Consider the following 144179-nt stretch of genomic DNA (forward strand, 5'->3'; position numbering starts at 1 on the left):
ATTTATGGATAAACTGGAACTGCAGTGTTCCTGCTGTTCTTCTGACCTTTGAGAGGCAGATGCAAAATCCAATATCACAGATGACAAGTTTTTATAGGATCAAGACATGACCTGGAATTAAGTTTCAAAGCACTTTAGTAGTTGTACTTTGATCTAAAAAAATCAAGGTTTGTTGAGATCAATGACTTTCCATTATTTCTTCCTTGATATTACTTGTTTAAGTTCTAATTTAAATACATCTTATTTGTTAGAAGATGTTGATTTTCAGTGTATGCTGATGGTGTTTAATACCTTTTCATTTCACTGAAATATGTTTATAGTAATCATATTATTCAAACCAGAGACTATGTCTAAGATAAAATTTGATTGAGTTATGCCCAATCTTTTGATGGCATTACAATACAGAAAGTTATCTATGTGTGTATCTATGTTTACCTATGTATGTGTTTATCTATGTATCTATTTATCTATCTACTTACATTCTTCTGAATCTGTAAAGCCACAGAACTTGAAAACTATCTTGACAAACCATATTACAACAAAAGAATTAAAGCAACATATGAAAGTGTAGACTAACTTTGTCATGGGAACTTCTTTGCCTTTTTTGCACTAAATCCTCTAACAGTGTTATTTACCACATAGAATAAGACAGCCTTCTTTACAACTTAACTGTTCTTCCAAATATCATACTTAACTTCCTGAGACTTTTGAGAGACGTTCTGTGCCTGTCTCTCCTTTTGGTCCCCAGTTCCAGTGTCAACCAGGTTAAGCTTGGCAACAGTGCTCCACAGGATAAGTGGCATAGGATTTATTTTCAATTATGCCATCATGTGATATTTGAGGCTAAACATAAATAAGCAATGAGAAATTCAGGTAAGTCAAGTGATGCAAAAATTCAGTAGAGAATTAGGACCCAGAAAGAATGTTTCTTTGCATTTATTTGTTTTGAGAGGATATTTAATTTTCAGAATCTTTTCTGAAAAATGGTAGAAAAGATCAGAGGGTAGAAATTGTTTATATTTGGAAACTTTCAGTATGCTTCCTTGATCACAGTTGTAATGCCTTTGCAACTTTTGACCAAATTTCTGCTTTTGGTCTCAAAAAGTAGATAGAGAAAGGGCATGATAGAATAAAGAAAAAAATTAACTTTTTTATTTTTGAGGATTAGTGTTAGCTATCTGCATGATGTGATTTCAGACTCAAGTATCTGAAATATTGAATACTTTCTCTGCTAACTTCTTGTTGTCTGATGTTTTCCCATTATCTTTATTTTTCTGTGAAGACATACAAGACCTTCTAGAACAAACACCAAAAAAAAAAAAGATGTCCTTTTCATCATAAGGAATGGGAATGCAAAAGTAGGAAGTCAAGAGATACCTTGAAAACAGGCAAATTTGGCCTTGGAGTACAAAATGAAGCAGGGCAAAGGCTAACAGAGTTTCGCCAAGAGAACACATTGGTCATAGCAAAGACCCTCTTCCAACAACACAAAAGATCACTCTACGCATGGACATCACCAGATGGTGAATACTGAAATCAGATTGATTATATTCTTTGCAGCCGAAGATGGAGAACCTCTATACAGTCAGCAAAAACAAGACCGGGAGTTGACTATGGCTCAGATTATGAACTGCTCATTGCAAAATTCAGACTTAAATTGAAGAAAGTAGGGAAAACCACTAGACCATTCAGGTATGACTGAAATCAAATCCCTTATGATTTTACAATGGAAGTGACAAATAGTTTCAAGGGATTAGTTCTGACAGAGTGCCTGAGGAACTATGGACGGAGATTCATAGAATTGTACAGGAGGCAGTGATCAAAACCATCCCCCCAAAAAAAGAAATGCAAAAAGGTAAAATGGTTGTCTGAGGAGGCTTTATAAATAGCTGAGAAGAGAAGTAAAACGCAAAGGAGAAAAGGAAAGATATATCCATTTGAAGGCAGAATTCCAAGAACAACACAGATAAGAAAGGCTTGCTAAGTGATCAATGCAAAGAAATAGAGGAAAACAATAGAATGGGAAAGACTAGAGATCTCTTCAAGAGAATTAAGGATACCAAGGGAACATTTCATGCAAAGATGGGCTCAATAAAGGACAGAAATGGTATGGACCTAACAGAAGCAGAAGATATTAAAAAGAGGTGGCAGGATACACAGAAGAGCTATACAAAAAGATCTTCATGACCCAGATAACCACGATAGTGTGATCATTCACCCAAGAGTCAGACATCCTAGAATGCAAAGTCAAGTGGGCCTTAGGAAGCATCACTATGAACAACTCTAGTGGAGGTGATGGAATACCAGCTGAGCTATTTCAAATCCTAAAAGATGACGCTGTGAAAGTGCTGCTCTCAATATGCCAGCAAATTTGGAAAACTCAGGAGTGGCCACAGGACTGGAAAAGGTCAGTTTTCATTCCAATCCCAAAGAAAGGGAATGTCAAAGAATGTTCACCATACATTTGCACTCATCTCACATGCAAGCAAAGTGATGCTCAAAATTCTCAATGTGAGGCTTCAACAGTATGTGAAATATCAACTTCCAGATATTCAAGCTGGATTTAGAGAAAGCAAAGGAACCAGAGATCAAATTGCCAACATCCATTGGATCATCGAAAAGCAAGAGTTCCAGAAAAACATCTACTTCTGCTTTATTGACTACTCCAAAGCCTTTGACCGTGTGGATCCAAACAAACTGTGGAAAATTCTGAAAGAGATGGGAATACCAGACCTCCTGAGAAATCTGTATGCATGTCAAGAAGCAGCAGTTAGAACTGGACATGGAACAATAGACTGGTTCCAAATTGGGAAAGGAGTATGTCAAGGCTGTATGTTGTCACTCTGCTTATTTAACTTCTGTGCAGAGTACATCATGCAAAATGCCAGTCTAGATAAAGCACAAGCTGGAATCCAGGTTGCCGGGAGAAATATCAATAACCTCAGATATGCAGATGACACCACCCTTGTGGCAGAAAACGAAGAACTAAAGAGCCTCTTAATGAAAGTGAAAGAGCAGAGTGCAAAAGTTGATTTAAAACTCAACATTCAAAAAATGAAGATCATGGTATCTTGTCCCATCACTTCATGGCAAATAGATGGAGAAACGGTGGAAACAGTGACTGAAATGAGAAAACATTCTTTTGAAGGGCTCCAAAATCACTGCAGATGGTGACTGCATCCATGAAATTAAAAGACGCTTGCTCCTTGGAAGAAAAGCTATGACCAACCTAGACAGCATATTAAAAAGCAGAGACATTACTTTGCTGACAAAGTTCTGTCTAGTCAAAGCTATGGTTTTCCAGTAGTCATATATGGATGTGAAAGTTGGACTATAAAGAAATCTGAGCACCGAAGGATTGGTGGTTTTGAACTGTGGTGTTGGAGAAGACTCTTGAGAGTCCCTTGGACTGCAAGATCAAAGCAGTCAATCCCAAAGGAAATCAGTCCTGAGTATTCTTTGGAAGGACTGATACTGAAGCTGAAACTCCAATACTTTGTCCACCTGTTGTGAAGAACTGACTCATTGGAAAAGACCCTGAGGCTGGGAAAGACTGAAGGCAGGAGAAGGGGACGGCAGATGATGAGATGTTTGGATGGCATCACTGACTTGATGGGCATGAGTTTGAGTAAGCTCTGGGAGCTGATGATGGACAGGGAAGCATGTCGTGCTGCAGTTCATGGGCTGCAAAGAGTTGAACATGACTGAGTGACTGAACTGAACTGATCTTTCTTTTTTAATGATTTAAAACTTTATTCACAGTTAAAGTAAAAATGCCTATATGTCACCCAACTAAATTTTTTGGGCAAATGTGATAAACTTTGCAAGTCCCTGCCCTCAGGTCAAGTTTTGAAGGAGAGATAGTAGAGAGTGGAATAGTGGAAATCATCACTCTTAGGTTCTTCCATTGAAACTTTCTCCTCAGCTATACAAGCAGTATTCCCACCTGATTTACTCCCTTCCCATACCTCCTCTCCCATCCCTTCATCTTTTTTTGCTTTTTTTGAGTATATTCTTCTTGGACTGATTTTTAATTTATAAAGTCCAAGAAAATTTCCAGTATATGTCTCAGTTTTGATGCCTCTTTTTATTTTTTTTTAATTTCCCAAGTGTTAATGCCCAAGTCACGAAATCTCCCAATGACCACCGGGAGCCGATATCCGATGCAAAAGCAAGAGAGTTTTTATTACCAAGCTCAAGCTGGGGCTCCCACCGTTACCGACGCAGCAGCTATAGGGAGGAGCCCCTGGTTTTGGATTACATTGCTTATATAGGGAATGTTCATGAAAAAAAGAATTTCTAGGTAGGGGGACGTCTGATTGGTCACTTTCTTTCGAAGGGTTGTGTGTTGGTTTTTGATTGGTCCCTATTACCTAGGTAGACCACAAGTTCCTAAACGTTAAGTCAGGAGATTCTGGTCTGGGTTCCCACTGGCTCATGGGTGGTGGGGTGAGGTCAGGGGATTTCCAAAGGCTCTTTTCCCGGAACCTTACAAAATGGAGTTTTTCTGTAAACAAAATGGAGTAGCTTAGATTTTTCATTCCCCCCTTCTCTAGGATCCAGGACAGACCCAATCATGGGTCTGGGGTCAGCTGTATATTGTCTCCCGCTAAGGGGACCGTTTGCAGCACCGTATATTGGGATCTGAGTACTATGAGCTGCACCGTGTTGATGCGGCTTTTAATGAAGGCCACCAATTTGTTTAGTAAGCATGGCCCGAAGGTGAGTAGCAGTAACAAGATAATCAGGGGCCCCACCAAGGAAGATATGAGAGTTGCGAACCAGGGGGATGAGTTGAACCAGGATTCAAACCAATTTTGAATTGGTTTCTCTTTTTCTCTGACTCAGCCCTTCTCTTATCTTGGCCAGGGACTCCCTGACTACCCCCGAGTGATGCACATAAAAACAACATTCTTCCCCTAACGCAGCTCATAGGCCCCCCTGTTGGAGAAAAACCAAATCCAATCCCCTTTTATTCTGCAGTACCACTTCTGCCAGAGAACTCAGTGACTCTTGGAGGTGGCTAATTGAGCTTTCTAGTCTTTCAATATCAAGATCAATGGCTGCTCTTAGGCTAGGATAGTGTTGATTCTGCACTATTAAAGAGGATATCCCAGTTCTTGCCCTGGCTGCCCCCAACCCCAACAAAACTGTAAGGGTTAAGGCTGAGACTGGCTCTCTCTTGGACCAGGGCGAGGCTTTTTCTAGTTTTAGGAGGAGCTTATCATTGGAGTGATAGAACAGTCGGGGGACCAATAGCACCAATACACAAAAATCTTTGGAGTCATTTAGTACCTGCCCGTGAATACAAGGTGCTAAGCCGGTGGAGCATGCCCACCAATTTTCTTGGGGAGGCACCAGGTACTCGGTTGTTTTTATAGAGTCTGTGGAATTGCAGAGGTGCTGATAGGTTTGGGAAACATTTCCTATGCAAAGGCCCTGTTCGGTTACTCGCTGAAGAGTTAATCTGGCGTCTCTTTTTGCTGCCATTGGCAGGCTCTGTGGTCTCTTGTTTGAATGTAATTTCCTGGGACAGCTATGCCCTCATAATAGGGGGGTTTGATGTCATAACATAACCAGCAACTGCTAGTCAGGTCCGGGCAAGTGGAATTTAGGACCTGATAGGTATTGATCATCATATCAAATAATGGGTCTTGATCATCTTTAATATTAGGTCTCTTAAGGCTAACCCAAGGGGAGTTGTTTGTATTAGTGATGTAGGGCCTGGGAGGCGTTTGGGTAAGCTCTTGAGCGGGGGTGTGGACAGGCTGAATGGGGGCGTGGGTAGGCTCTCGTGGCACTAAGACTGAATTGGGCCCTATGCCCTGATTTGGGCTGATCTGTATGGGTCCTACTTTCAACCTGACGGTAAACCCATTATCATATCCTGACTAATATAGCTGGAGGCCCCAGGATTGTCCAGCTTCCCAACCAGGGAACTTTTTTCCTTCAGTTGAGAATTTAAGCCTCACCGGATTACAAAGAAAGTTCATACAAGGCCCAGTTATGAGGAACTCCCTTCCATGTCCCCCAGTTGACACAGTGGGCCCCGGAATGTGACCCAAGGTAATCAAGTCACCACAAATAGGGGGCTCCCAATTGACTGTCCCCATTGACTCGCATCCCCAAGCAGCGCAGTAAAACTTGTCAGCCCCCCTGCAGTTACTGATGGTCGCCCGGTTCCGTCTCCCTTCAGGGCACACATAGAAGGGTATTTCCCGTAAGCTTGCCCATTGAATGTAATGGCTGCATCCAGTTCCTGAGTTAGTGGGGGGCTGAATATTGCACCTATTAGTGCCCCACATTCAGGTTTGCTGGGCATCTTTACCTCCCATTAGCCGATGTCCCAAGATCCGGCGGCCAGAAGACAGAGGTCGAATTCCAAGTCTGGCCACCAGGTGTTTTTGGGATGAATGGCCAAGGTGGAGTTAATTACTTCTCCCGTAGTTGCACTTAGAATCATCCAAGTCAGGTTCATTGGTTGATGAGGGTTAGCGGCAGCACTAAGCCGTAGGGATAACAGCATAAACAGTACTTTTATCGTCTTTGTAGCTTGAGTTTGAGTGGATTTGTTTTGTCCAGCTTGGTCTTCCATTGGGGAAGGAATTCTTCCCTTAGGGCGAACAGGTCTGCAGGCCGTACGTGGGTGTAGTGAACCCAAGTGGATATGCCATCAACTTTGAGAGCAGTGGGTGTCGTCAAGACAACTAGGAACGGCCCTTTCCACCTTGGCTCTAGGGTCTCTTAACGATGGCAGTGCACGTACACCCAGTCTCCTGGTCGGTAGCGGTGGGGTTCAGGTGGTGGGGCTGATTCATATAATGCCTTGAGCCTCTTCCACGTGTCCCTGTGGGAGTATTGTAAGGACCGGAGACAAAAGAGTAATCTTTGATCATCTATTTCTTTTAGCACCTCTGTTTTTAGGTTAGGAATTATTGGGGGAGGTATCCCGTACATAATTTTGAAGGGGGTAAATCCCAGTTGGTAGGGGGAGTTTTGCACCCAGTACAGGGCAAAGGGGAGGAGAGCCACCCCGTCCCCGCCAGTCTCAGTAACTAGTTTTGTTAATGTTTCTTTGAGTGTCCTATTCATCCTTTCTACTTGTCCTGAGCTCTGGGGCCTATAAGCACAATGTAACTTCCACCTAGCCCCCAAAGCCCAGGCTACCCCTGGCTTACCTGAGATACGAAGGCTGGCCCATTGTCCAACCCCACCTGTGCAGGAAACCCGAACCGTGGCAAGATGTCTTCAATCAGCTTTTTGGCCACCACCTGTGCTGTTTCTCTCTTGGTGGGGAAAGCTTCTACCCACCCTGAGAAGGTATCTATGAATACCAGTAGATATTTGTATCCATATTTATCCGGTTTTACCTCAGTGAAGTCCACCTCCCAGTATGCTCCTGGCTGACTCCCGCATTCTCTAGGCCTGTGGTTGGCTGGGTGATGGGCAGTGTTAGTGAGTTGGCAGGCCTTGAAGGTTGACAACGATATTTTCTATCGTCGATCTGACATCTCTCATGGTAATCTTGGCATGTCTAATCAGGTCCTGCATCTTGCGGGTTCCCAGGTGAGTGGTGTGATGCATCCTCAGTAATACCTGCTTTCCTAGTTCCTCCGGGAGGATCAGGGAGCTGTCCGCTGCCTTCCACCACCTGGCCAGTTGTTGGGTCATAGGCAAACTTTTTATCCAGTCTAAGTCTCTTGGTGAGTAGTTGGGTAAAGCTGGCAGAACAGGGCTCCTGGGGTCAGGCAATTGAAGGGTGGCTTCTATCACGGTGCCCTGGGCTGCATCTCAGGCTGCCCTGTCTGCCAAATTGTTTCACCTTTGAGGTCAGGGTGTCTGACTTTTGGTGTCCCGGGCAATGTATTATGGCTAGTTTTTTAGGAAGCCATAATGCTAAGAGGAGGGCTTTTGTTAGGGTGATTAGTTCAGCCCTTTGAGCCGAAGTGCCTGGAGGTAGTGCTTCTGCCCACACGATTTGGGTTTCCGTGATTACAGTTGCCCCTGCATACCTGAGCCCATCTCTGACGAAACTGCTTCCATCCGTATACCAGGTAACTTCAGCATCCGCTAGAGGGCGATCTTGCAAGTCCTCTCGTGTCCCATGTACCTGGGCTAGTATGTCGCTGCAGTCATGGATTGGGGCTTCCAAATCCGGGTTAGGAAGCAGTGTAGCTGGGTTGAGAGCAGTAGGCTGCAGAAAGATGATTCTGGAGGGGTTTAGCAGTAATCCCTGGTAGTGGGTCAGCCGAGCGTTGCTGATCCACCTATCTGGGGGTTGTTTTAGTATGCCCTCAGTGGCATGGGGGGCGGTGATATGCAACTCTTGCCCCAGTGACAGTTTATCTGCATCCTTGACCATTAGGGCCACTGCTGCAATCATGTGGAGGCATGGGGGCCAGCCTGACACCACGGGGTCTAGGTGTTTAGATAAGTTAGCCACTGGCTGCTTCCAAGGTCCCAGATGCTGCATCAGTACCCCTTTTGCCACTCCTTGTTTTTCATCTACGTACAGGAGAAAGGGTTTTGTAACGTCAGGCAACCCTAGGGTGGGGGCTGACAGCAGGGCCATTTTAATAGTCTTGAAAGCAGTCTCCATCTGCTCCGTCCAGCTGAAAGGGGTGGTACTTTTTGTGGCTTCATATAAGGGTTTAGCCAGTTCCACATAATTTGGGATCCAGAGACGGCAGAAACCAGCAGACCCCAAAAATTCTCTCACTCTTCAAGGTGAATCTGGGGTAGGGATTTTGAGTACCATCTCCTTTTGTGCCTCTGACAGCCATCTCTGTCCTTCCTTTAATACATACCCTAAGTAGGTGACCTCTGGTTGACATAGCTGAGCCTTTTTGGCTGAGGCTTTGTACCCTAATTTTCCAAGGGTCCGCAATAGTTCTTGGGTTCCCATAAGGCAAGTCTGTTGGTCCTTTGCTGCAATTAAGAGGTCATCTACATATTGTAACAAGGTTAGTTGGGGGTGTTGTTGTTGGCCCCTGGCTTGAGATCTATATATATAGGAGGGCAGTGTCCGGCCAAACCAGTTCCCCCTGTCTCAGGGGGAACTTGTCAGGGGAATTTGTCTAGCCATTTTTGAATGTCCGCTTGGGGGAGTGTCGGTTTTTGGTGCAACCGATATTCATCTTCTAATTGCATTGTCATTACTTGAATCGGTCTGCCCAACTGGTCAAGTATTTTAGTTTCCCCCTGGAGGAAGTGAATCTGGGCCCCCATTTTGGTCAACAGGTCTCTTCCCAACAGCGGGAAGGGGCATTCCGGAATGACCGTGAAAGAGTGGGATACCCGGCCCACACCCAAGTCCACTGATCTTTGGGTAGTCAATTGGTATTGTTTCATTCCAGTAGTCCCCTGCACTCAAGAGGTCTTTCTGGCCAGTTTTCCCTGGGGCTCTAGCAAAACCAAATATTGAGCCCCCGTATCGACAAGGAAGTCAGTTGGGGTCCCCTCCACTCTTAGGGTTACCCTGGGTTTGGGGAGGGGCGCCAAACCCATCCTCCCTAGTCGCTCAGTTCTTCGTCGGCCAGGATGGGAGTCTTTCGTGGTCCCTTCTTTTTCTTAGGGCATTCCTTGGCCCAATGTCCTTCCTCTTTACAATAGGCACATTGGTTCTTTCCTAACGCTGGTCACGGGGACGGCTCTTACCTTCAGCAGCCAGGCAGTGCAACTGGCGCTCCCTCTCTCCCGAGTCAGGAACTGTTGCAGCCAGCAGGATGCGTGTCATGTTACGGGTTTGGCGATCTGCCGCTTTGGCTTGTTTTTTCTCTGGGGTTTCTCGGGTGTTGTAGACTCTTTCTGCTACTGTTATTAAATCCTGGATACTCTTCTCACCCAGGCGTTCTAGTTTTTGTAACTTCTTCCTAATGTTGGGGGCCGCCTGGTTGACAAAACGCATTATCAAAGCAGCCTGAGTGCCTTCTGCTTCTGGATCCGTGGGGGTGTATTGTCTCAAGACCTCCATCAGCCTTTCCAGGAAGGCAGCTGGACTGTCGGTGGGGCCCTTCTGAACATCTCCCACTCTAGCTAGGTTAGTAGGTTTCCGTATAGCTGCCTTAAGCCCCCTGAAAAGAGTCTGGCGTTAGACCCGGAGCCTCTCCTTACCTTGTGCCATATTGCAATCCCAGTCAGGTCGCGATAAAGGAAAAGAGATGTTAATTTCATCTATATTAGTGGTGGGTTCTCCATTTGCCTCTGGGACCCTTTTACGGGCCTCATTCTGTATTCTCTCTCTCTCTTCTGTATTGAAGAGAATCTGGAGCAGCTGTTGGCAGTCATCCCAGGTGGGCTGGTGAGTAAAAAGCACAGTCTCTAGGAGGTTAGTTAGATCTCTAGGCTTTTCTGAGAACTTAGCATTCTGGGATCTCCAGTTATATAGGTTACTAGTAGAGAAGAGCCAATGTTGATGAGGTTAGTTTCCTTTCTCATCGGGGATGGGGCCGGCCACTTGTAAGGGAAGAGCGACGGTTGAGTCTGCCGGCCCCTCTGGGGACATGGCTTGCCTATGGTGAGTATTTTGTGTGGGTCCCCCTTCCTGTGTTTCGGCCTTGGGTGAGGGATGGTGGGGGCCCGCGGTGGTTTGGGGGGTTGGTAAGGGGGAGGGAAGAGGAGTTCTTCCTCTGTTCCCCCCTGCAAGATGGAGTATAGCAGCGCTGTTGGTTCAGGTTCCTTGGGATTCTTCAGGTTCTTTCCTACACGTGTTACTAACACCTGAGTGGTAGAAAATCCCTGTTGAGGCAAAAAAGGTTTTACCCAAGGAGGGGGGCGCAATATGATATTTTCCCATACTATGATATAGAGAACTTGGTCAGGGTGTCCGATTCGCGGTCGGAAGACGATATCCTGGACTCGGTGTACAGTTCGCAAGTCAAAGGTGCCTTCTGAGGGCCAGCCTACATGGAAGGTCAGCCGTTCTGCGCTGCAAAAAGTGATTAATTTATTCCTTTTAATTTCTACACTGAGGTCATGAGTGCGCATCTTGACCTCCTTAAAATGGTCAGTGATCAGAGATAGAGGAGTAGGGCTAGATTGACGTTGCCCCATCGTTCCTGGATCAGTCAGATGTTGGTAAATTAACACAGACAATACAACAATACGGATAGCCACACAGACAGAGAGACAGGCGAAATAGACCTCCGGGAGTCCTTAGGCAAGACTGAAAGTAAGACAACGGCTTCCGGCTGTTCAGCGGGAGCAACACGCTATCATCTACAGAGAACAGGGGCACTCTGTCCCCTCCAAGCGGGTCAGGGACGTCTCCCAACGACCTGCACCGATGACCCGTCGGCGCGTCCGCCTGAGTCATATACTGGTCTCAGAAAATAGGCCCTGTCGGAAACGAAAAGAAAGAAAGAAAAAAAGCTTATCGGTTGTAGATGACTCTCCAGATCGGTCTTCCCATGGAGCCGGTGGGAGATCCCGGTCGAGCCCCCAAATGTTATGCCCAAGTCGCGAAATCTCCCAATACCACCAGGGAGCCGATATTTGATGCAAAAGCAAGAGAGTTTTTATTACCAAGCTCGAGCTGGGGCTCCCACCGTTACCGACGCAGCAGCTATAGGGAGGAGCCCCGGGTTTGGGGTTACATTGCTTATATAGGGAGTGTTCATGAAGAAAAGAATTTCTAGGTAGGGGGACGTCTGATTGGTCACTTTCTTTCGAAGGGTTGTATGTTGGTTTTTGATTGGTCCCTATTACCTAGGTAGACCACAAGTTCCTGAATGTTAAAGTCAGGAGATTCTGGTCTGGGTTCCAACTGGCTCGTGGGTGATGGGGTGAGGTCAGGGGATTTCCAAAGGCTGTTTTCCTGGAACCTTACAAAATGGAGTAGCTTAGATTCTTCACCAAGCACTGTATACTTCTTTAATCTACAAATTCATTTTTTTTCCTCTTGCATCTCATGGACATTTTCTTCAATATATAAATGAACCTTTTCTCTTTCTTCCATTTGTAGGACAGAATACAAGATTTCCATGAAATAAAGTACAGTTTATTTTCCTTTCCTGGATCAGTATTATTTGTCGATATATCTATTAACTCTCTTCTAAGAGATTTGCAATCCCTTTGTCTTTGTTCTCTCTGCTCATTTGGCCTTTATTTCAGTATTTGGCCACATATATTCTGTTTGTGCTGTTTCACATATATTTATTATTTTTCTGATAGTGATGTTTTGATCTCCACTTTGTCTTTTTTGCTTTTCAGTTTCATCCTTCACTTTATTCTGTTGTTTTATCCTTTTGAAAGGTTGTTGTTGAACCACACAAAGACGCCAGGATTCTTGGCCTCCAGAGGAGAAGAATTCAATCCCGGGCCAGAGATGAGGCTTGAATGCTCAGAGCTTTTGTGTTATAAAGTTTTATTAAAGTATAAAGGAGATAGAGAAAGCTTCTGACATAGACTTCAGAAGGGGGTCGAAAGAGTACTCCCTTGCTAGTGTTGGCAGTGGAGTTACATACTCTCCAATGAATCCAAAGAATGTTTGGAGGTTTTAAAGACCTCACCAGACCTACTCCCATAATTTACACTTTAAAATAACAGGATTAGCCAGAGGTTTAATCCAGAGACTGTCCTCAGGCAGGATACATTATTGTTATATAATCTTAAGGAATGTAGAGAGAAAAAGTTTGTCCTTTCTTCCTCCTTGAGAATTCCAGACCCTCTCTCCTTGGGGACCCCTAGACTTATCAACCTGCCTAGGAAATGACTCTCTGACTTTCATCTTGGATGTCTTGTCTTACTGATTTCATGTTGTCCATGATTTCTTCTAAAGAGCAAATAATTCATTGTGGAGATTTTTCCCCCTGTTTTTGTGGTACTGTTTAAGTCCATAATTGATTCTTTTTTGTTCTTTGTTTCTGTGTTTGTTTGTTTTTTTTTTTTAATTTCATTGAACCAGTCATCGTCCTTATTTTGCTTGGAATTTAAATTAAGAAAATATTTACATGTTTCTTGTAATCAGAAAATACTATAGAGGTATATAAAGACTTTTGCTACACTCCTCCCAACCCCACCCCCTTAGGTTATTATTGCTAATGATCTTGTGTGTATACGTTCCTATTTTTTCTGTTACTTATATATATATATATATATATATATGTACATACATATGCCTCTACATTTGATTTTCTTTTTCTTTAAAAATAAGGTCTAATTTCACATATGTTTTTGAAATTTGTTTTTTAAAAATTTGCTTTTTCAAAATTTGATATCACTATGGAGGATTTTTTTTGGTTACTGTAAACAATACTGCAGTAGATACTTATATTAATGCTTTTATATTGAATTGATTTCATTCAATAAAGTGCTTTTATTGAATTGAGTTCAAAAGGGGAATTACAGGTCAGAGGACATGTGCATTTCATTATTGATAAGATACTGTTGGATTACTTTGCTGAATGCTCATAACAGTTCAGGCTTGGATCAGCATTGCATTGAGTGAATATTTACCCATTTGCTAATAGGAAAATGATACTTCATTTGCACTTCTTAGGCTATAAATGAAACGGAGCAACTTTTTAAATGTTTTTTGGCATTTCCTTTTCCATGAATTGCTTACTATATTTTGCCTTTTTTTTTGTATTGAATTACTTGTAATTTACATGTAAAATCATGTTTTGTGTATAAATTCTTTGTCCTAATTGTTGCACATATTTTTTCCCTGGTCTCTTATATGTTTGGACTTTAAGTAGTGCTTCATCTTAATGAATTTTAAAAGCATAATAATTAGAAATTCTAGAGAAAAATTAACAAAATAAATTGCTGTATAGGAGACAACATACATTCATGGCACAGTACTTCGTTCTGCAGAGAACAAGACCCATGAAGTTATAATATTGCAAACAAATATGAAGTTAAATGACTTCCTTCTAGAGTTTCCTCTTTTGTGTTTATCTTGAACTAATTTTCTTGAGTTGATTTATTTCACTCTGTGGAACCCTTGTCTTTTTATTTCTGATCCTACTGTTCCTGATGCTGTTTGGTTTTTGCTCCTCATTTTGCTGGAAGTTATCCTTTCTTAACTTCATCAGAAAGGTATGTGGAATGTAAAGTTTAAATGTCCTTGTATGCTTGAAAGTGAAACTGCATTTTACCTACATTGTTAATAATTTAAGCTGGTGAGAGAATATTAGGTTGAAACTGATTTTGCATCTCCATTGTCTGATAACACCTAGTGATGCTTATTTAAAGTTTAGTGCAAGTATAATTCTGGTTTCTTTGTAGAAACCTTTTCCCCCTCTGTTTAATGCCTTATGGATACACATATACTGTTTACCCTGTTCTTAAATTTACCATGATGTGTGAAACTTAAAAAAATTTAACTTTTTAATATTCACTAAATTCTTAAAGTTTTAAGATTTATATCATCTTTTAGCTTTTGCAATATTTCTTGCATGGATTAAACAATTATTTACTGCCGGTTATGGACTGAATTGTGTCTCCTACTTTCCCCTCACATTCATGTGTTGAAGCCCTAACCCCAGTGTGAGGACAGAGCCTTTAAGGAGATAATTTAGGTTAAGTGAGGTCATGAAGGTGGGATCCTAATCTGATAAGTCTGGTATTGTGATAAGAAGAGAGAAATACCAGAGATCTCTCTATTTGCCATTTAAGGGTTCAGCAAGAAGGCAGCTGTCTGTAAGCTAGGAAGAGACATATTGAGAGGAAGAAATTGAGGGCCTTCCTCAGATACTGTGCTGTTGGTCAATAAAAATACAGCATTTGGATTTTGTGTTTATATAATTTAATTCTTTTTCAGCATATAATGTTTGTTTTGGGGGTTTGAAAATATCATAAAACTGATATTGCAATATATTAATAGGTTTGAGAGGTCTCAGCCTATCAGTGATGCTTGAAACAACAGGGTTAATTTTTGTCCACATCAAGGGATGACTTAATAGAAAGCCTAACATAGTTCTGGGTACATGAACAGGGCTCGTGTGATGTAAGGCTTTTTTCTAAGGAGAGCAGAAGGGGAGCTCGTTTTAATTCTAGAACCCAAAAGCCAGAATGCTAAGGGCCTTACTCTGAGCTCAACACTTTTATTAGCTGGGCTAGTTCTTTGGCAAGTAGTTCATTCTAGTATAGTATTATTACTAGCAAAAACCTTTTACATTTTCTCTGGAGTGTACATGTTTGGCTGTTGGCACCCTGTGTGCAATAGCTAGAAGGGTGTATGGGTTAAAAATTTCACATAAGACCTTTAAGCCATCTCCTCCTGCTCAGTTTCTTACTGTCAGGCTCTGTGAGACCATGCAATGGGCCGATCACTCTGAAATCCTGATGAGCAGGTGGCCGCTCGCCACAGCTGGGGGACAGACACTTCTGCCTCCTTCACTATGTACTGTGATTATTATAGAATGTTTTGGATAGACCCCGTTCACTGTTGGCTTCCACCATTTCTCTTTGTTGTTGATGGGCTGTAATTTTGTTATGCTCTTATTGTTATTTTCACAAGACCTCAAAAGGAGAAATGCAGGTATGTCTGCCATTCTGAAATGGAAAGTTCTAATTTTTATGTAGATAAATATGTTTGTCCTCTACAGAGTTGACCCTTCATCTTTTTTAAACACACTGTATTTATCTATCTTTATTACTCTTGAGAGTCCCTTGGACTGCAAGGAGATCCAACCAGTCCATTCTGAAGGAGATCAGCCCTGGGGATTTCTTTGGAAGGAATGATGCTAAGCTGAAGCTCCAGTACTTGGGCTACCTCATGCAAAGAGTTGACTCATTGGAAAAGACTCTGTCTGATACTGGGAGGGATTGGGGACAGGAGGAGAAGGGGATGACAGAGGATGAGATGGCTGGATGGCATCACTGACTCGATGGACGCGAGTCTGAGGGATCTCTGGGAGTTAGTGATGGACAGGGAGGCCTGGTATGCTGTGATTCATGGGGTCACAGAGAGTCGGACACGACTGAGCAACTGAACTGAACTGATTACTGGTAGTAGTTTTGCATATTTTCCATCTCACTTTATATAACTGTGTTAGTATTTAATTGGTATTTATAGGACTTCTATGTAATATGTTTCATTTCTTAGACTCTTTCCCCATCTTCCCTGAGACATGCTAGTCTTACTTTCTTAAATGATATCTTTTGTTTTTTGTTCCTCTGTTTGTTTGTTTGTTTTTTGCAAAATAAAAATTTTGTGGCCCTGCAAAGTTTTACTTCATTTAGAGGTTAGGATCACCAAGTATAAAGTTCTGAAAGTAGAGTTCATTTTTTATCCATCTCTGCATTTCTGAAGGATCTGTGTAGAGATTCAAGAAGCCTTGATGAAATGAGTAGCTGCAAGGAAACATTTCTCTCACTCACTTCTATTAACTTGTTTACTCATTCATTCAGCAAACATTTATTGATGAGCCACTGTGTTCCAACCATTGAGCACTACTACACACTGGGGATCCAGAGCCAAACAAGGCTGCTGTGCCTTCTAGAAATTCAGAAATGTAGCACTTATCATTTATCTTGCTCTGCGCTCTGTGAAATCTGTGAAAGTCTTTTGTCCCTAATAGAAAGGTGGTTGAGGGTGAAAGCTATTTCATATATTTCTTTGGAGCTCATTTCCTTTCCACTCCAGAAAAATACCTGGGTGGGTCCACGGTCCCCTCAGGTCTGTGTTCTGGTGTCATCAAGAACTTTGAGATGCTCTCTGTGAGTGGGCATGTTCTTCCCATGGCTCTTTCTTAAAACCACATTTGTTGCTCTTATTTATATGCTTCTTCAACACTTTAAATATAGTAAGTGTACAAAAACTTTAACCATGTAAATATCATGGTAGGGATGGTAGAAGTTGTATTAGGTACTGTCTGGAACAGGAAATTTGTTTTCACTTGAGCAGTGTCAAGACAGAGTAAGACTAGTACACATTTCAAGGAGATGGTATCCAGGGATGGCAGGAATGAAGATTTGGGTTTGGGGAGTGATGAGTCAGAATTTTTGAGTAGCTCTTTCCGTTTCCTTAAGTCAAAGCACAGAAGACTAAGACAAGAACACACAGAGGAGGTGGCAAAAAGTACCTAGCTTCTATTACCAGTTGAGTTGTCTTTGTTGGAGTTTTGCTGCATGCTAGATTTTTTTTTTTCTTAGTAGGATTCATAGAAAATCTGTTTATTAGCTCGCTATTTTTTAATCTTTTTCTCCTGAGCATTTGAGTATGTCATATTTTTAATTTTTATTTATATTTTTCTTAATTAAAAAAATATGTAGTAGTAAGTGTGGGAACAGGACTTGAAATAATTGTTGTATGGATTACTTCACTATGCCAGTTATTACTTTACTTATGCCAGTTATATATAAATATATACAATGTGTTACAACATAGTATAGCATAGCACAGCAAAATGTACAAAATCCTTTTTACCTATTAGTTTAAGTGGAGCTCAAATTTAATTCTGCTACAAAGTCTTTCTTGAACAAGTATCTAGAAGTCATCTTGCCCACTTATCTAGAATATGTATTTAGCACTTAGCTAGCATTACAAGGAAGTTTATTATATATGTTTGAATATTAGGAGTAATATAAGTAATATTAGGTAGCTTGTAGTATGTATTCATTATATGCTAGGCACAGTGGTAGCCAAACCCAGGTAAAAACTCCCAATAAGTAAGAATAATGTATTTGAGGTCATCGTACCTCCATATCACGATGTCTGCATAAAAATAACATTGAATAAAATAATCTAATTATTGATTGATTTTGTAGATAATTTTGTTTCCCGTCTTTAAATCAAGAACTTTAGAAATATTATCACATCATTGGTTTTCTATAGTATTTGAAATTGCCTATAACATTGGATTTCATTTATTAGATATTTGGAACCTCAGTATGATCAGGATTTATATACCTTTGTAATAGAATAATAGTGATAACATCTATTGATTGCTTATTATGTTTCAGACTCTATTGTAATCATTTTAAAAGATTAGGTCTATTGAGTCTTTGTAATAACTACCCTTATTATCCCCAATTACAGAGGAAGAAATTGAAGGCTTTCCCAAAATGCTATGCTGCCTGTCAATAAAGATATAGCATTTGTGTTTTGTGTTTATGTAATTGAATTCCTTTTCAGTATTTATTGTTTTTTTCAATCATATGACTTAAAGAAGACTATATTATAAGAAACTATAGGACAAAATGGAGAAAGAGATGGCAACCCACTCCTGTATTCTTGCCTGGGAAATCCCATGGACAGAGAAGCCGGGTGGGCTACAGTCCTTTGGGGATCACAAAGAGTTGGACATGACTTAATGACTAAACAACAACAACTTAGGACAAATATGTTCAGTTCAGTTCAGTTGCTCAGTCGTGTCCGACTCTTTGCGACCCCATGAATCGCAGCACGCCAGGCCTCTCTGTCCATCACCAACTCCCAGAGTTCACTCAGATTCATGTCCATCGAGTCAGTATTGCCATCCAGCCATCTCATCCTCAGTCGTCCCCTTCTCCTCCTGCCCCCAATCCCTCCCAGCATCAGGGTCTCTCCCAATGAGTCAACTCTTCGCATGAGGTGGCCAAAGTACTGGAGTTTCAGCTTTAGCATCATTCCCTCCAAAGAAATCCCAGGGCTGATCTCCTTCAGAATGGACTGGTTGGATCTCTTTGCAGTCCAAGGGACTCTCAAGAATCTTCTCCAGCACCACAGTTCAAAAGCATCAATTCTTTGGCGCTCAGCCTTCTTCACAGTCCAACTCTCACATCCATACATGACTACTGGAAAAACCATAGCCTTGACTAGACGGACCTTAGTCGGCAAAGTAATGTCTCTGCTTTTGAAGACGCTATCTGGGTTGATCATAACTTTTCTTCCAAGGAATAAGCGTCTTTTAATTTCATGGCTGCAGTCATCATCTGCAGTGATTTTGAAGCCCCCCAAAATAAAGTCTAACACTGTTTCCATTGTTTCCCCATCTATTTCCCATGAAGTGATGGGACCAGATGCCATGATCTTCGTTTTCTGAATGTTGAGCTTTAAGCCAACTTTTTCACTCTCCTCTTTCACTTTCATCAAGAGGCTCTTTACTTCCTCCTCACTTTCTGGCATAAGAGTGGTGTCATCTGCATATCTGAGGTTACTGATATTTCTCCCAGCAATCTTGATTCCAGCTTGTGTTTCTTCCAGTCCAGCGTTTCTCATGATGCACTGTGCATAGAAGTTAAATAAGCAGGGTGACAATATACAGCCTTGACATACTCCTTTTCCTATTTGGAACCAGTCTGTTGTTCCATGTCCAGTTCTAACTGTTGCTTCCTGACCTGCATACAGATTTCTCAAGAGGCAGGTCAGGTGGTCTGTATTCCCATCTCTTTCAGAATTGTCCACAGTTTATTGTGATCCACACAGTCAAAGGCTTTGGCATAGTCAAGAAAGCAGAAATAGATGTTTTTCTGGAACTCTCTTGCTTTTTCCATGATCCAGCGGATGTTGGCAATTTGATCTCTGGTTCCTCTGCCTTTTCTAAAACCAGCTTGAATATCAGGGAGTTCACGGTTCACGTATTGCTGAAGCCTGGCTTGGAGAATTTTGAGCATTACTTTACTAGCGTGTGAGATGAGTGCAATTGTGCGGTAGTTTGAGTATTCTTTTGCCTTTCTTTGGGATTGGAATGAAAACTGACCTTTTCCAGTTTTGTGGCCACTGCTGAGTTTTCCAAATTTGCTGGCATATTGAGTGCAGCACTTTCACAGCATCATCTTTCAGGATTTGAAATAGCTCAACTGGAATTCCATCACCTTCACTAGCTTTGTTCATAGTGATGCTTTCTAAGGCCCGCTTGACAGCACATTCCAGGATGTCTGGCTCTAGATGAGTGATCACACCATCGTGATTATCCGGGTCGTGAAGATATTTTTTTGTACAGTTCTTCTGTGTATTCTTGCCACCTCTTCTTAATATCTTCTGCTTCTGTTAGGTCCAGACCATTTCTGTCCTTTATTGAGCCCATCTTTGCATGAAATGTTCCCTTGGTATCTCTAATTTTCTTGAAGAGATCTCTAGTCTTTCCCATTCTGTTCTTTTCCTCTATTTCTTTGCACTGATCACTGAAGAAGGCTTTCTTATCTCTTCTTGCTATTCTTTGGAACTCTGCATTCAGATGCTTATATTTTTCCTTTTATCCTTTGCTTTTCACTTCTCTTCACAGCTATCTGTAAGGCCTCCCCAGACAGCCATTTTGCCTTTTTTGCATTTCTTTTCCATGGGGATGGTCTTGATCCCTGTCTCCTCTACAGTGTCATGAACCTCATTCCATAGTTCATCAGACACTCTATCTATCAGATCTAGGCCCTTGAATCTAGTTCTCACTTCCACTGTATAATCATAAGGGATTTGATATAGGTCATCCCTCAGTGGTCTAGTGGTTTTCCCTACTTTCTTCAATTTAAGTCTGAATTTGGTAATAAGGAGTTCATGATCTGAGCCACAGTCAGCTCCTGGTCTTGTTCTTGTTGACTATATAGAGCTTCTCCATCTTTTGCTGCATAGAATATAATCAACCTGATTTTGGTGTTGACATCTGGTGATGTCCATGTGTAGAGTGTTCTCTTGTGTTGTTGTAAGAGGGTGTTTGCTATGACCAGTGCATTTTCGTGGCAAAACTCTATTAGTCTTTGCCCTGCTTCCTTCTGCATTCCAAGGCCAAATTTGCGTGTTACTCCAGGTGTTTCTTGACTTCCTACTTTTGCATTTCAGTCCCCTATAATGAAAAGGACATCTTTTTTAGGTGTTAGTTCTAAGAGGTCTTGTAGTTCTTCATAGAACCATTCAACTTCAGCTTCTTCAGTGTTACTTATTGGGGCATAGACTTGGATTACCGTGATATTGAATGGTTTGCCTTGGAGACGAACAGAGATCATTCTGTCGTTTTTGAGATTGCATCCAAGTACTGCATTTCGGACTCTTGTTGACCATGATGGCTACTCCATTTCTTCTGAGGGATTCCTGCCCACAGTAGTAGATATAATTAAATTCACCCATTCCAGTCCATTTTAGTTCGCTGATTCCTAGAATGTTGACATTCACTGTTGCCATTTCTTGTTTGACCACTTCCAATTTGCCTTGATTCATGGACCTGACATTCCAGGTTCCTATGCGATATTCTTTATAGCATCGGACCTTGCTTCTATTACCAGTCATATCCACAGCTGGGTATTATTTTTGCTTTGGCTCCATCCCTTCATTCTTTCTAGAGTTATTTCTCAGAAGATATATTCTCCATAGTATCTGACCTTTTTTTAGGGACCACCATTGGTTAAAAATCTGTATCAGTATAACCACTAGTGGGGTGGCTACTTTGGAAGAAAAGAAGGCTGTTGAGATAAGGTTACAGAGATAAATGCAGTTGATTTGCTGCTTCATTCAAACTTAAGTGACAACAGCAAAAGCAAGGAAACAAACAAAACTGATGATGGAAGAACCACAAAATAATGTAAATGTTAGTGTGGTAAATTTTGTAAAAATAAAATAACGGTTAAATCTGTTAAAGCTTATTCACAGATGATATAATCTTTTCTGTGTTAAGTGCCAGTAGGGATTTTTTGATCTAGAAAATTAACATGTGGTTCTACTTATTGGAGCCCTCTTCCTCCTTAAATTATTTCCTCCTCAGTTTTGCAGGATAATTGGGCATAGGGATGTCATGATAGCTAGGAATTTAAAGAGTTCATTTGAATAAACTGAGATCTCTAAGCATAGCTATGTTTCTTCTCAGGTTCAAGATAATTTATTAGTTAACCATCACAGCATCCTAGAGAGTTGGTATCAAAATATGCTTTTCACTTTACAGGTTGCTTTAGGCAAAGACCAGATAAGCGCCTTATCTGAGCATGCTGGCAAGCCAGGGGCAAAGCAGGTATTAGAATGTCACACTCTGGATGCTTTATCTTGGGTTTAGTTGAGGCATTCTCACTACTTCCCGTGCAGACACCATGGCAAGTGGGGAAGCAAAGGTGAGGGGGGGAAGCAGTGCTACCTGGGTCTGCCTGAGGCTGTCATTGTGAATTTCTGTGTTTCTACTGGGAGTTAAGAACTCAGGAGTCACTAAACTAACCTCCAGATAATAACATCAACAATCCATTTTTTCAAGTTCATATATTTCTTTGAACTGACAGCCTCATCTCCCTAGTTTACTGCCAGAGGCTAATACTATGCTGAGCTTTACCATGAAAATCTTTTTCACTCTAGAAAACAGCTGAGAGGAAATAACATGACATTTTTCTCTTCAATTAAACCTATAGCTCTGTTTACTCCAGGAAAGTGCAATGCTTACTAAATAAAGATTTGGGATCCTACCTATGTTCTTTAAAAACCAACCTGTATTAAGTATATAAAAGTATCATCACCTAAGTGAAATTTAGCAAAATTGAAAAGGCAGAGTGATAGGATAAATGGAAAAGCTGGAGACAAACTTATGGTTCCAAAATATTTATGGCTTCATACTGAAAACAAAAAGTACCCCAGAATAGGTCTGCATATTGAAAACATGCTTAGATTTTGGAGTTTCAGAGTTTTTAAACAAAGTTATTAAAACATAACTTGCCCAGTATTTTCTTGTCCTAGGCAAAATCACAGATTTGATTTATGAAGACAGTTGTGATAAAACAGATCAGACCATAGTCATTTTACTTAATAAGTGATATGATTTTAATTCTTATCTAAACTCCAAACATTACTGAAAGTGATAGAAAGAAGCCTCCAAAGCCACAAGGAAGACACTAGAACTAAACTGCTTCAAATTTACCCAAAAGTAAGATGGGGAGAGGTGATTAAAAATAGGATTTATTTTTCATTTATTAGAGAAAATGTAGAAAAAAATTGAAGAAAAAATCTGCAAATCTTAAACCAGAGTAACAATCTTGTTCTGTTTTCAATATTTTTCTAACCAATTGCTCATATTATTGAAATAATTACTATCATTCTGTACATGCACTTTGTAATTGTTACTTCATTTCTCAGTATATTTCAGTGGTTGCTCATATTTTTCACTGTTTTTGAATATGTGGTTTAAAAGTAAAATATCTTTGTCATTTGTGGTACAAAAATTCTTTTAACCAGTTTTGCAAATCTAGTCGTTCGGATGTTTCTAATTTTTATGTATGATAAATAATAGCTACAAGCTTTCAAAGCCTTGCAGACTTAAGCCTTTCTTTAAAAGGAAGATATTGCACTATTATGTTAAATTATATAATTATGCTGTAATATATAGTCCTATTATAACTCAGCTTTATTAAGTTTTTCTTCAGATGATTTCTTCTTTAAGAACAGAAGTGATTGTAGCTGACACATCATTTTTCCATTAACTGCATCTGCCTTTTCTTCTCTCATGATTTTAATCTCTGATAGTTTTTTACATATTGGAGACAGCTGCTTTGTTCCACACACTAGTGTTCAGTTTCCACCAGTGTTGTCTTTGTTCTTCAGTGAATCCCATCTTGAGTGATCCTAATCTCATGAATATATTACTTTGGCCATTTTACTTTTAATTTATATCCTTTTTATTTTAACTCACCTCCTAGCCAAATTCCTTTTTCTTATCAGTACGTTATCTTACCCTCTCATCTCTCAGCTCTTATTTCAAAGGTCTATGCTTTGAATTCTACTATGAACAGAAGACAGTTTTCTAAAGTCACATTTTCTGAAGTATCCTTTAAAGGATTCCATTCTTAAAGCTATGATTTTTAAGTTCAAGAAAAATTTTCTGGTCCTCACACCTTCTTTGCAATTATTATTCTTTCTTTGAAGAGGAAGTTAATTCAGCCTACTCATCACCTCTAAACTGGGATATTACTTTAGTTAAAATTGCTTTAGGCTAAGGTAAGAGAAAGCATCACAGTGTCTTAACCAGATCAGTTCAGTTCAGTTCAGTCACTCAGTCGTGTCAGACTCTTTGCGACCCCATGAATCGCAGCACGCCAGGCTTCCCTGTCCATCACCATCTCCCGGAGTTCACTCAGACTCATGTCCATTGAGTCCGTGATGCCATCCAGCCATCCCATCCTCGGTCGTCCCCTTCTCCTCCTGCCCCAATCCCTCCCAGCATCAGAGTCTTTTCCAAGGAGTCAACTCTTCGCATGAGGTGGCCAAAGTACTGGAGCTTCAGCTTTAGCATCATTCCTTCCAAGGAAATCCCAGGGCTGATCTCCTTCAGAATGGACTGGTTGGATCTCCTTGCAGTCCAAGGGACTCTCAAGAGTCTTCTCCAACACCACAGTTCAAAAGCATGAATTCTTCGGCACTCAGCCTTCTTCACAGTCCAACTCTCACATCCATACACAACCACAGGAAAAACCATAGCCTTGACTAGACGGACCTTAGTCGGCAAAGGAATGTCCCTGCTTTTGAATATGCTATCTAGGTTGGTCATAACTTTTCTTCCAAGGAGTAAGCGTCTTTTAATTTCATGGCTGCAGTCACCATCTGCGGTGATTTTGGAGCCCCCCAAAATTAAGTCTGACACTGTTTCCCCATCTATTTCCCATGAGGTGATGGGACCGGATGCCGTGATCTTCGTTTTCTGAATGTTGAGCTTTAAGCCAACTTTTTCACTTTCCTCTTTCACTTTCATCAAGCAGCTTTTTAGTTCCTCTTCACTTTCTGCCATAAGGGTGGTGTCATCTGCATATCTGAGGTTACTGATATTTCTCCTGGCAATCTTGATTCCAGCTTGTGTTTCTTCCAGTCCAGCATTTCTGTATATAAGTTAAATAAGCAGAGTGACAATATACAGCCTTGATGTACACCTTTCCCTATTTGAAACCAGTCTGTTGTTCCATGTCCAGTTCTAACTGTTGCTTCCTGACCTGCATACAGATTTCTCAAGAGGCAGGTCAGGTGGTCTGGTATTCCCATCTATTTCAGAATTGTCCACAGTTTATTGTGATCCACACAGTCAAAGGCTTTGGCATAGTCAAGAAAGCAGAAATAGATGTTTTCTGGAACTCTCTTGCTTTTCCATGATCCAGCGGATGTTGGCAATTTGATCTCTGGTTCCTCTGCCTTTTCTAAAACGAGCTTGAACATCAGGAAGTTCACTGTTCATGTATTAACCAGATAGAGCCTTTTATTCTCAGGTGATCAGAAGTCTAGAGGTAAGCAGTCTAGAGCCAACAAAGCTGGTCAAAGAAGTAACTGACGACCTAGGCTGGTTCTGGTTTCTCAGCCTTCAACCTTAGGGTGACTTTTATTGTTATGGTCACAGAGTGGCTATACCAATTCTAGACATCGTTTTTTTCTCTCTCTAATAGATAGATGTCTGTATGTACATGTATATAAATGTATGTATCTATATAATTCAGTTCAGTTCAGCCACTAAGTCATGCCTGACTCTTTGTGACCCTGTGGACTGCATCACCCTAGGCTTCCTTGTCCATCACCAACTCTTGGAGCTTACTCAAACTCATGTCCATCAAGTTGGGGATGCCATCTAATCATCTCATCCTCTGTCATCCCCTTCTCTTCCTGCCTTCAGTCTTTCCCAGCATCAGGGTCTTTTCAAATGAGTCAGTTCTTCTCATCAGGTGGCCAAAGTACTGGAATTTCAGCTTCAGCATCAGTCCTTCCAATGAATATTCAGGATTGATTTCCTTTAGGATTTACTGGTTTGATCTCCTTACAGTCCAAGGGACTCTCAAGAGTCTTCTCCAACTCCACAATTCAAAAGCATCAATTCTTTGGGGCTCAGCTTTCTTTATAGTCTACCTCTCATATGACTTAGCAGCAGCAGCAGTCATAGCACATCCATACATGACTACTGGAAAACCATAGCTTTGACTCGACGGACCTCTGTTGGCAACATAATTTCTCTGCTCTTTAATATTCTGTCTATGTTGTTTATAGCTTTTCTTCCAATGAGCAAGTGTCTTTTAATTTCATGGCTGCAGTCACCATCTGCTTTGATTTTGGAGCCCCGCAAATTAAAGTCTGTCACTGTTTCCATTGTTTCCCCAGCTATTTGCCATGAAGTGATGGGACCGGATGCCATGATCTTTGTTTTTTGAATGCTGAGTTTTAAGCCAACTTTTCACTCTCCTCTTTCACTTTCATCAAGAGGCTCTGTAGTTCTTCTTCACTTTCTGCTGTGAGTATAGTGTCATCTGTGTATCTGAGGTTATTGATATTTCTCCTGGCAATCTTGAATCCAGTCCCGTCCTTGATCTCAGTCATGTCCGACTCTTTATAGTCCATGGAAATCTCCAGGCCAGAATACTGGAGTGGGTAGCCTTTCCCTTCTCCAGGGGATCTTCCCAACCCAGGGATCAAACCCAGGTCTCCCACATTGCCAGCGGATTCTTTACCAGCTGAGCCACATAGAAAGCCCATTTATATAATAGATATGTATTTTTCTTTGTTCTTTAAATTTTTATTGAAGTATAATTGATTTACCCTAGATGTGTATCTTGAAGAGGGGAAGGACATAAGAAGGTATGTGTCCATTTTTTAAAATATCATTATTAGGAAAATAGTCTACTTGGGAAAGTTCTTCTCAGGACATTTCTATTTCTTTGCTAACAACCATGTCACATGATCACCTATAGCTGCAGTGGAGTTTGAGGAGATGAGTATATTTAGCTGGTGCTGCCTTTTTTTTTTTTCTTTTAAACAAAAAACTAGGGATGAAGACCAATATTACAAGTGCAAAACCCTTTTAATATTTGAATTTCTGTCATTACATGTAAAAAGAGAGCTACAAGTGCAGGAATGTGGCTAGCTGGGAAAGCAGCTCTGAATGAAGAGGAGCACCTCTGCTCTTCTTCTCTGAAACAGGACAAGCATTGCCTAGTGTGGTGAGACATTCCTAAGTGCTAGGAAACAGTCAGAGGTGAGATCTATTGATACTGCCTCTTTTATTATGAGAAAGTGAAAGTCGCTTGATCGTGTCCAACTCTTTGGGACCCCACTGACTATACAGTCCATGGAATTCTCCAGGCCAGATTACTGGAGTGGGTAGCTGTTCCCTTCTCCAGGGTATCTTCCCAACCCAGGGATCGAACCCAGGTCTCCTGCATTGCAGGCAGATTCTTTACCATCTGAGCCACCGCGCATATAATTCTAGATTATAAATCCTTTGAGGATGTTGCATATGCTATGTTTATCTTTTCTCCAAACTTGTGTATTGCCTCAATAATAGAGGTAAATAGTCAACAACAATTTGCTAAGTTAGCATTATGTAATTAAATAGTGTAGATAAATTCAGGTATAGAGATACATATACTGTGCTCTGGGGCCCAGAGTGTAGACAGATGTCAGACTGGATAATTTGTGGGTGTGGTGGCTGTTGTGCCAGGCCTTATTATGGTAAGTAGGACTTAGGAAGAAGGAGATGCTGAATGACAGGGAAGCATCCAAGACCAGGGACTAGCATGAACAGGAGGGAGTCAATGAAGGAAGCAATGAGAGATGGAGAAGGAAAACCCTGTCTGCATCATAGGAGCTTTTGTGTGTGTGTTAGTCACTTAGTTGTGTCTGACCCTTTGCCACCCCATGGACTGTAGCCCACAAGGCTCCTATGTCCATGGAATTCTCTAGGCATGAATACTGGAGAGGGTTGCCACACTCTCCTCCAGAGGATCTTCCCAACCCAGGGATCAAACCCAGGTCTCCTGCATTGCAGGCAGATTCTTTACCATCTCAGCCACCTGGGAAGTGCTCAGAATTGGGAATATTGTAATCTTTATTACATGACACAGTCATTTCATTTTCCAGGTGTGGCTTGATTTCACTCATTCATATATTCATTTATTTTTGTGTAAAATAACTTAAGCACTATGACTTATAAAGTGACACTAAACAAATGGTACCCACAACCATCTGGTACCCTTACTGCTTCTTTGGTAGCCATTTCTTTCTTTCCTTTTTTATATGATTATGTTGCATTTATATTTATCCCTTCAAAAGTGTGTTTTTCTTTCCTTTTTTTTTTTAGTTGTATTTAAATTTCTGGAAAGGTATGCTACATGTAATATTTTGGGAGAATGTCCCTTAATGTAATATTATTTTCTAGGATCTGTGCTATATTTCTTTTCTCACTTATAATTATTTTTTCTTCTAGTTGTGATTAATTTAATTAAATCAATTTATTTTCCTAGTTTAATTTGTTGTCACTGGGACAAATTTATGAAGAGGCTAGGCCTAACCCTAGTTTTATTTGTCATGGCCATGAAATAGTGAAATTCAATCTTAAATTCAACTTTAACTTAATTGAAATATCTTTGCTACCATCAAGTAAATATCAATAGTAAAATATAATTGTAGTCTTTTTGGCTTTGCACTATAGGACCTTTTCTCAGATGGACCTTAGCGAGATGATTTTAGCCAAACAGCATAGATGCCACAATTTGTAGTTTACGTCCTCCAGTCAGAATGTATGTGAAATATGTGTTAAAGTGGTAGATACTGGATATGTCAGTTACAGCTGCATGTGAAGATAACTGAGTGATGCTGTATCTCTCAGATCAAGCAAAGTTAAGTATAGGAAGTTTGTCATATTTGACCACTCAAACTTTTTTTAAGTTATTCTCAAGTTACAGGAAAAATTTGGCACCTGATTAAATGAATAATATTTATTCCCAGTTTCACAATTCCAGCATTTTTCTAGTCCTAAATCAAAGGCTTTCTCGAGCACCTAGAATTGTATATAGTTAGGACACATCATGTATCAATAATGTATGCTCTTCTGGTGATGAATTTGAGGTATATTAGATTCTCATTTACATTTTAAAATGACATTTGTACTATTTAAAATTTATATTTTATAGTATATATGAAAAAGCTAAAGTATGAATAATTTATGTCCATGTTTTTATCTAATCTGAATTATATAATATTTATAAAGTCATTGTTTGTTTTAAGTATATATAGTAATTTGAATAGAAAGGCAATCTCATTATGCTTTAATGAAGAAATGAGAATGATTTGTGATTAATATTTCAGTTGTTTGTATGGCATGCATGAAAACAATTTATTCTAGCAATACTTAGATTTAAAGAGCTTCCTCTGTTAATTTTATTTCTTTAAAAGAGGGTTTAGCAAAACTTACTCTCTCGTAGAGAGGGAATAGAGTGTAGTAGTTTGAAGCATGTCTTTTGGAATAAAAACTCATGGATACAAAACAAAGCGTGCCTCCTTCATATACTAACTGTGTGATCTTGGGCAAGTTGCTTAACCATATGAAGACAGTTTCTTGATCTATAAAATGGTATAAAAATTAGTTCCTTCCTAATAGGTAGTTATCGGAGAACGCAATGGCACCCCACTCCAGTACTCTTGCCTGGAAAATCCCATGGACTGAGGAGCCTGGTAGGGTGCAGTCCATGGGGTCATGAAGAGTCGGACACGACTGAGTGACTTCACTTTCACTTTTCACTTTCATGCATTGGAGAAGGAAATGGCAACCCACTGCAGTGTTCTTTCCTTGAGAATCCCAGGGACGGGGGAGCCTGGTGGGCTGCCGTATATGGGGTCGCACAGAGTCGGACACGACTGAAGCGACTTAGCAGCAGCAGCAGCAGCAATAGGTGGTTGTGGCTTCCCTCGTGGCTCAGCGGTAGAGAATCCACCTGCCAGTGCAGGAGCCCTGGGTTCCATCTGTGGGTTGGGAAGATCCCCTGGTGAAGGAAGTGGCAACCACTTCAGTATTCTTGTCTGGAAAATCCCATGGGCAGCAAAGCCTGGCAGGCTACACTGCACGGATTCAGAAAGAGTCTGTCATGACTTAGCGACTAGACAATAACTCTCAACCCAGGGATCAAACCCAGATCTCCTGCATTTCAGGCAGATTCTTTACCATCTGAGCCACCAGGAGAGCCCAGACAGTAACAAAAATAGGTAATTATAAAGAGTCAATGAAATAATATAAGATAGTCAGTGTGTTATGGTACCTAATATATAGGAGGTTTTCAACACTTGGGCTTCAGGTAGCTACAAGGTAGGCTAAACCCAGACTCATGCCAGAGCAGCATCAGCTTTACTTATTTTCTATAGTGGGAATCATGATTTAAAATTAGCCCGTGTGTATGCATTTGATATCTTTTTCATTGGGGAATTCCAGTATGTATTTGAGAAAGGAATTCTAACATCTCTGGCCAATTTCATGAGACCTCAGGTGGAAACAGACAACCAAACTGAGGTAAATTATTTCTTCTATTAGTACATTGTATGATGTCAAATTTTCCTCAGGAGGTAGGGCCATAGATTGACTACATTTGCTCATTTCCCTCTTATTGTAAATATGTTTTAATTAGTTTCAGAATGATTTAATCAGACTGTTTATGTTCTAGTCATAAAAAACACACTGTGATAGGTTTGCCATCTGTTGGAGATAAAAATGAAATCTTGAAGAAGTGGGCAGCTGATAGAAAGATTTTAATGAATGTTTAATGTTTTTCATATTTATGTGAGGGGCTTACCCTGACAGTAACATGCATGGGGTAAAAGCCTAAGGCCTCAGTCTCAGTTTTTCAGTTCTTATTAAGTCTCTGTTGTAGGATGATGTTTTGTATTCCTGAAGTTGTATACTGACATTACAAAGGGTGGCTTTAGTCCTACCTGGACATGTTTGCTCCAGTTGAATTCTATTTTGAGTCTCTGCTCGGTCCCACTTGGTTCCTGCCATCCAGCACAATGAGTCTATTGATTGCAAAGTGCTTTTCTTCTTCAGGAGCCAATCTTCCTTTCGATATTGTTTCTCTAAATTACACTTTATGGATTTTCTATTTGGAATCTGAAGTGTGTTATCCCAGTACTTTAATATACAGTAGTTTATTCACTGAAATATATTCTGACAATATTTATTTCATGTTTGAATAACCTTGCCTCTCCTTCCTGATGTTTGTTTCCAAAACATGGAGACTTTATTGTAGCCTGCACGTCTACTGTGACCATTGTTATCTCTTCAAATTGAAGTACACAGTCCTAGCAAACTGAGTAAGAGGTCCAGCCAGGGAACAATTTTCTAATTTTAGACTGTCACTGCATATCGTTTAGTTTCCCCTCAGATTTCTGATTGAGATTGTTACAAGGGTATTATAAAAGGAAAAGGAAGAGGGAAGCTTTTCTCTGAATATATCATGAAGTATATAAACTTGACTTACAGTGGGAAAATTTTGTATATTTTCTCCAATATGAAATGCTATTTGGCACAGTATATGTTTCCCAGTGTCATGTTGCTATAGAATAGTTGCCTATTTGTCAGAAGCTATTTGTCAGTTTTCTCAGTATCTGCAGGTGGTAAGTATGCTTCAGAATTCAGAGAAGGAAAATCGTGTGCTCCCAGGGATTCATGCAAGTGCTTGACAAAAATATGACCTTATTTCTGAATATTTGCACAAATGAATGTGTGTAGTCAGAATATTGGCAAGTTTTTTTTTAGCTGACAGTTCAGTTCAGTTCAGTTCAGTCCAGTTGCTCAGTCGTGTCCGACTCTCTGTGACCCCATGAATCGGAGCACGCCAGGCCTCCCTGTCCATCACCAACTCCCGGAGTTCACTCAGATTCACGTCCATTGAGTCTGTGATGCCATCCAGCCATCTCATCCTCTGTTGTCCCCTTCTCCTCCGGCCCCCAATCCCTCCTAGCATCAGGGTCTTCCAATGAGTCAACTCGTCGCATGAGGTGGCCAAAGTACTGGAGCTTCAGCTTTAGCATCATTCCTTCCAAGGAAATCCCAGGGCTGATCTCCTTCAGAATGGACTGGTTGGATCTCCATGCAGTCCAAGGGACTCTCAAGAGTCTTCTCCAATACCACAGTTCAAAAGCATCAATTCTTCGGTGCTCAGCCTTCTTCACAATCCAACTCTCACATCCATACATGATCACTGGAAAAACCATAGCCTTGACTAGATGGACCTTAGTCGGCAAAGTAATGTCTCTGCTTTTGAATATGCTATCTAGGTTGATCATAACTTTTCTTCCAAGGAGTTAGCGTCTTTTAATGTCATGGCTGCAATCACTATCTGAAGTGATTTTGGAGCCCCCATAAATAAAGTCTGACACTATTTCTACTGTTTCCCCATTTATTTCCCATGAAGTGATGGGACCGGATGCCATGATCTTCGTTTTCTGAATGTTGAGCTTTAAGCCAACTTTTTCACTCTCCTCTTTCACTTTCATCAAGAAGCTTTTTAGTTCCTCTTCACTTTCTGCCATTAGGGTGGTATCATCTGCATATCTGAGGTTATTGATATTTCTCCCGGCAATCTTGATTCCAGCTTGTACTTCTTCCAGCTCAGCATTTCTTATGATGTACTCTACATAGGAGTTAAATAAGCAGGGTGACAATATACAGCCTTGATGTACTCCTTTTCCTATTTGGAACCAGTCTGTTGTTCCATGTCCAGTTCTAACTGTTGCTTCCTGACCTGCATACAGATTTCTCAAGAGGCAGGTCAGGTGGTCTGGTATTCCCATCTCTTTCAGAATTGTCCACAGTTTATTGTGATCCACAGAGTCAAAGGCTTTGGCATAGTCAATAAAGCAGAAATAGATGTTTTTCTGGAACTCTCTTGCTTTTTCCATGATCCAGCGGATGTTGGCAATTTGATCTCTGGTTCCTCTGCCTTACCAGCTTGAACATCAGGAAGTTCAGGGTTCATGTATTGCTGAAGCCTGGCTTGGAGAATTTTGAGCATTACTTTACTGGCATGTGAGATGAGTGCAATTGTGCAGTAGTTTGAGCATTCTTTGGCATTGCCTTTCTTTGGGATTGGAATGAAAACTGACCTTTTCCAGTCTTGTGGCCACTGCTGAGTTCTCCAAATTTGTTGGCACTTTGAGTGCAGCACTTTCACAGCATCATCTTTCAGGATTTGAAATAGCTCAACTGGAATGCCATCACCTCCACTAGCTTTGTTCATAGTGATGCTTTCTAAGGCCCACTTGACGGCACATTCCAGGATGTCTGACTTTAGATGAGTGATCACACCATCGTGATTATCCAGGTCGTGAAGATCTTTTTTGTACAATTCTTCTGTGTATTCTTGCCACCTCTTCTTAATATCTTCTGCTTCTGTTAGGTCCAGACCATTTCTGTCCTTTATCGAGCCCATCTTTGCATGAAATGTTCCCTTGGTATCTCTAATTTTCTTGAAGGGATCTCTAGTCTTTCCCATTCTGTTGTTTTCCTCTGTTTCTTTGCATTGATCACTGAGGAAGGCTTTCTTATCTCTCCTTGCTTTTCTTTGGAATTCTGCATTCAGATGCTTATATCTTTCCTTTTCTCCTTTGCTTTTCACCTCTCTTCTTTTCACAGCTATTTGCAAGGCCTCCCCAGACAGCCATTTTGCTTTTTTGCATTACTTTCCCATGGGGATGGTCTTGATCCCTGACTCCTGTACAATGTCACGAACCTCATTCCATAGTTCATCAGACACTCTATCTATCAGATCTAGGCCCTTGAATCTAGTTCTCACTTCCACTGTATAATCATAAGGGATTTGATATAGGTCATCCCTCAGTGGTCTAGAGTTTTCCCTACTTTCTTCAATTTGAGTCTGAATTTGGTAATAAGGAGTTCATGATCTGAGCCACAGTCAGCTCCTGGTCTTGTTTTTGTTAACTATATAGAGCTTCTCCATCTTTGGCTGCAAAGAATATAATCAACCTGATTTTGGTGTTGACCATCTGGTGATGTCCATGTGTAGAGTGTTCTCTTATGTTGTTGGAAGAGGGTGTTTGCTATGACCAGTGCATTTTCTTGGCAAAACTCTATTAGTCTTTCCCTTGCTTCCTTCTGCATTCCAAGGCCAAATTTGCGTGTTACTCCAGGTGTTTCTTGACTTCCTACTTTTGCATTTCAGTCCCCTATAATGAAAAGGACATCTTTTTTAGGTGTTAGTTCTAAGAGGTCTTGTAGGTCTTCATAGAACCTTTCAGCTTCTTCAGCGTTACTGGTTGGGGCATAGACTTGGATTACCGTGATATTGAATGGTTTGCCTTGGAGACGAACAGAGATCATTCTGTCATTTTTGAGATTGCATCCAAGTACTGCATTTCAGACTCTTTTGTTGACCATGATGGCTACTCCATTTCTTCTGAGGGATTCCTGCCCGCAGTAGTAGATATAAATGGTCATCTGAGTTAAATTCACCCATTCCAGTCCATTTTAGTTTGCTGATTCCTAGAATGTCGATGTTCACTCTTGCCATCTCCTGTTTGACCAGTTCCAATTTGCCTTGATTCATGGACCTGACATTCCAGGTTCCGATGCAATATTGCTCTTTACAGCATTGGACCTTGCTTCTATCACCAGTCACATCCACTGCTGAGTATTGTTTTTGCTTTGGCTCCATCCCTTCATTCTTTCTAGAGTTATTTCTCCACTGATCTCCAGTAGCATATTGGGCACCTACTGACCTGGGGAGTCCCTCTTTCAGTATCCTATCATTTTGCCTTTTCAGACTGTTCATGGGGTTCTCAAGGCAAGAATACTGAAGTGGTTTGCCACTTCTGTCAGACCTCTCCACCATGACCCACCCGTCTTAGGTTGCCCTTTGGGCATGGCTTAGCTTCATTGAGTTAGACAAGGCTGTGGTCCTAGTGTGATTGGATTGACTAATTTTCTGTGAGTATGGTTTCAGTGTATCTGCCCTCTGGTGCCCTCTTGCAACACCTACCATCTTACTTGTGTTTCTCTTACCTGCTGACAGGGACAGTTTAATCCATCTTAATGAGTTGTGGCAGTCATCATAACAATTTAGACATCAAAAATTTTCCAAATATATTTTATTTGTTAATTATTTTCATCAATATAATTTACATAAGAAAGAAAGTGAAAAGACCCAAGTACCTGTGAGGAGAAGTTCTGTTAATGTATATATCCTTGTCTGGAGGTTTCCATGGACAGAGGAGCCTGGTGGGCTACATTCCATAGGATCGCAAAGAGTTGGACATAACTGAGTGACTAACACTTTCACTTTCTCAGGTTCAGTAGCATGTACATACTTAGAACGATGGCCTTGAAGAATGGGGAGCAAATCAGCTAAGGGGTATAAATTAAGGTACTTTGGGCTGCAAGTGATAGTGTAGCATATTAAATGGCATTTTGGTAACAGAGCCTTGTAATGTCACAGAAAAAGAAGTTCAGAGACAGGAAGTTCCAGGGCTGATTTACTGCTCAGTGGTGTCAGAGCTCTGTATCTTTCTTTTTTTCTGTGGGAGAATATTTAAGTCAAAAGCTCCTAGCAGACTTCACCTCCCTGCTCAGAAGTGAATAACATGCCTATGTGCAAACCACTTTCTAACAGGGGTCTGGGGAGGGAAGGGTAGAACTGTGAGGGGCTGGGAAAAATCATGATTCATTTCCTGGGACTGCACCCTGTCATGAGAATGTTGCCGTCTCAACAACATTGGAGTTGAGTTGACAAGGAAGAATGGGATGGGATGGCAAGGCCGCTGAGCGTAACAAATACTTTTGCTGCATAAGCCAGTCAAGAGCATGGATGGGAACAATGTGGATGGGAACTCTGACCATGAACTAGATCTAGTTAATCACAAAGCATGGAGAAAAACAGCAAAATGGTCATCTCTGAGTATTGTGCATTTTTCTTTGCAAATCCAAAGTCACAATTAATAAACGTCATACTAGTAAATTAGATAGAAGTGGCTTTAAATAATTATTTTCTGCTGTATTTGTGATGAAAGTATGGAGACTTTCCTAGTTTGAAGCACTAACTTCTCTTAGGGCATCTTTATCTGGTAACATCAGGTGAAGTATATCTTCTTGGGTAAAATTGTTTTGCAGCTGCTTGGTATACATACCAGTTGTATGATATGAATACAAATAAGGCTCAGAGGAATTTTTGGTAGCACTTGTGTAATCATGTAAGCTGAAATTGGCTTATCTTTGATGCATTAATTATCTCATGTTATAGGAAATTAAGAGAATTCTTCAACTCTTTAAGAGGACCAGGCTGCCGAATAAGCTCTCAAAATGCTTTTCACTCTTAGAACACTCCATAAAATTTTATATTTGAGTCATAAGACTTTCAAAAACTCATGGCATGTATAGTCAGAAACATGCATTACTTACATTTGCAATTGGGAGGCACTGCATATTTTATTTAAAAACAAGATCTCAGAGTGGTAACATTGAATAGTCACTAAGAACACAGACTTTGAAGTCAGACTATCTGGGTTTGAATCCTTGCTCAGCCACTTACCAGTTATGAGGCTTTGAGGACTTTGTGCCTCTGCTGTCTCATCCATAAAATGGACATGAAGTTATTATGAGGATTATGTTGTTATTTTTATGTTCTTCAAATAGCATCTGGTCCACACACAGTACTGTGTGCTTCCCTGGTGGCCCAGATGGTAAAGAATCTGCTTGCAGTGCAGGAGTCTTGAGTTTCATCCCTGGGTCAGGAAGATCCCTGGAGTAGGAAATAGCAAACCACTCCAGTATTCTTGTCTGGAGAATTCCATGACCAGGGGAGCCTGGAGAACTACAGTCCATGGGGTCACAAAGAGTTGAACATGACTGACCAACTAACACTTTCACTTTCCACAGTGCCTAAATGTTTAAGTGTCAAAAATGCACATAGACATTGTGTCACAGGTACTTGCTTTATAAAAATTAAATATTTAAATTAAATATAAATTAAAAGAATTTTTCAGTAAAAAGTCATTCATTCTCAAAACATAGTATTCCTGTGACCTGTAACATATTTTTTTGTTTTTTTTCTCACTCATGCAAGCATCCACAGGAGCAATTATTCAACACATTTTTAATGAGCATCTATATTGTAGTGTTCTTTCTGGATGTGAGCTTATTGAGAGCAACAGTAATTTAACAGTCTGGCAGATAATGTACCACTGTGTGAAGCTTTTGGTAGGCCATCAATAATGTTCTGTTATCTGAATGGAGCAGTCTATATTGTCACATTTATTGTCAACATCAACACGTGTTGACAAATGAAAACCAACTGTAGCTGGCAAATTTAGTGACTAAAGAAATAAACTTTCTAACATATATATATGTGTATATATATATATATATATATATTTCTATTGAAGTATGATTTATATACCCTGCATTGTAAGGAATTAAAAATGAGCTGCTTTTGATGATCTTGTGTGGACCTGAAATAACACCAAGGAGAGGGGGAGAGACATATGAAAGTGAGAGCGATGTGTTATACACACTGGCCCTAAATTGGGAGGCAGGACACACTATAAAAAAAACCATATGGGAGAAGCACCAAGGGGTAGGCTCAACCAAAAGCAAGTGGGGAGCTGAGGGAGAGGGAGGACCCGTGGGAGGGTGCCTTTGTTGAGTGTCAGAGTGCAGTGTTATGAGTGTATTTGAATATCACTAGCTCACTGTGTAGGGGCTGGGGAGGGGAAGAAGAGGAGCTTGTGGTAAGTGCCAACCTTATCACACTGAGGCACCCAGGCCCCAGAGAGGGGTGCTCACAGCCAGTTTGCAGGGGTGTTGAGGCATCAGGAAAAAAATTTTAAGAATTATAATACATGCTCTAATACATGCACTAACTGCCCACTAGCACTTTGCTATAATAGACTAGCTTTTAAGAATTAAAGATGGTAGGCTTTGTCTTCCAAGGCCATAGGTCTTATGGCAAAAGTAAACAAGTAAAAATGATCATAAAATAAATAAAACCTAAGGAAGTAAAAGTGAAAACTATGAAAACACCTATGTGACTGGTGAAGAATTGGGATCTGGAGGGTGAGAGAATTTTCCATGGAGTTGAGTCAAGTCCTAAAGGCCAGATTTGGCTGAGTGGAATGCAGTGGGTGCCAGGTGAGGAGGACATGCCCTGGAATGGTGGGAGCCTAGCCACAGTGCCGCAGAGGGCTTGTCATTGTCCTGATGATTGCTGACATGGGCACTGTTACTAAAGGAACAGGCCTGATCAAAGTTGGATTTTCCTGTCAATGCTCATGGTCCAATGAGAAGTAAATTTGAATATGTTTGTTGAGGGTAAATCCTTGGAGGCTCTGAAAGTCAGGGAGAATGTTTTAGTAATCATAGGTGTTTCCAGGTAAAATGATGCTTGAGGAGGCTATCTGAAAATTAATTAAAGAGGAGGAAACCCTGAAGTCTGCAAGGAGAGAGAGAGGAAGCTTTGTAGCAAGACTGTTTTATAAGGTGGTGGGAAATGCAGGGAGCAGTGACAGCCAAACAGAATGAAAAGAATGGTATGAAAGATACTGCAAAGGATGTCTGAAGACTGATCAGTGTGTGTCTGAATGGATTTATGTGCATGTGTTATTCACTGTCTCACATTTTAGTGTACCACTTCATTAACACAGACAATGAAAGATTCTTGATTTGGGTCCTAGTTCGTGTTTCAATCTTGAGATGTTTAACTACTTTAATCATATTTATTCATGATGGGAGACCTAGGTTTGATCCTTGGGTTGGGCAGATCCACTGGAGAAGGGAAAGGCTACCCACTCAAGTATTCTGGCCTGGAGAATTCCATGGACTGTATAGTCCATGGGGTCACAAAGAGTCGGACACGACTGAGCAACTTTCACTTAAAACAGTAACTCAAATTTATGGCTTTTATTTTATGGAGAAAGTGAACTATTGGTGGAACACAGGGCACTTTCCCTTCCAATTTTAGAGACTGAGCATATAGTTCACCTTTTTTCCCTATTATATGTAATCACACTTTAATATAAGAAGAGTTTTCGGAGAGTTCCATAAACTAGCCTATGTCCTTTTGTTCTTGTTCCTTGAAGTAGTATGCTTAAAAACAAAAACAGTAGAAATTTGCCTGGGTTTGGATGGTCATGACATTCTTCTCAAAGTTGTGAATTGTGTGGGGTTAGATTCTTCTGTCTTCATTGCCTTTCACAGTGAGCTAAAGGTGACAATTAGGTTTACTTATATGTCACTCATAAGGCAAAGTATATTCCACTGTTGATTAAAGATTAAAACAATGAGTTATGTAGAACTAGCCCCTCACTTTCTGTAACATTCTCTTGGAAGATATTTTGTGTGTTTGTTGCTTGATGAACTTTGTGTATAAAACTGCAAGGCATTCCATTGAAAGTAGGAATTGGAGAAGCTTCTATCTTTTAAAGAATTATAATGATTTCCTTTAAAATATAAGAATCCCAATGTACAATTTATTTCTGTTGAACTTTGTTCCATACTTTTTTTAAAGAGAGAATTTGGGTCTACTTTCAGACGTATGTGAGGCATGAGGGAAGAAGTAATAAGATAATGATGTAAAACTAAATGGACAATTAGGGGATGAAAGCATACAGAAAGTCATTTTTATGTATGAGAGGGGGTTAAAACTTTGGCTTGAACTTTCCAGTAACTAGAACAAACAGAGAAACATAAGGGTTGGAAGGACCACTGTGTCTGTAAAGTAAAAGTAAAACTTTGCTCTGGTACTGAAATCATAGAGGAATTTTTCTCATGGGTACTCATAGAGGGGCTCTGCATGTTTTCATGGATGATGTAATCAGTAACATGCTGATAATGTTTGTCGTATCATATTCTCATATTCATTGCCCCATTTCTCATTATTCTCCTTTTGAGATCATAATATTGTAGAGAAGTTTCTTCAAATCATTTTGTAAGGGGAAAAAAATCAGTCTAGATTGACCCAAGAATAACAAACTAATCTCTGAATTATAGCCTCAGTCTCTCCTATTTCTTCCCCATTGATTCAACTTATGTGTCTAAAACTTGCATACATTTAGTTGCATATTTATAGTAATTGGGAATGATGTGAATTTAATAAAGATAGCTCTTTGGATTTTGATATATCTTTCCTTTGAGGGGAAAACAAGAGATGGCAATGTCAAAGCAAAACATTCCTGGGAAGGGGAATGATGGTTTTATGTGCTTGTAATACATCTATTTCTGTCCCAAAGCCTTTGACTGTGTGCATCACAACAAACTGTGGAAAATTCTGAGACAGATGGTAATACCAGACCACCTGACCTGCCTCTTGAGAAATCTGTATGCAAGTCAGGAAGCAACAGTTAGAACCGGACATGGGACAACAGACTGGTTCCAAATAGGAAAAGAAGTATGTCAAGACTGTATATCGTCATCCTGCTTATTTAACTTATATTCAGAGTACATCATGAGAAAGGCTGGGCTGGAAGAAGCACAAGCTGGAATCAAGATTGCCGGGAGAAATATCAATAACCTCAGATATGAAGATGACACCACTCTTATGGCAGAAAGTGAAGAGGAACTAAAAAGCTTCTTGATTAAAGTGAAAGAGGAGAGTGAAAATGTTGCCTTAAAGCTCAACATTCAGAAAACGAAGATCATGGCATCCGGTCCCATCACTTCATGGGAAATAGATGGGGAGACAGTGGAAAGTGTTAGACTTTATTTTTTTGGGCTCCAAAATCACTGCAGATGGTGATTGGAGCCATGAAATTAAAAGATGCTTAGTCCTTGGAAGGAAAGTTATGACCAACCTAGATAGTATATTCAAAAGCAGAGACATTACTTTGCCAACTAAGGTCCATCTAGTCAAGGCTATGGTTTTTCCAGTAGTCATGGATGGATGTGCGAGTTGGACTGTGAAGAAAGCTGAGTGCTGAAGAATTGATGCTTTTGAACTGTGGTGTTGGAGAAGACTCTTGAGAGTCCCTTGGACTGCAAGAAGATCCAACTAGTCCATTCTAAAGGAGATCAGTCCTGGGTGTTCATTGAAAGGACTGATGCTAAAGCTGAAACTCCAGTACTTTGGCCACCTCATGTAAAGAGTTGACTCATTGGAGAAGACTCTGATGCTGGGAGGGATTGGGGGCTGGAGGAGAAGGGGATGACAGAGGATGAGATGGCTGGATGGCATCACCGACTTAACGGACATGAGTTTGAATGAACTCCGGGAGTTGGTGATTATCAGGGAAGCCTGGCGTGCTGCGATTCATGGGATCGCAAAAAGTCGGACATGACTGAGCGAGTGAACTGAACTGAATATACTTAAGACAGCTGCTTCCTTCTAGACTTGGTGAAACCTGTTATACTCCTCAAGCTACATTTTTCCTCCAACTGCTGGACCTGATGCTGGGAGTACCAGCAATTCTTGTGCCATGTGGAAGGAAGGAAATAAAATTCTTTTAGCCATTCAGGCATCAAGTTATAGCCTAATGTTCAGTAATGTTTTAAGAGTGAGCCTTATTATTATAGTATTAGTGCATTTGAATTTGATATTGTACCATGTTTCTGAGCTTCTCCTACTACTAGAATAAAGAAAGTAAGAGTCTTTGAAGATTTTTTTTTAGAAAGATGATGTTATTGAGTGTTCAAAAGCAACTTGCCAAAATACCTGCTACTTTATTTGTCTCTCGTTAATTAGAGAGTTGCTTGACCTGAGACGTCTTGGAGAAGCAGCAGGAATATAAGAAAAGAATTGAAACATGTATACTATCATGTAAGAAACGAAGTGCCAGTCTATGTTTGATACAGGATACAGGATGCTTGGGGCTGGTGCATGGGGATGATCCAGAGAGATGATATGGGGTGGGAGGTGGGAGGGGGATTCAGGATTGGGAGCTTGTATACACCCATGGTGGATTCATGTCAATGTATGGCAAAACCAATACAGTATTGTAAAGTAAAAAAAAGTAAAAAAAAAAAAAAAAGAAAAAAAAAAAGAAAAGAATTGTTCAAATATTACAACTGTGTGAGGTTCATCGCATTTAGTAGAAAACAAAATGCTAAATTAGTGATCATAGGAAACTATGATTCATTTTTTTAACTGCTGGGTGGATGTTAATGGAGTCATGATGTAATTATTGCAAAATACACATTTTAATAATAATAATATTTTAAGTCAATATACAGATAAAATGTAAAAAATTACACAATTTTATCTCTCAAATACACACCAAACACAGAATATACCTTCAAATATATTCTTCAGAGGGTGGGAGAATCATTTTTTGAGGAAATAGCATATGACTGTAGAGGTGGAGAAAGAGTTATATGCAATTTAAAAAATGCCATTAACAACACCTTTGTTGAAATTTATATTATAGGAGTCAAATTTTCTGAAAAGAAATAATTTTGATATCAATCAGCAGTCATTGATATACCATTGAAATGTGTCTTTAGGACCTACTTGTATGTTAACCACATAGCATTTCATGTTATCAGGGGCAGTTTTACAAGCAATAACAATGTGTATACTTGCAATGATAAATTTAATTCAGGCAGTGAGAGGGAAGATAAATGCAGATGCCTATTTAGTTATTTGTGAATTATGGATACATGTACTTAGTTCATTGACTTGATAGTGTCATTCAGTTGCTGGCATATGATATTCTCTTGGAAAATGGAGAGTATTTCATCTGTATTTGATTGAAGAGTATTTTATTGCCTTTTGTTCAGGTCGTCTTTTTCACCTCATTGACTTCACATTTTCTACTCACTCTTTCATTCTCTCTCCTCTTTGGATATCCCTGGTGTAGCACTTTGTCTCACTCTTAAGTAGCTCCAATTGTTCCAGTACATACTTCAGTGAGTCAAGTTGATCAGGCATTAACATTGCTGGTGATTAAAAAAAAAAAGTGGTATTTAGATGAGAGATATTCCTGAAGAGACATTAAAAAGTATTATAGTAGAACTGGATTTCATGTGATGCTATCAGCATAGCTTAAACTGGATTTAGTTTTTAAGCTGCCCCATCTCAATATTGATCCCGTTGAGTTTACAGTTAAATCTCCCACTTATTATTTTTTCAAGTAAATTTTGGCTATGTTTCATATTGCCCCTTCTATACTTATGAAATTAATTGTTTGCATATAAATACAGGGCTTTGAATTTATGTTTTGAGTTTGAGACCCAACCTCTCCTAGTGAATGACATTTAATACTGCTTTTATTATAGCACTCTGCTTTTTCCAGCTCTGTGAAATCTTCATATTTGATGAGAATAAATTTTATAATTACAGCAAAGAGCCAGACATGACTGATCAACTAAGCAAAGCACAAAATAGTTGTATTAATTGATAAGCATAAGTGTATTAAGTATGAAAATTACGTTACTTAATTTTCCTAATATGGGTAATGGGCAAAGTCAAAACAACTACTACAAGAAAAGAGATAACTTCAAAACTTAAACATTGTTTAAGACAATTAAATGTCTACAAAGTTTGAAAGGTCAGGGAAAACAGATTGGACTGAAAAGAATTTGAGCAATAACTTGCAAAGGGCTTAAATGCAAACTCGAGGTGATCCATAAATAGTCAAGAAAGGAGGCTAGCTAGAGAATCAATGGGACCTCTTGTTCATTTGGGGGTTCAGCAATGAAAAAGAGTAGATAAGAGATTAACTGATTTTTTTGTTGTTCTCTGAGGAAATGATTGTCTAAAATTGTGTGTTTTAGTTGCTCAGTCATCTCCGACTCTTTGTGACACTATGGACTGTAGCTGGTCAGGCTCCTCTGTTCATGGGATTCTCCAGGCAAGAATAATGGAGTGGTTAGCCATTCCCTTTTCCAGGGGATCTTCCCAACCTAGGGATTGAACTCAGGTCTCCTGCATTGCAGGTGAATTCTTTACCATCTGAGCCACCAGGGAAGCCCTAAGATTACATGATGTATTTCCTCAGAGACAGTGAGGAGCAAAAAAGAGCATAAAATGCTAGCTTTCACTATATGAGTCTATTAGGTATTTATTTATTCTTTCATTAATGTTATTAATTTAGAATCTTCTCTTTGAAGATGCTTGGTACCATCCTCAAGCATTTCAGTGTTTGGTAGTGTTCACATCTCTCTTGCAGCTAGAGTTCTGTGTGATTCCCTGTTTTGACCTAGCCTCATCTCCCCATCAAATGTGTCTGTTACTCCAGTGGTCTAATTGGAAGCACAATCTTGATGTATATTGTGAAAAAAGGCTGTATTGCAGACTCTGATATTCCCAAAGCACCATCAGTATGCAAATAATTGGGCAATGCAGTTATTGGATAAACCTACCATCTACTTTCAAAGGTCATTCAACTTACCACCAGTGAAGAGTTACATCATAGGAATGACACCGTTTTGGTCAATCTGTATTTCATTAAAACATTTCAATGGCTATTAAGCTCCTTGGCCTAGGAGGCAATGTATGGACAGAAAAATGGTTTGTTTAACGAGTCATTGTTAAAATTGAGAGAAAAAGTTGAATATACTATTTGGGGAAATTTCTTATTTATTAGAAAGTATCATTTTTATTTATTTATTTATTTTTATGTTTGGTATCCCACAATTAGAATTTAAGCATCATAAAAATAAGATTTTGTTCATTGTGTTCATTGCTCTATCCCCAGGGCCTGGGTACAGAGCAGATGCCCTCAAAAAAAATTTTTTTTTCCCACTGATTGAAATAGAAATTAAAGCAAATCAAAACAAACTTCTCATACATACGTTAAATGGTTGATTTAGAAATCATATAAAGATAAGGAAGGGCAAGGAACTACACAAACACTTGGGCATTCTGCAGTTCTATTTTGTGAAGAAGAGAGATCTTTGGAGGGAAGAGAGGGTATTCTTTCTTGTTGGGTACACAAATGAGGCCCAAGTAGATGAGTTGAATCTTGTTGTCATTATATCATCCCCCAAGTTAAGGTCAGGCTTTCAGTAAACTTAAGCATTGTCACGTATGCCTGAGAAGCCAGTGTTTGTTTGTTGGACTGTTTGTCTCTTAACGGCAAGCCTGAAACAGGAGTTTGTGTGCCTGTGATTTATTCAGAAATGCATTTTGGAGAAAACCTTGAAGTTATAAGGTGAAGCAGGAAAAGGCAGGAAGGAAGGGAGAAAGAACCTAGAAGGATGACATCTGGTCTTGGTCCAATCCATGGAGATGGGATGTGTAGGTTGGGGCTCAGGGAGTGGGGATTCTGGAGTATTAACTGCATCAAAGGTGAGGTAGTTGCCCTTTTGAACCTCAGAATCACTTAGTCATTAGCTGAGGGCAGTGACTGAGGAGGAGGGAAGGACAAGGCGGTTCCTACCTCCTGAGAGCAGTTTCTGGAAAAGGGGGCAACTGTGAGCTCTTCACTGCCAGCGCAATGGGATTCTACCTTCAGAACCAGGGTAGGGTCAAGATGAGGTACTTTGAATTAGTAATGGTCTTTTCAAATCTCAGGACCAAAAGAGTTTTCTAGAACACTGTTAGGAATATAGATATTACAGGAATTCTAGCTGCAGTTTCTGACTTTGCTTTTCGTTTGACACAGGTTGTATTTTCTGTAAGACAATGAAGTTATAAATGATTTAACTGGATATAGAGATGGGATTTCTCCACTGATTTATATCAAAACTCCTGGCACCTCATACTTTATCATCAGTTGCCTTACCTCTGATTATAGCTCTGTCAGGTCACAGCTCATCACGTGCCCGAGGTTGGAATGCCGGGAAGTGACAGCTCCATCATAAGAACTTGCTCTAAATCAAGAGCAGGATCAAGTTCAGTTTCTCTGACAATGGGCTCTTGAAATACTCTGGAGTACAGTAGTTGCAGGGGATAAGGTTCTCTGGCCTTGTGGATATTCCTCCCAGCAAGGAACACCAAATTTTCGTAAAAGGTTTTACCACATCCAGAACAGTGTGTTTTAGCTTGACTGCTTTAGTTGGAATATAACTAGTCTCTGGGTGACCGTGTCATTTTAGATTAGCAGTAAGATTTGGTTCATTTGAATGAATATTTGTCACATGTAAAATTCTGATAATGCCAACAGTCAATCAATCAGTGGTTAACTACTCCACTTTTTTAAAGGATAAAACCAGAAGAGATGCTTGCTTGGAAATTGCCTCCATTTTAAGTCTCCAGTTTAAAAAATTACTTTTCAATGTGCCAAATTAAGAAAAAATAATTATAATATGCATTTAATAAGACTCATTGGTCATCAGGTAATCTGCTTAAAGGCTGGAAAGTATGACATTATTTGACACATAAATCACAAAGGTCATTCATTTATATTTTTTGCATAATGATTCAGTTCAGTTCAGTTCAGTTCAGTCACTCAGTCGTGTCTGACTATTTGCGACCCCATGAATCGCAGCACACCAGGCCTCCCTGTCCATCACCATCTCCGGGAGTTCACTCAGACTCACGTCCATTGAGTCCGTGATGCCATCCAGCCATCTCATCCTGGGTCATCCCCTTCTCCTCCTGCCCCTAACCCCTCCCAGCATCAGAGTCTTTTCCAATGAGTCAACACTTCGCATGAGGTGGCTAAAGTACTGGAGCTTCAGCTGTAGCATCATTCCTTCCAAAGAAATCCCAGGGTTGATCTCCTTCAGAATGGACTGGTTGGATCTCCTTGCAGTCCAAGGGACTCTCAAGAGTCTTCTCCAACACCACAGTTCAAAAGCATCAATTCTTCGGCACTCAGCCTTCTTCACAGTCCAACTCTCACATCCATACATGACCACAGGAAAAACCATAGCCTTGACTAGATGGACCTTAGTTGGCAAAGTAATGTCTCTGCTTTTGAATATACTATCTAGGTTGGTCATAGCTTTTCTTGCAAGGAGTAAGCGTCTTTTAATTTCATGGCTGCAGTCACCATCTGTGGTGATTTTGGAGCCCCCCAAAATAAAGTCTGACACTGTTTCCACTGTTTCCCCATCTGTTTCCCATGAAGTGATGGGACCGGATGCCATGATCTTCGTTTTCTGAATGTTGAGCTTTAAGCCAACTTTTTCACTCTCCTCTTTCACTTTCATCAAGAGGCTTTTTAGCTCCTCTTCACTTTCTGCCTTAAGGGTGGTGTCATCTGCATATCTGAGGTTATTGATATTTCTCCTGGCAATCTTGATTCCAGCTTGTGTTTCTTCCAGTCCAGCATTTCTCATGATGTACTCTGCATATAAGTTAAATAAGCAGGGTGACACAAATTATTTAAAATACTTTTTAAAAATAGAACTATTACAAAACGTTTAAACTTTAGGGAAAAAAATCATTTATAATCTTACTGTCCATATCATTTTGTTGCTTTATTTCCCTCCAAACTTATGTGTTCCTTATAGTTGTGTAGAATTTATACCACTTTATGACCTACTTTAGCACTTAGATCATAAACATGGCCCATGTTATATATTATCTACAACCACCACCTAAAAATACCTTTTTTTTTTTCTTAAATAGAGACATCTCTTGTGCTCTTTGGAGAAACTGAGAAAAAAATGAAAGGTTAATCCTAGTCCCACTCAGTCCCCCATTCTCCCTGCCCTGGCCCACCAGTTCATGGTCTGGCCCTTCCCTTTGAGTGTGGCTGCCAAACATTATTGTCCTGCTGACTGTCTTTGACTCTGGTTAGGCTGAAATCAGGTCTTAGACACCTCTCTGGTGAAACCATTGGGTTCGGTCTCCTAATAGCATCTGAAGACATATACTTCAGCAGCTCTACCTCCAGATTCCTTATGGTGGGGACTGAGAAAGTGAAAGTGAAATTTGGTCCTTGTCAGAACAAGCTGATTTTTTTTTTTTGGGGGGAGTGGGGGGCTTGGTCTATTTTTGTCCTGTCTATGACATGACACTGAGTTTCTCATTAGAGTATTTCCTTAGAATTATCAAGTAAAGAAATGGACAGTCTAATTGGCTCAATTGTTTTTACTAAATCAAATATTCTTCTGCCCCAATCTTCTTGATAAGTACACAGTGATCACTAATTCATTATATATTTGAAAATAAATATACTCAGTTTGTAACCTAACCATAGTCATTTCAACTGTTATCTCTCTTTCTATAAAAGAAGAAAATACTTACAAATATATAGGTAATACTTGGTTCTCATTTTCTTATATTCCAAGTTGAGATGATGATGAGAGAGTTGTCATCTCTTTTCAGTCTCTTAAACAAATGGTAATGTGGTTCTTTGAAGATTTGCTTTGCATTTTTAACTGTGTGGTCCGGTAGCTGAAATCGGGCCTTCCAAACAAATGGACTTTATTTCAGTATAGCTTGTTCTCTGTATCCAGGGATGCTTCTTTGGCAGAGGTCAGCTTTCCATATCTAATTCTTGACTTAAATTTCACTCTAGCCGTGTGTACCTTGCAGGAAGTGGGCATAACACCTGTTTCCTTGTGGTACAACTGATCACTGTGTCAGGGAAACTCTCCTCCATGGGTCCTCTTTTTCCTCATGTGTCTGTATGTGCCCCTGAGTGTTGTGGCTGTCAGAATGTTTGTCAGGTATTTCCGATCTGTTCTATATATGTCCCATGCTCCTGGCATTCATACTTTAAATAGGAGGTGTTCCAAGAATTTACTGGATCTTTTGGACTTGAGATGACACTTTCTCAAGGCTTACAGCATGGGAATGTCATCTTGCCTTGGTCTTCAGTGTTGCTGCAGTTCCTTCTCCAATTGTATTTGTTTTTAATTATTGCAATAGAAACTTGAAGAAATGGTTAGATTTTGGTGCTAATATCATAGCCTAGAAGTACCTAACTACCATTTTTAATAGCTACATACTGTTATCAATTGATGGCCTTAGTATTTCAATGTTTTTATGCATTTAAATTGAGTTTACTGTTGTACAAATCATTTTTTTCTAATGTGTGAGATTTTAACATTTTTTTTCTTTGTTAAAGTTTTTTCTTGTGGCTACCTGGTAATTGGGCTTCCTTTGTGGGTTAGATAGTAAAGAATCTGCCTGCAGTGCAAGAGACCTGGGTTCGATCCCTGGGTCGGGAAGATCCCCTGGAGAAAAGAATGGCAACCCACTCCTGTATTCTTGTCTGGAGAATCCCATGAACAGAGAAGCCTGGTGGGCTACAGTCCTTAGGGTCACAAAGAGTTGGACATGACTGAGTGACTAAGTACAAACGCACCTGGTAACTGCTTGTTTCCTGTTATCTCCTTAGATGGGAAACTTTTTGAGAAATGAGAGTTCATGATTTCTTAGTACAATATCATACATTCCAAGACAAACTATGAATATATGTATAAAGACAATGGCTCAGTTGTCTTGTCTCTCCTTGCTCTAGAGCTCTGAAAAGAGTTGCTATTTGTCACATGGTGACTTTAAGTGCAGGGCATGAGCTCATCTGTCTCTCCCTTGGCCACCCCAGCTGGGAGACCTTTCTCATTTTCAAGTCATTATTTTTGAGGAAGGAAAGGACTTGGCATTATTTCTAAAAACTTGGCCTTGTAGGCCACTGGCCAGAACATGGATCACTGACCTTTTATCTGCAATGCTTGTTATCAAACATGTGACATAGAAATTTCTGTTCTCCCCCCGCCCCCCGGCATTCAAGTCTGCATAATTTCAATAGTTCCACATAAGTGAATTGCTGAAAAGAAAATACTCTGACCTCTTGTGTTAACCAGCCTTATAGAAGTAGCATATAAAATTTGCATTCCTAAATCCCTTAGTGTTGGAAGCGGTAGAAAGTAATAAATTGCCTTTCTAGCTACTCTTAAGTCCCCAAGGATTTGAGCGCTTCAGAATAGCCCCATTTTTAAACTTTTCAGGGACTTCCGCTATTGTTTCAGGCATCTCTGAAGGCTTGTGGCATTGTGTGATGTGTACTGTTCTTTCAGTTGATGCATTACCCTCTGCGTACAGCGGTACGTGTTTTCTGTGCCAGTTGTATCAAAATGAGAAGATGAGAGAAGATGAAGATTTCCCTAATGATTTGCTTATGTTCACACGTTGTATGTGGTATGTATCCAACACTAACAATGCCTATTTTTTTCCCTGGAGTTGCTTTAGTAGGTTTTTGGGTTTTAGTTACTGAATTGTTTGTGTCAAAATATGTGAGAAACCTCAAATATGGAAATAGTGAAATCAGGAAATATTTGGAAGGCAATAGAAAGATTGGAACTGTTGGCCAGATTCATAGAGTGATTAGGAATAGGGTTTATGGTATAAGTCTTTTATTTAACTGACACCTTAGTCTTCTTTCTTGGTTGGGGTAATGGGGTTGACAGAGTTACTGGAAAAAAAAAAACAACAACAGTATTTTGCCTTGCAGATTCTAAGAGTATACTTTTGTCCTCAAGATACAGAAAACATTTTGTAAGCAGCACATATAAACCCTAGCTTATAGAACTATGTCTTCCCAAGTTCAAATAGCACATTCTCTCTTCATTATAGGATCATCTGTTCCCCTGCCTCCCCCCTACCCCCCGCCCACCTAGCCTTTGGTTTTTTTCTCCTGCACCAGTATCAGAACTATTTATCATAAAGCATAATACTCAGTAAAACCATTATTTAAGGGATGTTTGACATTTGCTATCTTTTTAAAGGATGTCTCTTCTTTTGCATCATCTCTCTCCCTTTAGATTGCTGCTTTTCTTCAGGGCTGCATGCAACTGATATGGTAAAATCAGGATGGAGCTATCTATAGTTTGGGATGAGTTTCCTTCCACTGTAGAAGTCAAAATTGATCAAAAGTAGAGCTAGAAGAAATCAAAGAATGAGAGGCCTTAGTGAGAAATCTAGTTTTATTGATTTATCTTTTTATGCCTCTTAGCACCATGAGAATATTGAGAGCTATGAGATGGAATCAGGAAGTTAGCCTGTGGAATATTTCAAGTGATTGCTGCTATTTATTATGTACTCATATCACCCATAATTTTTAAAGCCCTTCTTACTTAGCAAAATATTCAGCCCTCATAAGAATTTGGCCTATTCTCCTTATAAGTTCAAAGGGCAAAAGGATTCCTTTACCCACCTGGTCCAGCTCTCTCAACAGTAGGAGAGAAAAGATTTTGTAGTCAACAATTATTAGTCATTGGAAATGTTCTTTTATCAGCTACTCTCCTCCATGTGTTTATCTATCAGAGAGATAACATCAGAGTAAGGAACTGAGGATTCAAAATTTTAGCCAACATTTTCTCTATCTCACAGATGTCCCTTCTATGAGGATCAAAACTACCTGCAGTTCTGAGCACCTATTCATTAAGTTCGCTATACAAAGATCTTTTTCACATGTATTGTAAAAGAAAGTTCTTAACTTTGATTGCAATCTTTAGCCCCTGGTAAACACAGGTAAAAAACATTGTAATCAGTTTTATTATAATTCAGAAGAGGTTGGGGCCCTCATAGTTATTTCCTGGAGTCAAGGTAGAGGAAATTATTGAAAATAATCTTTTCTTTTTCTTTTTAAAAAGCTTTCTGAATCTACTTGGCAGTTGAAGTCACTTAATGGCAATTTCAACATCTCAGAATCTAGAATTCATTTCTCCCTTAAAATTTATCTTAAAATACTATTATAAATAATAGATGTGCAAATGAGTATGCATATTTGACCATTTTCTCACAGGCTCTTGCCCAGACTTCAGTGAATATACTTGACGTGAAAATTTCAGAATGATGTTCACAGATAAATTTGGGATTTAGAAGGATCTTTTTATGTGCCTTTGGGACAGTTGGCTTATGTAGTAATTTACAAGATTCTGCTTCAGACATGAGGATTTGCACAAATACACACATAAGCAAACATAGCACCCCACCTACGCATCCCTGGAAGAACATGGAAATCTTCCTTTTCTTGTAAATGGTCTTTATACCAGTGAAATGGGCCTAATTATTACTCCAAGGATATTTTGTGGTGGTAGCTTGGTAAAATGTCAAAGAACAGGAATTAATTTTTGGTCAAGACTTTTTTTGTTTACTTGGATTATGCTTTAGTGTTAAATGCTTGTTTATTAAACCAAGCAATGCTGTTTTAGCATCAGCTAATCTCAGTCTTCTCTGCTGCTTATAGTCTAGTCTGGTACTGTTTTCAGTACCACCATTCTTCATCTTTGCTTGCCTGCCTTTAGAGGAACAATTTCATCGCTGACTGGAGAGACTGAGAAAAAAAGCTTTTTGAATGACATTGCAGGTCTGTAGAAATCTTAAAATGATTTAACACAAACATGGATTTTTGTGTTCAGGTAGTGTTTAGTTGGTTTCTCTCCTGGAGATGCTAGGCCATGAAGGGACAATAAGGTCAAGAAGAGGGTAGTGGATGATTTTAAATCATCTGTATAAGTGACACTAATCAGAATAGCTCTAAACTGGAAAAAACACAGATGCTCAATAGAATGGACAACTGAAGTGTTACGTAGTCCTACTATGGAATCTAGTTTAAGATTGAAACTGAAAGTCACTCAGTCGTGTCTGACTCATTGTGACCCCATGGACTGTATAGTCCATGAAATTCTCAAGGCCAGAATACTGGAGTGGGTAGCCTTTCCCTTCTCCAGGGGATCTTCCCAACCCAAGGATTGAACCCAGGTCTCCCACATCACAGGCAGATTCTTTACCAGCTGAGCCACAAGGGAAGCCCCTATTTAATAACAATAATAAAAAATGCAATATCATGGATAAAGCAGAAAAACAGTGTTGGATGAAAGGACTCATAGAAGAATATATGCAAGTATACCCTATTGGTTCCATTTGTATATAGTTCAAAAGCCAGGTAAAACTAATAGATTCTGTTAGAACTTGAAGCCAGTGGTTACTACTGGGGACTTCTGTCTGGAAGGAGGTTCCAAGGCTTCTGGGGTTCTGGATGCTTATTTCATGATGTGTTCACTTCTGTCTCTCCACAGCAAAGATTTGAAACAGCAGGCCAGTTTTATTTGGCAAGCAAAGGAAAATACATCCTTGATGCGTGAGGGAGGGCCAACCCAAAAGAAGAGAGGGGCTCAATTTTGGCTCCTCTTTTATATGTTTTTTCTCCTCCCCCTGAGCCCACCCTATGTAAACTGGGCTAGCCAGGAGGGCTGTTTGTTTCATCTGAGGTTCTCACTCTGGTCCTTGGATTTTCTTTTGTTTCATTTTTGCGGGCTTTTCCTTTCTTTGTCTTTTAGCCACCACCATTTTGGACTCCTTTTTCCTATTCTAACTACCTAACATTCCCCCCTCAAGAGATGGGAGGCCCAGTTCTTTGGGAGAAGGGGCGTCAAGGTCTCTCTGGCAACTTCCTGCTGAGCTGGGGTGGTGAGGGGCATTAGGCCTCCCCCTCTTGCTAGTCTCAAACCTCAGAGTCCTTATAGTGGTGTCCATCTAGAGTGAGTGATATTTTCTGTGGTCGGGTGTAGTTTCGTATATCCTTGTTGAACTGGCACTGCATGTTGTAGCTTGTTGACCTGGGAAGAGGCAAAATGGGTTAGACAATTGATAATACATGGAGCAATCATAAGCAACGTCAATATGGTGATAACAGGGATTAGTAGGGGCATTAGCCAACTCCAAATTCCCCTTCGCCAGGAGAAGGATCCCCCAAAGAGAGATTGTAGCTACCCAGAGAACTCTCCAGCTCATTCTTTGAGATTCTGTAGGATCTGAATGTTTTTCTTTAGGATTTTGAGACTTTCTTTAAGTTAGCTGGAGGTACTTACCCAGAAACGACACGTCTCATTCAAGATGGCTCAAATGTCTGCTTGTTTAGGGATCAGGAGATCTATCTCCTGTCTCTTTTGGAGGACAATCCCTGCCAAGCTGTGTTGGCTCTTTAGAGCTATCCTGAGAAATCTTATCCCCAGAAACTTGATTTTGGGGGTGTTCATTAGAATGGCACTCATTTGTAGTCCTTATCTCCCCGGGCTCACAGGTGTATTGAGTGTCCTCTTCTGTTTTCTTCCACGGCTTAACTCGTGAGCAGTGAATCCAGGAGTCATGTCCTGGTACCTTGACTACTGTGGGGGTAGAAAGTATTACAGGGTAGGGGCCCCTCCAAGTGGGCTGGAGTTGAGCATTTGGGGACCCATCTTTCCAGGCTTTAGGACTTCAGTCCCTGGAGCATATAGTGGTGGCTCTTTAGAATCTTTTGGGTCCTTGTTGATACCCCACAAACTTATATCTTGTTGGAATTGTCCAATGGCCATGGTATAAGACTGGAGGGTCTGAGCCTCTGGATCTAGGAAGAGGTCATTGACATAAACAAAAGGTCTCCCAAATACCATCTCATAAGGTCAAGGCTATGGTTTATCCAGTAGTCATGTATGGATGTGAGAGTTGGACTGTGAAGAAGGCTGAGTGCCGAAGAATTGATGCTTTTGAACTATGGTGTTGGAGAAGACTCTTGAGAGTCCCTTGGACTGCAAGGAGATCCACCCAGTCCATTCTGAAGGAGATCAGCCCTGGGATTTCTTTGGAAGGAATGATGCTAAAGCTGAAGCTCCAGTACTTTGGCCACCTCCTGCGAAGAGTTGACTCATTGGAAAAAACTCTGATGCTGGGAGGGATTGGGGGCAGAAGAAAAAGGGGATGACAGAGGATGAGATGGCTGGATGGCATCACTGACTTGATGGACATGAATCTGAGTGAACTCCGGGAGTTGTTGATGGACAGGGAGGCCTGGCATGCTGCGATTCATGGGGTCACAAAGAGTCGGACATGACTGAGCGACTGAACTGAACTGAAGGACCAAGACTAACCTGTTCCTTAGGGGCAATATGGGTGTGGAGGAGAGCTATTGGTAAAGCCTCCTTCCATCCCAGGGAGGTCTCCTGGGTTATCTTTTTATCACTGATTTTAAGGATCATTTGACTCTTTCTGCTTTTCCTGAAGACTGAGGCCTCCAGGCATAATGGAGATAATAAGTAATGCCCAATGCTTTAGAGACCCCTTGGGTGACCCATTGTCACTTTGAAATGACCTGGGCAAGCCAAATCTCAGAATGATTTCATGGAGCAATTGTTTTACCACCTCCTCAGCCTTCTCAGTCTGGGTAGGAAAGCCTTCAATCCATCCTGCGAATGTATCTATCATGACTAGTAGGTATTTATACCCTTGAGAAACTGGCATCTGGGTGAAGTCCTTCTGCCAGTCCTCTCCTGGGTAGGTCCCACGCAGTTGGACAGGCTAGGCCAGCTGGGGTCTTCAAGCTCCTTGGGGGTTGTTTAACTGGCAAGTGGGAGAAGAGGAGACCTGTTCTTTGGAGACCTGTTCCTCTGAAGGACCTTTCTAGTACTCTTTGGAGGGCCTTCTCCCCTGAATGAGCAGTGGCATGTTAAGGAATTAACCAACTTCCCCTGGAGGTTCCCAGGCAGAAAAAGGACTCCTTCCTTTTGGAACCACCCCATATGATCTTCTTGAAAACCCTCACTCTTAGCTTTAAGAGTCTCACCTTTAGTATGAAGGAGTTTCTGGCCAATTAGTCTGTGGAACTAAGGTGGCAACCTTAGTTGTTCTGTAATGCTGCTCTCTTAGCTGCCTGATCAGCTGCTAGGTTCCCTCGTTCCACTTCTATTCTTCCTTTTTGGTGTCCTTTACAGTGGAAGACTGAAACCTCAGCGGGCAGATGGACTGCCTCCAAGAGCCTAAGGATTTGATCACCATATTTGATTGGGGACCCTCAGGTGGTCTAGTGGCCCCTTTCTTTCCAACTAGCAGCATGTGCATGTAGCAGCAGAAAGGCATACTTGGGATCAGTGTAAATGGCTACTCTCTTTCCTTTTCCCAGCTCTAAAACTTGAGTCAGGGCTATGAGCTCAGCTAATTGGGCTGAAGTACCTGGTGGCAAAGGTTTAGCCTCTATGGTCTCAAAACTGGAGACTACTGCATATCTGGCTCTTCTTTTTCCATCCAAGACAAAGCTGCTTCCATCAGTGTACCAGATTTCCTCAGGATTGGTCAGAGGATCTTCTGACAATCCCTCTTGGGGTTTTGTCTAGTGGTCCAAAATTTCTAGGCGAGAGTGAAAGGGGAGAGAACCCTCAGGGGTAGGCAGGAGGGTGGCTGGGTTAAGAACCTCACAAGAGGGTATAGTCAGGCCTAGGTTTTCCATGAGCACTACTTGATAACTGAGGATCCTTTGATCAGATATCCATAAATGGCCTCCAGGAGTTGTTTCACTTGGTGGCTGGTAAAAATAGTTAATTTGCCCCCCAAAGAGAGTTTTAAAGCATCTTATATCAGGAGTGCAATAGCTGCAAGATTTTGAAGGCAGGGAGGCCGGCTGGCCTAGAGCAGTTGGGTCAAACCTCTTGGGTAAGTAAGCTACAGGCTGGGGCTCAAGTCCCAACCTTTGAGTTAACACTCCCAAGTCTGTTCCTTCCTTTTCATGGACATAAACTTGGAATGCTCTTCTGGGTCTGGCAACCTCAAGGCGGGTGCTTGAGTTAAGGCTTGTTCTAGTGTAGCCTCTGCCTTCTTTAGAGGAGTTCCCCACATCAGTGGGATTGAATTATCCAATCCCTTCAAGCTTTCATATAAGGGCTGGCAGTTAGATCATCGTTGGGTATCCAGATTCTACAATACCAGTTAGCCCCAGGAAAGCTCACAATTGTTTTAGAGTTGTGGGGGAGGGCAACTGGAGAATTCCTTGTACTCAATCAGAGGACAGCCTCCTGGACCCATGTGTAATCTGAATTCCCAGGTAAGTGACCTAGTCTCAACCATTTGTGCCTTAGCATGGGAGACTTTATATCCTCTCTCTGCCAAAAAGTTTAGAACCTGAATTTCATCTTGTTGGGCATTTTTCTGATCTGTAGAGCAAATTAGTAGGTCATCTACATACTGTAATATTTTCCCATTAGGTTCCAGATCCAGATCTAGGAGACCCTGGCTAACAGCCTGCCCAAACAGGTGAGGGCTATCTCTGAACCCCTGAGATAATACTGTCCAAGTTATCTGTTGATGTTTTTCTCTTGGAGCCTCCCACTCAAAGTCAAAAAGACATTGCTTTAGCCAATGGTATGCAAAAGAATGCATCCTTGAAATCCAGGACTGTAAACTGTATTGACTATGCCAAAGCCTTTGGGTGGATAACAATAAACTGGAAAATTCTGAGAGAGATGGGAATACCAGACCACTTGACCTGCCTCTTGAGAAATCTGTATGCAGGTCAGGAAGCAACAGTTAGAACTGATCATGGAACAACAGACTGGTTCCAAATAGGAAAAGGAGTACATCAAGGCTGTATATTATCACCCTGCTTATTTAACTTCTATGCAGAGTACATCATGGCACCCCACTCCAGTACTCTTGCCTGGAAAATCCCATGGATGGAGGAGCCTGGTAGGCTGCAGTCCATGGGGTTGTGAAGAGTCAGACACGACTGAGCAACTTCACTTTGACTTTTCACTTTCATGCATTGGAGAAAGAAATGGCAACCTACTCCAGTATTCTTGCCTAGAGAATCCCAGGGATAGGGGAGCCTGGTGGGCTGCCATCTATGGGGTCGCACAGAGTCAGACATGACTGAAGTGACTTGGCAGCAGCAGCAGAGTTCATCATGAGAAACGCTGGACTGGAAGAAACACAAGCTGGAGTCAAGATTGCCGGGAGAAATATCAATAACCTCAGATATGCAGATGACACCACCCTTATGGCAGAAAGTGAAGAGGAACTAGAAAGCCTCTTGATGAAAGTGAAAGAGGAGAGTGAAAAAGTTGGCTTAAAGCTCAACATTCAGAAAACGAAGATCATGGCATCTGGTCCCATCACTTCATGGGAAATAGATGAGGAAACAGTGGAAACAGTGTCATACTTTATTTTTGGGGGCTCCAAAATCACTGCAGATGGTGACTGCAGCCATGAAATTAAAAGACGCCTACTCGTTGGAAGAAAAGTTATGACCAACCTAGATAGCATATTCAAAAGCAGAGACATTACTTTGCTGATTAAGTGAAGTGACGTCGCTCAGTTGTGCCCGACTCTTTGCGACCCCGTGGACTGTAGTTTACAAGGCTCCTCTGACCATGGAATTTTCCAGGCAAGAGTACTGGAGTGGGTTGCCATTTCCTTCTCCAGGGGATCTTCCCCACCCAGGGATTGAACCCGACTAAGGTCCGTCTAGTCAAGGCTATGGTTTTTCCTGTAGTCATGTATGGATGTGAGAGTTGGACTGTGAAGAAGGCTGAGTGCCGAAGAATTGATGTTTTTGAATTGTGGTGTTGGAGAAGACTCTTGAGAGTCCCTTGGACTGCAAGGAGATCCAACCAGTCCATTCTGAAGGAGATCAGCCCTGGGACTTCTTTGGAAGGAATGATGCTAAAGCTGAAGCTCCAGTACTTTGGCCACCTCCTGGGAAGAGTTGACTCATTGGAAAAGACTTTGATGCTGGGAGGGACTGGGGGCAGGAGAGGAAGGGGACGACAGAGGATGAGATGGCTGGATGGCATCACCGACTCGATGGACGTGAATCTGAGTGAACTCCAGGAGTTGGTGATGGACAGGGAGGCCTGGCATGCTGTGATTCATGGTATTGCAAAGAGTCGGACATGACTGAGTGAATGAACTGAACTGAAACTACTTGGCACTGGGAGGGATTTCTGGTCTTACACGGTGAATTGGAGGGGACCAATAGCTCATAGGAAAGGAATTTACTTATTAGAGGCTGTAGTCCTTCCCAAGCTTCTCTTCTGAGGGGGTATTATTTCTGGTTTGGAAACCGAATGGGATCTCAGAGGACAATGATGACCAGTTCAGCTTAGTGGGCTTGTCTAGGAATTCCCTGGTCCCACACCTAGGAGTTAATTTTGTCCTCCCATAATTTTTGGTCCCTCCCTATTGGAGAGGGTGTAATGGATTCCTCAGGAGTAACCAGAAGTTGTAGGGCTCTAGGGGCTGAAAAGCTTCCCATCACAAGAGTGGTCCCCAGTTTAGTGAGTATATCTCTTCCCAATAAGGGAGTAGGACACTCAGGGGCCACCAACAACTGGTGGGAAAATATTTGTCTGTCCCAACAACAAAGAAGTGCTCGGGTGAATCTTTTTGTAATTTTTTCCTGTAGCACCCAAAATAGTACAGGTTTGGGAGGAGAAGGCTCTGGATTAGGAGGTCAGGAGAGAGTAGGTAGCACCTGTGTTAACCAAGAAATTCTCAGACCTACCTGCCACATCTCGTTGCACCCTTGGCTCCAGCCCCATGATGGTTAGTTGAGACAGACGGGCTGGCTGGAGTGGGCCGCTTCAGTCCTGTTGAACCATTGTGAGGGAAGTCTTGGTGCTTGACCTTGAGGCTCTTGAGTCCCGAGGGGAGAGAGCTGCTTAATGTCCCAATTGGTGGCATTTGTAGCAAGCCCTTTTAGGAGACTTGTCATGGTTTGGACACTTTTTGGCTGGATGCCCCTCCCGTCTACAGATTAGGCATTTGCCTTGTGCTTTGTCCTTTAAGGATTTGGGGTTTGCTGTAGGGCTTCCCTGGAGGGCAGCCAGCATCTGGGCATGCCTTGTCTCTTTCCTCTTCTCTATTTCCTGGGTCTTGGCCTCCCTTTCCTCTTCTCTGTTATAAAAGGTATTGGTGTCTGTTTGGACCATCTCATCTACAGAGGCAGCAGTGTCCTGCTGCTGTAGCTGTTGTAACTTTATCCTGATGTCTGATGCACACTGGGGCAGGAATTTGTCCTTTAAAATCACATGTCCCTGGTAACAGTCTAAGTCCAGATTGGTACACTTTTGGAGGGTCTCTTTTAGCCTTTTCAGAAAGACAATGGGGTTCTCATTGGGCTCCTGAGTTATTGCTGAAACCCAGGCATAGCTGATTACTTTTTGTTGGGCTGATTTTATTCCTGCCTTTACACAGATCAGAAAATGATCCCTTTCCCAGATGTGCTCAGGGTCATTATAATTCCAATTAGGATCTGAGGAGGCGACCGCAGTTTCCCCCACTGGCTATTTATCACTTTGACATGTGAAGCCCCGTAGCATACCTTTGGGCTTCCTTTAAGACCCTAGCATACTCAGGGCCAGATAAAGTTTGACTAAATATGACCATGATGTCCTTCCCCGTCAAGTCAGAGACCAAGGTAATATGTTGGAATGTATCTATATATTTGCCTGGGTCATCTGTATAGCTTCCCAGGTCTTGTCTGATCTGTATTAGTTCTAAGAGGAAAAAGGGCTTATGGACACGAGTTGGTCTGAATTCTCCTCCAGTTTCTACTAAAGGACATACTTGAGTTAGCTTTTGTGGAGGCGGTGCTCCCAGATATGGGGGCACGTTTAGATATGAGGAAGGAGCAGCAGGCAACTTGGGAGCCATGGCAGGTGAGCCTTCACAGGGGGCTTCCTTCTCTTGGTTATCTGTGCCTAACACCATTTGCCTAGTAGGCTCACTTTTAGGGCATATAACAATCCCATACTTAAGACAGAGTTCCTTCATATCTATTAGTCATACGATAATTTGGACATAAAGGATCTCTGTCCATTTCCCTTTTCTTTTGCAGAATAAGTCTAGCTGTAGTATGGTATTGTAATTTAAACTCCCATCCTCAGGCCAGTGTTCCTTATTCCCCCAGAGAATACTGTGGTCATGCAGTGGCACAAAAGAATTTTAAGTGACTTCTCCTTAGAGTTAGAGGATCAAACAGCTTCCAGTTATCAAGGATGCATCTCAAGGGCTTCTGTTGGAAAGTGGATTGGTTATTTCCCATCTGAAAGACAGTGATGACAGGGGGAGGAAAACAAAAAAGAAAAAAGCTAATAGGCCTCCTTCTATTTTTATTGTTGGACTTCCTTAGGGGTGAGTCTGAAGCTTATCCTACCCAGTCCTGTTGCGACCTGAGAGCTGGGCATCCCCGGGTCAGGGTGCAGATCCCCAGGCAGGTTGAGGTGTGACAGCCTCTTGGAGATAGAATCCCTGGGCAGGTTGTATGTCAGCCTCCTGAGAATTGTGTCTCTGGGCAGGTTGAGGCATATTGACCTCCTGGGACCCCTGGACTGGTGGATTCCTGAGCAGGTTAAGGTGTGAAAACCTCCTAAGGACCAGATACCTAGGCAGGTCGAACTGCTGCGACTCCAGGCTGGGGTTGGGCACCCCAAGATCTCCAGTGTGACCAGAGCGGGGTAGGATTAAGTGGTTATAGTCTTAACTCATTGCTGGTTTGTCCACTGCTGATGGGAATAGATACCATGATGTAAAGCAATCCAAGCCTGTGCCCTGAAACTGGGAACCTGGTGAAACAGCCATAAGCCTTATCCTCTTACTGCTCTGAGGGAATGTAAGTCACCCATTTCTTCCCCTAGTCCCCCATAAGAGCAGTTTAGGATGCTTCCAGTGGTAAACATTTCATTGTCATAGACCCACTTTACAGAAGTAATGACAAAAGGAGTGGGTTATCTGGTCCCATTAGGGGCATTAAGAGTATTTTAATAATAATAAGTAGAGTGGAGCGATGTTGCCTAGAAGGGGGCAGGGTCCTGGTTGGAAGAGTTAGTAAGTGGCTTAAGAACAAATTGATAAGCGGCAACAGGCCAGAAAAAGTGGAGTGGAGATATGTTTGTACCTTTAGGAGAAGGGTGGTAAGGGTATGGGCCCAAACAGCCTGCAGGGCTAACTCCTGAAGTGACAAACATTATCCCTAGAAACCCAATTGCCCTTGAAGAGATGCCACCAACAGATGGACTTCTAGCAGACACTGTGTGCCTGTTACGCGGCTTAGCGCGTGCGCTGAGAGAGGCTGTTGTTGCACATGTTGTAGGAAACATGGAAGACGAAGGCCTGAATATCTAGAGGGGTTGGATATCATACAGTATTTCCCTCCCAAGGGCCAGCTATTTTCTGGTTGTCCCTCCAGAAGATTGTAGAGGCAACATTGTAGGCCTGGACGGGGCTCAGGAAAAAGAGCATGAATCAGGAGGGAAGGGGAAAGGGTCCAAGCTTTGACATAACTTTTGTTGTGCCCAAGGGCATAACATAAACCCATTAAAATCAAATGGGCCCAAGGTGACAGACTAGTCAGTTCAGTTCAGTTCAGTGCAACCCCATGAATCGCAGCATGCAAGGCCACCCTGTCCATCACCATCTCCTGGAGTTTACCTAAACTTATGTCCATCAAGTCAGTGATGCCATCCAGCCATCTCATCCTCTGTCATCCCCTTCTCTTCCTGCCCCAAATCCCTCCCCAGATAGGGTCTTTTCCAATGAGTCAACTCTTCGCATGAGGTGGCCAAAGTACTGGAGTTTCAGCTTTAGCATCAGTCCTTCCAATGAACACCCAGGACTGATCTCCTTTAGGATGGACTGTTTGGATCACCTTGCTAACCAAGGGACTCTCAAGAGTCTTCTCCAACACCACAGTTCAAAAGCATCAATTCTTTGGTGCTCAGCTTTCGTCACAGTCCAACTCTCATATCCATACATGACCACTGGAAAAACCATAGCCTTGACTAGATGGACTTTTGTTGGCAAAGTAATGTCTCTGCTTTTGAATATGCTATCTAGGTTGGTCATAACTTTTCTTCCAAGGAGTAAGCGTCTTTTAATTTCATGGCTGCAGTCACCATCTGCAGTGATTTTGGAGCCCCCCAAAATAAACTCTGACACTGTTTCCACTGTTTCCCCATCTATTTGCCATGAAGTGATGGGACCAGATGCCATGATCTTTGTTTTCTGAATGTTGAGCTTTAAGCCAACTTTTTCACTCTCTACTTGCACTTTCATCAAGAGTCTTTTAGTTCCTCTTCACTTTCTGCCATAAGGGTGGTGTCATCTGCATATCTGAGGTTATTGATATTTCTCCCGGCAATCTTGATTCCAGCTTGTGTTTCTTCCAGTCCAGAGTTTCTCATGATGTACTCTGCATATAAATTAAATAAGCAGGGTGGCAATATATAGCCTTGACGTACTCCTTTTTGTATTTGAAAACAGTCTGTTGTTCCATGTCCAGTTCTAACTGTTGCTTCCTGACCTGCATACAGATTTCTCAAGAGGCAGGTCAGGTGGTCTGTATTCCCATCTCTTTCAGAATTGTCCACAGTTTATTGTGATCCACACAGTCAAAGGCTTTGGCATAGTCAATAAAGCAGAAATAGATGTTTTTCTGGAACTCTCTTGCTTTTTCCATGATCCAGTGGATGTTGGCAGTTTGATCTCTGGTTCCTCTGCCTTTTCTAAAACCAGCTTGAACATGTGGAAGTTCACGGTTCACGGCTTGGAGAATTTTGAGCATTACTTTACCAGCATGTGAGATGAGTGCAATTGTGCGGTAGTTTGAGCATTCTTTGGCATTGGTTTTCTTTGGGATTGGAATGAGAACTGACTTTTTCCAGTCCTGTGGCCACTGCTGAGTTTTCCAGATTTGCTGGCATATTGAGTGCAGCACTTTCACAGCATCATCTTTCAGGATTTGAAATAGCTCAACTGGAATTCCATCACCTCCACTACCAAGGAGTGGGTGGTTCCCCAATTGTTTAATGATCTTCTCACTTATTAGCATATGAAATAACCCAACTCACAAAAACTAACCACACCACATTTCATGGCTGCTGCATATACCTTCTCGGATTGCACACATTCTGTGGACTGTGCTTCTTTTTGAATCTGAACAAATCTACCTCTTACCTGTTGCTGTGTCTCTCACTGAATTTTTTTGCAACAAGACATCAAGAACCTAAGCTTTAATAAATCCTAAAACCAGGCACCGTGGGTTTTGGCCGGGCTCAAGTCCTGGTCGGACATGACTGAGTGACTAAGCGTAGCACAGAGTCCCTGCCACGTGGGTTTGAGTCCCTATCGTAGGTAAACAGTTTCAAAGAAAACTTTCAGAAATGGAAAGATGATGACCTGCCTAATCAAACAGTGGGATAGATGGAGAGAGGAGCTGAAGGATGGGAGGAAAAAGCCTGGGGAAAACGTGCCAAGGAATCCCCTTCATAACCTGCCAGAAAACCTGCTAAATACCTGACCTGTGCTTACAGTTTCTACTGGCTTGATTCTTGGCACAAAGAGATTAAGGACAGAGGTAGGCGCAGCAGATAGTAGAGCCTTTGGGACACAGTGGGGAGTAGCCCCTGCCAGAGTCCCTAAATTGCACCCACTGCCGATCACCTGTTCACAGGGCTTTGTGGAAACAAGAAACGAGAGATTGTAAAGGAAGTAAGATTTTGTTGGCCATATGTCCTTATATCTATAGGGTGAACCTTCTACCTTAATTGGAGACTTGAGACTGAGCCGCTTGAGTTTTCCGCCAAGTTTGTTTTGGTTGTCCTGGTTTCCAGCACACTAGGCTTCTTGTCACTTCCACTGCACTGGGTTTCCTTTGTGTTCAGCTTCCATAGCATGAGCTTTCAATGAGTTGGGCTTCTGCTGTGCTTGACCTCTACCTCGAGGGGGCCAAGTCGAGGTTATTTTAGCCAAGTTAAGTCCAAGTTACAGCACCAGATATATTGGTTCAGTTCAGTTTAGTCACTCAGTCGTGTCCGAATCTTTTGTGACCTCATGGACCTCCCTATCCATCACCAACTCCCGGAGTTTACTCAAACTCACGTCCATTAAGTCGGTGATGCCATCCAACCATCTCATCCTCTGTCATCCCCTGCTCCTCCTGCCTTCAATCTTTCCCAGCATAAGGGTCTTTTCCAGTGAGTCAGTTCTTCATATCAGGTGGCCAAAATTTTGGAGTTTTAGCTTCAGCATCAGCCCTTCCAATGAATATTCAAGACTGATTTCCTTTGGGATGGACTGGTTGGATCTCCTTGTAGTCCAAGGGACTCTCAAGATTCTTTTCCAACACCACAGTTCAAAAGCATCCATTCTTCGGTGCTCAGCTTTGTTTATAGCCCAACTCTCACATCCATATATGACTACTGGAAAAACCATAGCTTTGACTAGACAGACCTTTGTTGGCAAAATAACATCTCTGCTTTTAAAATGCTGTCTAGGTTGGTCATAGCTTTTCTTCCAAGGAGTAAGCGTCTTTTAATTTCATGGCTGCAGTCACCATCTGCAGTGATTTTGGAGCCCCCCAAATTAAAGTCTGTCACCATTTCCACTGTTTATCCATCTATTTGCCATGAAATGATGGGACCAGATGCCATAATCTTAGTTTTCTGAATGTTGAGTTTTAAGCCAACTTTTTCATTCTCCTCTTTCACTTTCATCAGGAGCCTCTTTAGTTCTTCTTCACTTTCTGCCATTTGGGTGGTGTCATATGGGTTTCTAAGATTATTGATATTTCTCCTAGCAGTCTTAATTCCTGCTTGTGCTTCATCCAGCCCGGCATTTCGCAGAATGTACTCTGCATATAAATTAAATAAGCAGGGTGACAATATACAGCCTTGACGTACTCCTTTCCCAATTTGAAACCGTCTGTTGTTCCATGTCCAGTTCTAACTGTTGCTTCTTGACTTGCACACAGATTTCTCAGGAGGCAAGTCAGGTGGACTGGTATTCCCATCTCTTTAAGAATTTTCCACAATTTGTTGTGATCCACACAGCTAAAGGCTTTGGCATAGTCAATAAAGCAGAAATAGATGTTTTTCTGAAACTCTCTTGCTTTTTCAATGATCCAACGGATGTTGGCAATTTGATCTCTGTTTCTTCTGCCTTTTCTAAATCCAGCTTGAACATCTGGAAGTTCACAGTTCATGTACTGTTGAAGCCTGGCTTGGAGAATTTGGAACATTACTTTGCTAGCCTGTGAGATGAGTGCATTTGCGTACCAGTTTGAGCGTTCTTTAGCATTGCCTTTTTTTTTGGGGATTGGAATGAAAACTGACCTTTTCCAGTCCTGTGGCCACTGCTGGGTTTTCCAGATTTGCTGGCATATTGAATGCAGCACTTTCACAGCATCATCTTTTAGGATTTGAAATAGCTCAACTGGAATTCCAACATCTCCACTGGCTTTGTTCATAGTGATGCTTCCTAAGACCCACTTGACTTCACATGCCAGGATGTCTGGCTCTAGTTGGGTGATCACACCATTGTGGTTATCTGGGTCATGAATATCTTTTTTGTATAGTTCTATGTATTCTTGCCACCTCTTCTTAATATCTTCTGCTTCTGTTAGGTCCATACCATTTCTGTCCTTTATTGTGCCCATGTTTGCATGAAATGTTCCCTGTGTATCTATAATTTTCTTGAAGAGATCTCTAGTCTTTCCCATTCTGTTTTTTCCCTCTATTTCTTTGCATTGATCACTGAGGAAGGCTTTCTTATCTCTCCTTGCTATTCTTTGAAACTCTGCATTCAGATGGATATATCTTTCCTTTTCTCCTTTGCCTTTAGATTCTCTTCTTTTCTCACCTATCTGTAAGGCCTCCTCAGACAATCACTTTGCCTTTTTTTGCATTTCTTTTTCTTGGAGATGGTCTTGATCCCTGCCTGTACAATGTCATGAACCTCTGTCCATAGTTCTTCAGGCACTCTATCAGATCTAGTCCCTTTAATCTGTCACTTCTACTGTATAATCATAAGGGATTTGATTTAGGTCATACCTGAAAGGTTTAGTGGTTTTCCCTACTTTCTTCAATTTAAGTCTGAATTTTGCTATAAGGAGTTCATAATCTGAGCCACAGTCAGCTCCCAGTCTTGTTTTTGCTGATGTATAGAGCTTTTCCATGTTTGGCTGCAAAGAATATAATCAATCTGATTTTTGTGTTGACCATCTGGTGATGTCCATGTGTAGAGTCTTCTCTTGTGTTGTTGGAAGAGGGTGTTTGCTATGACCAGTGCGTTCTATTGGCAAAACTCTGTTAGCCTTTTCCCTGCTTCATTCTGTACTCCAAGGCCAAATTTCCCTTTACTCCAGGTATCTCTTGACTTCCTACTTTTGCATTCCAGTCCCTTATAATGAGGAGGACATCATTTTGGGTGTTAATTCTAGAAGATCTTGTAGGTCTTTATAGAACCATTCAACTTCAGCTTCTTCAGTATTACTGTGCAATGAAAGAGAAAAATATTTAAGAAATACTGAATTGATTAACTAATATGGTTAAAATCAAATGATTCCATTTCATGTTAATGATATATAGTTAAATAACATCATTTCTGATAATGTTCATTCTAGCTAAGTTGACACATTTAGAGTTAAATGTATTACATTTATATCTGACTCAGTTGAGTTGCCTAGTTTAAATTTTCACCAGTGGATTTAAAGACAGTTTTTTCAAAGTTAGTAAACTTAATTGCATAAGTGAAGATGGCACAGTTGTATGTGTCCTACTTGCAGTTACCAGATTTAGAAGCCTTCTGTGTGATAGAGTGTTGGGTCATGAGCTGCTTTCAAATCTTCTATTCTGGCTGCCTCCATTAAAGTTGACTGAACTGGCAGGCCAGTGATGCTTCAGGCTTCCTTGAAGCTGAAGAAAATTTAAATTTTGGAAGAAAGCATTCAGAAATAAGGATACTAGAGTATAAGTAGAAGAGAAAAACATTGAATTATCATTGTTATTGACTTGATAACAATAGACAGATTAAACACATATATCTATATCTATCTATCTATACACATGCAGTGGAATAAAGAACTGATATAATAGAATGGAAGACTAAGGATTCTAAGTAAGGACACCTATACAATATCTATTTGCTTCTTGCTTTCCAGAGCAAATTTTAAAGTACATCATTCCCTTGATGGAGATTCATTAACATTTATAACACTGAGAAGTGAAAGGGAAAAAAAAATCAATATTTTACAGTCCTGAAAGCACAAAATGATGCAGTGAAAAATATTATAGATTTAAAAGACCTGGTGCTTATTTTAGATTTTTTTTACCCCTAGATCTTGTGCCATGAGTAAATAATCAAAATCTTTAGTGTATTAATTTGTTTCTTTGAAAGAAATGAGTTTGGGAACAGATAATAAGTCTTCTGTAAGTGCTTGGTATTATTACGTGTTCACATTCATTAGAAAAGAAATAATGTATGTTGCCAAGGTTTAGTCTCATAAGAATTCTGTAAGATGATCTTCTATGTTGGGGTGCAGACTGGGCGGTCCCAAAATATTTTGATTTAAAATTACTTAAGCAATGACAGGAGGGATACTCAGACTCTCCTGTTTCCCTGAAAGTGGGAAATAATCTCTGATGCTGCTCTCCCTGCACCTGGAGGCAGGAGGACACCCTTATAAACAAAGACAGAGAATTCAGGCCGAGAAGCCTGTATATAAAAACTTTGTGATTTCTTAAACCTTAACTTCTGTTTAGATTCTTCACTAACTGTGTACCCTGAACCTAAGTTTCTTTGTCCAGTCAGTTTCTCATAAACTTATTGTTTTTCTAAAAAGTATAAAAGCTGCCTGATTTGGTCACTTTTTAGGTCTCATTTCTATGAGACCTTCATGTGCGTGAATTAAAATTTGTTTCCTTTACTCCCATTAGCCTTGTGTCAATTTTATTATTTGTCTAGCCACAAGAACTCAAGTAGGGTAGGGGAAATTTCCCCCTCCCTGCCATGTACAAATGGGTAAACTGAGGCCAAACAAGCCTAAGTAGTTTGCTCAAGGTCACTTGGCTCCTTGTTGTGGCCAAATGCAGGTGAGAATACACGTCTGTCTTCCTCCAGGGCTGTGTTCTTTAAAGTAACACTAGCCTTCTATCTCGGAGAAGGCAATGGCACCCCACTCGAGTACTCTTGCCTAGAAAATCCCATGGATGGAGGAGCCTGGTAAGCTGCAGTCCATGGGGTCGCTAAGAGTTGAACATGACTGAGCGACATCACTTTCACTTTTAACTTTCATGCATTGGAGAAGGAAATGGCAACCCTCTCCAGTGTTCTTGCCTGGAGAACCCCAGGGATGGGGGAGCCTGGTGGGCTGCCATCTATGGGATCTCACGGAGTCGGACATGACTGGAGCGACTTAGCAGCAGCAGCAGCCTTCTATCTCAGAGAAGGTAATGGCACCCCACTCTAGCATTCTTGCCTGGAAAATCCCACGGATGGAGGAGCTTGGAAGGCTGCAGTCCATGAGGTCGCTGAGGGTCGGACACAACTGAGCGACTTCACTTTCACTTTTTACTTTCATGCATTGGAGAAGGAAATGGCAACCCACTCCAGTGTTCTTGCCTGGAGAATCCCAGGGACGGTAGAGCCTGGTGGGCTGCCGTCTATGGGGTCACACAGAGTTGGACACGACTGAAGTGGCTTAGCAGCAGCAGCCTTCTATCTGCCCCCATACTTTTTGGTGCCTGAGGATACAGAATTAGGCAAAAGAGGCCAATCTTATCTTCTCGGGAGGCATCAGCAAGTGAGGGCTTCTCTCACCTGCTGAGGAAGGCACTCCAGAGAAGACTAACTCCACGGCCCATCAGAAAGTTGAACTTATGGAGGGAAACCAGCAACATCTATGGGATCCCCTGGGAACTACTGTTTGAATGTGACCTGGTACATGCAACTCAGGTGTTTATTTTGGTGTGAGGGTACTATGGCTGGAAGAGTTTGAGAACATCTGCTGTAGTAGGTTTTAGTAAGGGCGTGTGGACGAGAGGTCTAAAATCTTACAAAATACGTATCAAAGAAAAGATGTTTTCAAGCTGTGGTACTCTATACTAAATTTACATGGTGATGTGGTTGAGAGTTTGAGGGATGCTGGAGGGAGAGTCGTGGGTGAAGTCTTCTCTGAGACGTGGCCTATTAATCTGAGGGCTGGAAGGAGGCACCACGCAAAAGCCAGAGAGGATCCCTCCAGGCTGAGAGGCCCACACGGGGACACGGCCTGGTTGAGAAAGAAGGATCTGGCTCAGTGTGAGGAGGAGGAACCTAGGGAGTGAGAGAGAGAGAGAAAAAAGAGAGAGAGCGAGCATGAGAAAGCTGGGCCCTGCTGGTCTTGAAGGACGTAGTGGAGAGTTTCACCTCAAGTGCCATGGGAAACTGAACTTCCTTCCAACTCCACAGTCCAGTGAGTCTTCATTTTATTTGCCTGCACATCAATCTATTATTTTCTGTAATCCATGGATGTGAACACAGAAAAACTGGCAATAAAGCACTTTGAAGATATTTATAAACACATAAATCTAGACTTTTTGATTCATATTTTATGTATTAATTAGAATTATTTGCCATGTATATGTATGGCTGAGTCCCTTTTCTGGTCACTTGAAACTATATCACAACATGGTTAATTGGCTATGCTCCAATATAAAATAAAATGTTAAAGCAATATGAAGACAAACACACAAAGAAAAGGCCACGTGAATATGGAGGCAAAGTTTGCAGTGGTGCATGTCCAAATCAAGGAACACCAAGAACTTCCAGGAACCGCCAGAAGCCAGGGGAACTATGGGAGATTACATTTTTGTTGTTTGAAATCACCCAGTTGCTGGTAGTTTCTGATCATAGCCATAGGACACTAAAGCAGAAGGTTTAATTTTTTTAACTTACTATTTTGAAAAGGCCCGATTCTTATTTGTGGGAAGACAAAGTGTACTCAGATTATTATTTTCTTTCCTTCCAACATGTCATTACTTTGATGGTACAGTTTGGGAAAAGCTCATTTTTGAATGTTGGTAAGCATCCTACAGAATATGAAGATTAAGGAAAAACCAAATCTTCTTAAGATTGTAGGATATAAGAGCATAGATGCCAGTTGTTCTGTTCAAAGTGCTGTGTATCCATTTTAACAGCTAAGATTTTAATTCTATCATCTCAAAGATTTCTTATTAAGTGTGCCTTTGCTTTAGAAATTAGATGAGTTAATTTGGTTTTTGTTTGTTTGGTTTTGATAGTAAAGTATGGAGACAGTACATTTGTCTCAACTATCTGAAACTATCAGGGAAGATAAATGGTGTTTCTCTAGATGCCTTGTCAGCATTAAAGAAAATAAAATAGTGGCTTTTCAGTCTGTTGGGTGGTATAGTCTGTGAGGGAAATTGATATTTCTTATGTATTCACAGAAAGCATTGTTTTCAGCTAAAGTCTGGGAAAATAGTTCTTTTAAAACCAGGCAGCAACAGCACCAGAAATGGCCGTTTAAAACATGGCCAAATTTGACACATTGCATGGTTAACAACACTGTCAGCAACAACAAAGTTCATTTTGATGATAAGTGAAATGTGACAGTTTTAACTTTTTCAACTATTTGTTTTCTTCGGTGGTAGTACATCAGAATCACCTGTGAATTTTTTACAATACAGATAATTGCCTGCTGCTGCTGCTAAGTCATTTCAGTTGTGTCCAACTCTGTGCGACCCCATAGATGGCAGCCCACCAAGCTCTCCCGTCCCTGGGATTCTCAAGGCAAGAACACTGGAGTAGGTTGCCATTTCCTTCTCCAATCCATGAAAGTGAAAAGTGAAAGTGAAGTCGCTCAGTCCTGTCCGACTCTGTGTGACCCCATGGACTGCAGCCTACCAGGCTCCTCCATCCATGGGATTTTCTAGGCAAGAGTACTCGAGTGGGGTGCCATTGCCTTCTCCAGATAATTGCCCGATCCCACCTCAGATCCTGATTCAAAAGTGCTGGGAGAGGCCTAAGTATGAGAGATTTTTAAAAGTCCTATATGTAATTCTGAGGTGTGGAATCTCAGGGTTGAGAACCACAGATCCCATGGAGGTGAGTTCTATTAATAAAAAAAAGAGGTATTTTGTGGGTAGCTAAGAATATAGCAGGAACTTCTCTGGTGGCTCAGTGGTAAAGAATTCACCTGCCAATGCAGGATACACAGGTTTGATCCCTAGGTTGGGAAGATCCCCTGGAGTAGGAAATGGCAACCTGTCCCAATATTCTTGCCTGGGAAATCTCATGGACAGAGGAGCCTGGCGAACTACAGTCTGTGGGGTTGCAAAGAGATAGATGTGACTTAACCACTGAGCACGCATGCAGGAATATAGCATCAGGTTCAGAAACCAAAAACTATTTTAGTTTTATAGTAGTATTTTCATAACCATTCTAAGTGTTCTTGTTTATTTAACTGGAGGCACAGGCCAGGTTTTGGAGTTACTTTTTTAACTCAAGCTAGTCATCTTTTCACCAGGCCATGAGGATTTATGTCTTTTAGGTTAAATGATCAACTTGTAAACTTTAACATCTGGAGAACCACAGGAAAGAGTTGTGACAAACCTACCATTAATACAGGCTTCCCTGTGGCTCAGACACTAAACAATCTGCCTGCAATGCAAGAGACCAGGGTTTGATCCTTGTTGGGAAGATCTCCTGAAGAAGGGAATGGCTATTCTCTAGTCTTCCTGCCTGGAGAATCCCATGGACAGAGGAGCCTGGAGGGCTATAGTCTGTGGGATTGTAGAGAGTTAGACATGACTGAGTGACTAATGCTTTCACTTCACTTACCATTAATGCAAGCAGAGCTTAGGCACCCAGGTTCCTTCAGTCTCTGAGAACAACTGTATATTATGTCACTCATTAAAATATATACAATATCACAAATTCAGTATAATTCATATGTAATGAAACATTGGCTTGCAGCTCAAAGGATGATTAAGGCCATGTCTGCAGAAATTATATAATTGAAATTTTTTAGTTTAAAATATTTTCATATTTCAGTTTTTTTCCCCAGATTCTAACTTTTTTCAAACAACTATTAAACTAGTAGTTGGTAGACATTGGGCCAGTAGGGCCTAATGATAAAATGATCTTGGGCATGTTAAAACCATCCTGGAATAGTCTAAGATATTTGCTATCTTTCAAAACCACTTTAGAACTCCTCACTCGGTCTGATATGAAATATGGTTAGATTTCAGTCAAACTCTAAATAGAATATAAAGGACATATAAAGACTCCTGAGAACCTGGAGCCATGGCACTGGAAGAAATGGCCTTGAGACACCAAAAGCTTGAGAAATAACTTTTATTTTCAACTCTGCAGTTGAAGGGACATCTTCAGGCACATGCACAAGACGACTAGTCAGAGTTACTGGAAATGGCTGCGCACAGTGACAAGAGCTGAGCATCACGGGCCACAATAACTGGGTTCTAATTATTAGACCAGCAGCAGGTGTGTTAGTGCACACCTGTGCACACATACATACACAGCTTTATGCCAACCTACGATTTTGTGTATGTTGCTTCCTGAGTTGGAAGAAGCATTTATCTCACCTCAACAAATGTCAGTTATGTAAGTATAATTGTCTTATTGCTCCAGTGAATTTGATGTTGTTTTTTGAAAATCATAAAAGCTGCTTGTGGTGCAGCTGAGTGATTTTATGGACATTTCACTGAATATTGTATCTTGTTTTTATACTGTGCTCTTAATTCTGAAATACTGGGCCATGCACGGAAAAGGTGCTATTACTACAATAACAAACAGATCAATTGAAAGGACACCCTTTGCCTAGAGCATTTTTGCAGGTGTGAATGTGAAGTTGGATGATGAATTGAAGAAGATACTTCAAAAGACAGATACACAGCATCTCAACACACATACACATGAGTTATGAATGCATATCTTGATGATATATAGTATTTATGACTCAAAGTGATAAAATGCTTTATTATTTTCTTGCCACTGACCACTAGGTCACTTCTGAATCTGATCATTCCTTCTGTCATTCCCTGTATTGAATTCAGGTAAAGTTATCTAATATAACAGAGCAGATCCACTAAAAGTGAAAACTAGAAGCTCTCCCAGATTAACAATATATAAGCTATTTATTTTCTTTAGCTATAATAAAAGAGGATGCACTTTCTTTTGTTACAGAAGGCTGAGTTGTTGAAAACTTATGAGTGATTCTATTGTTCTTGGTGTGATGAGACTGCATAGGGTTGTAAATGAGTGTGCAGATGTCACAGCCGAGTTGTCTGGCATTAAGTCTTCATACCACTCCATACTCCTGAGCAAACTTGGGCAAGTATGTCAAGTCTCCGTGCTTCAGACTCCTTCCTATGCAGCGATGCTACCAGTAGTACCTGTTTCCCAGGGTTGAATGAGGACTCAATATACTAATGACTGCCAAACTCTTAGAGCAGCAATTGGCACAAGTAGGAATGTTAACCTTTGCTATCCTTTGATTACTTATGATATACTTTCCATACCCATTATAATGCTCACTCCAGTATTCTTGCCTGAATAATCCCATGGACAGAGGAGCCTGGTGGGCTGCAGTCCATGGGATGGTGAAGAGTTGGACACAACTTAGCGACTGAGCACATATTCACCGATTAAAACAATCTTTTGCATTTAACTTTCTTCCTCATCATTTCAGTTGGTAAAAACAGAATTCAAAGCCACTGACTCACTTCATTTATTATAAAAAATTATCCATAAAAGTAAAAAAATTAGCTTCTGGTTGTTTGAACTCAAAGAGAAGACACTGAGTAGGCTGCTATGCATGTGGGCAGCATTTGGACTGATTAAAAAAAATAATATCAACCGAAGGAAGCTGAATAAAGGCATTTTCTTTAATATGAAATTCATTTTTGAAATATTTATAGTGGTATTGGATTAAAATGCTGTTCAGTACAAAGAGAGATATGACAAAATATTCACAAATAGTAGAGATCAGTTATGAACTGAGAAAATGAAGATGCTAATTATTTCCTGACCATCTGCTGAGTTTTAAAGTTTTGCATTATGGGGAAAATAGTAATCTTAATAATTTTGAATATATCATTAATTTTCTAAATTATTAAAGTAAAAAATATACATTGTAGAAAACATGGAAATGCAAAAGCTTTTATGAAGGAGAAATACAATTTGCCTTATAATTTTTTCACCCCAGGATAAATATTGTTAACACTTTGAAATATCGTCATGTGAAATTTAATATCCTCTCACAATTTGGATCCCACTGTGAAGACAGAATGTTGTAGTTTTGTTTTATTTTAAGTAGTGTCTATAGAGAAGTTTGTCAAATATTCTTCATAGAAATTACTTTTAACAACTGATTACTATTCTGGTATTTGTCTATATCATAATTATTTTCATCATTTCTCTTTTGATAGACATTTAGACTTTTAAAATTTTTGCTATTTTAATTTTGCTGCATATAATTACAGTGAGCATTCCCATAAAAATCCTTATCCCATTTATTATTGTTGCCTTATGATAGGTTGCTAGAAATTGCTACAAAAAGAGGGCTGCGTATGTTAACACTAGAGAAAGATGACCAACTTTGCTTTTCTAGTTTGTTCCAGTTTATCAACAGTTTGTGGGAATGTACATCTTGCTAAAATCCTGATGCCAGCAAGTATAATTTTTAAAAATATTTTAAATTTGATAGAAATATATATATATATATATAAAATTATGTGCTGAATGTTTTATCCCCCTCCACTCTCATTCACTTGTTGAAGTCTAATCCCCATCATGATGGTATTTGAAAGTGAGGCCTTTGAAAGATATTGAGGGTGAAGCCATGGTGAATGGAATTAGTGCCCTTATGAAAGGAAGCCAGAGAGCTACTTCATTCTTTATCCCACAAGAGGATTTGAGGTTGGCTGTCTTCAGTCTTGGAGACCCCCATCCCTACTCCCACCCCATGCTGGCACTCTGATCTCAAACTTCCAGCCTCCAGACTGTGAGAAATAATTTCTATTGTTTACGAAATCACCTAGTCTGTGGTATGTTGCTGTAGCAGCCTGAACTAAGACATCTGTGGTTATTGTTTTAATTTGCGTTTCTTGTTTTGCTAGGTAGTTTCAATTTTCGAATGCTTTTTCATGACTTTTCTTTCTTAGAATTTTTTGCTTCTGTCTGGCAATTTTTCTTTTGGTTCATTCATCATTCTATGTATGTATCATATAAGATGACACTACTGGTAAAGAATCAGCCTGCCAGTGCTAAAATTTATCTAAGGATTATTATCTTAATATAATCACAGGCATAAGAGATGCAAGTTCGATCCCTGAGTCAGGAAGATACCCTGGAGGAGGAAACAGCAACCTACTCCAGTATTCTTGTCTGGAAAATTCCATGGACAGAGGAGTCTGATGGGCTGTAGACCATGTGGGTGGACATGACTAAGCATCTGAACACTCACACATACCTTATAAGTAATACAAACTGCTAGTTTTCTTTCAATATTCCTTCACCCCTTTTCCCACATAATATGCTTTTTTGACTTAGCATTGCTAAATATTGTTTCCTAGTCAGCTGCATAGGTAAGGATGGGCATATTTCTCAATTTTGTCTAATGTAACCAGAATGAAATTGTGATAAGAAATTTGGGGTTGTGCTTTAAAAGGGAGTAATATGGCCTTTTCTTCCTTTCCTAGAGTGGGAACTCTTATTTGAGTTACTTTTATTTTCAGTTGATTCTCTTAGTTTTTAGTTTAAAAATACATATGTAAATAAGGGCAGTATTCTCTTTTGCCTTCAAAATTAATGGAACTTAAGACAATGGCTACCTTGCTTGCCTTAGCAGGGATGATGTACCTATAGTCCCATCAGTTACCTGCATAAGAAAAGACACACAGTGTTAAAGCAGTAATTGCATTTTCAAATAAAGTGGTTGATTTAAAACACGCAAATGAAAAATTAATTTGCGTGTGTGTTCATCTTGTCTTATTGAATTATCTGGAAAAGTCAGGCAATGTTAAAGATTTTGACAGTTTTCTCCTGTCACTGAAAATGTATTGCTTCTTCAGTATACTTTTGCTAATGGTTTGTGTAAAAAATACTTTGTGTCATGTAACAGATATGTCTTTGTGTTGTATTTCAGTTTTGTTGTACATCACTTAAATAATCACTTAAATAAGGCATGCTTATTGAGTTATAACAGATGTCTCTTCAGCATCCATTAAGATGATTTTGTGATCAAAAAATAATATTTTTATTAAGGAACTGCTTTTGCAGTGCTAAAATTTATCTAAGGGTTCTTATCTTAATATAATCACAGTATTTGATTGAATATTTTACATACTTTTTTGTATCTATGTTCTTAAGTAAAATCAATAAGCATTTCTTCTACTTTGTGCCCATTTTGTTGGATTTTCATTTTAAGAATATGTTTGATGCAAAAATTGAGATTTTTTTCCCTTATATTTGTAAGCTCTGGGAAAACTCCATGTACCTAAAACTGTCGAGACCTGACATATTTCTTGGAATTAAATTTTTTTTTCACTTATGTGACAAATTCTTTTTCACACTTACTGGTTCTTTGTTGAAACATTTTTCTTAAAATCTCAATGATCTATGTATATTTCTTAATGTTTTAGCTTAGAGTATTGTAGAATATTCTTTTAAATCTTCTAACGTTCCCTCTGTATCTTAGTTCTTGCTTTTCTTATTTATGTGTCTTCCCTCTTGCTTTACTTGATAGGAAGTTCTTTGATAACCTTTATACAGCCACTCAGGAAAAGAGGAAGCCCTAAATAGTATATTATGAGAAATGCCAGGCTGGATGAAGCACAAGCTGGAATCAAGATTGCCAGGAGAAATATCAATAACCTTAGATATGCAGATGACACCACCCTTATGGCAGAAAGTGAAGAACTAAAGAGCCTCTTGATAAAAGTGAAAGAGAGTGAAAAAGTTCACTTAAAGCTCAACATTCAGAAAACTAAGATCATGGCATCCGGTCCCATCACTTCATGGCAAATAGATGGGGAAACAATGGAAACAGTGACAGACTTTATTATTTTGTGCTCCAAAATCATTGCAGATGGTGACTACAGCCATGAAAGTAAAAGACGCTTGCTCCTTGGAAGAAAAGCTATGACCAACCCAGACAGCATATTAAAAAGCAGAGACATTACTTTGCCAGCAAAGGTCTGTCTAGTCAAAGCTATGGTTTTTCCAGTAGTCATGTATGGATGTGAGAGTTGGACTATAAAGAAAGCTGAACACCAAAGAATTGATGCTTTTGAACTGTGGTGTTGGAGAAGACTCTTGAGTCCCTTGGACTGCAAGGAGATCTAACCAGTCCATCCTAGAGGAAATCAATCCTGAATATTCATTGAAACGACTGATGCTGAAGCTGAAACTCCAATACTTTGGCCACCTGATGTGAAGAACTGACTCACTGGAAAAACCCTTATCCTGGGAAAGATTGAAGGTGGGAGGAGAAGGGGACATCAGAGGATGAGATGGTTGGATGGCATCAATGACTCAATGCACATGAGTTTGAGTAGCCTCCAGGAATTTGTGATGGACAGGGAAGCCTGGTGTGCTGCAGTCCATGGGATTGCAAAGAGTTAGCCACGACTGAGTGACTGAACTGACTGACTGAAATAGCATCATGGTAGTCTTCACTTTGCTGATTGTTAATCCTTTTCCTTGGATGCTCCCAACTTTCTGAAATAAAGGGTCTTGGAGTCTTCTGTTAGGGTTTTCTGGTGGAATTGGGTGGGAGACTTTGATGGTTAGCTGTCTTAGATTATTGTCTCTTTCACTCCCACCCTGTTTGTGTTCTCTGTAGCTGTACTTCTTCAAAATTTGTGACTACATAAGAAGTCACAATGCTGGCTTTCAATGTTGCTATAGCTTTACTTATTTTTTTTAATATTTAGTTGTGACTTTTATCAAACACCTATGGTGGTGGTGAGATGTTCATGTTGTTACAGAGGTTTGGTGAAGAATGGCAGATGCTTTGTCTACTAACCATTTTATTAGAATTTCTACATTTAACTTTTCAAAACAATTCAAATCAATTTTGAGGTATAGAGTCAAATTCATTGATTCTCAAGGACCATTTTTTTCTAGCACAACTTCCTCAGTAATCTTATCCATTTTGGATTAGATGGTGATACTTCTTACATCATGTAATAATTTGATATATCACAGGTTCCACTCAGAATGTTTTCTTATATGCATTATTTTTGTGCTAAGCATGTGATAGCTTTATAACACATATTACATTTTAATCTAATTTTGAATGATGGACCTTTCTGTATTTTTATAGCACATTTTATTCTGTCCTGTTCTAAATGTAGTTCTCTCTGTTAGACTGTGAAACCCTGAATGGCTAACTCAGTCTAGACTTGCCTGTGCTAGACTTGCTTGTGCTTTCAGGTCATTGTGTTGTGATCAGTTTTAAGTGTCAACTTGGCTAGACTACAGTACCCAACTCTTCTGTCAAACACTTGTTGCTGTGAAGATGTTTTAAGGTGTGGTTAGCATATACCGTCAGTAGACTTTTAGTGAAGAAGATGATCCTTGGCTTTCTGGCTGAGTCTTATCTAATCAGTTGAAAGGCTGTAAGAGCAAAACTGAGGTTCCTTCAAGGAAGAAGATATTCCCAGTGTTGTGGGCTGCAGGATCATCTGTAGCCAGAAAGAAATGTGCTTTACAGATTTCAGATTTGCCAGCCCCACAATCAAGGAAACCTTGATTCACCCTGCTCCTTAGCAGAACCCTGACTCATACAGCTGCCTGTAATGTTTTTTCAGTGACAGAGCATTTTTAATCTCTAATTATTTTAAATTTCAGTGTTGTAATCTACTGCATGAAAATCCAAATACTATTCTTATATCATCTTATGTATTATGAAAATTTATGGTACTAGTCTTAGGATTTAAGAGGAAAAAAAAGGTATTTTTTTCCCTATTCACCATGACGCAAACTTAACACATGTCAGTGCTTTCTCTCTATGAGTCAACAGCAAGACAAAAAGTATATTATGTTCTTCCAAGGAGAGATGACAATCATCCGAAAAGTAAATGAAAGGAAAGAGCTTATTTTATATAACCTCTATTTAAATGTACTTATTCTGCCACTAGCGCAGACTCCCTCTTACATTGGAGGGTTGCTGAATAAGAGAATGGGGAGATACACTTTAACATAAATTCCTCTCCAATGATGTCTTCTCTCAATAGCCTGCAAACTCACAGAAGAGTGTTGTTTACATCTTTTATGATGAGAAGATAAAGTATGTACTTTACTGATTCACAGGAATAGAGTCCCAAAAATGACTTTCATTATTTTCTAGGGAACACAATTTTATGTGAGAAACAGTTCTCAGAACTGAGATACCATTTGCTTCTCTTGTTAGATTAAACACCAGCCTCCTGTGGATGTGCCGTGTTTGCTCTTCCAGGGTAGATTCACATTAACACATATCCTTTCTGAAATGCATCAGTACTGCCTTCTTGTAAACTAAAAAATTACTCCAGCCATGCTGAAAACTCAAATGACTGCTCTATAAATGTAGGCACATTATCAGAAATTGTTACCACTAGTGCCACACAAATGGGTACACAGAGCATTAAACTTGTTCTCGCTGTCTTTTCCTGGGGTTGTAATGACATTCTGAAATACTGTTTACAGGGTGATTATTAGAGGATAAAATCAGTATTGCCAAACTTTTATCAGTCTTCAAAAGAAATCAGCAAAGGAGTGGTGAGTTACTAGCTTTACTCTGTGTTTTTCTCTAAGCTTGACAGTAAAGTATTTTTGCTTCAGAAAAACACACATTAGCATTAGCCCAGTTAGTGACTCCACAGTGACATTTCTTTAATTACATGGGTGCAGTTTATCGTTTGTCTTTGTAGTGAATCTGTTTTACCTTCTGCTTGCATTTGTGTGTGTATGTGTGTGTGTGTGTGTATGTGTGAAACTTGCTGTATGCTAAATGTCCTGTTAATTGAATATAGCATGTAAAGATAATACATTACTCCTTAAATGAACAGATAGGTTTCTTTTTTCTTCCTCAGCAAGATATTTTCTGTATTTTAAATCTCTAGACCTAACTCCTGTGCAGAGTAATTAGACTTGATAAAGAATTTAAAAGTGTGTGTGCGTGCGTGCATGTGTGTGTATGTTTTGGAGAGAGTTTGTAAAGCACACAAAATAGTAACTATATGGAAAATTTTATTTGTGTATATTTTATTGGTCAGATGCTCCATTGTTTTTAATGTAACTTTGGACATGCTGCAAGAGCAAGAGTGTCCTTTTAATTATTTATTTTAGATAATAATCGAAGATGACATCATCCTTTGAAGACAAAAAACAACCGAAAGCACCAAATTTACCTTTAGTCAGACATGTCCACACTCCAGAAACATGTACCATGCTACTTAGTCAAAAAACATACACCACGCTACTCAGTCAAGATGAGAAAATTTCATTTTATTCATTTATTAACTTTAATTTTATTCATTTGAAAACTTTCATTTATTAATCCTTCACACTTTTGTCCCCCATGAGCTTCACTTCTCTGCTTCAATCACAAACTTTTCCTTGAATTATATAAAAATTCTAGAAATTCCTCTTTAATAAACCTACTAATTAATATTCAGGTGTCATTGCATTGCATTTGTGAGTAGCATTTGATATAGCCAGTTAGTCATCCTTCTTTAATCATCTGGCCTCCACAACAACTTGCTTATAATTTTCCAGTAGTCACTGAACAAATTATCACACACTTAGTGCCTTAAAATAACGCCCCTTTATTATCTTACAGTTGCTTTTGATTAGAAGTCTAGCTCAGGGTCTCTTAAGGCTGAAACCAGTGTTGGCTGGCTAGGCTGCATTCTCATCTGGAGGTCTGACTAAGGAAGAATCCACTTCCATGTTTATTTATGTTGTCAGAGCTCATTCCTGGTGGCATGTGAACAGGTCCCTTTTTACTGGCTGTCGGCTTGGGATTACTATTTCTCCTAGGGTTTGTTGAGGTCCCTGCCACATGCCTTTCTCACACACCCACTCTGAACTTGTCTGTGGATTTCTTCTCTTCTAACCAGAGATTCTCACACTTTGAGTCTCTCCTTGAAGAGTTTCCATCAAAGTTGGCCTGGACTCCCAATCAAAGTGGTTGACTCATTAGGTTAGGCCACAGGGAGTCATCTCCCTTTTGATTACCTTTCAGTTTCCTAATTAAGGACCTTGCCTATACCTGGAAAATCCCTTTGCCTTTGACTTATGATGTAATCTAATCATGGGAGTAAGATTTTATCACATTGAGAAGTCTCACCCACAACCAAAGGGGGTGGATTATGCAAATTGTGTACATCAGGGAGCAGGGATTTGGGGGTCCTCATAGAATTCCATCTACCACACACCTGCTAAGTCCCCTTCTCTGAACCTTTCTCATCTTTCAAAACTTTCAGTGCTCCAGGACCCCACGGCTCAGTCTTTGGCTATATTTGTTCACTCCCTAAATAATCACATCATGCTGATATATTTTAATAATATTTAATTCTGATGAATCCAAATCTGGACTCCAGTTCCTACTTCTTCCTTGAAGCCAGACTTCAGTTCAGTTCAGTTCAGATGCTCAGTCATGTCCGACTCTTTGTGACCCCATGAATTGCAGCATGCCAGGCCTCCGTGTCCATCACCAACTCCTGGAGTTCACTCAGACTCACGTCCATCAAGTCAGTCATGCCATCCAGCCATCTCATCCTCTGTCATCCCCTTCTCGTCCTGCCCCCAATCCCTCCCAGCATCAGAGTCTTTTCCAATGAGTCAACTCTTCTCATGAGGTGGCCAGAGTACTGGAGTTTCAGCTTTAGCATCATTCCCTCCAAAGAAATCCCAGGGCTGATCTCCTTCAGAATGGACTGGTTGGATCTCCTTGCAGTCCAAGGGACTCTCAAGAGTTTTCTCCAACACCACAGTTCAAAAGCATCAATTCTTCGCTGCTCAGCTTTCTTTATAGTCCAACTCTCACATCCATACATGATCACTGGAAAAACCATAGCCTTGACTAGATGGACCTTTGCTGGCAAAGTAATGTCTCTGCTTTTGAATATGCTATCTAGGTTGTTCATAACTCTTCTTGCAAGGAGTTAGCGTCTTTTAATTTCATGGCTGCAGTCACCATCTGCAGTGATTTTGGAGCCCCCCAAAATAAAGTCTGACACTGTTTCCTCTGTTTCCCCATCTATTTGCCATGAAGTGATGGGACCAGATGCCATGATCTTCGTTTTCTGAATGTTGAGCTTTAAGCCAACTTTTTCACTCTCCTCTTTCACTTTCATCAAGAGACTTTTTAGTTCCTCTTCACTTTCTGCCATAAGGGTGGTGTCATCTGCATATCTGAGGTTATTGATATTTCTCCCAGCAATCTTGATTCCAGCTTATGCTTCTTCCAGTCCAGCGTTTCTCATGATGTTCTCTGCATATAAGTTAAATAAGCAGGGTGACAATATACAGCCTTAACGTACTCCTTTTTGTATTTGGAACCAGTCTGTTCCATGTCCATTTCTAACTGCTGCTTCCTGATCTGCACACAGATTTCTCGAGAGGCAGGTCAGGTGGTCTGGTATTCCCATCTCTTTCAGAATTGTCCACAGTTTATTGTGATCCACACAGTCAAAGGCTTTGGCATAGTCAATAAAGCAGAAATAGATGTTTTTCTGGAACTCTCTTGCTTTTCCATGATCCAGCAGATGTTGGCAATTTGATCTCTGGTTCCTCTGTGTTTTCTAAAACCAGCTCAAACATGTGGAAGTTCACAGTTCACGTATTGCTGAAGCCTGGCTTGGAGAATTTTGAGCATTACTTTACTAGTGTGTGAGATGAGTGCAATTGTGTGGTAGTTTGAGCATTGTTTGGCATTGCTTATGTACTTATGTACCCCAAATGAATTTGAATTGGATATATACTGGGCATGTCTATTCAGCAAATCCCAAACTGGCCTTTATCCTCCCTCTCAGATCTGCTTCTTTCATAGTTTTTCCCATTGTGTCTTCATTTTGGGTAAATCCCATCACATTGCATGACTAGTTATCCTTCTGTCTTTATAAAAATAGCATCCTTTACTTCTCCTTTCTCACATCACTCTTCTACGTCTTCCTTCCTTACTTTTTCAGCCCCAGATTCATCTTTTTGTCTCTTTATACTATCTTCTACCTAGAGAACTGAACAGTGAGAGAGACTGTCCATAGATAAGCATTGTTTTTGTCATTTTGCCATTGTTTGTAAGTGGTCTCCCAAGATCAAGGGAGTCTCCACACTTTTGAATACATTTACTTGACTATGATAAATCCTCTTTCTGACATAAATTCCTTTAAACCTTTATCATTAAAAAAAATCTCTGTGCGTCATTGAAAGTCCCTCAAAAGGAGATGCCTGTGCCTCCCCGATGATACCTAATGCTCCCTTTGTGTTTGCATTTATCCATGCATATTCATTCAATTTTTTTTCAAGGTCTCAGATAAGGAATCCTTTGAATATCCCCTATTTCCTTTATATTTTCAATGTTTTCTTCACCAGTGGCTCTTTCCCTTAGCTGATAAACATGTAGAAATCTATTGCATCTAAATACAAAGAACACACCTTCTTGTCCTTGAGTTCCTTCCTGCTTTGATTTTCTTATTCACTACACAATCAGTCATCTTGAAAGAGTGGTTTTATTTATCCTTTTTTTTTGTTGACCTTCCCTTTATTGCACAGCTCTCTAAAATCAGGCTTCTACTCCCACAATGCCATTAAACTACTCACTCTCTGAAGTCATAAGGACTGCTAAACTGTAAAGTCCAATGATCATTTTTCAGATCTCTCCTGCTCTTATCTGACTACACCAGTTTCTTCTTTTTGAAACAGTATAATTCCTTGGCTGTGGTTCTACTTCTAGTCCTCTGATCACTTTTCATATTCTCAGAAATTTATTTCATTTTGTGTTTCCTTTTTGTTTGTTTCTGTATTATTACATCTTGCTTTCTCATCTATTCCCACAGTTTTAACCCTGTCAAAAAGGTGATGATTCCAATATTGAATTTACTTTTTAGGACAGTATCAATTCTAGATCCTTCTTCCATAGCTAGATGTTAGATGGACCGCTCAGACTTAATTAGATCTCCTTGCATTGATTCCTTGTCTTTTTGATTTTTTATCACAACATATTGTCCTTCTGTTATAAGATCATGGCTTATCTGCTCAGTCAGAAAGCCGAAAGTTTACTGGAGGTCTTTACATTTTTTAATATATTGATTCATCAAATGAATGCTTTTGAGTATCTCTATCTATATGTGCTGTGTGGAGAAGGCAATGGCAATCCACTCCAGTACTCTTGCCTGGAAAATCCCATGGACAGAGGAGCCGGGTGGGCTGCAGTCTATGGGGTCGCTAAGGGTCGGACACAACGGAGCGACTTCACTTTCACTTTTCACTTTCACGCCTTGGAGAAGGAAATGGCAACCCACTCCAGTGTTCTTGCCTGGAGAATCTCAGAGACCGGGGAGCCTGGTGGGCTGCCGTCTATGGGGTCGCACAGAGTTGGACATGGCTGAAGCGACTTAGCAGCAGCAGCAGCAGCATGTGCTATGTATGGAGTGTGCTGTGTGCTGGCAGTACATTAATGAGCCACAGAGATGGAGTTCTTTTGCCATCCTGGAGGTTATATTCTAGTGGAGAGACAAAAACAGGCAAACATGCCAGAAAAGACTGGCTTAAAACTCAACATTAAAGAAACTAAGATCTTGGCAGCTTGTCCCATCACTTCATGGTAAATAGAAGGGAAAAAGTGGAAGCAGTGTATTTTTTTGGGGGGGGTGGGGAGGTCCAAAATCGCTACAGATGGTGACTGCACCTATGAAATTAGACGCTCCTTGGAAGAAAAGATATGATAAACCTAGTCAGCATATTAAAAAGCAGAGACATCACTTTGCTGACAAAAGTCCTAGAGTCAAATCTGTGGTTTTTCCTTTAGTCATGTACAGATAAGAGAATTTCGTCATAAGGAAAGGATGAGTGCTGAAGAATTGATGCTTTTGAATTGTGCCGGAAAAGACTCTTCAGAGTCCCTTGGACTGTAAGGAGATCAAACCAGTCAATCCTAAAGGAAATCAGTCCTGAATATTCATTGGAAGGACTGATGCTGAAGCTGAAGTGCCAATACTTTGGCCACCTGATGTGAAGAGCCGACTCATTGGAAAAGACCCTGATGCTGGGAAAGACTGACAGAAAAAGAAGAAGGTGGCAGAGGATGAGATTGTTAGGTAGCATCACCAACTCAATGGACATGAATCTGAACAAACTCCATGAAGTAGTGAAAGACAGGGAAGCCTGGGGTGCTGCAGTCCATGGGGTCACAAAGAGATGGACGTGACTTTGTGACTGAACAACAACACAATGCTGGAAGTCCATGTTTAATATGAATTTTTTTCAAAGTCATTACTCCTGTAAATCATTTCTTTACATCTGTCTTCCAGCTCATTAAATTATATATGTTGCTATTTTTATATTATCTGTGTTTTAAGTATTAAATTTCAAGTTTACTGTATATAAAAACTCAGTTATTCTTTCCCCAATTTAGTTTTTTTCTATAGGCTCCTGTTCTGTTTGCTTTCTTTAGATGTGTGAAAAAGTCTGATAATTATGATATTAACATTCTTCATATATTTCCTGTCATATCTTTTTTTCTCATTCTTATTCTAATGCATTGTTTCTTTTGAAACTTTGACCATAAACTGCTCATTTCCCCTGGAACTTTATAGGTAGGAAATTTTTTTATTTCTGAGCTGATGGTGTACTTCTCTTGAGATGATTATATTTTCTTCTGTCAGTCATCAAGGAGCACTGCAAACCAAAGCATACTTGATAAATTAAATTTTCTACTTGATGTGTTACTTTTGAATACATGAGGAGCATAAATTCAAGCAAAAATCCATGTGATATCCAGTTTATGATTAAAAATTCTCACAGGAGAATTCTTTTTCTATCTAGTTCTAAGTTTAAAGTGGATATGTATTTTTTTACAGTCTCTTCCATGTAAAGAGTTTGCCTTTCATTCATTTTATTTTTATAAAACTCAAAAGTATAGCTCTTTTATTCACATCCTCTTCAGCATTTGTTCTTTATAGACTTTTTGATGATTGTTCTGATTGTTGTGAGGTGATATTTCACTGTAGTTTTGATCTGGATTTCTCTAAAAGTTAGCATTGTTGAGCATCTTTCATGCGCCTGTTGACCATCTGTATATCTTTGGGTGACTCTCTATTTATGTCTTCTGCCTTTTTTTTTTTTTTTTTTGGATTGGGTTGTTTGTGGTTTTGATACTGAGCTGCATGAGCTATTTGTATAGTTTGGAAATTAATTCCTTATCAGTGCATCATTTGCAATTATTTTCTCCCAGACCATAGATTGTCTTTCCATTTTGTTTATGTTTTCCTTTGCTATGCAAAACTAATAAGTTTGATTATGTTCCATTTGTTTATTTTCACTTTTGCTTTTATTTCTTTTGCCTTGTGAGACTGATCTGAGAAAAGTATTGCTATGACTTATGATTTATGTGAGAATGTTTTGCCTATGTTTTCTTCTAGGAGTTTTAAGTGATATAAGTAATGTCTTATATTTAAGTCTTTAAGCCATTTGGAGTTGATTTTTTGTGTAGGATGTGAGGGAGTATTCTAATTTCTTTGATTTACATGTGGCTATTGTCACTTCATGGGAAATAGATGGAAAAACAGTGGAAACAGTGTCAGACTTTATTTTTTGGGGGCTCCAAAATCACTGTAGATGGTGATTGCAGCCATGACATTAAAAGACGCTTACTCCTTGGAAGTAAAGTTATGATCAACCTAGATAGCATATTCAAAAGCAGAGACATTACTTTGCCAACAAAGGTCCATCTAGTCAAGGCTATGGTGTTTCCAGTGGTCATGTATGGATGTGAGAGTTGGGCTGTGAGGAAAGCTGAGTGCCGAAGAATTGACACTTTTGAACTGTGGTATTGGAGAAGACTCTTGAGAGTCCCTTGGACTGCAAGGAGCTCCAACCAGTCCATTCTAAAAGAGATCAGTCCTGGGTGTTCATTGGAAGGACTGATGCTAAAGCTAAAACTCCAGTACTTTGGCTACCTCATGTGAAGAGTTGACTCACTGGGAAAGACTCTGATGCTGGGAGGGATTGGGGGCAGGAGGAGAAGGGGACGACAGAGGATGAGATGGCTGGATGGCATGACTGACTCGATGGATGTGAATCTGAGTGAACTCCAGGAGTTGGTGATGGACAGGGAGGCCTGGTGTGCTGTAATTCATGGGGTTGCAAAGAGTCGAACACAGCTGAGCGACTGAACTGAACTGAACACATTGACCTTTCCTAGCACTACTTGCTGAAGAACATTTCTACACTATTGGTGGGAATGTAAATTGGTATAACCACTATGGAGAACAGTATGAGGTTCCTTAAAAAGCTAAAAGTAGAGTTACCATAATGATCCAGCAGTCACACTCCTGGGCATGTATCTGATAAAGATAAAAACGAATTCAAAAAGATACATGCACCTCAGTGTTCATAGCAGTACACAGTACTATTTACAGCAGCCAAGGCATGGAAGCAATCTTGTCTGTCAGCACATGAATGGATAAAGAAGATGTGATGTATACATGCACAGGCACACACACACACACACACACACACACACACGTATATATGCAATGGAATATTACACAGGTATAGAAAAGAATAAAATATTGTTATTTTCATGAACACGCATGCACCTAGAAATTATCATACTAAATGAAGTCAGATGGAGAAAGAAAAATATATAATATTAGTTATAAGCAAAGTCTAAGAAAAGTTATACAAATAAACCTATTTACAAAACAGAAATAGACTCACAAACTAAAGGTTACCAAACATAGCTAACAAAGAGGGAAGGTTGGGTGAGGTATAAATTAGGAGTTTGGGATAAATAAATATACACAACTATATATAAAATAGATAAACCAAAAAGGACCTATTATATAGCACAGGGAACTACATTTAGAATCTGAAAAAAATAATATATATACCTGAATCACTTTGCTATACACCTGAAACAAATACAATGCAAATTCACTATACTTCAGTTAAAAAAAAAAGAATAAAAAAGTTGTCTTGAAAGAAAATTATGTTTTTAAATTTAAAAAAATATAGCCCTTTGAGGTTCCAAATTCATCAGGCATGTCATATTAAACTCCTTATGACACATTAAAATCTTTTATCTTTTTTTCTAACCCATGCAAGTCTAAAGGGAAGGAGAAACTTCAAAGTCTCTCAAAACTTGGCAGAAGTCTTCAGAATGAAAGCTGCATTTGATACAATCACTTTGCTTCCTAGTTCCTATTTTCATTTTATTTTAGTCCACTGCAGTTTCCTCACAGTCTCTAGCTTAGTGATGCATTTAAATTTTTTCCAGCCTATATATATTTTTTTTACCTTCAAGTGGAGTTACTCTACAAGAATTATTTTGTCCTTTGTTTTCACTGATAAAATCTGTATTAGATACTTATTTTTCCTTCTTACTGTTAGTTACAGATGATTAAATTACACTTGAATATCATCCCATTGAATCCATGCATTCAATCATGTAAATCAGTATAAGAACTTAAATAAAATTATTCTGCCATTAAATTTCATTAATGATTTAATTCATCATCCATTAATCAGCTTAATTACATTGATTATGACCTACTTATTCTATAAATGTGTTTTAATTAAAATATTTACATCCATGTTAGAACAGAATTAGATTGTTCCTCAAAAAGCAACTTTGCTGAGAACAGCCATAGCTTTTCACCATAGCAAGATGGTTTTATGCTCACAGAAGAAACTTTTGCTGGAAGCCCCTATCAGGAATCTACAAAGTCATTTTTATGCGTTTTTATACATTGCTGTAAAAATGTCACTTAATGTGCTTTGTTGGGATGATGTTTATTTGGTTTGCCCTGTTATTCTCTTCTTTTCCACCACTAAATAGGGTTTATTGCTAGAGTTATTTCTTCGTGGTAAATTATGGTGTGCTTCCCAGTGTTTTGTTCTGTCAGGACACGGGAGTGCAATTCAGTAAGTAATAGAACTACAAGTACTCTGAAGGTCTCATCAGAGCAATGCTCTATTTGAAGGGATCTGATTTATAATCAACAAGGCGGCCAGGCAGAACTTGGCTGGATGAAAAATTCAAAACTCTAAATAATCTATAAAAAGAAAAATAAAATAGAATATATCTCATTGCATCCAGTTATTAGTTGTGAATTTTTTTGAGTTAAATCTACAAGAGTAAGGATACTTGAATTCTTTAGAGAAAAGACACTAAATAACTCTAACTGGTTGTGAAAACATTGAAAGATACAGCATTTTTCTGAGAAAAAAATGGAATAAATGTACTTAGGAAGATAGATGAAAAATAATGTTTCATAGGAATTTGAAGTAGATATATGGAGAAATGTTTTAAAGATCCTGTATTTTAATATGTTAAATTTCTAGCACTAAATATATATTTAAATGGGAAACAATAATACAATTAAGGAATAATATTAAAGGAAATAATCTTTTGACTTTCTATTTATGTGAAAGAAACTTTAAAATGCTCAGATATCTATGGAAGATGAGTTCATTTTATCTTTGTTTAGCTTATATTATAGAAAATCACCTTTTCTACTAGTGCATTAAAAGGGCATTTCCTTTTAACATGGCAAAAATAATTCTCAAAAATATCAAACTACTCTGGATTATATTGCATGTTTGTTTAGAAATAAATGTATTTTTGGTTATTGAACTTCTGTTCAAATTAGAAAAATTTAAAAGTAGAATCAAAGCAATATTTCACACGTGTGGCCAGAGTTGGTTATTGTTCTGTGGGCAATAAGGATTTTATAAAATGAGAGTAGTAGGAATGGATATATTTTTGTCATTAACAGTCAGTTTGTCAGATTTCAATTTATGGCATGATGATGAGTTCAGTTCATTTCAGTTCAGTTGCTCAGTCGTGTCTGACTCTTTGCGACCCCATGAATCGCAGCATGCCAGGCTTCCCTGATAATCACCAACTCCTGGAGTTCACTCAGATTCACATCCATCGAGTCAGTCATGCCATCCACCCATCTCTCCTCTGTCGTCCCCTTCTCCTCCTGCCCCCAATCCCTCCCAGCATCAAAGTCTTTTCCAATGAGTCAACTCTTCGCATGAGGTGGCCAAAGTACTGGAGTTTCAGCTTTAGCATCATTCCTTCCAAAGAAATCCCAGGGCTGATCTCCTTCAGAATGGACTGGTTGGATCTCCTTGCAGTCCAAGGGACTCTCAAGAGTCTTCTCCAACACCACAGTTCAAAAGCATTAATTCTTCGGTGCTCAGCCTTCTTCACAGTCCACCTCTCATATCCATACATGACCACTGGAAAAACCATAGCCTTGACTAGACGGACCTTAGTCGGCAAAGTAATGTCTCTGCTTTTGAATATGCTATCTAGGTTGGTCATAACTTTCCTTCCAAGGAGTAAGCGTCTTTTAATTTCATGGCTGCAGTCACCATCTGCAGTGATTTTGGAGCCCCTCAAAATACAGTCTGACACTGTTTCCACTGTTTCCCCATCTATTTGCCATGAAGTGATGGGACCGGATGCCATGATCTTCATTTTCTGAATGTTGAGGTTTAAGCCAACTTCTTCACTCTCCTCTTTCACTTTCACCAAGAGGCTTTTTAGTTCCTCTTCACTTTCTGCCATAAGGGTGGTGTCATCTGCATATCTGAGGTTATTGATACTTCTCCTGGCAATCTTGATTCTAGCTTGTGTTTCTTCCAGTCCAGCGTTTCTCATGATGTTCTCTGCATAGAAGTTAAATAACCAGGGTGACAGTATACAGCCTGAATGTACTCCTTTTCCTATTTGGAACCAGTCTGTTGTTCCATGTCCAGTTCTAACTGTGGCTTCCTGACCTGCATACAGATTTCTCGAGAGGCAGGTCAGGTGGTCTGTATTCCCATCTCTTTCAGAATTGTCCACAGTTTATTGTGATCCACACAGTCAAAGGCTTTGGCATAGTCAATAAAGCAGAAATAGATGTTTTTCTGGAACTCTCTTGCTTTTTCCATGATTCAGTAGGTGGTAATATCTTCCTTCCCTGAAGCCAACCTTGTATGTATCCCAAAGTGAGTTTTGTCAATTATGAATAAAGCTGCTGTAAACATCTATAGGCTGGTTTCTGCCTGAAAAGAATTTTTCAGCTCATTTTTGGGTAAATAATGAGCACAGTTGCTAGATTGTATGTTACCTTATGTTTAGTTTTGTAAAAGCTTGCAAACTATTTTCCAAACTGGCTGTACCATTTTGCACTCCCATCAACAATGAATGAAACTTACTCCATATCTCTGCCAACATTTGGTGATTTTAGTGCTTCAGATTTTGGACACTGTAATAGTTTTAGTGGTATCCCATTGTTTTGCAATACATTTTAAATATTTTTCATCTATTCTCAACAGTCTGCAGTGTTTTGCAGATCTTTTCATTCTATATTTTATATTTCTAAAATAGTAGTTCAAATGTTTTTTAAAACTACATTTATATGGCCCCTCATTCCCATCACTTTCTCCCAAGATCCTATTAACCTTTTCTCAGGTGTATGTCTGCCTCCCCTTTAGTCCACATTAGTAGAAACATGCACTGAGAAAAAGTGCTAAAAGAAATACAAATTCTATAGTTCAATTAGATATTCTATCACTAGCATAAATATTCAGATTTTCTCAATACTGGTTTCTTGTTTGACAACCTATTGGCTTTTTCCTGGCACTTTTCATAGCTTTATCTGTCTACCAGCCTATTCCCAGACACTTGTTCTGAGCACTAAATACTCTACATAGCTCTTAATTGATCTCTGCTTAAACCATTTATCTTTCTGATAGGATTTCTAAGCCTCTACTTACTTTCATTTCTGTCCTAATTGTATCAAGTAGATCTGAATTATCTTCTAAAAGGGATAACTGTAATGCCATTGCATTTCCTGAGAGTTAGTCCCATTGCACTCGTTGTACGTCACTGCTGCTGGATGAATGAGCTCTATTTCAACCTATGAATTGTAAAGGAGCCTATTTCTTCTTCCTTTTGCAATGAACCAAGTAGCAAGATACAGACCAGAAAAGTTAAAGATATAACAAAACACTGAAACGAATTTTTATCTTCCTTTTTTGGAGTCCAAATGTGTTTGGCAATGTTGAGGATCCAGTTCTTGTGCCCTCAGGTTTTCCAATAATATTTTCTCTAAGTCTGATATAAGATTGTAAACCCAGACTCCTTTATATAGAGGAACCTCAGAATATGTTTTGATAGGTATATTTTCATTTCATTTTCCCCTAAGAATATGTGACTGCAAAAATACCCTTTGCAGTACATGGTCTACAAGTATTGAAGTTTTACATGAATCTACTCTGCTCTCTTCTTCCACACAGCAAGGAGTGATCAACATCTTAACGGTACTGAGTTGAACAAAAGGCATAGCAGTAGATTATGTGCTAAACCTCAAAAAGCAATGGGGTTTTACGTGACAAAAGCAAAGATGATCAGGAATTCAGCTTCTATAAAGAAAATTGGTATTTGGAGAACAAGATGACAGAGGAGTGGGTGGACGTGGAATACATCTGTCTCCACGGATACATCAGGAATACACTTTCAGACACAGAAGTGCGTACAGAACACCAGCTGAGAGCAGACAGGAATACCTGACCAGCAGAAAAGAATATATAGAACCACGCAAAACTCGGTGGGACAAAGGAACTAGGGGGAAAAACAGGAGTGTTAGGACTGGACCTACACTCACTGGGTGGGGGAACTGAAGCAGGAGTTCAATCCCCACAGTGGGGCAATTGTCTGAGTCAGAGGAGAAACATTTAAGGCTGAGAGTGAAACAGCTGATCTGTGGCAGCCTAAATGGAATGAGAATCATACAGTCCTTGCCATGGCCATACATACCCCAGACAGGGACACAGGTACCCTGGAAGGCGCAGTGGCTGGGAGTTGTAGTTTAGGGATTGTGGAGCAATTCCAGGGCCAGGGCTGCTGTAGGACCCCAGCCAGGGGGCCCCTCTATATGTCTGATGTGTGAACAACAGAGAAGGACCCCAGGCAAGGGAGCCCTCTAAGTGCCTGAACGGGTGGAGCTATAGAGAAAGACAGGCCAAAGAGGCCTTCTGATTGCCAGCTACAAGAGGCTCAAAAAAAGACTCTGATAGGGCCATAACTCTGTGGTGGAGGCAGTCCATGTCCCTGCACACTTGGCACCGCCAGGGTCCCAGCAAGCCAAGTAGCTGCACCATCTTCACACTCAACTCTCTCTTTGCCTGGGGCAGAGCTGCCACAGGCAAAAAAAAGGTCATGTGTCTGTGCACACAGGGTCACTTCAGTCATGTCTGACTCTTTGCAACCCTGTAGACTGTGGCCTCCCAGGCTTCTCTGTCAGGGGGTTCTCCAGGCAAGAATACTGGAACATATTGGCCAATACTGGTTGCCATACCCTTCTAAAGCACTATATTTCCTGATGCCTTAGCTACCAACTCCCCTGAGTACCTGGTTCTGCCGGAATCCCTGTGACCCAAGCAGCTGCACCATCTCCACACCTGGCCCTCACATGGGCAAACCCAAGTCCTCCAGGACAGCCTCAGGAGCAAACCCCAGTGCACGGCCCACATGCAGAGGTGGAAATAAAACCACAACTGAAACCCGGGGGCAGTGTGGCTAAGGAAGAAGACCCAAAGCCTTCCCACCAGCTGTACAAGCTGCCAATTAAATCCACATGATCAACTAGGCAGACTCTGTGTCTATGGAATATATATGTCATTGAGATCTCCCACAAAAGAAAATGCACTAGTTCTGATAGCTGTGGACATTGGAGGTAAGAACATAGAGGAGTAGGAACAGATTAGAATATGAGCTGCCCCCACAGCAGGTCCAGAGGTCAGCACAATGTTGGAGGGTGTCCTAGGGAAGTGAGGCAGGATTGTGACTGCCAGCGAGGGAAAGGACTCTGACAGCTTTGACTAAAAAAAAATTTATTGTTCCTATGTTTTTACTTTTTCTGTAGATTCTTTTGTATTTTTTCTATTTCTTTTTTTCCTTCCCACCCACCCCCGCCCACTGCAGTTGTCAATTTTATTGCCACTATGAAATCTAATTAAGCTTTTTTATTGTTGTTATAAACCTCTGCCTCTGTGTTGGTCTTTTGCAGCTCTGTGGAGTTTTCCTTTTTTCTTTTCTTTCTTCTTCCTTTTTCTTTTTTAAACTTTTTTTTTAACTTATTATACGTTTCTACATTTATTCCTTTGTTTGCCTTTCCTACTGTTCTTTTCCATTGAAGTTAATCTTTAATGTATATAAATCTTCTTCATCTACCTCTATTTAAATGTGCACTCTATTCTTTCTTTCCTCTCAACATATTTGTTAGTTTTGTTTTCATTGCTTTATTCCCCACTTGGCATCATGCTTTAGTTTTGTTTTCCAGTTTGTCCTTTAGATAGTTTTGTTCTTAAATATAATTTTTTATTTCCTTTGTTCGCCAGGTCAATCTACTGTACTTTATTTTTGTTGGACTACTTTGACTTTGCTCATGGGTTTATATGTATATGTGTATATTGCATTATTTTAATTATTTGCCTGATTTTGTAACTGCCATTTCTCTGGGGTTTGTCTTTGGTTTCTCATTTTCAGATATTTGTTTTAATCTCAGTGCCATATCAATTGACTTGTGGAGTTTTCATTCCTGACCAGAGATCAAGCCCTGAACCTTTGGAGTAGGAGCACTGGCTCCAAGACCTTAGATTACCAGAGAACTAACCCTTCAGTTCAGTTCAGATCAGTTGCTCAGTCGTGTCAGACTCTTTGTGACCCCATGCATTGCAGCATGCCAGGCCTCCCTGTCCATCACCAACTCCCAGAGTTCACACAAACTCATGTCCATCAAGATGGTGATGCCATCCAGCCATCTCATCCTCTGTTGTCCCCTTCTCCTCCTGCCCCCAATCCCTCCCAGCATCAGGGTGTTTTCCAATGAGTCAACTCTTCGCATGAGGTGGCCAAAGTAGAGTTTCAGCTTTAGCATCAGTCCTTCCAAGAAATCCCGGGGCTGATCTCCTTCAGAATGGACTGGTTGGATCTCCTTGCAGTCCAAGGGACTCACAAGAGTCTTCTCCAACACCACAGTTCAAAAGCATCAATTCTTCGGCACTCAGCCTTCTTCACAGTCCAACTCTCACATCCATACATGACCACTGGAAAACCATAGCCTTGACTAGATGGACCTTAGTTGACAAAGTAATGTCTCTGCTTTTGAATATGCTATCTAGGTTGGTCATAACTTTCCTTCCAAGGAGTAAACGTCTTTTAATTTCATGGCTGTAATCACCATCTGTACTGAATTTGGAGCCCCCCAAAATAAAGTCTGACACTGTTTCCACTGTTTCCCCATCTATTTGCCATGAAGTGATGGGACCAGATGCCATGATCTTCATTTTCTGAATGTTGAGCTTTAAGCCAACTTCTTCACTGTCCACTTTCACTTTCATCAGGAGGCTTTTTAGTTCCTCTTCACTTTCTGCCATAAGGGTGGTGTCATCTGCATATCTGAGGTTATTGATATTTCTCCCGGCAGTCTTGATTCCAGCTTGTGTTCCTTCCAGTCCAGCGTCTTTACAACACATGTTAAAGAGATGCATATTGTCCCTTTAACAAGTAAGTCAAGAAATACAACAGAAGAAAAAAGATCTACAAAATCAACCCCAAACAATTAAGAAAATGGCAGTAGGCACATATATATCAATAATTACTTTAAATGTAAATGGATTAAATGTTCCAGCCAAAATACACAGGCTGTGGCTGAATGGTTAAAAAACAAGACCCATATATATGCTGTCTACAAGAAACCCACTTCAGACCTAAAGACACATATAGACTGAAAGTGAGAGGATAGAAAAATATATTCCATGCAAATGGGAAGCAAAAGAAAGCTAGAGTATCCTTCCACATATTAGACAAAATAGACCTTAAATAATAATTATAAGAGATGAGAAAGGACACTACATAATGATCAAGGGATCAATGCAAGAGGAAAACAATTGTAAATATCTATGCACCCAACATCGGACCACCTCAATCCATGAGACAAACACTAACAGACATAAAAGGAGAAATTGACACTACCACAATAATAATAGGGGATTTTAACACCCCACTCACCTCAATAAACAGATAATCAAAATGTAAAATTAATAAAGAAACACAAGTCTTAAATGATACATTAGGTGAGATAGATCTCATTGATATTTTCAGGACATTTCATCCAAATGGAGAAGAATACACCTTCTTCTCAAGTGCACATGGGACATTCTCCAGGATATACCACATCTTGGGTCACAAATCAAACCTCAGTAAATTTAAGAAAATTGAAATCATATCAAGCATCTTCTCTGACCACAATGCTATGAGACTAAATATCAATTACAAGAAAACACTGTAAAAAGCACAAACACATGGAGACTAAACAACATGTTTCTAAATAACCAACAGGTTACTAAAGAAATCAAAAAGGAAATCAAAAAATTTCTGGAAACGAATGACAATGAAAACACAACTCAAAACCTATGGGATGCAGCAAAAGTAGTTCTAAGAGGGACATTTATAGCAATACAATCCTACCTCAAGGAACAAGAAAAACATGGAATAGACAACCTAACTTTGCACCTAAAACAACTGGAAAAGAAGAACAAAAAAACCCCAAATTAGTAGAAGGAAAGAAATTTTCAAGCAGAGAGAAATGAAAAAGAAATGAAAGAAACAGTAGTAAAGATTAATAAAACTAAAAGCTGGTTCTTTGAGAAGATAAACAAAATTGACAAACCTTTAGACAGACTCATCAACAACAAAAGAGAGAAGACCAAATCAACAAAATTAGAAATGAAAAATGAGAAGTTACAACAGACAATGCAGAAATACAAAACAAAGGTCCATTTAATCAAAGCTATGGTTTTTCCAGTGGTCATGTACGGATGTGAGAGTTGAACTGTAAAGAAAGCTGAGCACTGAAGAATTGATGCTTTTGAACTGTGGTGTTGGAGAAGACTCTTGAGAGTCCCTTGGACTGTAAGGAGATCCAAGAAGTCCATCCTAAAGAAAATCAGTCCTGAAAATTCATTGGAAAGACTGATGTTGAAGCTGACCCTCCAATCCTTTGGCCACCTGATGCAAAGAACTGATTTATTTGAAAAGATCTTGATTCTGGGAAAGACTGAAGGCAGGAAGAGAAGGGGATGACAGAGGATGAGATGGTTGGATGCCATCACCGATTCGATGGACATGAGTTTGCATAAGCTCCGGGACTTGATGATAGACAGGGAGGCCTGGCGTGCTGCAGTCCATGGGGTCGCAAAGAGTTGGACACGACTGAGCGACTGAACTGAACTGAACTGATAAGAGACTATTATGAATGACTATGTGGCAATAAAATTGATAACCTGGAAGAAATGGACAGATTCTTAGAAAAGTTTAAACTTCCAAGGCTGAACCAGGAAGAAATATAAATTATGAACAACCCAATTACAAGCACTGAAATTGAGGCTGTGATTAAAAAATCTCCCCCAAAACAAAAACTCAGGACCAGATGTCTTCACAGGAGAATTCTGTCAAACATTTAGAGGAGAGCTAATGCCTATCCTTCTAATACTGTTTCAAAAATTTGCAAAGGAAGGAACACTTCCAAACTCATTCTATGAGGCCACCAATACCCTGATAACAAAAAATATCACAAAGAAGAAAACTAAAGGCCAATATCACTGCAAAAATGCAAAAATCCTCAACAAAATTTTAGCAAACAGAATTCAGCAACATATCAAAAAGCTCACACACCATGATGAAGTTGGATTTATTCCAGGGATGCAAGACTGTCTTTAATATATACAAATCAATCAATGTGATATGCCATATTAAGACATTGAAAGATAAAAACCATATGATAATCTCAATAGATGCATAAAAAGCCTTTGATAAAATTCAGCACCATTTATGATTAAAATTCTTCAGAAAATGGACATAGAAGGAACCAACCTCAACATAATAAGGGCCATATATGATATACCTACAGCAACCATTATTCTCAATGATAAAAAACTGAAAGCATTCCCCCTAAGATCAGAAAAAAGACAAGGGCATCCACATTTCACCACTATTGTTCAGCATATTTCTGCAAATGCTAGCTACAGCAATCAGAGAAGAACAAGAAATAAAAGGAATGCAGATCAGAAAAGATATAAAGCTCTCACTGTTTGTAGATGACATGATACTGTACATAGAAAACCCTAAAGATAGTATCAGAAAATTACTAGAGCTAATCAGTGAATTTAGCAATGTTGCAAGATACAAAATCAATACACAGATATCAGTTACATTTCTATATACTAACAATGAAAAATCAGAAATAAGGAATCAATCCCACTCACCACTGCAACAAAAAGAATTAAATATCTAGGAATAAACTTACCTAAGGAGACAAAAGTACTGTACATAGAAAATTATAAGACACTAATGAAAGAAATCAAAGATGATATAAACAGATGGGAGATATTCCATGTTCCTGGGTAGGAAGAATCAATATTGTGAGATTGACTATATTACCAAACATAATCTACACATTCAATGTGATCCCTATTACATTACTATTGGCATTTTTCACAGAACTAGAACAAACAATTTCACAATTCATGTGGAAACACAAAAGATCCCAAATAGCCAAAGCAGTCTTGAGAAAGAGGAATGCAGCTGGAGGAATCAACTTTCCTGACTTCAGATTATACTACAAAGCTATAGTCATCAAGGCAGTATGATACTGGCATAAAAACAGAAATATAGACCAATAGAACAAGATAGAAAGCCCAGAAATAAACCCATGCACCTATGGGTACCTAATTTTTGACAAAGGAGGCAAGAATATACAATGGGGCAGAGACAGCCTCTTCAATAAATGGTGCTGGGAAAACTGGATAGCTGCATGTAAAAGAATGAAATTAGAACATTTCCTAACACCATACACAAAGATAAACTCAAAATGGGTTAAAGACCTAAATATAAGACCAGGAACTATTAAACTCTTAGAGGAAAACATAGGTAGAACGCTTGATGACATAAATCAAAGCAAGATCCTCTATGACCCACCTTCTAGAGTAATGGAAAGAAAAACAAAAGTAAACAAGTGGGACCTGATTAAACTTAAGAGCTTTTGCACAGCAAAGGAATCTATAAGCAAGGTGAAAAGGCAACCCTCAGAGAGAAAATAATAGAGAAATAGGAGAAAATAATAGCAAATGAAACAACTAACAAAGGATTAATTTCCCAAATATATAAGCAGCTCATACAATTCAATACCAGAAAAACAACCCAATCAAAAAGTGGGAAAAAGACCTAAACAGACATTTCTCCAAATAAGACATACAGATGGCTAACAAACACATGAAAAGATGCTCAATGTCACTCATTATTAGAGAAGTGCAAATCAAAACTACAATGAGATATCACCTCACACCTGTCAGAATGGCCTTCATCAAAAAATCTATAAACAATAAATGCTGAAGAGGGCATGGAGAAAAGGGAACCCTCGTGAACTGTTGATGGGAATGTAAATCGATACAGCCACTCTGGAAGATGGTATGGATATTCCTAAAAAACTAGGAATAAAACCACCATATGACCCAGCAATCCCTTTCCCAGGCCTATATCCTTAGGAAAGCAAAACTGAAAAAGACACATATATTCCACTGTTCACTACAGCACTATTCACAATACCTAGAACATGGAAGCAACCTTGATGTCCATTGACAGATGAATGGATAAAGAAGTTGTGGTACATATACACAGTGGAATATTAATCAGCCATAGAAAGGAATGCATTTGAGTCAGTCCTGAGGTGGGTGAACCTAGAACCTATTAAAGAGAGTGAAGTAAGTCCAAAAGAGAAAGATCAATATCATATTCTAATGCATATAGACAGAGTCTACAAATAGTACTGAAGAATTTAGACAGCAATGGAGAAACAGACATAGAGAACAGACTTATGGACATGGGGATAGAGGAGGAGAGAGTGAGATGTATGGAAAGAGTAACATGGAAACTTACATTACCATGTGTAAAATAGATAGCCAATGGGAATTTGCCGTATGGCTCAGGAAACTCAAACAGGGGCTCTGTATCAACCTAGAGGGGTGGGGTGGGGAGGGAGACGGGAAGGAGGTTTAAAAGGGAGGGGCTATATGTATGCCTATGGCTGATTCATGTTGGGGTTTGACAGAGAACAGCAGAGTTCTGTAGATCAATTATCCTTCAATGGAAAAATAAATGAATAAATAAATATAGGAAAATTGGCACTAAAGTACATGCTCTTTGTCAGAAAATGAAGACAGTCTTAGTTATGAAAATAGTCCTAGTAACAGCTCTCACCAAAAAAATGGAAACCTACAAGAAAAAGCTGAGATTTACTTTTCAGGGGTAAGAAAGTTTTACATTGATATTGCACTAATGGTCATAATATAATTAAACAAATGCACTATTATAAAAGTGGGAATAAAATGAGACAGCTGTACAGTCCTAACAAGTAGCATGGGAAATGGAGCATGTACCCTTTTAGGGATTTGAGTTTTCTCTTTGTTTGTAAACTTAGGCTGACAGTGGCCAGCAAAACAAACCAGATAAATTAGAAAGAAAGAAAGAATACATATTAGAGGTGAAAATCAGCAATTCAAAAAACAGAATATTAAAAAACAACCAAACCAAAAGTTAGTTATACAAAAGAATGATAAAACTGATAAACCTTAGCAAGACTGACAAGAACTAAAATGAATGAATAAATTACCAGTACTAGAAACAAGAATGTGGACATAATCATAAATCCTTCAAAGATTAAAGGTCAACATGGATTTTAGAATTTATATGGAAAGGTAAATGACCTAGAACATCTAAGACAGTATTGAAAAGGAAGAATATAGTGGGATCAAGTTTTCTACTGGAGGTTAATGTGTACTATAGGGTTAAGATAATAAAAAAAGCATGGTATTGGCATTAGGATGAACACATATATCAATGGGACAACATAAAAAACACAGAGGCATCCCACACAAATTAGCTTGATTTTTGACAGAGGTACCAGAAAAGTTGAATGGAGAAAGGATAGTCTTTTCAACAAAAGATGTTAGTTCAATTTAAAATCCATGGCAAAAAAAATACCTTACATTCTACAACATACCTTATAAAAACATGAACTCACAATGAATCATACACTTTTTAGACATAACACTTCAGAGGAAAACATAGGGGAAAATTTTTGAGACCTAGGGCTGGGCAGTTTTTACTTTGTTAACTAGAACACAATCCATGAAAGGAAAATTAATAAGTTGGAATTCATCTAAAGCAAAGCTTTTGCACTGGAAAAGATTCTTTTAAGAGTATGAAAATAGAAGCTACAGACTTGGAGAAAATATTTGTAAATCGTATTTCTGACAAAGGACTTGCTTCTAGATATGTGGAGAAATTTCATATTTTAAGAGTAAAAAACTAAACAATTCAATTAGAAAATGTGCAAAAGACATGAAGGAACGTTTCACCAAAGGAGACAGAAAGATGGCAAATAAGCAAAAGAAGAGATGTTCTACATTATTGGTCATGACAGAAATGCACACTGAAACAATAAGATGTCATTACATACCTATCAGAATGGCTAAACTAACAAAAAAATTAAGACAGTGATGACAATTTTATCATACTGGTGAAAAGTGATACTTGCTCAGTTGTGTCCGACTCTTTGCAACTCCTTGGACTTTAGCCCACCAGGTTCCTCTGTCCATGGAATTCTCCAGTTAAGAATACTGCTGTGGGTTGCCTTGTCCTTCTCCAGGGGATCTTTCCAACCCAGAGATCGAACACAGGTCTCCCACAGTGCGGGCAGACTGTTTACTGTTTGAGCTACCTGGGAAGCCCATCATACTGGTGAGGATGCAGAGAAATTAAATTGCTCATAATTTCTGGTCATAAGGTAAAATGGTTCAGCACTCTGAAAAATAGTTTAGGAGTTTCAGATTAAACATGTATTCATTATAATGAGTCATCAATCACACTCGGGGATTTATCTAAGAGAAATGAAAATTTATACACTCAGAGATACCTGTATATAGATGGATCTCTGAGTCACAAAAAGCCAAGAGATTATGCACTCTATAATTCCATTTATATGACATAAAAGTTATAAAGATGGAGAACAGATGAATGGTTTACATGGGTTAGAATGATGGGGAGAGACACAGGTGTGGCAATGAAGAGGGAGCATGAGGAAGCCTTGGGCAATTAAACAGTTTTGTGTACTGATTTTGCTGCTTGTTGGACAGATCTTCACATGGGATCAAATTGCATAGAAACACACACACACACTCAAGTGCATGTAAAACTGGTCCAGTCTGAGTAAGTTCCATGGGTTGCATCAAGGCCAATTTTCTGGGTTTTATAGTTATGCATTGGAGGGACTGGGTGAAGGGTCTACAGCACTTTCTGCAACTTTCTGTGTATCTGTTATTTTAAAATAAAATTTAACTCCCTCCTCTCCTGATAAGGCAATAAGTCAATTTTGAATAACATTAGCAGTACATTTCACATGTGCGATGAAATGATCGAAATTTAGGAAAAATAAGACTTCTAAAAAATGTGCAAAAAAAAAAAAAAAAGAAGCTGGTATAGTTCTTTGGTCTTCTAAAAATCAATGTAAGCTCTTATTGATAAACCTTCTGAAAATAAACTTAGATAGCTTCACAGGTTAATTGTCTCAAACATTAGAAACAACACCACTTTAGAGAACAGAAAATGGGAAATCCTGTCAATTAATTTTTTGAGACTTCTATAACCCAGTACTGAAGACATAAGATGAAGGCATTACAAGAAAGAAATTCTGAAGACCAATAAATATCTCTTATGATTATAGATGGAAAAATCTAAAGGAATTTTAGAAAAATAAATCCAGCAATATATAAAAAGATCAGTACATTGAGACCAAATATGTTTTAGTTCAGAAATGTAAGTTGAAAATTAATGTGATTCTTTTTTTAAAAAATTTTTTTTACTGAAGGATAACTGCTCTACAGAATTTTGTTGTTTTCTGTCAAACCTCAACATGAATCAGCCATAGGTATATACAATGTGATTCTTAATTTCAACAGAAAATGGGGGAAAATATAATATCAACTGATGTAAAAAAATGTATGTAGTAAATTTGACACTCCTTTATAATAAAATTTCTTAGGCAAGAAATGAGATAATCTTTCTTAATGTGCTGCTGCTGTTTAGTTGCTAAGTTGTGTCTAACTCTTTATGACCCCATGGACTATAGCCCACTAGGCTTCTCTGTCCATGGAATTTTCCAGGCAAGAATACTGGAGTGGATTGCCATTTCCTTCTCCAGGGGATCTTCCTGACCCAGGGATTGATCCCTGGTCTCCTCCTTGGCAGGTGGATTCTTTATCAATGAGCCACCTGGGAAGTTCTTTGTTAATCTAATAATAATAGTTAAAAAAGAAAGCTACAGCAAATACTACATTTAATGGTAGTAGTAGTGTTAGTTGCTCAGTGGAGTCAGTTTCTTTGTGATCCCACAGACGGTAGCCCACCAGGCTCCTCTGTCCATGAGATTCTCCAGGCAAGAATACTAGAGAGGATTGCCATCCCCTTCTCCAGAGGATCTTCCCAACCCAGGGATTGAAGCCAGTATTACAAGTATATTCTTTACTGTTTGAGCTAAAGGGAAGACCTCATTTAATGATAAAATATTGATAGGTTTTCCCCCAAGGTCAAGAATGCTATTTAAAAATCTACTATCACTGCTTCTATTCAATGTTGTGCATATTCACTAACTAGTGCACCCACTCCAGTGTTCTTGCCTGGAGAATCCCAGGGACTGGGGAGCCTGGTGGGCTGCTGTCTCTGGGATCGCACAGAGTCGGACATGACTGAAGCGACTTAGCAGCAGCAGCAGTGCAATACAGAGATCGATCAGTCAATCAATCAATCAGATATAATGATTCAGTTCAGTTCAGTCGCTCAGTTGTGTCCGACTCTTTGCGACCCCATGAATCATAGCATGCCAGGCCTCCCTGTCCATCACCAACTCCCGGAATTCACTCAAACTCATGTCCATCAAATTGGTGATGGCATCCAGCCATCTCGTCCTCTGTCGTCCCCTTCTGCTCCTGCCCCCAATCCCTCCCAGCATCAGTCTTTTCCAAGGAGTCAACTCTTCACATGAGGTGGCCAACGTATTGGAGTTTCAGCTTTAGCATCAGTCCTTCCAAAGAAAACCCAGGAGTGGTCTCCTTTACGATGGACTAGTTGGATCTCCTTGCAGTCCAAGGGACTCTCAAGAGTCTTCTCCAACACCACAGTTCAAAAGCATCAATTCTTCAGCACTCAGCTTTCTTCACAGTCCAACTCTCACATCCATACATGACCACTGGAAAAACCATAGCCTTGACTAGGCGGACCTTTTTTGGCAAAGTGATGTCTCTGCTTTTAAATATGCTATCTAGGTTGGTCATAACTTTCCTTCCAAGGAGTAAGTGTCTTTTAATTTCATGGCTGCAATCACCATCTGATTTTGGAGCCCAGAAAAATAAAAGTCTGACACTGTTTCCACTGTTTCCCCATTTTTTGCCATGAAGTGATGGGACCAGATGCCATGATCTTCGTTTTCTGAATGTTGAGCTTTAAGCCAACTTTTTCACTCTCCTCTTTCACTTTTATCAAGAGACTTTTTAGTTCCTCTTCACTTTCTGCCATAAGGGTGGTATCATCTGCATGCCTGAGGTTATTGATATTTCTCCCAGCAATCTTGATTCCAGCTTGTGCTTCTTCCAGCCCAGCGTCTCTCATGATGTACTCTACATAGATGTTAAATAAGCAGGATGACAATATACGCCCTTGACGTACTCCTTTTCCTATTTGGAACCAATCTGTTGTTTATGTCCAGTTCTAACTGTTGCTTCCTGACCTGCATATAGGGTTCTTAAGAGGGAGGTCAGGTGGTCTGGTATTCCCATCTCTTGAAGAATTTTCCACAGTTTATTGTGAGCCACACAGTCAAAGGCTTTAAGCAAGAAATACAGTTAATTTGTAGAACAAGTAACTTGATAGTGTATATTAAAGATTGAAAAGACTCTCCAAACTATGTAAAATTAAGTGATTTTTAGAAAGGTTGGTAAATACAAGTTTACTGATATAAATGCATATTTTATATATAGTCTATAAGCAAGTAGAAAATGAATCTACCAGATAAAATCATTAGAAAATCATCAGAGATATCAAATATCTCGAAGTAGGATAAAAATGTTTGAGAACAATATTGAAAACTACAAATCACTGTTGAAAGATTGATGATCAGATTAAATGACATGCAGTGTTCATGTGGCAACAGTCTCAATATTATAAAGTTGTTAATTCAATCCATAGTATTTTTAACATTTATATGAAAATGCAAAGGGCCAAAAGTATCTGCAACACTTTTGAACTAGAAGGTACAATATCAGTCATGAAGATCTAGTAAGACATATAGTTATTAAGATGCATAAAGTAAAGTGAGTGAAGTCGCTCAGTCGTGCCCGACTCTTTGTGACCCCATGGACAGTAGCCTGCACCAAGCTCCTCTGCCCATGGGATTTTCAAGGCAAGAGTACTGGAGTGGGTTGCCATTTCCTTCTCCAGGGAATCTTCCCAACCCAGGGATTGAACTCAGGTCTCTCACATTAAGATGCATACTATTGGCAAAAAGATAGAAATAAACAATTAAACAGAATAAAGAGGTCAGAGGTCATCTGTATTATGGAAAAGTGCAGTGGTAAAAGCCCATGTTTTGAATAAATGAAGCTAAGCAATTGGATATTTATGCAGGCAAAACAATAAATTTGCTCAGTATCTTTTATAAAAATAAGTCCTAGGGTTATTTCAGATCTAAATATAAAAGTTAAAAAAAACATATAATTAAATTTAGATATGTATCTTTATGACTTTGATTTATGCAAATATTTCTAACCAGAATATATTACCCACAGAGAAAAAGTGGTAAATTTCATCATAATCAAATTAAGTTTATCAAAAGATATTTTTAGGAAAAAGACAAACCCCCAATTGGAAGATGTATAGTTCAGTTCAGTTCAGTTGCTCAGTTGTGTCTGACTCTTTGTGACCCCATGAACTGCAGCATGCCAGGCCTCCCTGTCCATCACCAACTCCTGGAGTCTACCCAAACCCATGTCCATTGAGTCAGTGATGCCATCCAACCATCTCATTCTCTGTCATCCCCTTCTCCTCCTGCCCTCAATCTTTCCCAGCATCAGGGTCTTTTCAAATGAGTCAACTCTTCGCATAAGGTGGCCAAAGTATTGGAGTTTCAGCTTTAGCATCAGTCCTTCCAATGAACTCCCAGGACTGATCTCCTTTAGGATGGACTAATTGGATCTCCTTACAGTCCAAGGGACTCTCAAGAGTCTTCTCCAACACCACAGTTCAAAAGTATCAATTCTTCGGCACTCAGCTTTCTTCACAGTCCAACTCTCACATCCATACATGACCACTGGAGAAACCATAGCCTTGACTAGACGCACCTTTGATGGCAAAGTAATGTCTCTGCTTTTTATATGCTGTCTAGGTTGGTCATAACTTTCCTTCCAAGGAGTAAGCGTCTTTTAATTTTATGGCTGCAGTCACCATCTTCAGTGATTTTGGAGCCCAAAGCAATAAGGTCTGACACTGTTTCCACTGTTTCCCCATCTATTTGCCATGAAGTGATGGGACCGGATGCCATGATCTTCGTTTTCTGAATGTTGAGCTTTAAGCCAACTTTTTCACTCTCCTCTTTCATTTTCATCAAGAGGCTCTTTAGTTCCTCTTCACTTTCTGCCATAAGGGTGGTGTCATCTGCATATCTGAGGTTATTGATATTTCTCCCAGCAATCTTGATTCCAGCTTGTGCTTCCTCCAGCCCAGTGTTTCTCATGATGTACTCTGCATATAAGTTAAATAAGCAGGGTGACAATATACAGCCTTGACATATTCCTTTTCCTGTTTGGAACCAGTCTGTTGTTCCATCTCCAGTTCTAACTGTTGCTTCCTGACCTGCATACAGGTTTCTCAAGAGGCAGGTCAGGTGGTCTGGTATTCCATCTCTTTCAGAATTTTCCACAGTTTATTGTGATCCACACAGTGAAAGACTTTGGCATAGTCAATATAGCAGAAATAGATGTTTTTCTGGAACTTTCTTGTTTTTCGATGATCCAGCGGATGTTGCCAATTTGATCTCTGGTTCCTCTGCCTTTTCTAAAACCAGCTTGAACTTACACCCATTTGAATGCAGAGTTCCAAAAAATAGCAAGGAGAGATAAGAAAGCCTTCCTCAGCGATCAATGCAAAGAAATAGAGGAAAACAATAGAATGGGAAAGACTAGAGATCTCTTCAAGAAAATTAGAGATACCAAGGGAACATTTCATGCAAAATGAGCTCAATTAAGGACAGAAATTGTATGCACCTGACAGAAATGGTATGGACCTAACAGGAGCAGGAGATATTAAGAAGAGGTGGCAAGAATACACAGAAGAACTCTACAAAAAAGATCTTCACAATCCAGATAATCACGATGGTGTGACCACTGACCTAGAGCCAGACATCCTGGAATGTGAAGTCAAGTGGGCGTTAGGAAGCATCACTACGAACAAAGCTAATGGAGGTGATGGAATTCCAGTTGAGCTCTTTCAAATCCCGATTGATGACGCTGTGAACGTGCTTCCCTCAATATGCCAGCAAATTTGGAAAACTCGGCAGCGGCCACAGGACTAGAAAAGGTCAGTTTTCATTCCAGTCCCAAAGGAAGATGTATATTTCAGACATAATTTGGAATTACCTTACAAATACTATATAAAAAGAACTCACAAATACTATCTACAAATCAATAAGAAAACTACGGTACACCTAAAAAGAAAATGGTAACACTGTAAACAGGTATTTTACCAAAATGACATTCCAGTAGGCAATAAGCATATAAAAAAGCATTTATCGTTAGTCTACATGGAAAACAATATGAAGTACCACTATATAATCACAACAATTACTAAAATGAAGTAGTCAAGACCAATTATCATCAAGAATGTGGACCAAATGGAACTTTCATATACTGCTGACAGGATACTAGTCACAGAAGAGAAAAACTGCTGGAATCTCAAATTAAAATCTTGAAAGGAATTGGGGGAGGGATAGTTACAACACATGCAGAGGAACAAAGATTAGAATTATAGCAGTCTTATTAGAAGGCAATGAAATGGAAGGAAGGAAAAAAAAGAAGGAAGGAATAATCTGTCAGTCCAGCATTCTAGGCAAATAAAAACTTTTCCAGGCAAATAAAAAGGCTGAGATAATTTATTGAAAGCCATATATCATCTCCTAAGTGTACGCAAATGGAAGGTTTGGGTTTCCCCTGTGGCTCAGCTGGTAAAGAATCCGCCTGCAATGTGGGGAGACCTGGGTTCGATCCCTGGGTTGAGAAGATCCCCTGAGGAAGGGAATGGCTACCCACTCTAGTTTCTGGCCTAGAGAATTTCATGGACTGTATAGTCCATGGGGTCACAAAGAGTTGGACACAACCAAGCGACTTTCAATTTCCAGCATTCTGTATCCAGGAAAAGGATCTTTTAAAAAATGGAGGTAAAATAATAACTTTTCCAGGCAAAAAAAAAGCTGAGATAATTTAATGCAAGCTGTGTATCATCTTCCAGATTTACTGAAATGGAAGGTTTGTGGTCATCATGATATATTTCAGGCGCTGATATAATTCAAGTGATTTGGGTAATACCATCTCCAGTGTATGAAACTGCATAGAGATAAAGCACATGAGTCATATTTTGAACAAATTTGCATCGACATAGCTGCATTTATGAGTCTGCTGCTGCTGCTGCTAAGTCGCTTCAGTCATGTCCGACTCTGTGCGACCCCATAGACGGCAGCCCACCAGGCTCTGCCGCCCCTGGGATTCTCCAGGCAAGAACACTGGAGTGGGTTGTCATTTCCTTCTCCAATGTATGAAAGTGAAAACTGAAAGTGAAGTCGCTCAGTTATGAGTCTACTCATCCCCAAAATGGTGGACAATAAGACTGTGGTCTACAAAATATTCATGGTTGTAGATTCATTATAGTCAATTAAAGAGCAGTGTAAGCTCTAATTGACAAGGAATACTGTACATAAATGCCTGGTTGTTCAGATATTCCTGGTGTTTTATCAAGTCTCATCTGAATTGAAGCCAATAAGATACTCCTTTCTGAGAGCTGGGATATATTGTCATGTTCTGGTAATCTTTGAGGAAATGCACATGTTTTTACAGTAATATTAGAAATGATAGTTTGGGTATATTTGGCAGTAAAATTTATAAAATATAATGTAAGTAGTAGTTTTAAAATAAAGTAGTATTAAGAACTATCTCCAAAAATGCAGTATATTTCATACACACTATGTATTTAGAAACAGAAGAAGAATAAAATCTTAGAGGCTAAAAAGGAGATAGTTTGATGCTGATCTAGTTTATGGTATGGTGATGCCAAAAAAGAGACCAAAGAGAAGACTGTGGAACTACAGAGGCAAAAAATAATTATTCAGTCATAAGCCTGCATTTTCTTAGTGCAGAAATGTAATCTTTACACACACATACACACATACCTTTTTGAATAATTGTTAACAAAGTTTTGCCTAGACCCAGAATCTGTGGGATTTTAATTAGCAGATCTAGCAAGAAAAGTTTCCAAGGTAAGATTTTGTTAATCAGGTATTTGAAAAGTTGGATTCTAAGTCACATTGTAATTTGGGAACGTTTATGATATAACTGGAGGCTGCAAATGCATTTAAAGTCTTTGAATGAAGAAACAAAGAACATAAATCCTGATTCATGTTGAAAAATAAAAATTCAGTTGTCAGATTTGTATCTGCAATAAGTTTTGAAGGGTTATTTGATAAAAATCCCTTGTAGATGTCCAGACTTCACAAGTTGTATGTTATTGCCTGTGAAATGCAACCATCAGTCATGATGGTTACTAATTGATAGTCAGCAGGAAACGATATCCAGTGTAAGATTAATAGGTGTCAGTTTGAAAGAATTTCAATCTTGAATAGAATGAGAGGATGTAAGATGGAGAATCTCAGGTATGTGCCCTTAGGAAGACAGAATTTAGGGACTCAGACTGATTTCTTGTAAATTCCTTATTTACAGGAAATTATTGATGTCACAGTTTTCTTGGATAGTAGGAGGTTTTCTTTTAGCAACCTTGGGAAGTTTTATGAGAGGCATGAACAGAAGATGACCCAGGTTGAGTTGTCTCAGAAAGTGGACTGCGTTGAACTTTGTCTGTGTGACTGGGCTAATTTTCCCTGCCTGGGAATTTTCAAGGCCGGTCTCCTTTTGTTAGGGATTTTACTGACTCTAACTGAACCCTTGCCGCCTCTTTACATTCCTTGCACATAAATACTAATTCAGTGGACTTGCCTGTAGCTTACTATTGTTTGCTTGTCCTGAGTTGCAATTCCTCTGCTATTCCTGACTAAACTCCCTTTTTTCTTTTTGCTTTTCTGTTTACTTCTTTATTTCAATCAATACCAGCTAGATGACTTTCTGAGCTTAGGAGGCAGAATTTCAACTCAGTGCATCTAATTCCTCTCTTAGCTTCTGGATAATTAATATACAGATTTAAGCAATTCTTTGTCTTTTCAAATGCAGAAGAGATGCATTACTTTCCTAATATGCAAAATAACAACAAAATATATTTAAAACAGACATATGAAAATAAAAAGAAAATCAAACAGAAAGCAGAATGACACCAGAATTATAGGTTAAAATCAAAAAGAATTATTCATGATAATAAGTGAGGATTTTAACCAAAATATCAGTCCTGAATCTTAGTAAATAAAGGAAAATCAGAATATTAAATGAAATTAGATAAACTATAATGCAATATTTTTTATTTTTGTAGGATCAAGAAGGAGAATAGTAGATTGAGAACTGTGATATTAAACCATATATTTGACTTTAAACTATATACCAAACTAAATTATTTGCAAGAATTAGCCTCTTGGTGTAGAAGGGAACCCTCATACACTGTGGAAATGTAAATTTGTACAGCCACTGTGGAGAACAGTATGGAAGTTCCTTAAAAAACTAAAAATAGAACTACCATATGGTCCTATAATCCCATTGTTGGGCATATATCTGGAGAAATAAAAGGTTTGAAAGGTTACATGGACCCCAGTGTTCATTGTAGTACTGTTTACAATAGACAAGACATGAAGGCATGCTAAGTGTCCATTGACAGAAGAATGGATAAATATGTGGTACACGTATATACAAGGGAATATTACTCAGCCATTAAAAAGAATAATGCCATTTGCAGCAACATGCATGGACCTAGAGAGTATCATACTGAATGAGTTAAGTCAGATAGAGGAGAGATGCCCTATGACATATATTATATCCAGAATCTAAAAAGAAATGATACAAAAGAGCTTACTTAAAGAGAAAGAGATTCATAGACTTAGAAAACAACTTATGGTTGCTGGGGTGGGTGAAGGGATAACTAGGGAGTTTGGGAAGGTCACATACACACTGCAATATTCAAAATGGACAACCACCAAGGACCTATTGTATAGCATGAGGATCTCTACTCTGTGTTATGAGCCAGCCTACGAGAGAGGGGGGTTTGGGGGAGAGTGGGTAAATGTATATGTACTGCTGAGTCCCTTCGCTATTCACCTGAAACTACCACAACATTGTTAATTAGCTATGCCTCAATATTGGAGAAGGCAATGGCACCGCACTCCAGTACTCTTGCCTGGAAAATCCCATGGATGGAGGAGCCTGGTGGGCTGTAGTCCATGGGGTCACTAAGAGCCGGACATGACTGAGCGACTTCCCTTTCACTTTTCACTTTCATCATTGGAGAAGGAAATGGCAACCCGCTCCAGTGTTCTTGCCTGGAGAATCCTGGGGACGGGGGAGCCTGGTGGGCTGCCATCTATGGGGTCGCACAGAGTCGGACACGACTGAAGCAACTTAGCAGCAGCATACCTCAATGTAAAATAAAAAGTTTTAAAGTTGAAAACAAAGAATGTAAACTTCAGGAAAAAAAAAAAGAATTAGCCCTTTTAAACTGTCCATTAAATATTTTAAAAAAGTAATCATGTACCATATTTAAAAAGTTAATAAGTCTAAAGAGGTAAATTTTTTGTATGTTATATATATATACCAAAGTTTCTCCTCCCACCACAGAACCAAAGGAACGGGACATAAGCTAGAACCTGAATGCCAGAACCCTTTCAGAAGCAAAGAGCCTGTTGTCCAGGAATATCTGGTGCTGGAGCCCCTTTACTATACCATAAATGGCCCAAGCTCCAAAGCCCTTCCATCGAAACCCTCCCCACCCAGAATGTCCATGTATTATTCTCCTTTCCTAGGTCATAAAAGTTTGACCAGACTGGGGATACAGGTTTGGGCCTCCTGTCTCCTTGTCAGCTGAGCAGTAGAGCCTTTTTTCTCTTCTTGAAAGCCAATTCCATGGGACTGGCTTCTCTGCATGTCAGGGAGCAAACCCTTTGCTCATTAACAATAGCTCTGTTCCTGGAACAGATGCTCTAAATTTTTATCATCAGTTAGGGGGAAGGTCAGAGTTTCTCCCTGAAACTTTTGGGCCTTGTTTTTAGCTCAAAATAATCTGCATACCAAAGGATGTTTTGGGATGGCAACTTTTTCTCTCCTACAATACTATCAAAGAAGAAATTAATCTTGCATTTTTTCAGGATGGTAAGGCAGACTTTATTCAGGGGTCTACTACAGTGGGGTTTTGCAGTAGGGGAGGCAGTTTCAACTTGTCAAGCTTTGAAAACAAAAGAGCCAATTATTTTATAAGCAAAATAAGTTTATTCAGGTATAGCAGAAAAATTACAACTCTGGACATGCAAACTGTGCTGAATCTCAGATGAAGAAGATAAAGGGGAAGTTAACTTTCATTAGGGTTCATTGGAGGGACTGATGTTGAAGCTGAAACTCCAATACTTTGGCCACCTGATGCAAAGAGCTGACTCATTTGAAAGGCACTGATGCTGGGAAAGATTGAGGGCAGGAGAAGAAGGAGACGACAGAGGATGAGATGGTTGGATGGCATCACTGACTCAATGGGCATGAGTCTGGGTGAACTCCGGGAGTTGGTGATGGGCAGGGAGGCCTGGCGTGCTGTGGTTCATGGGGTTGCAAAGAGTCAGACATGACTGAGCGACTGAACTGAATTGAAATGGGGAGGCTGTGGTAGTTCTTCATTTATTCCAGGATGTAAGCAGCTTGTTATGGGTCATAAGGAAATTTTCTTTCTTCCTGAGGAAGTCTTGTGAATTGTGGTAAATAGTAGTAATATGTGACAGCAAGTCTATTTTAAATTAGGTATCCTTCATTTTTACGGGCTCTACTCTGAACACAAGGAAAGTGGGAATTTATGACAAGAAACAGATTGGGGGTTTGGTGGGTGGAAAATTACTTACAGTGTAGAGTAATTTGCTAAACAGATATAGCAGTGAACAGATGTAACAGAATTCTTACTGAAGGCAGGTCAGGGGGATCAGATATCACCTAGGGGCATGACAGAGGATAAGGAATTTGGTCATACATCAAGGGTGGGAGATTGAGTCTAAAGTGACTTGACTGAATTCTTGCTAAAAAGGAGTCTACAGGAACAGAAACTGAAGCCCAAAGTTGGGACTTGGGGAGCAGGGGGTCAGAGCAACCTGAGGAGAGTTTGGTCAAGGAGAGAATCTTTGTCATTACTGTAAGCCTTGCCAGCTGGGCTCTATTTGCAGCAGTAGTGCATGAAGGCTTCTCTCTCACACGGCTCTGCCCATATTTGTTATTAGTCAATTTTATGATGTTTGGCGATTGTTTGGATATAAGGTGCTATCATTCTTTAGAGGAAGAGAAACTTTTTCTCTGCCTTCACAAATTTAGTACATGAGACCTGTGGAATGAAACTGACAAGGATTGACCACAGAAGATTTATTCATATGCACAAGGAAGCCAGCAAAAGAAGTAGTTGGCTCTTTAAATGGTTAAAGGCTTTAAACCTAATCCAGTGAGGGAGAAATAACTTTTATAGGATGAAAAATAGCTTTCTTTAGGAGAGCCCATGTTAGAAAAGAATGTTTGTGGTAATGTGTGTCTATACAGGTGTGTATGGTCTTTCTATCTGCTTCAGGGTCATAAAACCCTCTGAAGACGGGATTTATGGTAAATTTATTCTTGGCCTCTCTCCTGGAGTAGAAACTGTCCCATAAGGGAATCTATGCTGTCCTCATTTTTCAGAAAGTCATGCTTTTAGTCAGGTAAGGAAAGCTGTGAGGTTTTTTTTTTTTTTTAACACTTGTTGAATCTTAAATGTTTTCATCTTAAAACAATAATAAATACTCTCTGGGTCTCTGAGTAAGTTCCCTACAATATGTTTTGTTGCATCTTGCAGTGCTCCAGTTTCCAGTGAGGCTGAGCATACTTTGCTTGACAGGTTTTTGGGTTTCTTAAAGGATCTGTTCATCCCTCCTTGAAGGGGCTTGTCTTTCTGATATTTAAGTTACTTGATTACCTGGAGACCTCAGGTCCCTAATGTGTTCAAGAAAACTATGGTTTGTAGTTTTCCCACCAGAAGAGAGGGGAGTTTCCTAAGTGGGGAGGGTGAGATGTGAGAGAGTTAGGTTATGAAAATGAAATAAATGAAAGCCAGAAAGGTGAATGTCATAATCCTGGAGATGAAATGGCTATAGTTCAAAGGATAGAACAGAAGTCACAGTTAAAATACCAACACCTGTGGTTTTAGTTTTTTTCCCCAAGAAACTTCCCATATCTATAACCAAGTCCAAGTTCATACTGCTGGCTGCACTAAGTAAATAAAGTCGCTCAGTCGTGTCCGACTCTTTGCGACCCTGTGGACTGTAGCCCACCAGGCTCCTCCGTCCATGAGATTCTCCAGGCAAGAATACTGGAGTGGGTTCCCATTTCCTTCTCCAGGGGTTCTTCCCAACCCAGAGATCGAACCCAGGTCTCCTGCATTGCAGGCAGATGCTTTAACCTCTGAGCCACCAGGCTGGAAATTGCGAGATAATTGTTGGGGCAAAGAATAGAGACTTTATTCAGAAAGGTAGAAGACTGAGAAGAAAGGTGGACTTGTGTCCCAAAGATCCATCTTACCCAGGTTTGGATGCTGCTGCTGCTGCTGCTGCTGCGTCGCTTCAGTTGTGTCCGACTCTGTGCGAGTTTCTTTTGTACAGAAATGAGGGGAAGGTTAGGAGGTAAAAACAGCAATAAATTGTTGCAAATGTTTCCTGATTCCAGCCAAACTACAGAGATGTGTCAATTTCTTTGCTGCAGCCACTCCAAGGTGGGTGTGGTCAGTATGTTTCTTGTGAGCTTAAACAAAGATTCTTTAGCCTAACACTCAGGCATGGGAAGCAGTGTTCCTATGGGGACCCTATGTATACGGCTTTCACTATGTATACTATGAGCTGTAGGTAACTCTGTAGTGATTCAGTTCAGTTTAGTTCAGTCGCTCGGTCATGTCCGACTCTTTGCGCCCCCATGAATCGCAGCACACCAGGCCTCCCTGTCCATCACCATCTCCCGGAGTTCACTCAAACTCACGTCCATCGAGTCAGTATGCCATCCAGCTATCTCACCCTCTGTCATCCCCTTCTCCTCCTGCCCCCAATCCCTCCCAGCATCAGAGTCTTTTCCAATGAGTCAACTCTTCGCATGAGGTGGCCAAAGTACTTAACTTGCAGCAAAAGCAATAGAATACAAAGGTTAAAGTAAAAGGAACAGATCCAATATGGAGTTGGATTTGTTCTCCCCTGTTACAAGTCTATGGGCTGTAGCATCTGAGTGGTTAAGAACCTGGATTTGAAACCAGTCAATCTGGTTTTGAATCGTGACTCTCCTTCCTATCAATTACAGTATCCTGGGAAAGTTTTCCTCTCTATACAATAGTTTCTCATCTTAAAATGGGGAAGTTAATACTACTTACCTCACAAATCGAAATTAAATGGGTTCACCAATAAGATACGTCACTGCATTTAGATAGTTTAAAAAAGTTCTCTGCCACTCATTTTATCTTGCTAACCACTTAATCATGTGTACATTAAAAAAAAAAAAAAAAACTAGTGTAAAAGCTTAAAGTATGCCTTCCCCAGGGTAGGCCAACATTAAGTAATGGAAACTGGACGGAAATTCAATGTTCTTAATCTTCAGAAGATATTCCTGGTTCTTCTCTATGCAGTTTTTTGCTGGTCATTTTTTTTCTATTTCCTATCTTTAAAAAAAAATTAATGATTGCAATCTACAGTCACTTCTAGCAATTAAATTATGTGCTCTAAATACAAATGAATTTACAAAATGCAGCTCATGTCAGATTAAATTTTCTGTGGTAATTCACATTTATATTTCATAGGCCTAACCATATGCTTACATAAAATAAACCCTTATCCCTCACTCCAAATCAGAGGAAATATAGTTTAATGCTCTAGTCATGACCCAACAGCTCCTATTTGAACCTAAAATCATCTTTTTATACCTTGCTTGTATCCTACCTTCCCTAAGAGAAAATTCAGTTGATGTAACCTGTCACACAAAGAAAATAAACTCTATGGATCGTTACCAGCATCCAACAGCTAATATCTTAAAAAAAAAAAAGATAAAACACGCATAAACCTTTTTTTAATGTTTATGCTTAAGGCAAACTTATTGGCTGTTTTTCTGTAAGATATACTTTCTTTTACTCTATACTGAAAAGCTTAAAAATAACAGTCTACTTGTAAAAGTAGCTGCCAATAGACAGTTTATGTTCTGCATCATACTACCATAAAACAGGTATATTTTGATTAAAGAAAAAAAATTAAAACTCAGCATAAAGCTAAGTTAATTACTATTGTGGTAGCATAGGTGCATGATTTATAACAGGTATTCAAGTGAAGATGTTTTAAATGGATGTATTTCGAGGTTTTCATTCCATCTGTATGACATTCAGCTCTAGAACTCTCCTGAGGCAGTACAGCAGAGCAGGAGGAAATAGATCCTGAAGTAAGAAGTCAACATCTGTCCTGTAAATAATGGGTCATCAACAGCCATTGAATCCCTTCTTGATATAAAGACTTCAATTATTCCTCTCTTTAAGTACAAATGTAGCACTTGACCTTTCACACCTATAAGCTGAAAACCTACAGTTAAATAATTAAATGTAGTAAAATGAACTCAACCCCATTAAGTCAGTTTGAAAGGAGAAGCAGTAAGTGCAAGCCTGATTAGAGCTGTTAGCCCACTTGGGTACTATTATTTGAGTAGTTGTTCACCAAAGAAAGATGAAGAAGTATTAAAACAAACTTGAATCAAAACACAGCAACAGTTTAACAGTTTTCTACGGCACTATTTTAAACTTCACTACATAGTTTATACCTTTTTTTCATAATAAATGGCCAGCTGAATTAGTTAAGGTCCAGGGTGATGCTAAGAGCATATATTGTATTGGGCTATTAAAAAATGATGCTCCGGATAGTAATGGATAGCAGAAAATGCCACCCCCAAAGGTGCCACTCTGGCATAGGATTATTTTGAGCTGAAGACAATTGAAAAACAGATATTAGAAAAAGTCTCTGGCCCCATTTGCCTTAAAGTAGGATACAAATTTGTAGCGATATCTCCTTCCCCTCTCTATTAGGGATCCCATGCACCTCTCCTACCAGAGAAACCTCCAAACTGTCCTGAGCCTTATGACCACCATCAGAGGACTCTATGTAACAAACCTTGCTAAAACTAGCCTCTAACTACTGTTGATTTCCACATACGTTTCAGTTCAGTTCAGTTCAGTTCAGTCGCTCAGTCGTGTCCGACTCTTTGCGACCCCATGAATCGCAGCACGCCAGGTCTTCCTGTCCATTGCCAACTCCGGGAGTTCACTCAAACTCACGTCCATCGAGTCAGTGATGCCATCCAGCCATCTTATCCTCTGTCGTCCCCTTCTCCTCCTGCCCCCAATCCCTCCCAGCATCAGAGTCTTTTCCAAGGAGTCAACTCTTCGCATGAGGTGGCCACAGTACTGGAGTTTCAGCTTCAGCATCATTCCTTCCAAAGAAATCCCAGGACTGATCTCCTTCAGAATGGACTGGTTGGATCTCCCTGCAGTCCAAGGGACTCTCAAGAGTCTTCTCCAACACCACAGTTCAAAAGCATCAATTCTTCGGCGCTCAGCCTTCTTCACAGTCCAGCTCTCACATCCATACATGACCAGAGGGAAAACCATAGCCTTGATTAGACGGACCTTAGTCGGCAAAGTAATGTCTCTGCTTTTGAATATACTATCTAGGTTGGTCATAGCTTTTCTTGCAAGGAGTAAGCGTCTTTTAATTTCATGGCTGCAGTCACCATCTGCAGTGATTTTGGAGCCCCCCAAAATAAAGTCTGACACTGTTTCCACTGTTTCCCCATCTATTTGCCATGAAGTGATGGGACCGGATGCCATGATCTTAGTTTTCTGAATGTTGAGCTTTCCTACAATTTGCTGCCCCAGTAGATCAAAGTCCTTTTCCTTTGTCTTGCTATATCTCTAAAATTTTATTGTTCTTTTGTTAAGATGCTTACATAAGCACAAGTTTTTGCCACCTGTTTGAGATACACATCACTGAATGGTCGATGGGTATGTGTACACATGTTAATGAACTTGTTTTTCACTTGTTAATCTTTCTTTTGTGTCTAATACTGAGGACCCTAGTAAGAGAATCTATGATAATAGAAAAAATTTTATTCTCTCCTCTGTAACAGAATGGCAGTGGAAACAAAGAGGCTGGAAATAGTAACTCTAGATATTTAACTTAGATTTGTGTGAAAGGAGGGAGAGACAGAACCCTCCCTACTAAGCTGCTGCTGCTGCTGCTAAGTTGCTTCAGTCATGTCTGACTCTGTGCGACCCCATAGATGGCAGCCCACCAGGCTGCTCCGTCCCTGGGATTCTCCAGGCAAGAATACTGGAGTGGGTTGCCATTTCCTTCTCCAATGCATACATGCATGCTAAGTCGCTTCAGTCATGTCTGACTCTGTGTGACATCATGGACAGCAGCCCACCAGGCTCCTCTGTCCACGGATTTCTCTAGGCAAGAATACTGGGGTGGGTTGCCATTTCTTTCTCTGCCCTACCAAGCAGGCAGAGATAAAGGGCAGAAATCAGCACATTTGGATAAGAACAATTTTAAAAAGTGAGTGAAAAATCCTAAAATGCTGCTTCCTTTAAAGATTCATAAATAGGACACATGTGTGGATTGACTAGTGAGGGAAATAGAAGATGCAAATAAACAAAACGAAAGATTTACTCCTGAAGGCACTCACTGAAACAGTTCTTTATTGAGCCTTTATATGGCTCCAGGTGCTCTTCTTTCTATGCATTAGGTAAGTAGCTGTAGGAAAAAACCAACAGACCAAGCTCCATTCCTTTAAGGAACTTCAATTCGAGTGGGCAGAAACAAAGCTTAAAATAAATAAAAAACTATGCAGTGTATTAGAGGATGATGAGTACAAGGATGCAGAGTAAGCTGGGAAGGGGAGGGAGTGCTGGCTGACAGTTGCAGTTCTAAGCAGGATGGTCTAGGAGGGCCATGATGACAGAGTGCATTTTATCAACAGTAAACACTTAACATATTGCCAAATTCAGACTTAAATTGAAGAAAGTAGGGAAAACCACTGGACCATTCAGGTATGACCTAAATCAAATCCCTTATGATTATACAGTAGAAGTGAGAAATAGATTTAAGGGACTAGATCTGATAGACAGAGTGCCTGATGAACTATGGACAGACGTTTGTGACATTGTACAGGAGACAGAGATCAAGACCATCCCTATTGAAAAGAAATTCAAAAAAGCAAAATGGCTGTCTGAGGAGGCCTTACAAATAGCTGTGAAAAGAGAAGCGAAAAGCAAAGGAGAAAAGGAAAGATATAAGCATCTGAATGCAGAGTTCCAAAAAATAGCAAGGAGAGATAAGAAAGCCTTCCTCAGTGATCAAGGCAATGAAATAGAGGAAAAGAACAGAATGGGAAAGACTAGAGATCTCCTCAAGAAAATTAGAAATATCAAGGGAACATTTCATACAAAATGAGCTCAATTAAGGACAGAAATGGTATGCACCTAACAGAAGCAGAAGCTGTTAAGAAGAGGTGGCAAGAATACACAGAACTGTACAAAAAAGATCTTCATGACCCAAATAATCACAATGGTGTGATCACTCACCTAGAGCCAGACATCCTGGCATGTGAAGTCAAGTGGGCCTTAGAAAGCATCACTACGAACAAAGGTAGTGGAGGTGATGGCATTCCAGTTGAGCTATTTCAAATCCTGAAAGATGATGCTGTGAAAGTGCTGCACTCGATATGCCGGCAAATTTGGAAAACTCATCAGTGGCCACAGAACTGGAAAAGGTCAGTTTTCATTCCAATCCCAAAGAAAGGCGATGTCAAAGAATGCCCAAACTACCACACAATTGCACTCATCTCACACGCTAGTAAAGTAATGCTCAAAATTCTCCAAGCCAAGCTTCAGCAATATATGAACCATAAACTTCCAGATGTTCAAGCTGGTTTTAGAAAAGGCAGAGGAACCAGAGATCAAATTGGCAACATCCGGTCAATCATCAAAAAAGCAAGAGAGTTCCAGAAAAACGTCTGTTTCTGCTTTATTGACTATGCCAAAGCCTTTGACTGTGTGGATCACAATAAACTGGACAATTCTGAAAGAGATGGGAATACCAGACCACCTGACCTGTTTCTTGAGAAACCTATCTGCAGGTCAGGAAGCAACAGTTGGAACTGGACATGGAACAACAGACTGGTTCCAAATAGGAAAAGGAGTACGACAAGGCTGTATATTGTCACACTGCTTATTTAACTTATATGCAGAGTACATCATGAGAAATGCTGGGCTGGAGGAACCACAGCTGGAATCAAGATTGCTGGGAGAAATATCAATAACCTCAGATATGCAGATGACACCACCCTTAGGGCAGAAAGTGAAGAGGAACTAAACAGCCTCTTGATGAAAGTGAAGGAGGAGAGTGAAAAAGTTGGCTTAAAGCTCAACATTCAGAAAACGAAGATCATGGCTCCTGTTCCATCACTTCATGGAAATTAGATGGGGAAACAGTGGAAACAGTGTCAGATTTTATTTTGGGGCTTCAAAATCACTGCAGATGGTGATTTCAGCCATGAAATTAAAAGACGCTTACTCCTTGGAAGAAAAGTTATGACCAACCTAGATAGCATATTGAAAAGCAGAGACATTACTTTGCCATCAAAGGTCTGTCTAGTCAAGGCTATGGTTTTTCCAGTGGTCATGTATGGATGTGAGAGTTGGACTGTGAAGAAAGCTGAGTGCCAAAGAATTGATGCTTTTGAACTGTGGTGTTTGGGAAGACTCTTGAGAGTCCCTTGGACTGCAAGGAGATCCAACCAGTCCATTCTGAAGGAGATCAGTCCTGGGATTTCTTTGGAAGGAATGATGCTGAAGCTGAAACTCCAGTACTTTGGCCACCTAATGCGAAGACTTGACTCTTTGGAAAAGACTTTGATGCTGGGAAGGATTGGGGGCAGGAGCAGAAGGGGACGACAGAGGATGAGATAGTTGGATGGCATCACCGACTCGATGGACATGAGTTTGGGTAAACTCCAGGAATTGGTTATGGACAGGAACGTCTGGCATGCTGCGATTCATGGGGTTGCAGAGTCGGACACGACTGAGCGACTGAGCTGAACTGAACTGAAACACTTGATTGAAGTAAGGAAGTGAGTCAAGTGGACATCTGAGGGAAGAGTGTTTCAGGAAGAGGATAGAGCAGTGCAGAATTAGGGGAAATTACCAGAGATAGAATTAGAGATAATAATAATTGAAAAGTGTTTTGAACAAAGAGATAACTAGTGAAATGCTAGTGTCATACATGCATTTCTGGAAACGAGACTCCAGTTAGAAATGGTGGATTTTTAGACAAATAAAAAATACCCCAAATAAAATTTCTGCCAAATATTTAGGTAATGCCTGTATTAGTCTGCTCAGGTTGCCATAACACAATTTCACAGACTATAGAAATATATGTGATCTTGCAATGAATGGAAGGTGAACACTTGGAATGAATAAATGTGACCAGCGCATTTTTCTGTGAATGAAAATAGTGAAGATGGTCTATAAAAATAGGACAGTGACTAAAATGTAATATGGGGTCAGGTCTTTCTTTCTGGGATCATATTTGTATTAATATTTTAAAATGTACTCTAGCTGAAATGTGGGTAATAGTTTCTAGGGAGGAATTGCCAAAAAATATTTTGAAAAAAATATAAAAAATATGGAGAGACTATTTGGAGACCATAGTATCATTTTGTTATAAACTGATGGTGACATTCACTAAAGTGGAGGTGGCATTGAAGTTGGAGAGAAAAAGACTAGAAACTAATGAGATTTTGGGAGTGAGGAAATTGTGGTGACTGTTTCTAGCTTGGGCAGTTGGGTACATAGTGCCATTTATTTAGGAAAAGAACCATTGAGTAGAATAGGATACATTCATTTTGGGGCTAAGGAAAGATAAAATATTATTCATTCAGGATAAAAGTTATTTTCTCAGTCACTTACTTGTTATGTATCTTTTCAGTTATTAATGATGATGACTTGAATCCTATATTAAGCTTGCTGCTGCTGCTGCTGCTAAGTCGCTTCAGTCGTGTCCGACTTTGTGCGACCCCATAGACGGCAGCCCACCAGGCTCTCCCATCCCTGGGATTCTCCAGGCAAGAATGTTGGAGTGGGTTGCCATTTCCTTCTCCAATGCATGAAAGTTAAAAGTGAAAGTGAAGTCGCTCAGTCATGTCCGACTCTTCGCGACCCCATGGACTGCAGCCTGCCAGGCCCCTCCGTCCATGGGAGTGTCCAGGCAAGAGTACTTAGTGGCTGCCTGTCTAAGGCTGCCAGTCTTTGCAGTTGGATATATAAAAAGTCTGAATACAAACAAATGAAAAGCAACAACAAAAGAATGGCAATAAAAATAATTAAATGTATTATAGTAAAATTAAAGGAAAAAATTTAAAATGTACAGAATTTAATACTGTGTCATCAAGGAGCAATAGCTATGGCAAAGAAAACAATCATTAATTAATGGTACTCTAAATTCTCTTTATTCATTTTTTTTTTTTTTTTGACTGTGCCATGAGGCATGTGGGATCTTAATTCCCTGACAAGGGATTGAATCCAGGCCCCCTGCAGCAGAAGTGTAGAATCCTAACCACTGGGCCACCTGGGAATTCCCTTGATACTCCTTATTCTTAAAATATTAAGTTTTAAATCTACCTTAGTTAGATGTAATTTATAATGTCAACAGCTCTAAATGTTGATTCCTATTTATTTCATGCAGGACTTCCATGGTGTTCTATAAAACTTGGGATAGAACCTGTGAACTAAATTTAAGAGCCTAATAAATATGCTTTTAATGACTCCTTATAACTCACATTTCACTTTCATTTTTATCTCTCACATGAATACTTGTACCTGGCTATTTAAAGGTAAATTCTAGTATCAGATTTAACCCTTCCTTCTAACTGTTGGGCAGGAAGCATAGTGATGTGCTCACTAAAAATGTGATTTCTTTTATAAGGAAAATGGTTAAGTTAGAAGTCAGGAGGCCAACACTGTTTCCCATCTGTGAGTTATTTCCAGTTTTGCTCTAGGCAAGTGACTTCATCTCTATGACACACAGTCTGAGCACCGTGAATGAGAATATATGCTCCTTTGCCTTCTTTAATGCTGAGATTTGGCAGTGTTGCCAGGAAAGAGCTTTAGGGTTTTTATTTCAACCACCTAACAGAGAATGGTAGCCAAGCTCACTTGTCAAAATAGTTGAAATTGACTGAATTGAATTTGCCTTTGGAAAACTGGAATTTGTATGCACTGTAGATATTCTTTTTATATATATTTTCTATAATTATGCAAGTGATGTCTGTTGAAAATTTTGAAAATACTGAAAAAATAAAAGGTCTATGTATAGGCCAAAAAAAAAGTCTATGTACAGGCCAAAAAAAAAAAAAAAAAGAACTATGTACATAGAACTATGGACTAGAACTATGAATTAGGTACTAGAACTCCTAATTCTACCAAACTGGGGTGCTGATTAGTTTCTTCCCCCTTTTTCTTTTTAAAATAATTATATTTGTTATATATATATCTGTGCTGTTAAAATTATTTATTTTCTATTTAACATTATATCATGAGCATTATTTTCTTAAAACTTCTTTTAAAAACATAATTTTTAGTTATTGCAACATTTTTACTTTGGAAATGACAATAGTTTTTTTTTTTCATTTTACTCTTAATTATTAACTTTAGCAAATAATATTTTAATAAGCAACCATATTAAATTTCTTTGCTTAAGTCAGTTTTTCTTGAGAAGAATATCTGAGTATTGATAGATTTCTTAAAGAATAGTGTCATAATTGATGACCTCATCTAAACAGATAAATCAGCAAAATGGAAAATTTTAACTATTTAAAAACTTAGGTATATATCACTCATTTGAGACATAGTATTCTTTAGTCCTTATAAAATTCATTAAATGCTTTTGTCCTTTGTTTTTTTTTTTTTTTTAGTTTCTAAACTTTACTAGTAAAAACAAATTAATGCAATACAAAAAATATATATATATGTAAAACTTAAGAGTAAAAAGAAACAAAGCCAGTAGGCTGTTTTGTGTTGTGATCTTGGAAAACTGGACTAGACCTGTGAGAAGCAGGGTAGTAGTTGTAGGAGCTGAAGCAGGAAGCAGTTTAGGGAGTGAAGGGCAGTGGAGGACAAGAGGAGACTGAGTGGAGCTTGGTCCCTGGCTGCAGCTGCTATGGGGCTCGTCCTGTTAGTTGAGATGGTGCTCTGGGGTAAGACATACCCTTAGAATAAGCTAGTAAAGTTTCAGTGCCAGAAAATGATTTATTTCACGGAAGCAATTACTAGCAAAACATCTATTACAAGCTATCAACCATCTTGATTCAGACTATGAAAATATTTGTGGCACACAGAGTTGGAAATAAGGGCTTCAGAGTTTGTGGCACTGTAATGCCAAAAGACAGGTCTATACTTCCAGAGTTTGAGGGTTGAAAATCTGTCCATCTAGGAAGAGTAGATGTGTAATTGCTCACAATAGAGTTCTAGTTGCCCACAATGGGCTGAATTTAGAACATTAAGAGGTATGAATATGTTCAAGTTATTTGACTTCATAGTATTTCTAAAGTACCATTTTGATTTCAATCAAAATTTAAATAGATATTTTTGGTTAAGTGCAGAAAAACAAAAAGTGAAAAGATTCCTTGTAACCCTACCTCTTCAAAATATCAAACATAGTTACTGCCAAGATTTTGATTTTCTTTTTTTTTCCCTAGACTTTTAAGTGGTGACTCAGCTGGTAAAGAATCCACCCAGAATGTGGGAGACCTGGGTTCAAACTCTGGGTTGGGAAGATTCCCTGGAAAAGGGAACGGCTATCCACTCCAGTATTCTGGGTGGGAGAATTCCATGGATGGTCGCAGAGTCAGACACGACTGAGTGACTTTCACTTTAAGTGTATATTTGATTATTCACCTAAGGCTTAGTTATGCTGTAGCAACTGAAAATGAAACACATCAATGAAGTTTTCTTGCTTATATTAAGTGTCTATTTAAGATCAGCCAGAACTCAATATCTTGAGTATTTTGAGTCCAGAATCCAGGCTGATGAGCAGCTTCTTATGGGTTGGTGCTGCTCTTGTGGCAGAGAAGCCAGAGAGGAAGAAGAAACATGAGTAGCCTCTTCACATTTTGCATGGAAGTGACTCCTGTCACTTCTGCTATCATTCATTGGCTAAGTCAAGTCAACTGGCTGAAGAGGCAACCTAGAAGGTGGTCAGGCTATAGTATAGATAAAATGATTCATAATTAAAGGCAGTTCAGTGGTTGTAGAGCAGCTCTATTGTGATTGATTGTTCAAGGCTAGTAGCAGCAGAGATGTTCTTGTTTAATAATGAATCACTAGAGCCAGACAGTCATTCATAAGATTTCTTTATGTTTACATTCACAGTGCATCTTTACATTCTCTGCAAATAGCACTGCAATAGGATATTAGGGTCAATTAGAATAAATACAGCAAATTTGAATGTATAATACATTATTAATTTCTAGAAATAATTTTACCACACGAAGTAATACCAGTGTTTTTTTTTTTTTATTCTTTTCGTTACTGCATGTTTAATCAAAACCTAAATTTTGCAGGCTAAACAGTAAAGGAAATGGCACATGGCTTGAATTTGGCAAATAAACCTGTAGCTAATGCAAGAAAGTGAAATACTGTAACCCAGCAATTTGACATAATCTATTCCCAGCAGTTCTTCTTATTGTCAAATATTATTCCATTCACTTCATGATAAATTATATCTCTCTGGATTGGAAAAAAGAGGTTTAAACATATAATTTCAGCAATTTTCTGATGTCACTCTCTGTTTTTTCTACTATAATTTGAATTATTCTATTGTAACACATACCACTATGAACTCAAGCCCTATCACCAAATTGGGTCACTAACAAATTAGAGTTTCATAGTATGCTGCCATCATCATTCCCCTGGATGTTATATCTTTAAGGCAGTTTCTATTTGGCTAATGGCATTCTTTATCTCCTCTACTTTAGGTTTGCTCTGAGTGAACAGATATTGAATATGTTATCCTATTTTCATGGTTTCTAATAAAGGCATATACTCAGTCATAAATATACTAGGCTCCTTTACCAGCACTAATACAAGTATGAATGAATAGATAGAATAGAAAGGGAAAAATTAATTGAAAAACAACTACGTGATTTTTGTACTATTTACATGAACCAGCAACTGATTCATAATTATTTTGAATCTCATAAAGGAATTTGAAGTTGAATTCCAACACTAGATGACATTGACCCAAAGGAGTTCAACAAAGAAGTATTTGAAAAAATAAAAAGAGATGATTGAAGCAGTGTCCTTCTCTCTTTTGAAATGTCATGTTATTAGTATTTCCTGTATAGTTTCAATTCCTGCTATTACTGCTATCACTGTATTTTACAGAAGAGCAGTCTGTTAAGAATGATCCAGTCTGGATGTTACATATGCACGGTTACGCCACTGGCTCTGTGCCTTAAATATTTGGGGATTTAAGGTAGGAATTGAATGGTTATAATTGAGAATAGCAGGCCTTACTGGGGAATTCCTTTGACCTTTCTAACTCAGGCAGCTCAGCACTGTGTGAATTCGAGTGTCCTTGTGCCTCTGCCCACTTGCCTGCCTTCTTGTTGCAGAATTTGGCAGTAGTTTTTGAAACCTCTGAGAGCCACAACCTCAAAGGGCCCACACCCCTTCTGGAAGTGTCCTCAGGGATAAAATCAAGGCAGGGAAAAACCTGACAGGGAGAAGCACTGGGGAAAACTATAAGAATGACCAGCTTTGAATTTCTCTCTTTTAGCCATTTCTCTCCAAACTTCCAGGCTGGGTGGATGATAATCTACCTTTCCTTGATGTTTGAAAGAAGAGCATTGACCTGAAAAGTTACTCAGGGTGATGAAACCAAATAAGAGTGACTAATTCTGGCTTGTGAGAATGACCCATCTCTTCATCTATGCTAGAACTGAGAGTACTGATCAAGGCTCCCTTATGAACAGGTAACGTTCAGAGATAATCCAAATTTAATAAAAATAAAAATAAATTCAGAATAATAAGATATCTCTTCAAATAAAAACTATAGTAATATATCATTATAAAGTTAAAAACTAAAAATTGGTCAACATGCTAGCAGAATCATTAAAATTCATGAATCATAATTTGACATATACATAACAAATCTGCAAAGAGGAACGGGGGAAGATATTTCATTATGGAAAAATAACAAGATGTGATGAACAAAGTAATCAAGTAGAAATACTAGGCATGAAAAAGTTAATAGTTGAAATAAGAGAATGATACATGGTTTGAATAAAAATAAATACAGCTGAAGAATGAATTCAATTGTAAGATAGTAGAGAAATATTTTTCTAGAGGGAAACACATTTGATAGAACAGCTGGGAAGTATAGAAAATAGATTAAGCTCAGACATTCAGATAACAGGACTTTTTGAGAGAGAGAACAAAAAAAGTCAAGGTAAATTTTCTAAGAATTAAATGAAAAACATTCTTAAAACTGAAACATCCCACACAGTGTGTGACATCAAGCAGTCTTGGGCGTTTTGCAGTGGTTTGGATGAAGTGGCCTAGTGGTAGTGTGCAAACATTTTAGGGTTGATAGATATGGGAGATGAATGTCTAGTAATCCCCATTTGAGGATAGAGATGCGGCTCTAAAAGGCATAAGAAATCAGGTTAGGGGTAAGATTCAACTTAGAAAATGTGGTTGGAGACCTCTTTGGTAGTTTACAATATATACAGAATCCCATGAAGGCAACAAGAGATTGTTGTTCTGATTAAGGAAATGGTCAAAATGGGAGTTTTGAGTCCCCCTAACTCTCTTTTATGGGGAGGGAGGTGGGAGGGGGGTTCATGTTTGGGAACGCATGTAAGAATTAAAGATTTTAAAATTTAAAAAATAAAAAACTAAAAAAAAAACCAACAAACAAACTAAGTATAAACTAAAAAAAAAATAAAAAATAAAAAGTCTTATCTGGCCAGTGCCTAAAACAAATGTTTCCTGAAGGTTTACAGTATCAACGGTTAAATGAGGCTGTATGTTTGATAGCTTCAGTTGTAACTGATAGTCTAAAGACTGTAAGGGAAGTGCAGATCAACGGTGATGCTATGCCATTACGGCCATTCCAATTTGGGGATGTGGCAGTCACAATATGTACTCTTGTGGAATGTGAACCAGTATTCATGCATTGCTTTGAGACAGACATTTTAAAAATTTGCCAGCATTTTTCCATACTCTTCTGAGGGGCTTAGAGTTAAAAATCAGTCCTTGTGCCACAGTGATGATCTCATAATAATCAAGTCTTTAGAGAAAGAGAATCAGAACGAATTCAGGGTCAGTGTCACCTAGATGAAAAACAGAGGTTGGCTGATAAACCAGCTAAAATGTAAGGTCCAACCCAACCTGTGAAATTCCTAAGAATTACATGAACTGGAGCAACCAGAGGTAGTCCTACTACTGTGAGTAATAAATTATTAGCATTCCTATTCACTGATAATAGACAAGAAACTTGGAAACCAGCAGGGCTATTTAGGTTTTAGTGGAATCATATTTATCCATCAATCCTATTGACCCAATCCACAAATTCACCAGAAAGAAGTTTGAATTTGACTGTGGCTTTAGCAGAAACAAATGTTGAAGATCCATCAAAGGTGTTGGAACAGACATTTTTACTAAATGCTTATAATCTGCCTTCTCAGACAGTACTTGGAGTGGCCATAACCAGTGCATATGCAGATGGCAAGGATTTTCAGAAACAGAATAGTGTTGTCCAGTGAAGTTCTCTTATGGTTTGGCTCAAAAATTGCCTGAGTTGTTATTTGCCATTTAAGAGAGGAAAGTGAGATTGCTGTCCAGTATTGGTTTGAAACCATTCCTCCTACTGAGAAGCATCAGAAAATTCCGAGAACACAAATACAGACAATTCCTTGAGTGATAGCAAAGAGACATGCAAACAGGGAGAGTTCAGCACAGCAAAGCTCACTTAGAAGGTAGAAATGGTAGATTAGAAGAATGCTAAGGGGCAGGGGTTCAGAAAGATTATAAGCTTATGTTAGTAGTTGCTTCACTGAATGTAGGACCAAATATAGAGCCCTACAAGCAAACTCTGTGGTCTGAATCTTACGATGCTCTCTTCCAGCCAGGGAAAAGGTATTTCTCTGGTCATTGAAAGGATTTTCTAGACTTAGGATTCAGAATGAAGGGCATATTGCTGTTTTGTAAAACCTCAATGAAGAAGGTAAGTGCAAATTTGCACAAGGGTAGCTGTGCATTTTTTTTTTTTTTTTTAAAGCAGAGAAAGGGAGTGCCTTTAGGGGAGTGTTGGGATTCTCAAAGACTGTTGGGATTTGATCAAAGGCTTTGCTGTATGGTCAGGCATGGGCCCTAAATAACTGAACAATAAGGAACATACCTTATGGTTTCTTGTAAGGACATATCAGAAAATTTAAATACAGAATTAGAGAGGATGATGCACCCCTAAAGAAAATTTTAATTAGTGCATTTTAGGTCTGGATAGTTACAAAAGGTATGTGGTATTTTTGAGGTAGCCATGCCTTATGAATCCATGGATTTCATGTTCATAAACAATTTTAAATAGGAACCTCTCACTCAAAGCATTCCTGAGAAAAGGATTCTCCTGATGAGAACTGTTAGCTTGTTTACCAGGAAGAGTCCTATTCACAAGTCTACATTGCGATTGGACCAGATCACCTGCCTTCATTCACTGTCAAGAGTGTCCTCCAGATTTGATAATCAAGTGGATTGCAAACTAGTTGCTTCCCCAAGTCTGTTGTTATATATCTTGAACTAACTATTTCAAATGGAGTTCATGGGAGGTAAACTTTGAATTATTTTTTGTCTGGAAGTTTCTTTATTGTGCCTCATCATTGGTTTATATTGGAGAAGGAAATGGCAACCCACTCCAGTGTTCTTGCCTGGAGAATCCCAGGGACGGGGGAGCCTGGTGGGCTGTGTCTCTGGGGTCACACAGAGTCGGACACGACTGAGGCGACTTAGCAGCAGCAGCAGCATTGATTTATAATATGTCTGGGTATATAGAATTTGGAACCCAAAGTCAGTTTTTTACTCAGTTCTTTATTTTTCCTCAGTTGTTTTTTATTCATTGATGCTTTATAGTCTGAAAGCAAGTGTTAGAGCAGGGAAACATGATACAGGTCTTGTTTTCATTCCATTGTGGTTACTCTGATTTCTCTTCTTGGTAGTTTCAGGCACTTTTTCTTCAGTGTTAGTGCTCTGGAAATTAAAAAGAAGGATATGAACCATTTTTGTTAACCATTTTATTAAACAGTTGGATCCTTTTTGTCTGATGACCAGTGTCTTTTTGTCTATTCTGATTAATTGTATGCTTTGTTTTCTTTTAGTCATTTCTTCCCTTTTACTTTATCTAACTCCCATTAGATAAACACTGAAAGTACGGACTACATCCTTCATGAGTCTAGTTTTTCTTACATATATTATATTTTTATCTTTTCTCTGTGTATTCTAGGTATCCTCAGATTTATCTCCTATTCCTGTACTGTTCAATACAGTAGCTACTAGTCACGTGCAGCTATTGAAATTTAAATTAATTAAAATAACTTCACATTTCAAGTGATTTCTACTGTTTTCACATTTCTTCTGATTTCTACTGTTAGAGACTAGTTTCATCTCTTCTTGAACTTTGTATAAATGGAATCATAGATTGCATAATTTTTTATAACTGGCTTCTTTCACTCCAAACAATGCTTGTAAGAGTCACCCTTGTTGTTGTATATATAAATAGTTTTTTTAAAAATTTCTGTGTAGTATTCCATTGTATGAATATACCACTATTTTTATTTAAAGTAAAAATGGAGAAGAATGGGAGCTTGTATTTGCCCAGACTGCTATCTTATATCCAAAGTTTATATGGTTTTTATAATATAGTACATCAAATCTGTCTTATGCTGTATGTGGTTATACTGTCACCCTCAAAAGATTGTGAGTTACTTGAGAAGGGAATATATATTTTCTATCATTTAAAAGTATCTGACATAGTACATACTGTGTTGCTAGAATTCAATTATATGTCCCAAAGCAGAAACTTTAAGTAAATTTCTGAGCAAAGCAACAGATGAATTAAAAATAATAGTAAATTTGTTCCTTAAAAGCTAAATTTGATTTCTCTAATATTAAATGGTATAATTTATGTGTGCTGATTTATATCTGTGTCTTAATTTTGGGAATTCACTTAAAGTCTAGCTTTGTAATGAAAAGAAAACTTTTAAAATTTGACACTTTTTAAACCTATATTATAGGAGCTTTCAAACAGTAAAAAATTTATACAAAATTGATATAGTGAATTGATGGGTAGAGAAAAAGTCTTAGCATCATTTCTAGGAAGAGTTATTATTACTAACCATTCATAATCATTGTTACTGAAATTTTAGATTATGAGTTGATTCAAAGAAACTTTCCTGGGTGATCTATTTTTATAAATGGATTAAAACATTAATCTTATAGCATTTGGATAAAGGATTAACTGGCAAGATGAATTCAGAAATATTACATTTTGTTTGAACAGACCTCTGTAGAATTTGATCTGTAGAGGCAAACAAAGACAAAAAACAATAAGTGCTCAGAAATATCCATGAGATGTTATTTGCCATAAAAGAGATACAGCCTTCTGCTTTTGCAGATTGTGCTATGATAGTGTGTTTGTTTATTATTTTAGTTTTTTCCTCCTTATATATAAACATATCAAGTACCTAGTGTTTTTGTGGTAGATTTTTTAGATACAAGAGGAGATTTTATTTAAGACAACATATGCTTGTTTCTAGTGCATTAAATTCAGACACGTTAAAATCTGGAGATGTGCTGAGAAAAACAAAATGCTATTAAAGCTTCTGCGTCTCTGTGATATCCCCAGGGAGATTTCTCTCAGCTGAAAAGTTAGCTTTCACAAAGCTACTTCCAAAGCCATTCAGCAGCTTGCCTCCTGTTAATGGAACTTCAGTGGAAATGAAACCCAGCGCATGAGGCAAACAACGAAAAAAATTTCTCTTCAAGATTTTCAAAGGGCTAAAGAACAAATTGAATGTCAAAAAGAATGTAAAGAATGTACACCATTTATTAATAATTGGAAATTTACATAATGTTTGAGGGAGGATTTGACCAGGAAAGGGAATACTCCCTTCAGTTGTGGGCTCTGCTGTTGTTCTTATAGCCATCAAAGGAGGTAATTTCATGTTTCCACGTGACCACAATACTCCTCAATAGCACACAATAGGATGTGGGTAGGAGGCATTCCGCATGTGAATAATCAGTTACAGAAGCTACAGGGTTATTTCAGAATATTATAATTGAAATTGAAAGTAAATTGAAAGTTAATTGAAAGTAAAATCTTGTCCCTTTCCTAAAAAGGGGATACAATTCTTAACAAAATATTAAATTAATTAAGAATAAAACAGCAGACGATTTCTATGGTCAAAAGCATCTTTGCTTCCCAGAGACCTATACAATATTTGAGATTCATTCAGATATTCTGTCTGCCAGCAATAGAGCTAAAAAGGAACCAATCCGGACATTCTGAGTCAAACTACATTGTTTTCATTTAGTTCTGCTTTCCACAGATCTTTGTTTTGTTTTTGAATGGTGCTTTTTATTCATAAGCAGACATTTAATGAATGCTCATTTCTTAGCTCTACTTTGATAAAAATGTAAATCATTTTCTGGAACAATAAACCATGTGAGATTAAAAACAAATTCTTTAGGAAACTATCTTTGGATAAGAACAGTTGGGCTTCTTGTTCTCAAAAATGGCTTTGCCTGGAAAACACTAGAATCTATTCTTGAATCCATCTGTCTGGGGGTGATTATCCCATGATAACTGTCAGCAGTTTTTTCATATCGGAACAATCTTTACCTAAGGGAATCGCCATCTAAAGTTACCTACTTTTCTACATATTGGGAATTTGTTGGAATTTCTCAATAATCACAGTCTCAAAATAAAAAAGAACATAATGAAATATCACCTCCCAACCCCCAAATAAGCTGAGCATATCCTTGTGGATCTGAAAGTGATTTGGATAGAAAATACGTTTAGCAATATACTCACTAACATGTCTATTGACAAATGGATCCTAAATCACAAGAAGTTTGGTCATCGATTACTTAATCATTAATTTATTTTGCTAAAATGTAGGTAAAAATTCTGAGAAATGTCAGAAAACAATGTTTCTAATATCAAAAACAATGAGTGATTATCATGGTTAGACTGAATTCAGTAAGAGGGAAGATTAGAGTTATAACCATGAACTCCCCCTCCACTTGGGAAAACATGTAGAATTGTTTTATTTTAAAGAATATTTAATTTATAAATATATTCTTCTGTTCTGTAAATATGTGTTTTTCTCAAGACTGTGATTTCTAATAATAGATCAAAAGGATGTAAAAATAAACTAAAAAAGTAAGATTATAATTGAAATTTAAAACAATACTTCAAGAAAATTAAGTAAATCCAATTTATAATAATGAAATTAGAGGAATTCTTGTCTTCCAAATTCTGGAAATTCAGTATTTACATTTTACTTATATTATAATACATGGTGAGTATATACTTATGCCTGGGATATAGACCATCTTTGATTCAAATCGTCCCATTTACCAGCTGTGTAGTCTTTGGCAATTTACTCCCTTCTGTGTTGCTTTGATTCCTTAACTGTGAAATAAGGATAGCAGTAATACACACCTTGTAGTACTGTTGTGATGGAAGAGGCAATGGCACCCCACTCCAGTACTCTTGCCTGGAGAATCCCATGGGCAGAGGAGCCTAGTGGGCTGCAGTCCATGGGGTCGAGAAGAGTTGGATACGACTAAATGACTTCCCTTTCACTTTTCACTTTCATGCATTGGAGAAGGAAATGGCAACCCACTCCAGTGTTCTTTCCTGGAGAATCCCAGGGATCGGGGAGCCTGGTGGGCTGCCGTCTATGGGGTCAAACAGAGTCAGACATGACTGAAGTGACTTAGCAGCAGCAGCAGCAGCAGCAGTACTGTTGTGAAGATTGCATGCATTAATAAATGAAAGCATATATAAGGATGTTTGGCATTTAGTAAACACTGAACAGAAGTCAGAGTATTATTATTTTTTACTTTTATGGAGATTCAGTTCTAATCTTATGAGGCTTTCAATTTTGCTGTGGACATCTTAGTTTCAGGGGAATCTGTTTTCATGTGCCTCAACTCTAAAATCATATCAATCCGGATTTACACTTCTCTGATAGAAAAAGTGATCTAATGTTGAAGTGTTTGCCTTTTAGAGCCAGAATCTCTGGGTTCAAATCCTAGTTCTGTCAACTCTTGTACAATCTTAGACAAGTTACCTAAATTGTCTGTTCTTCACTTTCTACATCTGCAAAGCTAGGAGGAGGAGTGTCAATTTCATGCAGCTGTTGAGAGAATTGAGTTTATAAATTCACTATAAAAGTACCTTATTTCTTAGAATATAAGTTTACTTGCTATTTGCACTCTTTTAAATAAATGCTCCATTTTTCTGTTCCTGTCTCATGGACAACATGTCTTTTGTATCTTACTGAAGGAGAGCAAGTTGACAATTCTTTCATTTTTTAAATTTTATATGAGAGTACCTTCATAGATCTGCTCTATGCCTCCTTTTCACAGTTTATTTTGAATATAAATACTTAACTTCTCTTTTAAAGGGGAAAGATTTTTATTGGGCTCAGAGTTTTTTACTGAGGCATCAAAAAAAGAATTGTAGATCACACTTGACTTACTTGCTCTGCTCCTGAATTGGTGGAACCCTCTTTTAGATTTATGGCTTAAGGGAGCTTTGGTTTTGTGCTTCTTAACCCAGCAAACATCCTACAGCATTACAAGGCTTTAATAGAACCTTTATTGGCCCTAATGAGTACTTCTTTGAATTGTGGAGGAGCTGAAAAATGCTAGTGCTTGAAATGAGGTATTGTCAAGACTCTTCCTTGTAGTTACCGGCAAACATCTTCTTATATTCCATAAGCTTCTGTTACTCTAAAATAGGAACTTTTACTGTTTGTAGGCTTTGGGAAGTAGGGTCCACACTTTACCGAACAATTAGAAATTAGGAAAGGGGTTTGGTCTGTACATATATGGCACAGACTCTTTTTTCACTTTGGAGCAGCCTGACCACAGTATCTAGTATTCTTCACGACTTATTACTATAAGCTTGTTGAGGCAGCTCTTTGTCTTAGGTGAGACAGCACATCATTGCCCATGTGCTCTGAGAGGACACATTATTTAGAAGCTTGATTTTGACCATAGGTCAAGCTATGTTCTACACTTTAGTTTTGTCAAAGATAAATTTAATATATATATTTAAAATGATATGACTTCCCTGCCCTTTTTCTTTTCATTCCCTTTTTCTTTCTCCCTCCCTTTCTCCCTTCATCCCTTCTCTCTTCTTGCTCTTCCTTTCTTTTTTCTTCCTCTTCCTCTTCTTTTGTAAATGTTTTGTGTACACTTGTTTGCTTGAAAGAATGTTGGGTGTAGTGTTCTGAATATGTATTAGACAGTGTTGGTGATAGTTTTATTGGTTTTTCAATTTTTAGTTGGTTGTTCTATTACTTACTGACAGCAGTGTATTGAAACCTCCAATTCTAATTAAGAATTTGTCATTTTCTCCTCTTGTGTCTCCCAACTTTTGATACCAAGTATTTTGGCGTGCTCAGTTGCTCCAGTTGTGTCCCACTCTGTGTGACCCCATGGACTGTAGCCTGCCAGGCTCCTCTGTCCACGGGTTTCTCCAAGGCAAGAATACTGGAATGCATAGTCATGTCCCCTCCAGGAGATCTTCCTGACCCAGGGATCAGCCGTGGTATTCTCTGCATCTTCTACCTCACAGTCAGATTCTTTATTGCTGAGCCACTCAGGAAGCCCACCAAGTATACTGAAGCCATGTTATTAGGTAACTACAAATTCAGGATTGTTGTTTCTTTCTATTGAGTTGACTCTTTAACCATTATCAACTTTCATTTTCTTTAATACTTTTATTATCTATTTTGACAAAATCTATTTTGTCTGATATTAATATAGCCACATCAGTGTTTGGTTAATGTTTTCATGGTTCTTCCTTTCCATATTTTCTTTGAAGCCATCTATGTTCTTTCATTTATGGTGTATCTCTTGTAAACAGCTCAGATTGGGTCTTATTAAGAGCCATTCTGAAAATCTTTGTCTTTTAATTGAGATGTGCAATGTAGGAGAGGAAAGACCTTCCCTTTCCTTTCCCCTTATTAAATGTGATAGCTGGGTCTATAAAATAAATTGATAACAGGCAAAGTAACAGAAAAGATATAAAATTTATTATTTTGAAATATTACATGAAGAGGGACACACAGGAAAAAAGTGAAAATACAAATAAAATTTGAGAGCTTATGTAACATCTTAATCTGGAGAAGGAAATGGCAACCCACTCCAGTATTCTTGCCTGGAGAATCCCATGGACAGAGGAACCTGGCAGGCTACAGTCCATGGGGTGGCAAGAGTCAGAAACGACTTAGTGACCATGCCACCTCTGCCCATACCATCTTAATAGGGAAGTAGTGGAGGGCTGTAGTCCACCTAGGGGGGAACAGGACTTTTAGGAAGGATGAGCGGGCCCTTAGAAGACTAGATGGGAGGTATGATAGTTTATGACAAATTTGTCCGGATGTGGTGTCAACTTTTAGCCTCCTCTGCTGTGATAAGAGGGCTTTCCAGGTGGCTCAGTGGTAAAGAATTTACCTGCCAATGCAGGAGACACAAGAGGTGTGGGTTTGACCCCTGGGTTGGGATGATGACCAGGAGAAGGAAGTGGCAACCCACTCCAGTATTCTTGCTGGGATAATCCCATAGACAGAGGAGCCTGGTGGGCTATGGTCCATGGTGTTGCAAAAGTGTAGGACACACCTGAACACACACACGTCTGTGATAAGAGTCAAATTTTTCTGGTTGATGAAATTCCCAGGAAATTGTCAATGAGGATTGAGTTCTTTTTGGAGGATGCATCTTTAGGCAGATAAAGGGAGTTCTTCCTGCAGAAATAATTCTGTGATTTTTCTAATGGTGGGTGTTCTATTTACTACATTCCTTCTGTATTTATTAACTGAAATTATTCCATAAGAAGTTGTCTCTTTCCACTTAATATTTAGTTATTTATTTATACTTTTATCTTCTTACTAGAGGCTCATGAGTACTTATTCTTTGTATTATAATCTGATATCATTGTTATTTCTTTCACTGCTCAAATTGTTCCAGCTTTGGCCATCGGGTGATTGGCAGCTGTGTTAGTTTGACATGAGCAATCCTTCTTTTATATTATTAATTATGTAAGCATGTATTTCTTTCTGTTTAAGTAGTACAAGGTAGTCCAGGCTCATTTCGTACTTTTGTATATTCTCTCTTCTTGTCTCCAAATCAGCCATTTCTCCAAGGAACTCGCTTTCCTTATTTAGAAAATAATTCATTAGCATGTCATTAGCTCCTAACCTCAATCTTATATATAGGTTTGCTATAATTATATTCTGCTCACACTAGCTTTGTTTAAATTAATAACAACAAACCGCTCATGTAGAACTTTTCAACATACTACATAGTGCTTTCAGTCGCTGTAACTTTAGAATATGTACCAAGGATACATTTTAGTTGAATAATGATCTAGATGACATGCAGTAGGCTAATGATTTAGTTGAACCAGATTGGTCTTCAAAGTGTATAAAAAAGAGCCAATCCATTGTCATGGAGATAGTTTACTTGACATTTAGCTACATGACTGACAAAGCAATGAGTCAGTGAACCATGAGGATATCTCTGTGCTTGAAGTCATATACAGTAACAATTAAATATTAATTAAATAGTCTTGGATATTATTTTGACACAGGTTGATATTTAAGTTAGCAAGAATAAGATGAAAAGAATTGATCTGTGATCCATCTCTGATGCAGTTTCTTTCTGGCACTGTGTCTGGTGAGCATTCACAAGAAGTATGCAATATGCAAGATTGACTGGTTGTGCTCAATCATGGCCAAGAGAAAAGAAGACATTTCAGAGGAAAAGTAACTTGAAATAGAGATGATCACTGTTCAAACATAAATTTCTAACAAAAGCAGAAGCATAGGAGAATTTGAAAACAAATTGAAAGAACAGACAAACAGGATCTTAAGAACAGTTTAACTGTTTACCAACATGCACCTTCAATCCAATATTCCTTAGAATATTGAAATTCAACAATCATTTTTTTGAGCAGTGATGAGCCAGGCCGTACATGTCAGGTGATGAGCCAGGCATGGAGATGCGGTGAGCTTTAGTGGAAATGCCTGCCATCACAGCTTCCTCCCAGTCTCAGCCATTGGTAAGAATGTGGTCTCCAGACTTCCTCTGGGAATATGAATGCTGAACAGAGGTTAAGACAAATCTGTTGGTGCTAAACTATTTTGACAATAGAGTTCATGAGTTCTACTAGTTAGAGAAAAGCTGTCCTGTTTCCAGTGGAGAGCAACACCTCTCTTGAGGCTGGACACCCCCAGGCACGGCCTTGGCCTGGTGCTCTAAACACAGGTACAGAGATCAAAAGCCCTCTCTGCTTCCTATTTGGCAGGAACTTGCATTTCTGCTCTGAAGACCCTCTGCTCTGTCCCCTACTGTCCCAGGTCTCCTATCATAATCCATTTTTATTTTGCTTAGGCTTTTGTTTAAGACAGGTTTCTTTGAGCTGTTCATGCTTTTATAGCTGCCAAAATTTTTGGCTAAAGAAATTAAAAAGTCTGGCTACAAAACTGAAATGAGAGTCTGCAAGTATGAGGGGAATTTATTTATTTATATTTATTTATTTTTACTTAATTCTTTTAAAAAATATATTGGAGTATAGTTGCTTTATAATGAGGGGAATTTAGAAAGCAAAATAAAATTTACTATCTCAAAAAAACTAATGTATTAGAAATTAAGTACTAGACAGAACTTCAGTACAAGAGGCTCAAGGTGTATTTTGTAGTCAGTTGGTAAAGATGATTAAAAGATGAGGGTGTTGATTGATTTTCTGACAATCCACATTCCTCTAAATGCCAAATTAGCTTCTACCTGAAAACAGAGGCCAAATCTTCAGTCTGGAATGATGCTCTGGTCTTGTTTCCCAGTCTCCACTCTGGTTACCCAGTTCCCGGTGCTGAATGAAACCCTCATGTGCGCAGAGGCTCAGTTGTGTCCGACCCTTTTGCAACCCCATGGCCTGTAGCCTGGCAGGCTCCTCTGTCCATAGGATTTTCCAGGCAAGAATACTGGAGTGGGTTGCCATTTCCTCCTTCAGGAAAGCCCTCATCCCTGTTGTTAAAAAACCTGCCTCTCTGAATTCTGCAACTGTCAGTTGTTAGGGCACTTTTGCTTGATATCTGGCTAGTTTTAAAATTCCCTGATCAGGAATCCTGTTCACAGAAGTCATCCATAAATAAGCATTACCTTATCCATATCCTACAATACCCTTCATCATTTAAGGTATTTGTACTCAACTTAGAAGACCATTAAGGTCAATTCTGCAGGCTTTGAGTCCTAAAAATGGAAGAATTGCAGTCTAAACATAATTAATAGAAGTTTCATATCTACTGGCATTTAAATGACTCTTCTTTGATGTCCTTGCTTCTGCCCTTATTCTGGATATTTTTGTTGTTGTTGTTTAGATGCTAAGTTGTGTCTGGCTCTTTGCAGCCCCATAGACTGTATCACTCCAGGCTCCTCTGTCCACAGGATTTTCCAGGCAAGAATACTGGAGTGGGTTGCCATTTTCTTCTCCAGGGGATCTTCCCAGACCAGAGATTGAACTCTTGTCTGCTGCACTGGCAGGTGGATTCTTTACTGCAGAGCCACCAGGGAAGCCCTCTGGATATTTAGATAAGGTATTAATCAAAATGAAGAAAAGAATCTTGAAGGAGACAAAAGATTCCTTTCACACTGGGAGTATACCAATTTCAACAACACTGCTCTAAATGAACCTGATTTGTGTTTTACCATTGAGAGCTGGTTGTAGTACTGAGTTTCATTATTATAAGATGATTTCAAAAGGGCAGCACAAATTTGTCTTGTAATAAGATAAGCAGACTTAAGGTCAAGAAGCCACTGCCAAAGGGGTTGTTTGCTGAGAACTGAAGACAAGCTTCCTGTTTCAAATGGTATCTAGGGAAATTTCCATTAACTCCAATGCCAGTAGAATGGAACTGAAATGAAACTGGTAGGTCAGCAACGCTATGCCAGTGTCAAGTACGCAGAGATATATTTTGTCTCTCCTTTTCTGTCTGCACTTTATCCAAAAATTCAAAGTCTATAGAAAATAAAAAAGCAAAGTAGCCATTTTTTCTTCAGCAAAACATATTACTAATTGGGCTCCAAACCCCACACATCACATTCTGGATTCATTATGGGGGCATAGCTCTCACAACTGATGGGTATGGAAGTGACAAATTATAACCAGGCAGGCGTACTTTGTCCATATAATTAATCCCATAAAACTGAGAGGATATAGGAAGAATCCTCATAGCAGACAGAGAGAGTATTTTAATTGTTTAAAAGGTTCAGAGTATTTAATAAACACTAAGACATTTGTTGCCAGTAGACCTGCCTTGCACTAAATATTAAATATCAGAGAGAAGAAAATAATATAGATCAGAAGCTCAGATCTACATAAAGATCAATGAGAAAATTCAATGAAACTAAAATAAAAACTTTTATTTACTTATTTTTAATTGACCTAATAGATAGGGAGATACTTGAAATAAGCACCATCATTTTTACCTCCAGCCAGATACAGCTGGGCAACATCAAGAGCTTTGTACCACATTTAATACATGCAGGATTTCTTCCTAACCATCTCCCATATGCAGCGTGTCTAATTTTTACCTCTGCAGGGCCTATACATGGAAGCAACAATAGAGTCATTATCTGCGATGCTGTTTACACTATATATAGAAATGGAAAACCAGCATGATGTAAAACTGATCATCATCAATATCAACTAGTAATAATATCTGTGTTTGTCTACTTATGTGTGCTGTTGTTCTGTCACTAAGTCATGTCTGACTCTGCGATCCCATGGATTGCAGCACACCAGGCGCCAAGGAGTTCTCAGGCAAGAATACTGAGGTGAGTTGCCATTTACTTGTCCAGGGTAGCTTCCCTACCTAGAGATCGAACCCGTGTCTCCTGCATTGGCAGGTGGATTCTTTACCACTGAGCTACCAGGGGAGCCTATCAGTACTGTTATTCATGCTTAAATTCCTTTTATGTTGCCATACAGACATGTATGACTGATTAATATTAAATTGAAAGTAAAGAAAGAAAATATAGATCTTTGGGTACTTCAAAGGCACTTTAAAATAGAAATAAGAATAACTAAAGTTTTAGAAACAAATCCTTGTATTTAATAATTTTGATTTTAATTTATTAGAGAACATTTTTTTTTAAAGCCTCACCCCCATGGGAATTACTTTACTACCTTTTATCTGAATTCATTGGTTATATATTTCTTCACAGGAGCACATTGTACACTGTGGGTTCCATGCAAATGAACTACATTTTGATAAGTCTGTGATGATGGTTTGAGGATGTGTTTTTGAACGATTTTCAGTCTAGAGATCAGTGTGCACCAAGATGCTCTTTGGGTGGTTCTCTATACAAAAAAGATCTTCATGACCCAGATAACCACAATAGTGTGATCACTCACCTAGAGCCAGACATCCTGGAATGTGAGGTCAAGTGGGCCTTAGGAAGCATTGCTAAGAATAAAGCTACTGGAGGAGATGGAATTCCAGTCAAGCTATTTAAAACCCTAAAAGGTGATGCTGTGAAAGTGCTGCACTCAGTATGCCAGCAAATTTGGAAAACTCAGCAGTGGCCACAGGACCGGAAAAGGTCAGTTTTCATTCCAGTCCCAAAGAAAGGCAATGCCAAAGAATGCTCAAACTACCACACAATTGGACTCATCTCATATGCTAGCAAAGGAATGCTCAAAATTCTCTGAGCCAGGCTTCAACAGTACATGAACCAAGAACTTCCAGATGTTCAAGCTGGAAAATGCAGAGGAACCAGAGATCAAATTACCAACATCCACTGGATCACCAGAAAAGCAAGAGAGTTCCAGAAAAACATTTACTTCTGCATTATTGACTATGCCAAGCCTTTGACTGTGTGGATCACAACAAACTGTGGAAAATTCTGAAAGAGATGGGAATACCAAACCACCTGACCTGTCTCCTCAGAAATCTGTATGCAGGTCAAGAAGCAACAGTTAGAACTGGACATGGAACAACGGACTGATTCCAAATAGGAAAAGGAGTATGTCAAGGCTGTATATTGTCACCCTGCTTATTTGACTTATATGCAGAGTGCATCATGAGAAAGGCTGGGCTGGATGAAGCACAAGCTGGAATCAAGATTTCTGGGAGAAATATCAATAATCTCAGATACACAGATGACACTACCCTTATGGCAGAAAATGAAGAAGAACTAAAGAGCCTCTTGATGAAAGTGAAAGAAGAGAGTTTAAAAGTTGGCTTAAAACTCAACATTCAGAAAACGAAGATCATGGCATGTGGTCCCATCACTTCATGACAAATAGAAGAGGAAAAAATGGAAACAGTGGGAGACTTCAGTTTTTTGGGGGCTCCAAAATCACTGCAGATGGTGTCTTCAGCCATGAAATTAAAAGATGCTTGCTCCTTGGAAAAAAAGCTATGACCAGCCTGCTGCTGCTGCTGCTAAGTTGCTTCAGTTGTGTCCGACTCTGTGCGATCCCATAGATGGGGGCTCACTGTCTCTGGGATTCTCCAGGCAAGAACACTGGAGTGGGTTGCCATTTCCTTCTCCAATGCATGAAAGTGAAAAGCAAAAGTGAAGTCGCTCAGTCGTCCCCGACTCTTAGCGACCCCATGGACTGCAACCTATCAGGCTCCTCCGTCCATGGGATTTTCCAGGCAAGAGTACAGGAGTGGGGTGCCATTGCCTTCTCTGATGACCAGCCTAGACAACATATTAAAAGGCAGAGACGTTACTTTGCCTACAAAAGTCTGTCTAGTCAAAGCTATGGTTTTTCCTGTAATCATGTATGGATGTGAGAGTTGGACTATAAAGAAAGCTGAGCACTGAAGAATTGATGCTTTTTAACTGTGATGTTGGAGAAGACTCTTGAGAGTCCTTTGGACTGCAAGAAGATCACACTAGACCATCCTAAAAGAAATCAATCCTGAACATTCATTGGAAGGACTGATGCTGAAGCTGA

This window comes from Ovis aries, chromosome 26 (assembly GCF_016772045.2).
Source record: "Ovis aries strain OAR_USU_Benz2616 breed Rambouillet chromosome 26, ARS-UI_Ramb_v3.0, whole genome shotgun sequence".
NCBI lineage: Eukaryota > Metazoa > Chordata > Mammalia > Artiodactyla > Bovidae > Ovis > Ovis aries.